Here is a 144,179-nt window from a genome sequence, read left to right on the forward strand (position 1 = left end):
TAATTTTTAACATTCGTCTGTAGCACAACATCTCAAATGCTTTGATTCTGTTCCGGGTTCCCCACCATACAATGCTGTGCTTCAAACGTACATTCTCAGAAACTTCTTCCTCAAATTAAGGCCTATGTTTGACACTAGTAGACTTCTCTTGTCCAGGAATGTCCTTTCGGTCAGTGATAGTCTGCTTTTGATGTCCTCCTTGCGCCGTCCGTCATTGGATATTTTGATGCCTAGGCAGCAGAATTCCTTAACTTCATCTTCTTCGTGACCATCAATCCTGATGTTCAGTTTCCCGCTGTTCTCGTTTCTGCTACTTCTCATTATTTTCGTCTTTCTTCGATTTACTCTCAATCCATATTCCGTACTCATTAGACTATTTATTCAATTCAGTAGATTATGCAATTATTCTTCGCTTTCACTCAGGATAGCAATGTCATCAGCGAATGGGGTCATTGATATCTTCGGAATTGTGAGTATGATTGAAAGTGAGATGGTATGTAACCAGACTCATACATTCAACACACCAACGTGAATAGCCGTTTTGTTGCCACTTCACCAATGATCGTCATCTAACACGTCCTCAGTTTTCTTTTTCATTAATCTGTATATTATTCTTGTAAGCAACTTGGATGTATGAGCTGTTAAGCTGATTGTGCGATAATTGTCGCATCTGTCAGTTCCTGCCGTCTTCGGAATTGTGTGGATGATCTAAAGTGAGATGGTGTGTAACCAGACTCATACATTCAACACACCAACGTGAATAGCCGTTTTGTTGCCGCTTCACCAATGATTTCACAAATTCTGATGAAATGTTATCTATCCCTTCTGCCTTATTCGATCTTATGTCCTCCAAGGTTCTTCTAGTACTGGACCTCGTATCTCTTCTAAATCGACCCCAGTTTCTTCTTCTACCACATCAGACAAATCTTCCCCTCATAGAGGCCTTCAATGTACTCTTTCCACCGATCCGCTCTCTCCTCTGCCTTAAACAGTGGAATTCCCGTTGCACTTCTAATGTTACCACCGTTGCTTTTACTTTCACCGAAGTTTGTTTTAACTTTCCTATATGCTGAGTCAGTCTTTCCTACAATCGTATCTCTTTCGATTTCTTCACATTTTTCACGCAGCCATTTCGTCTTAGCTTCCTTGCACAACCTATTTATTTAATTCGTCAGCAACTTATATTCTGTATTCCTGAATTTTCCTGAACAATTTTCTACTTCCTTCTTTCATCGATCAACTGAAGTATCTCTTCTGTTACCCATGGTTTCTTCGCAGTTACCTTCTTCGTACCTAATTTTTCTCTCAACCTTCTATGATTACCATATTTAGATATGTTCATTCCTGTTCAATTGTGCTGCCCACTGAGCTATTCCTTAGAGCTGCATCTGTAGCCTTGAGAGCTTCAACCGCATCTCGTCATTCTGTAATACTTCTGTGTTCCACTTCTTTGTGTATTGATTCTTCGTGATTAATCTCTTAAACTTCAGCCTACTCTGCTACATTGTGATCTTTGTCTATATCTGCTCCTGGGTAAGTCTTACATCCAGCATCTGATTTCGAAATCTCTGTCTGACCATGATGTAATCTAACTGAAATCCCGTATCACCCGGCCTTTTCCAAGTATACCTCCTCCTCTTGTGATTCTTGAACGGAGTATTCGCTATTACAAGCTTAAATTTATTACAGAACTCAATTAGTCTTTCTCTTCTATCATTCCTTGTCCCAAGCCCATATCCTCCGGTAACCTTTTCTTCTACTCATTCCCCTACAACTGCATTCCAGTCTCCCACGACTATTAGATTTTCATCTCCCTTTACGTACTGTATCACCGTTTCAGTATCCTCATATACTTTCTCTATCCCTTCATCTTCAGCTTGCGACGTCGGCATGTGTACTTTAACTATCGTTGTCGATGTTGGTGTTGGTTTGCTGTCGATTCTGATAAGAACAAACCTGTCATTGAATTGTTCACAGTTACTCACACTCGGCGTTACCTTTCTGTTCATTACGAATCCTACTCCAGTTACACCATTTTCTGCTGCTGTTGATATTACCCTATATTCATCTGACCAGAAGGCCTTGTCGTCTTTCCATTTCACTTCACTGGCCCCCACTATATCTAGACTGAGCCTTTGCAGTTCTCTTTTCAGACTTTCTAGCTTTCCTATCACGATAAAACTTCTGACATTCCACTCCTCGACTCGTAGAATGTTATCCTTTCGTTGGTTATTCAGTCTTTCTCTCATGGTCACCTCCCCCTTGGCAGCCCCCTCCCTGAAATCCGAATGGGTTACTATTCTGGAATCTTTTGCTAATGGTGAGATCATCATGAGACCTTTTTCAGTTACAGGCCACGTGTCCTGTGGATACAAATTATGTGTCTTTAATGCAGTGATTTCCATTGCATTCTGCATAGCCATGCCGTTGACCGTTGCTGGTTGTTCCGCCTTTAGGGGTAGTTTCCCCCCCCCCCCCCCCCCCCCAAGAACAAGAGGGTGCCCTGAACCTCTGTCCGCTCCTCCGTCCTCTTTGACAAAACCGTTGGCAGAATGACGGTGACTTCTTATGCCAGAAGTCTTCGGCCGCCAGTGCTGATTATTAATCAAAATTTTAGCGGTTAAAGCAAAGACTGAAAAATCCGTAGTCTCACAGAGGTTCGATTCCGCGACCTCTCGGCTTACACGCACGATCTTTACCGCTAGACAACTTTTTTTTTTCACCGCGCCCGATTTGTATATAGATAGTTTATCTATAGGTTTTGATGACTGACATTGTTATGTTCAAAATAGTGACATATATTTGGCCGTATCTCGTGATTGCATAGACTTGGAAGCTTAAATTATTTGCAGCGCCAAGGGCCCACAGGCTTTAGAACTGTCGTTGGTGAAATGCATGGTAAACATCGTGCTGTCTCACAATATATTTATTCACAAACGGTTTCGATCATTGATCATCTTCACAGTCTAAAAATACTGTGACAACTTCACATGGCATACATGCTATTTGACCAGAAAAGGTTTAAGCAGTTCTAAGTCTCGGGGACGGATGAACTCAGATGTGAAGTCCCATAGGGCTTAGAGCCTTTTGAAACCATGTGACAGCAGTAAACGTATCTTTTTCTGATGTTTGCAAGTCAGCTAGGGCATCTTTTCTGATTAAATAGCTTGTGTGACATGTGAAGACACGCGATATGAAGATATTTCATGCGATAATACCGATTTAAGCGAACACAAAGCAATGAAACATGATTAGCCGAGCGGTCTGAAGCGCTGCAGTCATGGACTGTGCGGCTGGTCCCGGCGGAGGTTCGAGTCATCCCTAGGGGATGGGTGTGTGTGTTTGTACTTAGGATAATTTAGGTTAAGTAGTGTGTAAGCTTAGGGACTGACTACCTTAGCAGTTAAGTCCCACAAGATTTCACACCCATAAGATTTCACACACAAATCTGAACATCTGTGTGAGTTCCCAAGGGACCAAACTGCTGAGGTCACACTTACACACTCCTTAAACTAACTTATGCTAAGGACGACACATACACCCATGCCGGGGGGAGGGCTCGAAGCTCCGGCGGCAGGCGCCGCACAGTCCGTGACACCACGCTCCAAACCGCGCAGCCACCCCGTGCGGCTGCACAGTGTTTACCATGCATTTCTCCAAGTATATTGATGCTGTTGACAGTCGCCTGCAACAAAAATTTTGACCTTAGTGTTGTTGCGGTCTTCAATCCTAAAACTTGTTTGATGCTGGTCTCCACGTTACCCTATTCTGTGCATACCTCATCTCCGAATAACTTCTGCAACCTACATCCTTTTTTGAACCTGCTTGCTATGTTCATCTCTTGGTTACAGTTTTTATCCCCCGCACTTCCCTTAATGTCTCAGAATGTATCCTATCAGCTGATCCCTTCTTTTAGGGAAGTTATGCCACGAATGCCTTTTCTCCTCAATTCGATTCAGTACCTCCTCATTGGTTACGTGATCTACCCGTTTCAACTTCAGCATTCTTCTGTTGCACCACATTTCAAAAGCTTCTATTCTCTTCTTGTGTGAACAGTTTAAAGTCCACGTTTCCCTTCCATGCAACACAAATAACGTCAGAAGAGAGTTCTTAACACCTAGGTCTATAGTCCATGTTAACAAATTTCTCTTTTTCAGAAACGCTTTTCATACCATGGCAAGTCTATATTTTACACCCTCTCTATTTAGGCAATCATCAGTTATTTTATTGCCCAAATAGCAAAACTCATCTGCTACATTTCGTGTATCGTTTCCCAATATAATTTCCTCAGCATCGCCTGATTTTATTCACTAAAACTGTTTGCTTTCATGTGACGTTGATCTGATATTCCACTTTGAAGACACTGTCCATTCACTTCATCTGCTATTCCAAGTTCTTTGCTGTCTATAACGGATCACAGTATTTGACAAATTTCAATTTGATACCTCTACCCGTTCCTGAGAAAAATGGGTATTTACAAACATTCGTATCTTTTGACTGCCCTGAGACAGAGGCTTAAATTTTTTACACCACCAAGGGACCATTCATCTTAGCATTTGACTTCAATTTCAACTTTATACCTCTATCCATTCTTAATAAAAAGTGTTCTTAAAAGAGGGACAGAAAGGCAAACGAGCATAAAAAATCGTTATAATTACAGATTAACAATTTTCAGACTTTGTGCTTTACTTGTGCTTTGATATCTTGCTTCTTGCCAAATTTTATGAATATCGGCCAATGGAAAGTACCCTCAGGTGTTAAGAGTGAGTTTACGAGTATCGAAATATGTGACACAGAGAGTCCTATCTTTTGACTGCAGTTACTTAGAAGTTTAATTTTTTCAAACCGCCAAGGATCCTTAGACCTTAGTATGTGATATACATTTCAGCTTTATGCCTCCTCCCGTTCCTGAGAAAAAGAGGTCTTAACAGTCGGACATACAAACCGCACAACAAAATGATCATATAAGCAACCATTGTTCTCGCAGCTTCACCCAGGAATAGAATAGGGGAAAGCCCTAATAATTTCTATGACGGGATATGTCCTCTGCCATGCACTTCATAGTTGTTTGCAGACGCAGATCCAGAATTTAAGACATGCCAATCTTATTATAATAGGCAAGTATCTCATTAAGTTTTAGTCGAATGTGGGTAGTGACATCCAGCAGAAACGTGTGACAACAGTACGGAAGGAATTAATGTGGTGAAGAAGTTTTCTGGTAAGAGAAGGGCGAGAAATAATAGGGTAAGATTATCAGGGGAGATGGAAGGAGAAAATATAAACGAAAAGGGTCGAGAAAAGCATAGATAGTTTACAGCATGACTGAGATACTAGTTCTGTATAAGACAGAAAATGACTAGCTTATACCGAGAGGGAAGCTACGCCGATGATAACATATAAATCTTTAATCTCATCTTGAATGCAGAGTGCGTTTGGCTAAGACGCAGGTTATAGGATACCTTGTTCCACAGTTTTATGGTGAAACAGAGAAGGGTATGCAGAAGGATTTAGTGTTATCAAAGATATAGTGAAGACGCTGATCAGGTATTGCAGTTGTGCAAGGATGATAGATATCTGATATGTGAGGAGATGTAATGAAGGCAACAGTGACCAAGAAGTAAACAGAGCTTATGAAAATCATGCCACATATCTCAGTTGAGTATACGGAGGACTGGTATGAATAAACAACCGGATCTTTAACACGTATCTCACTCAAGCATTCATTGATAGCTCGAGTTGTCATGACTTTTCTCTATTTGGGCAGTGTTGAACTGCATCGCAGTAGAGAGTTTGGAAAACTAAACTCTGGATTCATTTTTGTTTAATTTGAGGTGAAAATATTTCTCTAAATGTTTGGATTGCATGTAGTGAGGGGAGAGACTTGCTGCATGTTACAACAGTTTGGTCTTCACAGTTTGGATGCTCATTCGAGATGTGCCAAAGTCGTTAACTGTTTTTGGAACAGTAATTAGATACCATTAACAATTATTGGAGGAACTGTTTTTCCACTGATCAGCTTTCAGTGTGATATGAGGATGACCTGCGACTTCTTATGATTGTCAACAAAGATCGTCATTCGTACCTGACAAGGCAGCAAAGGTGTTCGTAGGGCTGGCACTGAGGTAAAACATATAAATGGTACTTACTCGAGTGAGTCAGAGACGTAATATCATTGAGGTAGATAGAATGGACTAAGGACGAAACCCTTGGGGAGTCCATAGAGTACGATTTTCCGTGATGACATCCCCGACCCATAGATCATTCGCAAATATCTGTTTTTGAGATAGGTGTCTCGCCACACTATTGCACTGTTGTAGAAATTCAGCTCTTCCATTTTAATAAGTAGTATATCGAAATCAACTATATCAAACTACTTGCTCAAATCAAGCACTGTTAAAATGATTGCTTCACGCCTGTCCATGGCGTGTCTGAAGTCGTCAGTCACTTTCATATAGCAGCTGATGTGGTATAGTATTTTCGGAATCCTTATTGGTATTTATCGTTACAATATTTTACAATATTAATTATTTGCAGTGTGACTATGCAATATCCGGAGTAGTATGACGCACAAATACTACAAATCGATATATTTAATTTTGGTTTTCCGTCTGAGGCGATTATTGGTTTATTCCACAAGTAATAACAGCATTAGTACTAAATGAACAACAAAATAAGTCGAATAAAAGTCCTAGAAGAATGAAATAAAAGAATAATATTGTGGCTCACAATACGGCGTGCTGAAAGTGCTTCGTAGAGGGCGCCGACAGATAAAAATTAAAGTAAATACATCTCAATAAGCCTGGCGTCTGTCATTTCAACAAAATCCACCACAATGCAAAGCTTTTCCTCATCCGACCACGAGCAAAATGTTTTCTGACTGTAATAGCCGCTTTATGAATGAAACATAAGGAGCAAGCTCCTTCGCCGACACGAGAATCGTGAGGGGCTGTGCATACATCACAAACGGAGTACGATGTCGCTGCGGAATGCAGTCTCGAAAGTAACTAGTCGCGAATATTCAACGAAGGATTTGCAAACACAGTGAGACTCAGAATATGACATTATGAAAACCTGGGATAGGAAGACTTCCAGAAATGACACACAACGCACTGTGAGACTAACGTTAGGATGATTTTGTACATTTATTATAATAATAACTGTCGTGGGCTTCCTACCGCCTCATCTAATCCAGCAGATTAAGTGTTCCGTTTCATTCTGCTTGCCAACTTCACAGATAGCGATACAAAAAACAGGATCAATGTTGTGTAATGAATAGTGTAGCTCCAAAAATTGTGACTTATCTTAATGATTGATCAAGGAAATACTGAAAGAGGGTTTCTCTTATTTCCCAATGTGGCGTGTTAAGTGTGAATCTGTGACGTGTGGGAGGTTGTACATGATTGCTTGTCTGCTATGGTGAAACATGTGTATCTTTTCGAATGGTTATCTAAATGCAGAAAAAGGAAAGGGTATAATTCCATACCGTCAGAACGCTTATTCATTTTCAGTTCCACCGAAGGGTCGGTGTCGCGTGATGTCCCAACCCAAAGTGAGCATCATCGTAAAAAATACATGTCTGTATTCAGCTGGTATTTTTTGTGATCTTACCAATGCGTTTGTTTTTGTAGATCACGTTACAGTCTTAGAAAAGCTTAAGTTTTGTGTGACTGATGGCTTTGAGTCATTTAATTTGATTTGCACAGGGAGACAAAATAACGGTGTCTTAGCCCAGTATTGTCTATACCGAAACTGACCTTAGTGTGCCGCTTCACACTATGTGATTTTCGTAAAGCCAACCAGTACCCGTATAGAGTAAAGGAAATCCTTTATTAGTTCCTTACTAGACACCATTTCTTCAAGATTTTATGACCTGAATATTTGGTGTCTTTAGATCTCCAACGTTTAGCATTTGAAACGTACGTAATAAAAAGCTCTGTTGAATAAGTCAAGCAAAGTTGCAAAGGTCGAAAATTTAATGATTCGGGAGAAATAACAAAGGGAGTCTCACAGGGTTCAATTTTGGGACCACTAGTATTCTTTTTATATGTGAATGACCTTCAATTTCACATTCAACATGCAGAATTTGCACTTTTTTGCAAATGGTACTAGTGTTATAATAAATCCCATTAGAGAGAAAGCAACAGACATGTTGTCAGTGTTGTTTTCCAAGTAATTATGAAGTATCTTATAATTAAATTTTCCGCCAGGCATTTAAGTCTAATCGTTATGTACGATAATGATGGTAAGTATTTCTCTGAAAATGGACTTCCCCTAAAAATTGTAAGAAAACGTACTATATTCAATTCTGTACAATAAAGACAGTCGTACCACAATACTGAAGTAACCAAAATTTTATTTCTGTAAGGATCGACAGCCTCAAAATACTTTATAAAAGAAAACATGGTCCGCAGGAGATCGTAATGTAAACGTTGTTTATTTAAATACTTCGATCGGTAAATAGTGATTATAGGAATCAAAAAGAGAAAAACTGCAAATATAATTAACATTCATTTCTGGATTCACTTTACTGGATACGTAAGGGTGACCCAACAACCCCTAAAAACATGTGTATGCATCTCACATTACACAAGTCCGTAGTAACTCATCACAATATTTTAAAAATATATCGAGCCATCCAGCAAAGATGGAAAACACTTTGTAGAAATTATTCCATAAATTACATTGAGTGAAAAATATATGCCTACTTAATAAAAGAAACAAGGTGTCAACTAAAGTAGCATTCAATAATTTTTTAAATATATATAGAAGGACCAAAAGATAAAAAAAATTTAACGTCTATCAACCGATATAACATGCAAGGCAGGGCAGCAAACAAACGCTACTTGTTATAAGAAATATAGGAGCCAGTACTAGGTACATCATCTGTTTCACGACTACAGCACATTACGGTATCCTAATATAAAATAACCTAAAATACCTCAGGGGTACGTTGACTGTAAATCCAACTTACCGAGGAAAGATGACGTTGGAGAAAGGAAAACGACTATCTATGAAGCAGAAGGGTCAGAAACAAAAGAGTATCGGGCCTCATAAAAGTGAGAATAAGATCGAAATATAAATTATGCAAATATTACCATCATACTTTTTAAAAGAGAAAGTCTTCGAAAATATATGCGCAACATTCTCTGCAGCATTCTTATTGGACGAGTAGATATGCCGAAATATTCTCCTCAGAATCATCTATATGCATTAAGTATTAAGCAAAATACACTGAAGTATAAAAGAATCGCAACAACAAGAAAGAGTTGTGCGACATAAACGAAAGTTGGTAGACGTGTTTCTATTTCTGAAAGATGATATCTATTCAGATTTCATGCCAGTAGTGCCACGATGAGGATGTAAATCAAGTTTGCTTTAAATACAAGCTGTAACGTCCGTGAGCGTTAGTTACCTTGAGATTGGACGTGGTGAGTCAATGTTAGTCAAGAATGTCTTGAAGGCGACAAAGACCCCTTATCAACACCTCTCTGAGTTTGAACGAGGTCCTGTAGTAGCGCTACGAGACGCTGGATGTTCATTCTGCGATACTGCAGAAACAATTGGAGGGAATGAAGCCACTGTACATGATTTCTGGCAGCGGCGTTCACGAGAATGTACTGTCACAAGAAGGCCATGCTTCGCACTGCCACGTGACACAACAGAGAGGGACGACCATCGTGTGCGACATGTGGCTCTGGGGCATCGTACTGCATCTGCAGCAGTTGGTACAACAGTGACACAACGAACTGTTAAAAGTCTCTTACTTCAAAGGTAGCTCCGAGTCAGACGTCCTGTAGCGCTCATTCCACTGACTCCAAACCGTGTCCATTTGCGACTTCAGTGGTGTGAAGCGAGAGCTCATTGCAGGACAGATTGGAGATCTGTTGTGTTTTCCGGTGAAAGCCGCTTCTGCCTCGGTGCCAGTGATGGCCGTGTGTTGTTTAGAAGGAGGCTAGGTGAGCTCCTGCAACCAACCTATCTGCATTCTAAACACACTGGTCCTATGTCTGGAGTTATGGTCTGGGGTGTGACAGTCGGATAGTTCGACCTACTGAGCTGCCATTCATGAACAGCATTCCAGGGGGCGTTTTCCAATAGCACAACGCACTCTCACATATCGCTGTTATAACGCAACATGCTCTACGTGATGTCTTGGCCTGCTCGATCACCAGATCTGTTTCCACTCTAGCACATATGGGACATCATCAGGCGATAACTCCAGCGTCATCAACAACCACATTATCCGTCCCTGTATTGACCGATCAAGTGCAACAGGCACGGAAATCATCTCACAAACTGACACCTGTCACCTGCACAACACAGTGCATGCTCGTTTGCGTGCTTACATTCAACATTCTCTCGGTCACACGGGTTATTAATGTAGCACCATTTCACATTTGCAATTGTTTATCTCGCGCTTACATTAACCTGTCATCTTGCAATGTTAATAACTTAAACATGTTACCTAGACAAATACATTAATTATTTTTTTCGTGTTGCGCCTTTTTTCCGTTAATGTACATGGTAACACGTGAAATTATTTAAAGAAAGATGTATGGTGACCAGAAACAAATATAATTCCATAATGAACATAGAGTAAAACTATGAGCTAATACAAACTACTTATTAAGAGTAAAAAAATCGCCACTTGAAGTGAGATTCAGCAACTTTTTAAATCTTTCGTATCAGTAACTTGTTGAAAAAAAAGTGTATTTCCATGTACTTTGCTTGATATCAAATGCATATACGTGATTATGAAGAGAGTTCTTTGGCGTTATTGTGTCCATTAGTGTATGCTGCTGTGAAGGTTGGGTACATATTTTCGCAGACCTCCCCTTCTAAACAGTATGATGGTAATATGTGCGTAGTTTATATTTCCATGTTATTCATACGTTTATGGCCTCATACTCTTGTTTCCGACCTTTGTGTTTCATGGATGTTCGTTTTCATTTTTCAGCGTCATCTTTTCTTGCTAATTTAGATTTTCATTGAACGGACGCTTGAGGTTTCTTACTTTATTTTATATTGGGATAACATAATATACTTTTAGTAATGAGTCAGATGATGAACCCAGTACTGGTGCCTACATTTCGTATTCATAGGTAGCCTTTGTCTGCGGCCCTACCTTGCATTTTAATCGGTTGATACATGTTAAAAGACATACCTTCTATGTATTTATTTAAAACTGTTATTGATAATATATTGATTAACACCTTATTTCTTTTATTTAGTAGTCTTTATTAGCTCATGTTTTTTTACTCTATACATTTCACAGAATAATTTATATATGAGGTTTTCCTAACTTTGCCGCTTGCTTCCAGTAAGGTGTACTGAGAAATAAATGTTAATTATAGTTGTAGTTTTTCTCTTTATTTACTCCTACTCTTACCACTTACCAATTTTGGCATGATACAAAGTGGACATAAAGACGCATGCTTGGGTGTATAAATTGTCCTCTGTAAGAAGATTCTGCTGGTTCGTTAGTGATAATTTTAAAATATGTTATATCTGTACTCTTATGGATTACTCTCTGTATAAAATGTCAACAGTTTGGTCTCTATGGGTCTATACGTCGTCTTTAGTCACTGACGACCTGCCATATAATGCGTTCGTCAAATCTGACACACCGGCAATTAATATAATATTCGTCTTTCAATATTTTGTACTTATTTCATATGTTACTTTCAATGTACTGTACAGAAAATTTTATTACGTCAGTTTGTATGCCCTGAAGTGGTCTTCGGTCGCTGATGTCAATAGTTGACTTCTGCAAAATCCGGGAATATGTGTAATGTGCGTTTTACATTTGTTATCGACAGATCTGCAATGTTTGGATGTATGCGTATTATCTTTGACATTATAACAGCTGTTGTTAGTTGTCAAGCGTTAGTAATTAGAGACAGTTACTAATATGTGACGTATGATGTTGTAACGTTTTCGATGGGGATTCATTCCTAATGCAGTTATGGAATATGACGTTGGATTATGTATGTGTAAAGTAAAAGAATCTACAAATACAAACTATAATGCTTTAAATCATACATGTAAGTAGAATTATTACCTGCTGATGTGGTATATTAATGTGAGTTGTGTAATGAATTATTTTTACATGGCGATGAATGGTGATGTATGCAGCCTATGCGGTGCTCTTTCATGCTGGTTTTTCCAAGTGCCTAAAAAGTTATGTTCGAAATTGACTAATCGCACGGTTTAAATAAAGAATGTTTATTTTACTCCCTCCTACGGGCCTTTATTCTTTTACAATTGGTGTAGCACTTGAACAGGAGACACTAAATAATGCAAAATGTTGCATGTTTTTGGGTGTACATACTGATGAACACTTGAACTAGAAGAAGCATATTAGTGAGCAACTGAAACACTGAAGTTCAGTTGCTTTTGCTCTTCTTATAATTGCTAGTCTTGGAAATAAACGAATCAACCTTCTGACATGTTTCGGATATTTTCACTCAATAATGTCTTATGAGATGATTTTCTTGCGCTAACTGAACACTTAAAATGAAAGTATTGATGCACTCGCACCGGTAATGTCCATATCTATAACACTACAGGAAAAAATTACCTTCACTATCCATTTTTAATATTGCGAGTGGCTCAGAAAGGAATTCAATATACAGCAGACAAAAATTTTGATCATTTGCCCAATAACGTAACACGAGTAACAGGCAGCAAAACAAGTCTTAGATTTTGCCTGAAACCACTTCTCCTGGATGCCTCCTTCTATTTCATGGACGAATTTATACTTAAAACCTGGTAGCCTGCTAAAAAAATTTTTTTTCGTGTTGTTGCATGAGCAGGACTAAGAAACAATGTGTTCATTAATGTTAACACCTATTATGTCCACATATCCTGTAAACTAACTCGTTTCACATCATTTCGATGAAAAAATCGTTGAAATGATTTATACAACATGTAACTAACTGACTAACTAACTAATCTATGTGAGAATTGGGAAGGTTTGGGATGTGCTACAAAACGTCGGTACTTAGTGAGCAGCCTATGGCACCGACCCTTCTCACTGTCTGGCAGGGTGCCAACCAGCAGCCACCGCACTCGCGTCAGTTAACAGCATACTCCAGGAATGACACTCAAATTGGCAAGGGACAAGGCACCTCCCCCCCACGCCACCACTTTCAACGTGTGTCAACGGAGTAAAAAGCTCTAGGAGATACACAATCCATATTTCGCCATTAACTTGCTGGTTTCACGTCGGTGATGTGGTGTAGCTCGGCGTAAGGAAGATTAAGGATTCATATGCAGTCGATGGTAAGGTCTTTAGAGACGGAGCACCCGCTCGGATAGGAAAAGGATGCAGAACGATATCGCCCCCGTCCTTTTCAAGGGAACCATCCCGCCGTTTGCCTCAAGTGACTTAACAAAGCAACAGAAAACTTAATACGGATGGCATAATGGGGATTTGAACTGCCGTCCAATGGAACGCGAGTCCATCGTATAACCATAGTGCCATATCACTCGGGAAGCTTGACGTGACTGTCCCTGAAGTCTGCTAGTTAGCACCCAGTGTAGGCGAGTGAGTGGAATGATTGCACAACTGAAGGGCTGTGATTACGAAGTAATTATAGAGACGTCATTGGGTGCTATGCTAGGGCTCTTGCTCGTGTATCTGATATGAATGTTTCGCTGAGTGAAGCTGGACATGGGACGAAACAACCTTTAGAAAGCTTCTCTTCCATGCAGCGACAGAATGTGGCATCTATATAAAAACGCACTTAACATCAAAGCAGTCCTCTTTTATGTCAATTCATTTGTCTCATCTTTTTTCAATGAGCAAATCTAATCCCTGCATTGAAGTTATCTACCCCTTTGAAACTACTGTCTACTGCTAGACATTTCATTAGATTGCAGATATCTGGTATATATTTGGAATATGTACACACACACACACACCCATGCCCGAGCTTCGAGTCCTCCCTCGGGCATGGGTGTGTGTCTTGTTCTTAACGTAAGTTACTTTGAGTTAGATCAAGTAGTGTGTAAGCTTAGGGACCGATGACCTCAGCAGTTTGGTGCCATAAGACCTTACCACAAATTTCCACAAGACTTTCGTTCGTGAATTACTGCTTCACACCATAATGTCAATCTCTTTTGCTTTCCAGGAAACACATGCCATCAGATTTCCGACAGATGAAGCCGGTTTTGACCTTTTAGCTGATGGGCCACCATCTGTCATCCACTGAATTGGTAGATAATTTTCGTTTATGATGTCAAGTGTCTGCTCAAGTTACAAATCGCACACAAAATCAGTTACTTTTGAAACGGTACAAATCGCACACAAAATCAGTTACTTTTTGAAACGGTACAGATATTCTGGAGAAAGCAGTTTTCGCATTTTCTGTTTGCCAGAACTCGGCAAGTACCCATCCCATTTCGCACAAAGCTTTCTCATAATTAACTCTGCGGGTAAAACAAAGCCTTCACATGGGCCAGCTTCATATGAAGTCTAATTCAGTTGCCAGTTTACTACCTGTTAAAAATGAAGGAGCAGACTCCTTATAAACCTTACCCATTATAAAACAGTTGTGACTGAAGATACATCTTTTAAAACAAGAATATTATGATAACACTGTATTTCGCTTTATCCATTCACATAAGACGATTACTTTAAAACGTTGTATAAACAAAACTGTCATAAAAATAGTCTGACTGGTGACTTACGCTATTGAACATGTTCCAACGTAATAAAAACTGAACTGTAATGGTACCAGAGCCCGTCCGGTACCTTGTTGAGTACAGCCTTAATGATCGTCTAATGAATCTCAATAATCCGTCTATTTCGGTGTGATACAGTTCCTAATATCGTGATTGGCTATTTTCATTTATTCGCAATTATAGCGTCGTTCCGTCAAATTTCTGACTGGTCATCAGTAACGAGTAGTTTTGTATACACGGTTCTAATATCTGTGAATATACGATTCACTGATCAGTCTTAAACAGAGTTCTTAATGTGACTTCGTGTATACGTGTACAGAGGAATGTGGATAGCATTCTTTTTCATGAAGTTTTCATTTACTTCTTCCTTGCTCCCTGCTATATTAGACTGACTTATTATCAAAAGTTGTGAAATTAATTTATGCCCTCTCCGAAACCGTCAGGCCGGCCGCTGTGGCTGAGCGGTTCTAGGCGTTTCTGTCTGGAACCGCGCGACCGCCACGGTCGCAGGTTCGAATCCTGTCTCGGGCATGGATGTGTGTGATGTCCTTAGGTTAGTTAGCTTTAAGTAGTTCTAATTTCTAGGGGACTGATGACCTCAGATGTTAAGTCCCATAGTGCTCAGAGCATTTTGAACCATTTTCGAAACCGTCATCACTGTGCTTATAGCAATTGACACTGTTTTACAATTTATCAAATTTTGTATACGCTCTTAATAGTAAGACGTATGCTTTATAACTGAAGGCTTGATTGTAGAACAATGTTTTGGTTCGTATCAATTGTACTTCACTTGTGTGCTCCACACGTTTTACAATGTACTGCGCATGTGGGTAAGTGAGCGAAGATGATGGAAGCCAAATAACTGAATAAACAACTAAATATTGACCCCCGTGGCTTAGCCATTCATGCTTAGTAATAACACTCTACAGAAAGATAGAGAGCGAGACAGAGGGACAGAGCACCACAAAGGAATTATCCGAATGGGACGGAAACTGGTACATGTACCAAAATCAAATGACTACAGTTCTAGAAAAATGTATGATTTACTCAACAGAAAGAGCTTCACAAACTGAGCAAGTCAGTAACATGTTGGTCCACCTCTAGCCCTTATGCAAGCAATTATTCGGCTTGGCATTCATTGACAGAGTTGTTGGATGTCCTCCTGAGGAATATCGTGCCAAATTCTATCTAACTCGAGCTGGTGGGAGAGCTCCACCCATAAGGCTCCAAACGCTCTCAATAGGGGAGAGATCAAACGAAGTTGCTGGCGAAGGTAGGGTTTGGCATAAATGGAGACAAGCAGTAGAAACTATCGACGTGTGCAGGCGGGCGTTATCTTGCTGAAATGTAAGCCCGTGATGACTTGCCAGATTGGGACAGAGAATATCATCGACATACCGCTGTGCTGTAAGGATGTCGTGGACCTCAACTAAAGGGGTGCTACGAAAAGAAACAACACCCGAGACCATTACTTCCCGTTGTCATGCCTTGGGGCGGACGACAGTCAAGTTGGCTGTCCAGGGTCTCCAGACGCATTTTTGCTGGTCACAGAGGCTCGTCTCGAAGCGGGACTCATCACTGGTGAGAATTCTACTCCGTTCAATGAGATTCCAGTCCGAAGTTACAATCTAAATCTAGAACGAGATTCATCGTTGCTCAGTGATTTTCCTCCGTTATGCATATAGTGATAGGTCTTACGGGCCAACAGGTCAGCATTTTACGTGAAGTTTTATGTTCTACGACTTTCATTCCATCGACTTTTCCCACATGATTTATTAACTAGTTTTAGGGTAACTTAATATGTGTGGCACTGACATTAGCAGACGTATAATATCGGTAAAAACTTGACAATGTCATATTTTCAATCAAATAGAGCAATTAATGCAGTATTGAATTTTTCGTGGAATTCCTTTGTTTCAAGGCCTTATTTCTTCTCGAAACGGCTAGTTTGCCAGTCACAGCTGTAACACCCGTAGAGAAGCTGCTTTTGGTCAGCAGGTCTGATCGAATATTACTTTTTCTCTCGTGCCTCAGTTGGCCTTGTCCATTAGACCTCCAGACCCGCACGCAGACACGGTAGCAGACGCTCCCACGAGTCACTTCCTCCATTCGCTTACAGTGCCCGTTGGCGGGATGACGTGTCATCCGGTCCTCAGTGTATCATCTCGAGCCCATTAAACTAGCAGCTCCCCTTTCCTCATTTCTTTTTAGCCCTCGGACCAAGGTTTTATGATTCATCAGTGTAACACCGACCTCTGGCCCCGAGTTCAGCAAATCGACATGACTCAGCGATATGTTAACATACCATGACTGGAGGCACTGTCAGTGTGATACTCTATCTGACTGCATCGACATCTGCCCCGGATGGTACCGTCATTCTTTCGACGCTTCCTTGTTTAGCCAATAATATTCACTTCACTTTCATCTTCTATGTTTACCGAAGGAGTGCTTTTTTCTGCTATGTTTCAATGTACCCTCAACATTAGGTTCTTTATAGACACGAGAGTATCCTACACTGAACAACTGTCATCTCGTTTTTAAAGCAGATCATCTATCTGGCGGTGATTGTAATATGAAATTTTCACTGCACAATGGCAGTTTCAGCATTGGCTTGGTTCAAATGCCTCTGAGACTATGGGACTTAACATCTGTGGTCATCAGTCCCCTAGAACTTAGAACTACTTAAACCCAACTAACCTAAGGACAGCACACACATCCATGCCCGAGGCAGTTTCAGCATTAAGGCAGTTGCCAAGTACTTAAAACAGTGGCCTAGCATAAGTCGAAAATATCCGGCCATTACAGAAACACCAAGATATTAGAGGCCGCTGTCGAGAAATTCTGCTTGGCATCATAATTTGACCTTTAAATAAAAATCCTATCAAACAAATATCTCTGTGTGTAACAGACAGAGACTCCTGTGGATTCGCTGGCCATACCCAAAAAGGCAGTTGAGAGATTCATCATTAAAAAATAGATGCGGTCAATTGGCGTCTTCCCCTTTCCTTTTGCAGTAACTCTATACTAAAATCTTCTGACAGTAGTTGAGGATTAAACATGGTCGTCTTAAACTACAACGTGAAAGTAATTCTGCGTCGTGACGAAGTCTGGTAATGGTGTGACTTTTACTGAACTCTAGATCCATGAAACCGAAGGCGTTCACTGAGTCATATTCTTTCGGAATATTTTCCAGTCTTTAGTGCTCTTCTGTGCCCTTTCCGTCGACGGCAAGCATCTTCCTCTCCACTCTCTCCGACATCGTGACGTGATCGTATGTGCACGATCGACTTGTTCCGTCATGTGCCGAAACGACCATTCATCTTCCTGCTTAACCAGGAAGCGGCCACTCTCATTGAAGTATTTAGATGCTAAAGTTGCGCGTGAATCTTCCGCCAAGGCATTCCATTTCAAAAGCTGATGTCATGGTGGATGCATAGAGTTACTGATCTGCATCACGGACCATAGTTTTCCAGCTGTAAAAACTTGGCCAGTTTGCGATAAAAGTATAGCTATGGGGACAGAGCCGTTTAAATTACTTTCGATATTGAACTTAGGTGCCAAATTTGAAACGATTTCATAAAATTCTTCGCGTTGCAATTGTTTTTTGTCTGACTTCGGAGTGTGTACTGAAGGGTACACTATCTGTACATCCATTGAAGAATTTTGGATAGAGAGAAATTAGTTTTTGACACATTGGTACCAAAACATTCACTATCATGTTATAATTTCACACTGCACCCATCTGACTCAGACTACTGGAATGAATTTTGCTGTTTATGATTTAAGACACATTCGGTTTCAAATTTTTCTCATCAGATCAACACTCATTTCCTAGAACCGTTAGTGTCTATCGGAAGGAAGGAATGAAGTTAAATTTAGAGGTTACCGTCCCTCAGCGTTGATGTTGTTGCAGACCGAGTGCTAGTCCGGACTTCGAGAAGATGGGGAAAGAAAATGATCGAGTGCATTTCAAAGACGTCAACCTGCCATTCACCTTAAGTGATTTAGAGAAACCATGAGAAACCAAAATTTGGATCACGGACGTCGATTTGAGCCCTACAATTCAGAGATACGAGTCCACTACGATAACTGTTGCATCACCTCCCTCGGTCCGACATTGGAATTAGGTGGCTGAATATTACATTAAGCCAACTTTATTTCACCTTCCATATGACCAACACAGATGTTTTACTCTTAAATAATCTATCGTTGCATACTGCATACTGTTATCTAGATCAAAGTAGCGATGTAAGTAACCATTTGTTGATTGACCAAGACGTATCGGAAGTCAGCAAGCGAACTGATGGAGAACAATTCTCCCTCTATATACGAGGGTGAGTCAATTATTATTCGCAGTTTAGCTATGATTTTGTTTATTTTCATAGTTCTGCCATTTTACGTTGATGACGTATGCTTTGTTTATTTGTTGTTATATCTTTGCAATTTTCAAGCGCCAACTGCAGTTTATGGCGGGTCATGGCCCATCGAACATAGACCAGTGTGAGATGGAGCGTACACCACTAAGTTAAGTAGTGGTTTTGACTTTGTAGATATGTACTGTTTGTGTTTTCCTTTTTTTCGTTTATAAATGTATAGCTATGGTGTTCTTTTAATCATTCACAAAGGACTTCTTAGGCACTTGTGGGTTTTATTGTTCTGAAGAAGGTGTAGTTATTTACTCCGAAACCTAGATTAACATTAGGTGCTTTTTTCGCAATCGAGGTGGGTGTCTAGTTCTTTAACATAAGTCCATGAACGGCTGCAAATGATCTCCAAGTAGCCGAAAATAACAATGTCCAGTCAATGACCGGTTCATTTGGCCCTGAGGACCCGGTAAATTCCATGTAATCACAGCCCAAACCATTGTGGAGCAAAGGCTCTCGCGTCACTTGCTTGCTGCCATAGCCTATTAACAGCAAATTTCGCCGCACGTTCGTCGTACATCCTACATTGATTTCTGCTGTTATTTCAAGGAGGGTTGCTTGTCTGTTAGCACTGTTAGCTCTATGCTAAAGACGCTGCTCTCGGTCATTAAGTGAGGGCCAACGGCGACTGCGTTGTACGTGGTGATAGGTAAAGCCCAAAATTTGATATTCTTGGCACACTCTTGACACTATGGATCTCGAAATATTGATCCTTAGCGATTTCCGAAAGGGAATGCCCCGTTCAAAGTCTTTTAATTTCCATCGTGCGAACAGAATCACTTCGAAAACCTTTCCACGTGAATAACCTGAGTACAAATCACAGCACCACCATTGTACTGCTCTTTTATTTCTTGTGTACGGAATACTACCTCCGTCTGTGGATGTGCATATCGCTATCCCACGACATTTCGTCACCTCAGTGTATTTTGCACAAAAATGAAATCAGCATCTCGGCTGTACACCCGAAAGCACAAAGTAAAGGGGTGCCCAGCAATTATCAGCCTGGAAACGACACTGAACACTCATGCTGTATGTATTTCATAAACCCAGCTTACCAGCCACTGCACCTACTGTATGGAGGCTTGGGCATGGCCGTGCTGTGAGCCCTCAGTGTTTCAGCCTCCTCACCTGACTGTCTGCTTCCTTATTGTTATCCTCGCTGCGTCTGAAATGTAGCTTATTAGAGGGAGATTGACAGTGATTGCTAGTCCACAAAAATAATCACAATACAGAGTAAATGAAAATGAGTGATCAGATACATCTACATTCTTGAAAGCCACCTTAAGGTGTGCGTCACTTCCTCCTTTTCCTGTCCCAGTCGCTGATGGTTTGCTGTGCAACTGTACATGATGGATATTACAACTGCTGTCGAGACCAACCAAGTGCAACGTTATCAGCTGAGGACAGCGCCATAATCTTTGCGTCGTACCAAAACATCCAAAAATGGAAGGCAACCATCTTTTTCGACTCCATCGTAAACTGAATTTGTCTATGGGTGGAATTTAAATGATGTAATAATTCTTTTAATTTATCTTCACTATGGGGCCAAACTACAAACGTGGCATCAAGATACCTCCAAAATACTGTAGGTTCAAACTAGCAGATTCCAGCACCTTCTCCTCAAAGTACTCCATAAAACGTTGGCGTCCGAGAGCGACAAAGGGCTATCCATGGCGACACCGTCAGTCTGTTTATAAAATTCGTTATTGAATAAAAAATATGTCGACGTCAAAACATGTTCAATCAAAGCTGAAATTACTTTATCAAATGTTTTTCCAATGAGAAATAATGATTATGAAAGAGGAACCTTTGTGAACAACGACACTAGATCGGAACTTACTAACACATCAGACCTGTTCAGTTTGAATGATTTTAGTTTGCCAATGAAGTCCACAGAGTTGCGGATGTCATGTACGCATTTTACCACCAGAGGCCTTAATAACGACGCTAAGTGTTTGGCACAGTCATAGGTTGGAGAGCCAATGTTACTCACTGTTGGACTCAGAGCAACATCATTCTTATGGGCCTCAGGAAGCCAATGAAGCCTCGGAGGAACCGCACCACTTGTTTTCAATCTTCTCACATCTTCTGCTGGAAACAGGGAGGCGTTTAGAGGCGAAGCAATCTTCCTTACCACCTGGTTGGTGGGGTCTTTACTGATCTTCCGGTATGCTCTGTCACTCAGTAAAATGTTCATTTTATCGTGATAGTCATCACGACACATTGAAACAGTGGCATTACCTTTATCACCTGGAAGGATAGCGCCGGCCGAGGTGGCCGAGCGGTTCTAGGCGCTACAGTCTGGAACCGCGCGACCGCTACGGTCGCAGGTTCGAATCTTGCCTCGGGCATGGATGTGTGTGATGTCCTTAGGTTAGTTAGGTTTAAGTATTTATAAGTTCTAGGGGACTGATGACCTCAGATGGTAAGTTCCATAGTTCGCACACTGACACTCGTTCATGGCTCAGCATTGAAATCTGCTGGAATTTGCGGAAAGGTTGCACTTCTGTTACGTTAAACGATTCTCTTCAGTTGTCGTACTTCCCGTTCTTCCAGAATCATTTTCCGGCCGCAGTGTAGTCAGAGATTTGACGTTTTCCAGGCTCCTGATATTCACGGTGCACTCATGAAATGGTCGTACGGGAAAATCCCCCTTCATCACTACCTCGGAAATGCTGTGTCCTATGGCTCGTGCGCCGATTGTAACAATACGTCCAAACTCAGTTAAATGATGATAACTTGCCATTGTAGCAGCAGTAGCCTATCCAACAATTGCGCCAAACACTTTTTGTCTCATCTATTCGTTGCCGACCGCAGCGCCGTGTTTTGCCTGTTTACAAATCTCTGTATTTGAATACGCATGCCTATACCAGTTTATTTGGCGCTTCAGTGTATATATTCAAACATATAGCGTATATGCTTCATTACTTATAGATTTTTAGGAACAATAATAATTTCATGTATTAAAGATTTTGTAAATGATTTGTTGACAAGCATGGTTATACACTCAGTCACCTGGCCGTCTTGGCTTGTCTCGGCAAGCAGGCCAGTGCACCCTTTGTTAGAACTAAGCGTCAATCCTCTGCAGATTTTCGTGCAGTTCGCTACAATTTCCTAATGCTGCTACTCCTGTGAGAAGACCAGCGTCATTCTTGGAAAGCCCCACGGAACTCCTGGCGTTATCCGTTAGCTCATTTATCTATAATACTCCTATAACACTCGCTTGAGTACGCCCGACGCCGCCTTTATGTCAGAAGATTTCTCAATGGTCAAAGTGACACATAGTGTTCTGCTTGCTAGAAATTCTTCAGTCCAGTCACACGGTCTGATATTCCGTAAGCTCGTATTTTGTTCATTATGCGGCAGTGCGGAAATGTATCGAACGCTTCCCAGAAATCAAGGAAAACGTCATCAACGCGGGTGCCAGTATATATTGCTTTCTGCGTCTCGTGGACGGACAACACGATCTGGGTTTCCCACGATCGTCGTTGTCGAAATTCGTACTAATGCCTAAAGGGGAGATTTTCGGTCTCCAAAACTGTAGTAATACGTGAGCATAAAACGTGTTCCATAATTCTACAACAGACCGATGTCGGTAATATAGGCCTATAGTTTGTTGCATCTGTTCGATGACCCTTTCTGAAAACGGAAATGACCTGTCTTTCTTTCAATCATTAGCATCTGAAGTACACAGCTGCCAGAGGAGGAACAAGTAGTATCGCATACTCTATGTAGAATCGTATTGGTATCGGGAGGTGCTGAGGCCTATCCTCTGTTGAGCCATTTCCGTTGATTTTCTGTACTAGGGTAACTCCGGTGTTTACTGGAACATCAACAAGACTTATTGTACTATTAATGTGTGTTATTTTACACTGAAGCGCCAAAGAAACCGGTATAGGCATGCGTGTTCAAATACAGAGATATGTAAAGAGGCAGAATACGGCTCTGCACTCGGCAATGCCTGTATAAGACAAGTGTCTGGTCAATTGTTAGATTGGTTACTGCTGCTACAATGGTAGGTTATCAAGATTTAAGCGAGTTTGAACGTGGTGTTATAGTCGGTTACGAGCGATGCGACACAGCATCTGCGAGGCGCCGATGAAGAGGAGATTTTCCCATAGGACCATTTCACAAGGGTACGTTGAATATCACGAATGCGGTAAAACATCAAGTCTCCGACATTGCTGCGGTCGGAAAAAAGCCACGCGAGAACGGGACAAAGGCGACTGAAGAGAATCGTTCAACGTGACAGAAGTGAAAACCTTCCGCAAATTGCTCCAGATTTCAGTGCTGAACCATCAACAAGTGTCAGCGTGCGAATTATTCAACGAAACATCATCGATATGCGCTTTCGGAGCCGAAGGCCCGCTTGTGTACCCTTGATGACTGCGAGAGATACAGCCTTACACCTCGCCTGGGGCCGGCCGGCGCGGCCGCGCAGTTCTAGGCGCTTCAGTCTGGAACCACGCTACCGCTACAGTCGGAGATTCGAATCCTGCCTCGGGCATCGATGTGTGTGATGTCCTTAGGTTAGTTAGGTTTACGTCGTTCTAAGTTCTAGGGGACTGATGACCTCAGAAGTTAAGTCCCATAGTGCTCAGAGCCATTTTTTTGAACCTCGCCTGTGCCCTTCAACGCCGACGTTCGACTGTTGATGACTGGAAACGTGTTGCCTGGTCGGACGAATCTCGTTTCAAACTGTATCGAGCGGATGGACGTGTACGGGTATGGAGAAAACCTCATGAATCCATGGAGCGTACGTATCAGCAGCGTACTGTTCATGCTGTTAGACGCTCTATAACGGCGTGGGGCGTGTGCAGTTGGAGTGGTATGGGACCCCTGATACGTCTAGATACGACTCTGACACGTGACAATTAGGTAAGAATCCTGTCTGATCACCTGGCGACATCCCACACGTCCAGAATTGCTACAGAGTGGCTGCAGGAACACTCATCTGAGTTTAAACACTTCCGCCGGCCACCAAACTCCTCGGGAATGAACATTATTGAGCATATCTGGGACGCCTTGCAACGTGCTGTTCAGAAGAGATCTCCGCCCACTAGTACTCTTACCAATTTATGGTCAGCCCTGCAGCATTCATGGTATCGATTCCCTCCAGCGCGCTACTTCTGACATTAGTCGTGTCCATGCAACGTCATGTTGGAGCACTTGTGCGTGCTCTCGGGGGCCCTACTATATATTTGGCACGTGTACCAGTTTCTTTGGCTCTTCAGTGTATTTTTGGCATGCTGATGTTCCCTGTCATGTTTTATTTGACGCTACATCACATTTCACTATGGTAAAAAGCATGTGCAACTAGTCGCGCGGTTTGAAGCGTCCTGCACGGACTGCGCGGCCCGTCCCGCCGGAGGTTCGAGTTCTCCTTCGGGCATGGGTGTTTGTGTTGTTCTTAGCATAAGTTAGTTTACGTAGTGTGTAAGTCTAGGGATCGATGACCTAAGCAGTTTGGTCCCTCAGTATTTCACACACATTTGAACATTTTGAACATGTGCAACTATTGATGTCAAGATCCGATGTAACAGTGTAGATGTGTCGAAACGGTCATAGTAATAAAAACAACTGTTAGAAATCTTAGATAACATGATTCTTCAAGAATAATGCACATTTCTTTAGCTGGCCGGTTTAATTTTGCTCCTTTTCCAAAAACACAGCATAATTTGCATAAAAGCACCTTGCAGCAGCTGTTGCGACAGAATCCTGAAACAGAATGTCTTATTAAACAAGCAGCTGGTGACTAGAAAGGTCAATAGTTTACGGAAAATCTCCTGTGTCGGCGTGCAGTAACATAAGAAAATAAATCCCTTACTTTTCATTCTGGCAAATTCTCTTTTTACTAGCTGTTCGTGACTCTTGAAAAATCACAGTATCAATTTGAATATATATATATATATATATATATATATATATATATATATATATATATATATATATATATATATATATTAGTTTTCGCTATATCGCCATAGATAAAATTTCGTATATTAACCATATCGCAAAACACTCTCCTCTTTGCTTGCTATTATTCGCCAAAATCTCGAACGGCTTAGGAGATGTGAGGAATGTTATGAATATTTCATTACCGCGCTCGTGCGATCGGAAGTGAATGTTGTTGTTGTGGTCTTCAGTCCTGAGACTGGTTTGATGCAGCTCTCCATGCTACTCTATCCTGTGCAAACTTCTTCATCTCCCAGTACCTACTGCAACCTACATCCTTCTGAATCTGCTTAGTGTAGTCATCTCTTGGTCTCCCTCTACGATTTTTACCCTCCACGCTGCCCTCCAATACGAAATTGGCTATCCCTTGATGCCTCAGAACGTGTCCTACCAACCGATCCCTTCTTCTGGTCAAGTTGTGCCACAAACTTCTCTTCTCCCAAATCCGATTCAAAACTTCCTCATTAGTTATGTGATCTACCCATCTAATCTTCAGCAATTTTCTGTAGCACCAGCTTCTATTCTCTTCTTGTCCAAACTATTTATCGTCCATGATTCACTTCCATACATGGCTACACTCCATACAAATACACTCCTGGAAATGGAAAAAAGAACACATTGACACCGGTGTGTCAGACCCACCATACTTGCTCCGGACACTGCGAGAGGGCTGAACAAGCAATGATCACACGCACGGCACAGCGGACACACTAGGAACCGCGGTGTTGGCCGTCGAATGGCGCTAGCTGCGCAGCATTTGTGCACCGCCGCCGTCAGTGTCAGCCAGTTTGCCGTGGCATACGGAGCTCCATCGCAGTCTTTAACACTGGTAGCATGCCGCGACAGCGTGGACGTGAACCGTATGTGCAGTTGACGGACTTTGAGCGAGGGCGTATAGTGGGCATGCGGGAGGCCGGGAGGATGTACCGCCGAATTGCTCAGCACGTGGGGCGTGAGGTCTCCACAGTAAATCGATGTTGTCGCCAGTGGTCGGCGGAAGGTGCACGTGCCCGTCGACCTGGGACCGGACCGCAGCGACGCACGGATGCACGCCAAGACCGTAGGATCCTACGCAGTGCCGTAGGGGACCGCACCGCCACTTCCCAGCAAATTAGGGACACTGTTGCTCCTGGGGTTTTGGCGAGGACAATTCGCAACCGTCTCCATGAAGCTGGGCTACGGTCCCGCACACCGTGAGGCCGTCTTCCGCTCACGCCCCAACATCGTGCAGCCCGCCTCCAGTGGTGTCGCGACAGACGTGAATGGAGGGACGAATGGAGACGTGTCGTCTTCAGCGATGAGAGTCGCTTCTGCCTTGGTGCCAATGATGGTCGTATGCGTGTCTGGCGCCGTGCAGGTGAGCGCGACAATCAGGACTGCATACGACCGAGACACACAGGGCTAACACCCGGCATCATGGTGTGGGGAGCGATCTCCTACACTGGCCGTACACCTCTGGTGATCGTCGAGGGGGCACTGAATAGTGCACGGTACATCCAAACCGTCATCGAACCCATCGTTCTACCATTCCTAGACCGGCAAGGGAACTTGCAGTTCCAACAGGACAATGCACGTCCGCATGTATCCCGTGCCACCCAACGTGCTCTAGAAGGTGTAAGTCAACTACCCTGGCCAGCAAGATCTCCGGATGTGTCCCCCATTGAGCATGTTTGGGACTGGATGAAGCGTCGTCTCACGCTGTCTGCACGTCCAGCACGAACGCTGGTCCAACTGAGGCGCCAAGTGGAAATGGCATGGCAAGCCGTTCCACAGGACTACATCCAGCATCTCTACGATCGTCTCCATGGGAGAATAGCAGCCTGCATTGCTGCGAAAGGTGGATAGACACTGTACTAGTGCCGACATTGTGCATGCTCTGTTGCTCGTGTCTATGTGCCTGTGGTTCTGTCAGTGGGATCATGTGATGTATCTGACCCGAGAAATGTGTCAATAAAGTTTCCCCTTCCTGGGACAATGAATTCACGGTGCTCTTATTTCAATTTCCAGGAGTGTACTTTCAGAAATGACTTCCTGACACTTAAATCTATACTCGATGTTAACAAATTTTTCTTCTTCAGAAACGCTTTCCTTGCCATTGCCGGTCTACATTTTGTATCCTCTCTACTTCGACCATCATCAGTTATTTTGCTCCCCAAATAGCAAAAATCATTTACTACTTTAAGTGTCTCATTTCCTAATCTAATTCCCTCAGCATCACCCGACTTAATATTGACTACATTCCATTATCCTCGTTTTGCTTTTGTTGACGTTCACCTTATACCCTCCTTTCAGGACACTGTCCATTGCGTTCAACTGCTCTTCCAAGACCTTTGCTGTCTCTGACAGAATTACAATGTCATCGGCGAACCTCAAAGTTTTTATTTCTTCTCCATTGATTTTAATACCTACTCCGAATTTTTCTTTTGTTTCCTTCACTACTTGATCAATATGCAGATTGAATAACATCGGGGAGAGACTACAAACCTGTCTCACTCCCTTCCCAACCACTGCTTCCCTTTCATGTTACTGGACTCATATAACTGACATCTGGTTTCTGTACAAATTGTAAATAGCCTTTCGCTCTCTGTATTTTACCCCTGCCACCTTTAGAATTTGAAAGAGAGTATTCCAGTCAACATTGTCAAAAGCTTTCTCTGAGTCTACAAATGCTAGAAACGTAGGTTTGCCCTTCCTTAATCTATTTTCTAAGATAAGTCGTAAGGTCAGTATTGCCTCACGTGTTGCAACATTTCTACGGAATCCAAACTGATCTTCCCCGAGGTCGGCTTCTACTAGTTTTTCCATTCGTCTGTAAAGAATTCGCGTTAGCATTTTGCAGCTGTGACTTTTTAAACTGATAGTACGGTAATTTTTACATCTGTCAACACCTGCTTTCTTTGGGATTGGAATTATTATATTCTTCTTGAAGTCTGAGGGTATTTCGCCTGTCTCATACATCTTGCTCTCCAGATGGTAGAGTTTTGTCAAGACTGGCTCTCCCAAGGTCGTCAGTAGTTCCAATGGAATGTTGTTTACTCCAGGGGCCTTGTTTCGACTCAGGTCTTTCAGTGCCCTGTCAAACTCTTCACGCAGTATCTTATCTCCCATTTCGTCTTCATATACATCCTCTTCCATATCCATAATATTGTTCTCAAGAACAGCGCCCTTGAATAGACCCTCTATATACTCTTTCCACCTTTCTGCTTTCCCTTCTTTCCTCCGAACTGGGTTTCCATCTGAGCTCTTGATATTCATGCAAGTGGTTCTCTTTTCTCCAAAGGTCTCTTTAATTTTCCTGTATGCAGTATCTATCTTACCCCTAATGAGATAAGCCTCTACATCCTTACATTTGTCCTCTAGCCATGCCTGCTTAGCCATTTTGCACTTCCTGTCAATCTCATTTTTGAGACGTTTGTATTCCTTTTTGCCTGCTTCATTTACTGCATTTTTATATTTACTCCTTTCATCAATTAAATTCAATATTTCTTCTGTTACCCAAGGATTTCTACTAGCCCTTGTCTTTTTACCTACTTGATCCTCTGCCGATTTTACTACTTCATCCTTCAGAGCTACCCATTCTTCTTCTTCTACTGTATTTCTTTTCCCCGTTCCTGTCAATTGTTCCCTTATGCTCTCCCTGAAACTCCATACAACCTCTGGTCTAGTCAGTTTATCCAGGTCCCGTCTCCTTAAATTCCCGCCTATTTGCAGTTTCTTCAGTTTTAATCTACTGTTCATAACCAATATATTGTGGTCAGAGTCCACATCTGCCCCTAGAAATGTCTTACAATTAAAAACCTGGTTCCTAAATCTCTGTCTTACCATTATATAATCTATCTGCAACCTGTCAGTATCTCCAGGCTTCTTCCATGTATACAGCCTTCTTTTATGATTCTTGAACCAAGTGTTAGCTACGATTAAGTTGTGCTCTTCACAAAATTCTACCAGGCGGCTTCCTCTATAATTTCTTTGCCCCAGTCCATATTCACCTACTATGTTTCCTTCTCTCCCTTTTCCTACTACCGAATTCCAGTCACCCATGACTATTAAATTTTCGTCACCCTTCACTATCTGAGTAATTTCTTTTATTTGATCATACATTTCTTCAATTTCTTCGTCATCTGCAGAGCTAGTTGGCTTATAAACTTGTACTACTGTAGTAGGTGTGGGCTTCGTATCTATCTTGGCCACAATAATGCGTTCACTATGCTGTTTGTAGTAGCTTACCCGCATCCCTATTTTCCTATTCATTATTAAACCTACTCCTGCATTACCCCTATTTGATTTTGTGTTTATAACCCTGTAGTCACCTGACCAGAAGTCTTGTTCCTCCTGCCAACGAACTTCACTAATTCCCACTATATCTAACTTTAACCTATTCATTTCCCTTTTTAAATTTTCTAACCTTCCTGCCCGATTAAGGGATCTGACATTCCACGCTCCGATCCGTAGAACGCCAGTTTTCTTACTCCTAATAACGACATCCTCTTGAGTAGTCCCCGCCCGGAGATCCGAATGGGGGACTATTTTACCTCCGGAATATTTTACCCAAGAGGACGCCATCATCATTTAATCATACAGTAAAGCTGCATGCCCCCGAGAAAATTACGGCCGTAGTTTCCCCTTGCTTTCAGCCGTTCGCAGTACAAGCACAGGAAGGCTGTTTTTGTTATTGTTACAAGGCCGGATCAGTCAATCATCCAGACTGTTGCCCCTGGAACCACTGAAAAGGCTGCTGCCCCTCTTCAGGTACACGTTTGTCTGGCCTCTCAACAGATACCCCTCCGTTGTGGTTGCACCTATGGTACGGCTTTCTGTATCGCTGAGGCACGCAAGCTTCTGACTGAGACCTCCTCCTAAGTCTAAATAAAACTTAAGTGTATCAGCTAAATTTCATTCACAACAAAACATGCTGTAGTATGCACCAAACCTAAAATTGTACAGTCGTTTCAGAAAGATTGTAAAGCATGTGCCTCGATTGTGTCAGCGCAGCGTCTCGCCAGTCCAGGCCCGCTCTGGTGATGTCACACCGTGGGCGCCGCGATGGTGGTATACACCCACTTGAAGGTGAAGATCTTCGACAGTGTAGGTTTCAATGACTTTAAACACGCATGAGGAACCACCAGGCAAGTGGGAATTTTATGTTTCTATTAGTACTTGAGCTCCACACTCAAAATGGCAATGAGCTGTAGCGCCATCACGTAATAGCCACATTATCCTTCTACCACCAAAGGCACGTTCTAGCAGCAGAGTCAGTGTCACCCATAAGAAGTGAATTAATGACTCGCCTGTGAGGCGCTGTGGAAGGATGACTGGCCCCACGAGACGGGTCGCCAATGATATCCCCCCCGCCCCCCCCCCCCACCCACCCACTCGTAGAGGCCGAACCGTAGCTTATAGTCATTGCCACTACACCATGGGGATTCTACGTAGCCCACTGAGGGTTTTGTAAAGGTTGACTATACTGCTCCTGGTAAAGGTAGTCTCGTCAGTGAGTAGAATGGCTGACAGAAATCCCAGCACTGTGGTGACCTATGCAACGAACTAATGAATTGGCGACGAATTGTCTCCACGGAGATAAGTCTGTAGGTAATAAGGTTTGCATGCGCCGCATGTGATACGGTTAATGGCAGTTCTCGCGGAGAATATTTCACACGGTCCTGTGGCTTGCCATATGTTGGTGGGCCACCTGCCTGTTATTGATACTGGGGTCACTGTGAAAGATATTTCGTTACGTTCATATGACCTTTTTTGTTCTTTGCCTTCCAGTTATCGATACCTGCAGTCTCCCTCATTTAACACAATCGTCCTCTATATTTCACACGAATGAAGATGAAAAGTGAGGTACATTTCAACTTACGCATCGAAACTAAAAGTTTATCTTGGCGCAGTTTACGTTGCTAGTTTGTTTCCCAGTAGCAGACTCCCTGCACCAGCTTGGACGCACGTCAATTACCCAATATATTTGAGGCAAGAGAATGTGTAAAATTTACTTTTCAACAAGACGGTGCACCACTGCTCTGGCACCTGCATAAAGAGCGTTTCTTAGTAATGAGCCGCCTCAACGGGTGATCGATCGTAAAGGGTATACGCATGTCCTATCGCACCATTAGCATCCAAGGTCGCTTGATGACACGGTACTGATTTCTTTTTGTAAAAGGCTTTGTCTACGTGCATCCCTTCGTACAACTGTGGATGAACTGCGAGCCCACAGAGCGACTGCAGTGAACGTAGGAACTCCAGACGTACTCGCAAGAAGCTGGGACAAGTCTGACTATCGACTACATGTTTGTCGTCATCCGATGAAGGGCGCATCCAACATTTGTGAAAGATAAATGAAAACTTCGAACCTAAACGTAATTCTAAAAAGTACCCCCAGGTAGGCAAAATAAAACGAGCCCCGAAAAATTTCGTGCACCTCAGTACAGGCAACACAACTTACATAATTCTCACCAAGTGTCGAAGATGTAAGATGGGTAATCTGTCTTAAGGTTCATAAAACATTTTCGAGGCAAGTTTTATGTTGCCCACCCTACATATGCATGCATGTAAAAGATTACCCTTCTAGAACAATGCACAGTTCTATTGAAAAAAAAACCTTTGTACTGCAATACGTAAGCTAAAATTCAGCCTAAAGTTATTCTTGTAGGAGATGAAGTCTTTTCAAATCGGATGCATCTTTCTAAAATCTGAAACATCCTTTATATCCCACCCATTCCCAGCATTCAAAATATGAAAAATCTTTTACTATACACAGGCATAGTTTTGCTACCATTGGATCACAGGCTAGTTACATGTGTTCTCATTCATCTCACGTTCAGAAAATAACATTGATGAGATCGGTATGAATAACTGCAGTAAATCTTGAAATCTTTTTAGAGTATCCGCACATTATGACTGTAGTTCGGGTCACAAGTTTCCATCGTGGAAGAGATAACAACATGGTCTATTTCACATCAGCGTGCAAGAGTACGCACTCTAATTTTCCAGGCTGGAAAACATTTTCTCTGTTTAGCTATCTCTGTTCGTGGGAGGGGAACAGATTTATTGCTTGTTGTTCTTCTAAGAATGTGCGCTTTGCGCGTCAGTTTAGTAACTGATATAGCTTCTTGTATTCCAGTTCTTTCCTACGTAAACACCAATAGAGTACATGCTCCATGAGTGGTGTAGTCTAGATGCTTATCTTACCATTATCATTTAGGTAAAAACTTGCAACTAATGCGTTGAACGTAAGCTGTCAGGATGCAAGAGTACACAACAAGGCACTTCATATACCGATGAAGCATGCTCGTTGACTTTCAACGTGCGAGTTGCACTGAAGGTGTCAGTGTAAGCAGCGCCACCCGCGCTGTACAGCAGACAGCAGCCAGCTGCTGGGCCGGCATCTCCTCTCGTGGCGGAGAGAGAAAGCTCTCAGACTCGCAGAATGACCTTAAAAACGGAGCGACCGAGGATGGTCTGCGGTGCGTAACCTTAGCTCACGGAACAGGGGTCGACCAGTTCACTTGTGCAACTGCCTCTAATGGTCGCGGTCAGAGGCCTCGCAGTTAGCGCCTGGCATTTCAGGAGCCCCAACAATCTCGCTTCACCTGCAAACGGAATAGCTACCCGTCCGGATTAATCAGCTGCTCTGTCGAGTATACCGAGTACGCATGCTGTGCGTCCGACGCAGCTCTTACTACGAAAATGACTGGGGAACAATTTACTGGACCTTTGACCTCCTGTCGACGGTGGGTTCGTCCAAAGAACGAAATAATTTAGAGCATTCTAGAGGTTTAAATTATAACTCACTAAGCAGTTGCGGGGTTTTGTTTATTTACAGAATGAACAAACCTTTTTAACTGTCGGGGTTACAGGAGTTTGAAAATAAATGTCTGGTCATCGGAACTGCTACACGGTGAAGACAACACTCAACGAAGCGAAAATGGGGGTAAGGAGAGCAATAAGACACACGTTTAACGACTTTGAAAGCAAAATTTTGTCACCCGATCTGAGTGAAAACCCTAAGAAACTAAAGTCGTATGTAAAATCATCTACTCGTTCAGAGACGATACTGACACTGAATCGGAAGATAAAAGAGAGAAAGCCGAAATGTTGAATTCGGGCTTCTGAATTTTTTTTTACTGCAGAACGAGTGGTGACGAGGTGGACTGTGGCAAGAAGAACAGGCACCATAAGCGCAAACTATGCTGACACTCGGCACCGTGGCTGGTGGAAGCGACTGTACATGGGAAATACCTATACGGTCGCTCCCACGACACACTGCGCCGAGTATCAACTTAGTTTGCGCGTGTAGTACAGATCCTTACAGACGAGCTACACAACGAGAAGATTGTGGGATTATTCCCCGAACAGACAGCCTATATCAGCTATAACCCAGGCAGTGTTACCACGAGTTTTCGGGACCACATAACTGGAAGCTAGATTGTGATCTCGAGTTGCCATGTACTGATTTTCGCGGACACCGCACCACAGACAATAGAGACTTGTATGCTGTTTGGTTATTGAATGGCAATGTGTGGTGTCCAGGGGTGCGTTCTGCCTTTGTTTGTGGCCATCACATCGAAGTCATCGTCTCTGTACACTAACTGGCGAAAGATCACAGGAAGCAGCCATTCTCTAACCTCTGAAATTATGATGTGCAGAGCTGCTGAATTTGACTACAGGACTGCTTTGGTAATTGTTGAAGGAAGGCTGAATGCTCACCATTATGTGGTAAAAATGATAAACAGTGTTGTCATAGGCACTATGACCAGAATACCAAATGGCATATTCCAGCAGGATAATGCACGACTCCACACTGAAGTACATATCACATGCGAATTGAAGATTGTGTATATGCTTTAGTGAGCTGCGCGATCATCTGATTTGTCATACACATAAAATGTCTGGGATGCTATGGGCAGACATGAGATTTCACACCATCTTCCAACCAGGAATATCTATGAACTGACTCGGGACGTGTTTCAGGCATGGAAAGAAATTCATCAAGGTAACGTTCTCAGGCTATTGACAGCCATACCACAATAAATACAAGTGCGTATTCGCCCCCAGTGAGAGTTAAACCTCATACTCATGCTGCCGATGGACATCAGGTGAGCATGGAACGAATGTTTAGTAATATAACATCCGTTATGTGGTGCACAGATACACAGAATTTAATAAATATCGGACTGGTGTAACACTTTCCACTTCCGTCAGTGTTCCATTTTCATCTGCTCGAACGGCGGCTCACAACTTTTGCGAAAGAAGCTGCACATCATTGTCAAAGCCCATTCTGAGTTGAGATTACCCTTCCTTACATCCGCAGCCTTTGGCTGTAGAGCGGTTTTGTCCGCTGTCAGCCCGCCCTCCTCTTATTAAATAACAATAAAGAAGAAAAAAGACACGTGTGCACTGTAAATTAAATTTAATATGTGCATGGAGGTTTGTAATATATTTATTCGGTGGTCTCTGTGCAACGGGCCGCGATCTGTAAGATCTTGTGTGATATTCAAGGTTAGATAAGTATTTCTGATTTATGGGATTTCTTCAGTAGTGTACAATATGTAATCTAGCTTGTCGGAGTCACGCTACACAAGAAATGAGTCTTTTGTACTACCTTAGTATCCAGGGAACAAGGATGCTCGCATTAGCTAGGGCCAGTTTATCATGGCGTATTATTGTACGTCGTACGACTGTATTTCAGTATTGAACAGCGTCAGGCTGTGACAAGTTTCAAGAACATCTATCAACTCAGCTCCGCTGTATATGTCGTGTACGGACTCGCTCCAAACGCAAAGGGACAAATGCTGCGCACTTCGGTACGTACATTTAATTAGTGATTATCATGTTCAACGCAGGACCGATTTGAGTCCATGCACATACGCATTCACTCTTTGCACGGCTGAAAACGATTCCGCTTGTTCTTCTTCGTGATGCTGCGTAAGATCTCCGCCGTTTCTGCCTTCCGGCAGAAGACAAGAAAATGTCTGTAGTAAACTGCTTGTCCAGTGTCTCTGAAATGATAAAATTTTGTTAACCATGTCGCAACATAAGAACGAAGTTCATGGCTGGAAACAGCAGCACACGATTACTCCACTATTACTAGTCTTATTAAAGTTAGCCGTATCGACGGTATTTTATCGAGGTATTTCTCTATTGCAATGATATCGATTCATCATCGTGTTAGGTGGTCATATTTATTAATGAGGCTTACCTTGACGCCAAATGTTACGTTGGATAATTAGATGCGGTTGATGTAATAATTTCGAAGTTTCAGAAGTGTGTTTAGTTCTAATGACCTCGTTGTTAGGTTCAAATGGCTCTGAGCACTATGGGACTTAACATCTGTGGTCATCAGTCCCCTAGAACCTAGAACAACTTAAACCTAACTAACCTAAGGACATCACACACATCCATGCCCGAGGCAGGATTAGAACCTGCGACCGTAGCAGTCGCGCGGTTCCGGACTGAGCGTCTTAACCGCGAGACCACCGCGGCCGGCGTGTGTTTAGTGATATATTTTTAAAGCACACTTTTGAGAAACACCATTCAGTAAAAGAGGATGCAGAAGGCTACTGCCATCGTTTCTAGGCGGAATAGGGACGCTTTTCCTCTGCCCTCCGGCAGAAAGCCCGAAAGGGAAGGGGGAGCCGGCGGAGGTTCATCCACCGCGCACGTCTTCCGGCCACCGGGAACAAACTATGCTAATCGTACTCCACCTACTTTGCTTCTCGTTACCGTGTATTCTGTTATAAAGACACTGCATTTGAATTCTATACAAGTGCGTTAATTATTGTACTGACTCAGTTTTGTGCTGTCAAATGACATTTAACATTGTGTTACCCTACACCTCACAATGCGTATTTCATGGATTTCACCGTGAAGAGTCTCGGAAAGGAATTCGTGAATGTTATATTTTACTGGAGTACAATAACATGAAACGACTTTATGTTAGAAAATATTATTGTATTACACTGATATTATTAACAGCAGTATAGCTGAAAACGTTAATCTTAAAAAGTTCGTTGAAAATATCCTTCGACGAAATGCAATGAGTTGCTCAATAGAAATTTTTGTCATTACATTTTAAGCTATACCAAACGTTTCCTCTCATAAGGATATTCTATAAGAAATGACAGATGCAGTTTTCATAACAGCCTTTTGTATTTCGAAAATACTACCCCTTTAATTTTAGTGTTCCCAAAAAACGATCGCATAAGTCGGTAGTGAATGAGAATAAGCAGAATAAACCAGTTAATTAATTTTGAACACGTAGAGAAGTAGACATAATTACTACAAATGCAGCTGAATTAACTCGCTTCATTAACTAGGACGTGGGTTTCCCAATAAAGGTTGTGATCTATTTGTAGTCCTAAACCCTTAATGATACCAACTTATATTGCTTCATTGTTTAGGGAGACTACTTTTGCAGAATGTGAAGTTTTATTAGAAGCACTGCAAAGTATGTAAAGTGTCAAAATTCTGTAATAATCCATTTGTCTTAAACAATATGTTTATGTTGAGCTAGTTAGCTAACTTAAGTAAAAGGACTGCTAATACCTATGCCTGCAGTTGCATCATAAGTAAAAGGACAAAGCTTTTATGTTCTGGTAATGCCATTGGAACTTCATTTATGTATATAAGAAACAACAGTAGACCCAAAATATAATCATGTGGCACACAATGTCTGATTGCTTCAAGTTCTGAACGTGTCTTGCTATGGTAGTACATTCTGCGTTCTCTCTTTCTGATAAGATAAAATCCCTGAAAATGTTGTGTCTCCTACCTCATAACATTTTACTTTACACGATCTGAGGCCCGAGTCAAATTTCAGAGTCTCCCTAATAGCAATACACCGATGGAGATGGAACAGTGCTTAGCACAATGCACTCGCATTCGGTAGAACAACATTCAAATCCGCGTCCAGTAGTCTTGATTTAGGTTTTCCGTGATTTGCCTAAATCGCTCAAGGCAAACGCTGGGACGGTTCCTTTGAAAGGGCACGGCCGATTTCTTTCCCCATCGTTGTAACAATCAGAGCTTGTGGGTCATCTCCAATGACCTCGCTGTCGACGAGACATTCAAGCCTAATCTTCCTTCTTTTCCAAGAGTAATAACTTCTTATTTATTAATTCTGGAACATTCCAAATCGTATTAAATACAACCTGTTCAGCTGGCTGTCCGTTTTGAAGTACATACTGTTTGCTACTGAGAATTTCGTTTCGTAAAAGTTCTTATATAAATTTTGTTGTACATGTTCTTCTTTAATCTTTTTGAAAATACTGACAATAATTAGATAGTACAGTAAGTTTCTCTTTTGTCATACCTTCTTTTTGTGGTCGGGTGGGAGATCATTCCAAAGTCTCGCAGGCAGCGAAAAACTTTCCGAGGGGCCGATCGTAGGGCCTTCCTGGTTCGTTTGACTAACAGGTTTCGGGCGTTAATAGTGGCTGACGATGTCTCTGAGCCGGATGCAGTCGTCCACCCTGTTCCAGAGGAAGCTTCTCGGCCCGCTAGGTCTGGGCACTCACAGATGATGGGTTTGCGGGTAGTTGGGAGTTCCAACATTAGGCGCGTAATGGGGCCCCTTAGGAACATGGCTAAAAAGGAGGGAAAGGAAGCCAGTGTGCATACCGGGGAGAGTCATTCCGGATGTGGAAAGGCTGCTTCCGAATGCCATGAAGAGTACAGGGTGCAGCCAGCTGCATTGTGGTGGCCCATGTCGGTACCAATGACGTGTGTCGCTTTGGATCGGAGCAGATTCTGTCTGGTTTTGGGTGGCTAGCGAAAATGGTAAAGACTGCCAGTCCTGCTTCTGAGCTCGCCATCTGCAGCATCGTCGATAGAACCGACTGTGGTCCTTTGGTGCAGAGCCGAGTGGAGGGTCTGAATCAGAGGCTCAGGCTGTTTTTTGACCATGTAGGCTGCAGATTCCTTGTATTGCGCCATCAGGAGGTGGGTTTCCGGGTTCCGATTAATAGGTCAGGAATCCACTACACACAGGAGGCGGCTACCCTGGTAGCGGGGGCTGTGTGGAAGGGACTGGGTGGTTTTTTAAGTTAGAGGGTCTCAGGGAACCAAAGAAGGGGCGTCCGTCTAAAAGTGGGCAGGTAAAGCACAGTGAGGTAGTTGTAGAAACGATTGGTATTGTAGATGTAAATTGTCTTAGCTGTGTTAGGAAAGAATCAGAGCTTAAAGCCCTTATAGAAAGCACTGAAGCTCAAACAGTTGTAGGTACAGAGAGCTGGCTAAAGCCGGAAATAAGTTCAGCTGAAATTTTTTCAAACGTTGTAACAGTGTTCAGAAAGGATAGATTAAATACAGTTGATGGTGAAGTATTTATTGCTGTCAGAGGTAGTTCGCCTTGTGGCGAAATTGAAGTACATATTTCGTGTGAAATAGTATGGGTAGAGGTTATACCTGATAGTCGGACTAAAATATTAATTGGATCGTTTTACCGACCCCCCGACTCAGAAGATATAGTTGCTGAACAGTTCAAAGAAAACTTGAGTCAGATTTCAAGTAAGTACCCCGTTCATACAATTATAGCCGGTGGTGACTTCAATCTACTCTCGATATGCTGGAAAAATTATACGTTTAAAGCCGACAGCAGACATAAAACGTCATCCGAAATTGTACTGAATGCTTTCTCAGAAAACTCGTAGCGTAAATGGTTGCGAAAGCATACTTGACCTTTTAGCAACAAATAAATCTGGACAAATAGTGAGTATTGTGACGAATACAGGGATTAGCGACCACAAGGCAGTTGCTGCTAGGCTGAATACCGTAACTCCTACAACCATCAAAAAGAAACTCAATGTATATCTATTTAAAAAAGCTGATAAAAATGTTCTTAACGCTATTTTAAGAGACAGTCTTCTCTCCTTCGGATCTGATTATGTAAGTGTAGAAAAGTTGTGAAATGTTTTCAAAGAGATAGTATCGACAGCAATTGAGAGGTATATACCACATAAATTAATAAGTGATGGTAGTGATCCCCCATGGTACACTTGTTGCAGAAGCAACAAAAAAGCATGCCAAATTTAAAAGAACGCAAAATCCCCAAGATGGCAAAGCTTTACAGAAGTTTGAAATATGGTGCGTACTTCAATGCGAGATGCTTTTATAATTTCCACACCGAAATTCTATCTCGAAATCTGGCAGAAAACCAAAAGAGATTCTGGCCATACATAAACCAAACCAGTGGCAAAACATAATTAATACCTTCACTGCGCGATAACAACGGTGAAGGCACTGATGACAGTGCCACTAATGCAGAGTTATTAAACACGGTTTTCTGAAACTTCTACACCAAAGACGACTAAGTAAATATTCCTGAATTCCAATCAGGAACAACTGCCAAGATGAGAAACACTGAAGCAGATATTCTCGGCGTAACAAAGCATCTTAAATCACTTTTAAAGCCAAGGCTTCCGGTCCAGATTGTATACCAGTCACATTCCTCTCAGAGTATGCTTATAAAATACACTCCTGGAAATGGAAAAAAGAACACATTGAGACCGGTGTGTGAGACCCACCATACTTGCTCCGGACTCTGCGAGAGGGCTGTACAAGCAATGATCACACGCACAGCACAGCGGACACACCAGGAACCGCGGTGTTGGCCGTCGAATGGCGCTAGCTGCGCAGCATTTGTGCACCGCCGCCGTCAGTGTCAGCCAGTTTGCCGTGGCATACGGAGCTCCATCGCGGTCTTTAACACTGGTAGGATGCCGCGACAGCGTGGACGTGAACCGTATGTGCAGTTGACGGACTTTGAGCGAGGGCGTATAGTGGGCATGCGGGAGGCCGGGTGGACGTACCGCCGAATTGCTCAACACGTGAGGCGTGAGGTCTCCACAATACATCGATGTTGTCGCCAGTGGTCGGCGGAAGGTGCACGTGACCGTCGACCTGGGACCGGACCGCAGCGACGCACGGATGCACGCCAAGACCGTAGGATCCTACGCAGTGCCGTAGGGGACCGCACCGCCACTTCCCAGCAAATTAGGGACACTGTTGCTCCTGGGGTATCGGCGAGGACCATTCGCAACCGTCTCCATGAAGCTGGGCTACTGTCCCGCACACCGTTAGGCCGTCTTCCGCTCACGCCCCAACATCGTGCAGCCCGCCTCCAGTGGTGTCGCGACAGACGTGAATGGAGGGACGAATGGAGACGTGTCGTCTTCAGCGATGAGAGTCGCTTCTGCCTTGGTGCCAATGATGGTCGTATGCGTGTCTGGCGCCGTGCAGGTGAGCGCCACAATCAGGACTGCATACGACCGAGACACACAGGGCTAACACCCGGCATCATGGTGTGGGGAGCGATCTCCTACACTGGCCGTACACCTCTGGTGATCGTCGAGGGGGCACTGAATAGTGCACGGTACATCCAAACCGTCATCGAACCCATCGTTCTACCATTCCTAGACCGGCTAGGGAACTTGCTGTTCCAACAGGACAATGCACGTCCGCATGTATCCCGTGCCACCCAACGTGCTCTAGAAGGTGTAAGTCAACTACCCTGGCCAGCAAGATCTCCGGATTTGTCCCCCATTGAGCATGTTTGGGACTGGATGAAGCGTCGTCTCACGCGGTCTGCACGTCCAGCACGAACGCTGGTCCAACTGAGGCGCCAGGTGGAAATGGCATGGCAAGCCGTTCCACAGGACTACATCCAGCATCTCTACGATCGTCTCCATGGGAGAATAGCAGCCTGCATTGCTGCGAAAGGTGGATATACACTGTACTAGTGCCGACATTGTGCATGCTCTGTTGCCTGTGTCTATGTGCCTGTGGTTCTGTCAGTGTGATCATGTGATGTATCTGACCCCAGGAATGTGTCAATAAAGTTTCCCCTTCCTGGGACAATGAATTCACGGTGTTCTTATTTCAATTTCCAGGAGTGTAGCTCCATATTTAGCAATTACATACGACCACTCGCTCACAGGAAGATGCGTACCTAGACAGGATAATTGCTCAAGTCACACCAATAACGAAAAAGGGGAGTAGGAGTAATCAGTTGAATTACAGGCCCATATCACTAACGTCGATTTGCAATAGTGTTTTGGAACAATTGCTGTATTCGAACATTATGAAGTACCTCAAAGAAAACGATTTATTGATACATAGTAAGCACGGACTCAGCAAATCCTTGAGAACCACAACCAGCTCTTTATACTCATTAAGTAATGAGTGCTATCGACAGGGGATGTCAAATTGATTCCATATTTTTAGATTTCCAGAAGGCTTTCGACACCGTTCTTCACAAGCGTCTTCTAACCAAACTGCGTGCCTACGGAGCATCGCCTCAGTTGTGCGACTGGATTCGTGATTTCTTGTCAGAAAGGCCACAGTTCGTAGTAACAGACGGAAAGTCATCATGTAAAACAGAAGTAATATCCGGCGCTCTCCAAGGAAGTTTTATAGGCCCTATTGTTCCTGATCTGTATTAACGACATAGGAGACAATCTGAGTAGCCGTCTTAGATTGTTTGCAGATGATGCTGCCATTTACCGTCTTGTAAAGTCGCCAGATCATCAAAAAGACTTGAAAAATGATTTAGACAAGATATCTATATGGTGCGAACTGGCAACTGACCCTGAATTTAAAAAAAAAAAAAAGTGTGAAGTTATTGACATGAGTACCAAAGAAATCAGCTAAATTTCGATTACGCGAAAAGTCACACAAATTTGAAGGCTGTAAATTCAACTAAACACTTAGGGATTACAACTGTAAATAATCTAAATTGGTACGATCACATAGATAATATTATGGGTAGAGCAAACCAAAGGCTGCGATTCATTGGCAGAACACTTAGAAGGTGCAACAGGTCTACTAAAGAGACTGCTTACATCAGGCTTGTCCGCCCTATTCTGGACTATTGCTGTTCGGTGTGGGATCCGTATTAGGTGGGACTGACGGATGACATCGAAAAAGTACAAAGAAGTGCAGTTGGTTTTGTATTATCGCGAAGTAGGGGAGATAGTGTCACAGACATGATACGTGATTTGGAGTGGCAATCATTAATACAAAGGCGTTTTTCGTTGCAACGAGATCCTCTCATGAAATTTCAATCATCAGTTTTCTCCTCCGATTGCGAAAACATTCTGTTGCCACCCACCTACATATTGAGAAATGATCACGATAAAATAAGAGAAATCAGGGCTCACACAGAAAAATTTAAGTTCTCGTTTTCCCCGCGTGCCGTTCGAGAATGGAAGTGTAGACAGCTTGAACGTGATTCATTGAACCCTCTGCCAGGCACTTTATTGTGAATAAGATAGTAATGACGTAGATATAGATGTAGATGTATCACGCATTTAACAAATTCTAAACAGCATAACACTTTGAAATTTGCATGATGACCTTCTCAGTAAAAACAAAGCAATGAGTGAACTGACAACTGTGTTCTCTGGCTCCACTGAACGAGCTTGCGTAATAGTTAACACAATGGACTCGAATTCTGGAATAGCAGGGTTGAAATCGCAGTGTAGCTCTCCATATTTCCCGTCTCCGGCCATCCTGATTTAGGTTTTCCGTGATTTCCCTAAATCGCTTCAGGCATGGTTCCTTTGAAAGGGCACGGCCGATTTCCTTCCCCATCCTTCCCTCAGCCGAGCTTGCGCTCCGTCTCTAATGACGTCGTTGTCGACGGGACGTTAAACACTAAGATCCTCCTCCTCTCCATATTTAAGTTTTCCGTGGTTTCTGAAATCGCTTAAGGGGGGGGGGGGGGGGAGGTAGGACGTCAAACGGACCGACTTGAAGCAGGAGAGGCACCACAGGACATTTTAATTTCCTCTGTCTATAGTTTTACACGTAAGTTCATAAAACTTTGTCAGCATGACCAGGAAGGATTCAGGATTCAAACTCATAACAGTGGAAGCTCAAAAACGTAACAAAACACAATTTTTTTACATGTGAAATTTCATCATTTTTTCACTTATTACTGGCTGCATTTGTTGCTATAGGTACACTTTTCTTCGTAAGTACGCGAGATTATTCAATGAATTTTTCATAGCATACAAACAGTATTTACAGCTGTATGAAACTCTAGAATTTTCAAAATCTATTAAAAAACTGTGGAAAAAGTTGAGATAATTTACTATAAAACTTGAATTTTTTCTAGACATGAAGTTTAAAATGTAACAGTTCATTCATTTTTTCATAAATTAAATAACTTCTAGTGTTTCATAGACCTGTAACTATGGTTTGTATGCTGTGCAAAAGTCATCGAAGAATCTCTCTTACTTAGGAAGAAAAGTGTACCTATAGCAACAAATGCAGCCAGTAGTAAGTGAAAAAATGATGAAATTTCACATGTTAAAAAAAAGTGCTCTGTTACGTTCTTGAGCTCCCACTGCTACGAGTATGAATCTGAAATCTTTCCTGGTCATGCTGTTAAAGTTTTATGAATTTATTTGTAAAAGTGTAGACAGTGGAAATTAAAGTGTCCTGTGGTGCCTCTCCTGCTCCAAGTTGGTCCGTTTGACGTCCTACCCCCTTTAAGGCACATACCCGGATAGTTCCCTTCAAAATCGCAATGCCGATTTTCTTCCTCATCCTTGTCCACGGTGAGCTTGTGCTGTGCCTCTAACGACCTCATCGTTGACGGGACGTTAAATTCTAAACTTCGGAGCTGGAAATGAAGGGATAGGGAGCGAAACTTCTATGTGACTGCAGCATACCATAAAGTGGCTTGTGGACTACAAACAAAGATTTCTCGGTCATTGCAGTACGATTCAAGACCCAACGTGGTTACGGTTACTGACAACTGCTAATTGCATTTCAGAGATCCATTTTACAGTTTATCTCATTTTGCCATCGATGTAGCGACTATCACCTGTTCTTATCACGTGTATGTAAATAGAGTGTCGAAGTACGACTTATTATGCAGTGTTTCAGGTTGAATTCGCGGCCGGAAAGATTTTGCGTCTTAATGTGTCAATTTCTTAGGTGCCATATGGACGACTCATGATCCGTCCTGTCTTCAGTCGATCACAGGATATGTCAGTTTATGTCAGTTTACTCTCTTATAGACCTCGTAAAATACCGACTGGCAGCTTGGGTACACATTAACGGCTGGACGTAGGTCTCCTCACAGACAATAGTTTAGAACAAAAATTGAAATACCACCTCCAGCATGACTCTACCTAATACTGTGGTGTGATTTTCACAACAACATTCGGACTGTAGGGCACTTTCATGTCTTGGTGCCCCACGCTGAATACAGGTGCCAGAGCTGCGTGTACATTCTCTGCGCCCAAGTGTCTTAGATCACACAGACTCAAGGCCAGCAATGAGGATCCCGCGAAGATCTCCAAGTTTCACAATTCCCTGCAGCTTCGTAGCAGTATATCCGGTGCGCTTTGCACCGCAGTAGAAGCGGATTGCAAAATGAGAATCGCAACTAGAGGTCTCGCAAGACGAACCGGTGTACATGTCTGTCATTTCATTCCAGTAGAAGGAAATGCCCTTGAACTCTAATGGTCAATCATACCCACTGCACAGTGCAGTAATAATTAATGTTTGACCCAAGGATGCTCATACCGAGGTTTTCTTTTAACAAAGGTACCTTTGAGGCGTCCTGTGGCTTTCAGGGAACACTTTGAAAATCTAAGAGCTTCGATTTAATGCTGATGACCGATGTTCCTGCTCGTCGGTAAATCTCATCGTAGTTGTTTCCCGTTTTTCGTTAATTGCAGTGTTGTAGGTGATTGATAAGTTATCTATTTTTTAATAGGACACGTACTCGCAATCTTTTCTAACGTAAACTGTTTGCGTTAATGCCAAAGTCACGTCTTTCTCTAAAATATCGACTGTGCTTGTTGAAGCTTTGAGCAGCACACAGTACTGTAAATGAAATGTGATCACAACGAAATCAATCTACAAAATTTGTTTAAATTATAATGCAAGAAAAGGAGACAACAGTTGCACATCAATTGTAAGATAATCAGCTACGGTCCATAAAAGCGTCTTCAGATCAGTGGCCATCTCAAAGTGATCCGTTACAGTTGAACAATTCAAGTGTAGGAGAGTACTTCGTGAAGACTTCAGATCTGCAGATGGCCGTATAGACAGAAGACCGTCATATTATAACTGACATCCAGCAGTGAAGACAAATAAACTGTTCTTAAACATCAAAGATAACTGATCTTTCTGGACAATAAGTGTCGCCTAAATAATGGATAAACTTATTATAGTTTACATTCCGTCGACAACGTGTTCGTTAGATGCGTAACAGTTTGGATGAGGGATTTTCGTAAAGGAAATCGACCCACGGTTCTTTACGGAACCATTAACACCAAGTTTTATAGAAAGCAATTTGTTGACTTATATCCAGATAGTCGAATCAGGATTTGAGTCCTGCTTTCCCTGAACATGAGTTAAGCACTGGAACCACTTCACTAGGTAGCATTATGAGGAAACTAAGTGCTCTGTGATTCATTACAGAGCCCTCTGCAAAAGGAACGTAGCAATTCACACTGCAGACTGATAAGCCAAAACATTGTGACAACTTCCCACCGCGACGTTGGATGCCGCTGGTGGCAGTAACACAAGTATATAAGCGGAGCAGGCAAGCACGGGACATCACCCTGGCGAATAAATGGGTTACAAATGGGGAAATACACTGATATAAGCGACTATGAGAAAGGGCAGATTATTATTATGATGCAGAACCCGTAAACGAGTATATCGGAAACGGCTAAGCTGGTCGAATTTTCACGTGCTGCTGTCGCCAGCATCAACAGAAAGAGGTAGAAGGGTAGTGAAACTACCACTAGGCGCTAAATGGTTGGACGCCCACGACTTTTCATAGAACGTCAGAACGTGGGATTCGGGTAGGATAGGCGGTGCTCTGTGGTATCTCTGCCGAAAGGGCACACAGTTACGGAGCACACCGTTCATCCTACATTGTTGAACATGGAGCTACGCAGCAGACCATCTCTACGTATTCACATGTTGACCCAATGAAATCATCAGTTGTGGTTGTAGTGAGCACGGGACCATCAGGATTCGACTGTCGATCAATGCAAACGTGTAAGCTCTTCGGGTGAATCACACTTTTCTAAGCTACGTCGATGGTCGTCTCCACAAATACCATCATCGAGGTGAATGGCGGCTGGAAATGTGCAGGGCGCCACGGACGCGAGCAGTTGGCAGCAGTATTATGCTATGGGAGACATTCTCATGCGTTTGCATGGGACCTGTGGTAGTTCAAATGGTTCAAATGGCTCTGAGCACTATGGGACTTAACACCTATGGTCATCAGTCCCCTAGAACTTAGAACTACTTAAACCTAACTAACCTAAGGACAACACACAACACGCAGCCATCACGAGGCAGAGAAAATCCCTGACCCCGCCGGGAGTCGAACCCGGGAACCCGGGTGCGGGAAGCGAGAACGCTACCGCACGACCACGAGATGCGGGCCCTGTGGTAGTAATCACAGACACGCTGAAAGTTACGAACCACCTCTGTCCCCTCATACTTCATGTCTTCCCCGACGACGATGTCATCTTTCAGCAGTATAAATGTCCGCGTCTCGGAGCCAGAGCCGTGCTGCAGTGGTTTGATGAGCGTTATAGTGAACTCACATTGGTGTCTTGGCGACCAAATTCCCTGATATAAATCCTATGGAACCCATCTGTCTCGCTGTCGGGAACCATCACCGCGTACATAAATCAACGGCCCATTATTTACGCGAATCACATGAACCTTTGCGTAGACTTCTAATGCCACATACCTCCACAAACCTACCAACAAACTGTCAGATCCCTGATACGCAGAATCAGTGATGTATTTCGTTTCAAAGACGGACAAACAAGCTATTAAGCAGATGGTCATAATGTTTTGACTCATCAGTGTATTTGATAACTACAACGTCGGGGCAAATACGTACTAACCAGTACCTGTACCAATAATGACTTTGCTGTAGTCGTTGTCAGTCTACTATAACAAGATGATTAACTTCAGAAGTCATAGAATGCAGGTTATATCGCTGATAAACTTATTTCACACCCAGATTTTCTGAGAATTCACATGGGCCACAGTAATATCATCGCACCTACTGCTCATTTAGTGAGACACGTTATCTCCAGAACTTTTTTAATCCGAGCTCCACAGACACATATGCCTAAGAGCCCCGCTGTGGGACGACCTAAATTCCTAATTCTGAGAGCTACTGGACTGTTACAGCTAGGTTATTGGTAGCACAAAGAGCCAGTGTATTCTTTAGCACTGGCCGGATAGAAAAACGCCTCACTGAATTTTGGAAGTGATCGGCACAGCCCATAAGTACTGAAAATTACAACGATAAGAATCGGAATGCACGTAATATAAACAACGAAACGGCGATGTTTAGAACATATCTGATTAACGACCAAACAGACTATTCAAGAAAAACAAAAGCTATAATAAAATGACTCATATACCTTGTAAATAGTGTACCGACGGACATTTGATCAATTACACACTGCATAATTTAAAACAGAGCACGCAAGTTTCTTCGCAGGTCGCTTCTAATAACAAGCTACTGATATGCAACTTGGCGATATACAACACTTTATGAATGCAGAGAAATGTGTTAATTGTAATATAATTGTAGGAGTTATTAGTTTATGTAGGATGAGGTACAATCGTTACCCACTACGTTTTCAGCAATATTTGTTGTTGCACAAACTAATTTAAAAAATCTAAAATCCAACTACACCTAGGAATAAAGCGTTGTCTGTGACACAAATACAATTTTTTATGTCTATAGTCTACCGGTTGTAGTGACTCTAAGTTTGTGGATTTGCTTTTACTGTTCTAAGAAATGACCCTTTAGACAGAAGTAACAGAATTACAGACAGCGATGTCACGATCATGAAGCTGCAGCAGCATGCAGAAACATTGATTTGCTTCACTAGGCTTATGGGCAGCTCATCGAGACGGTCAAATTATGTACGGGCCATTCTTCCGCTGGCGAATCGATATCACATTTTCATCACAGCCTCATCTCGTGTGTGTGTGTGTGTGTGTGTGTGTGTGTGTGTGTGTGTGTGCATGTTTGTAGTTTAATGGCGCCCAACGGCACCAGGTTATCAGCGCCCTTACAATTTTTCTGACTCGCGGACTGGTGCAGTTTTAGTATCAAACAGTGGCAAGTCTAAAAGGTAACAAAGCCAAGATTTAAAGCTTCCCGCTAAGCACAATTTTCATAGCGTGGTTCCGTGGACCTTGCATTGGTGAGGGGGCTTGCATGCCTCAGCGATACAGATAGCCGTACCGTAGGTGCAACCACAGCGAAGGCGTACCTTTTGAGAGGCCAGACAAATGTGCGGTTCCTGAAGAGGGGCAACAACCATTTCAGTAGTTGCAGGGTGACTGACTGATCTGGCCTTGTAACATCAGCCAATATGGCCTTGCTGTGCTGGCACTGCAAACAGCCGAAAGTGAGGGGGAATTACGGGGGCAATGTTTCCCGATGGCATGCAGTTCTACGACATAGTTAAAGGATAATGGCATCCTCTCGGGTAAAACAATCCGCAGGTAAAATAGCCCCCATTCGGACCTCCGGACGGGGCCTACTCAGGAAGATGTCGTCATCAGGATAAACAAAACTGACATTCTATGGTCCTGATCGCGGACTGTTAGATCCCTTATTCGGACATGTAGGTAGAAAGTTTAAAAAGGGAAATGGATAGGTTACAATTATATGTAGAGGAATCTAGCGAAGTTCTAAGACAGGAGAAAAAGGACTTATGGTCCAGGTAGGTACAAGGTTATAGATAAATAATCTAATCGGGATAATGCAGGAGTGGGTCTAATAATAAATAAGAAAACAGTAATGCTGGTAAGCTATTATTAACAACACAGTGAACGCATATTATAGCCGAAATAGACCCGAAGCCAAAAACTCGCCACTGTAGTACAACCGTATATGTCAACTAGCTCATGAAGAGTTTTTATATCATTTGTGATGAAATAAAACAAATTTAAGGGCGAGGAAAATTTAACTGTGATGGTGGACTGGAATTCGACAATAGTAAAAAAGGAAGAGAAGGAATTTGTCTGTAAAATGTTGAGGAAAATAGATTAGGAAACGAGACACTGTAAGTATTAGATGGGTTTTTATATTTGGCCAGTAAAATAGCCCATGACGCCCGAAGCGAGCGAGTATGAAATATAAACTGTCAACGGCAAGAAAAGTGTTTCTCAGGAAAACAAATTTATTAACATCGAATATATATTTAAGCGATAGGATGTCATTTCTGAATCTGTTTGTCTGGGGTGTAGCCTTGAATGGAAGTGAAACTTGGGCAACAAACAGTTCAGATAAGAAGAGAACAGTAGCTTTTGAGATGTCGTGCTTGAGAAGAATGCTGAAGATTGGATGGGTAGATCATGTAACTAATAAGGAGGTATTGAACAGAACTGGGGAGAACAGAAATCTGTAGCACAACTTGACTAAAGGAATGCATCGGTCGAGAGAATACATTATGAGACATCAAGGGATTGCTAATTTAATATTCGAGGGAAGATTGGGGATCAAAAATAGTAGAGGAAGACCAAGAGATGAATACAGTACGCAGCTTCAAAATGATGTACGTTTCAATAGTTCTTCGGAGAAGATGAAGACTGCACGGGATACAGCAGAGCAGCATGGAAAGCTACATCAAATCAGTTTTCTGACTGAAGACCGCAACAACAATAATGGCATAGCAATGCGTCATTTCATATTTCTTGGAGCCATTTGAGACATATAATACATCGTTTGGTATGAATGTTAAACGTTTATTTATACTATTGTGTACATAACATGAAACTATTAAAATCAGAGATCAATATAAAAATACATACAACTTTTCCATGAAGACAGCAGCACCTCTTTGACACATCAGCATCACAAAGCATTCGTCTTGTCACGACATAGCAAAAATCAGATGTTTGTCGTCGTGGTCTTAAATCAGACGAGAAGTTTGAAGCAGCCCTCCATACTAGTATATAGTGTGCAAACCTCTTCATCGCTGTATAACTACAGCAAGCTACAGCCTTCTGAATCTGGTTTCTGTAGCCAAAGTTCGGTCTCCTTCTACAATTTATACCCCTATACTTTCCTCCATTACAAAATTAACTATTACTAGATCCCTCGAGGTGTGTTTTATCAACGTATCCCTTCTTTCAGTGAGGTTCTACCATAAGCATCTTTTCTCTCCGATACGAGTTATTACTTGTTCAATGATTATTCGAAATATCCATCTAACATTCAGCATTCTCCTTCAAAATCAGAGGAGTAAGAAACGAAAAAAAAAGTTGACAGAGATGGGAAGCAGTACAACTGCAAGTTTTCTAATCACAAGGGAAGTCAGCGACTTTCGGATCACGGATTTACTTCAAACTTTGTACATTTTTAAAAGCCCATTAGACAATCGTATACCGATTTAGGTGCAAACCCGCCCTCGGGAAAAACAAGTTAATGATTCTGCTCCGAACATACACTCCTGGAAATTGAAATAAGAACACCGTGAATTCATTGTCCCAGGAAGGGGAAACTTTATTGACAGATTCCTGGGGTCAGATACATCACATGATCACACTGACAGACCCACAGGCACATAGACACAGGCAACAGAGCATGCACAATGTCGGCACTAGTACAGTGTATACCCACCTTTCGCAGCAATGCAGGCTGCTATTCTCCCATGGAGACGATCGTAGAGATGCTGGATGTAGTCCTGTGAAACGGCTTGCCATGCCATTTCCACCTGGCGCCTCAGTTGGACCAGCGTTCGTGCTGGACGTGCAGACCGCGTGAGACGACGCTTCATCCAGTCCCAAACATGCTCAATGGGGGACAGATCCTGAGATCTTGCTGGCCAGGGTAGTTGACTTACACCTTCTAGAGCACGTTGGGTGGCACGGGATACATGCGGACGTGCATTGTCCTGTTGGAACAGCAAGCTCCCTTGCCGGTCTTGGAATGGTAGGACGATGGGTTCGATGACGGTTTGGATGTACCGTGCACTATTCAGTGTCCCCTCGACGATCACCAGAGGTGTACGGCCAGTGTAGGAGATCGCTCCCCACACCATGATGCCGGGTGTTGGCCCTGTGTGCCTCGGTCGTATGCAGTCCTGATTGTGGCGCTCACCTGCATGGCGCCAAACACGCATACGACCATCATTGGCACCAAGGCAGAAGCGACTCTCATCGCTGAAGACGACACGTCTCCATTCGTCCCTCCATTCACGCCTGTCGCGACACCACTGGAGGCGGGCTGCACGATGTTGGGGCGTGAGCGAAAGACGGCCTAACGGTGTGCGGGACCGTAGCCCAGCTTCATGGAGACGGTTGCGAATGGTCCTCGCCGATACCCGAGGAGCAACAGTGTCCCTAATTTGCTGGGAAGTGGCGGTGCGGTCCCCTACGGCACTGCGTAGGATCCTACGGTCTTGGCGTGCATCCGTGCGTCGCTGCGGTCCGGTCCCAGGTCGACGGGCACGTGCACCTTCCGCCGACCACTGGCGACAACATCGATGTACTGTGGAGACCTCACGCCCAACGTGTTGAGCAATTCGGCGGTACGTCAACCCGGCCTCCCGCATGCCCACTATACGCCCTCGCTCAAAGTCCGTCAACTGCACATACGGTTCACGTCCACGCTGTCGCGGCATGCTACCAGTGTTAAAGACTGCGATGGAGCTCCGTATACCACGGCAAACTGGCTGACACTGACGGCGGCAGTGCACAAATGCTGCGCAGCTAGCGCCATTCGACGGCCAACACCGCGGTTCCTGGTGTGTCCGCTGTGCCGTGCGTGTGATCATTGCTTGTACAGTCCTCTCGCAGTGTCCGGAGCAAGTATGGTGGGTCTGACACACCGGTGTCAATGTGTTCTTTTTTCCATTTCCAGGAGTTTACTTCCTTGCTTGCTCGCTCTTCTACACACATTTCCAGACTCAGGGAATGCAAGAATACACGAATTTTTGCACGGTTCGCCATAATATTATACAATTATCGCGGTACTTCTCGATATCAAGCACGATGTAGTATCCTATCGATCTCTCACGCAACATAATTCTAAAGATATAGACTGGGAATTATTTCTATACGAACCCGAAATTTTGGCTAGGTAGGGCGTGCTCTAGACCGTTGAGTAACTAGAAACAAACAGACAAAAATGATATTTCCACCCGCGAATATCGATTTCGGTGATGTAACAGATTCGAAATCATCCCTGTAATTTACAAGGTCAACTAGGGTGTTTCTCATGTCTAGAGATCTGGCAAATGTGTCTTCCACATGCTAGATGCATAATCCACAATCGATTAGTTCGCTTTTCGGTCGTTTAGAGGAAGGCAAAGTTAACTCAGATACATTCCTGCACTCCAACAGGCCTCTGCATTCGGACGGCTGCTGGCGTTAACGGGAAACGTGAATCATTCCCGCACAGGCTACCGGCGCTGCAGGTCGAGGAGGCACAGGTAGACTCAATCATCCTACGAAATCGGTCACATAGATATTTCATTCATGTACTTACAACTGAATGTTACTATCGTGGTCTCAATTGAAAAGCATGCGACAATGAGCAAAGTATCGGAAATACACTCTGTTGAAGGTTGTGGCCCTGGAAATGGAAACATCTGCACCTTCCTTACGATTGGACATAGTCATACACATGTCGGAGCACAGAGACATACATTATAAGCCTGATGCTCAAATGCGAACGTATCACCCCCGTCCCCCCTCCCGACAATTACTAAGTATAATTCTTGAACAATAAATGTTCCCACAAGATGCAAAATAATGCTGACCGAAAATCAACGATGGGTGGGCATGTCTCTTAGATTTTTCTTGGGAGTTCTACCACTGTGTCTTAGAAATAGATATGTAATCGGCAAGGTGTTAAAAAAAATAAAAATAAAAACAGAAAATGGAGCAAAGGCTCTCCGAATGTGGAGGTGACCGGATATAGTCAAGTACAATGCTATATTACACCTCCTGATCTCTGCATTTGGGCCAGGTGTTGGCAGCTGCGCTACATTTACAGGCATTTTTAGAACACAGAACGAGAGGTTATGTCATGATCGCATGCATAGATATGACATAAAATCGATAGAATTGCGAACAATGACGAGGGAATAGTTATAAATTGACCGAATATATACCTAAATCCGGGGAAATTGAGGAAGTACTTATGTGTCTTTTGGTTCACGCTAATCATGGGAACAAGTATTCAGCAACAAGAGGAACCTAAGAAAAAGTTGACATAGAAACGAAGGGAATCACGGAGGCAGTCAATTTTTTTCCGTCGAGGCAGCATTATCCTGTATGTCTATCGAGGTACCAGTATTACACGCGAGTTGACTACTGTATTTCATGCTTTTAAGAAGGATAGAGAACCGTTCACCTCTAAACATACTTGCATCTGCGTCAAAGGATAACAGGGAGTGGACGGGGTGATCGATCGACATGGAGCTGTAACGATTTAATGGTTGACTGATGCATTCTTGAGGAGGAAAAGTTGCTGCAGGTAAATTTTTCCAGTGTCCTGTCCGGATGCATCAGTCGCGAGACATAGCCTTTGTTCTACTTGTATACACCCACATATTTTGTATATGGTTTAAAGCACTGTCTACTTGCTGTCGTTAACGGTAAACCTGTCGATCATCAGAGAACTTCCTTCTCATGTGCAATGAAACTTGACACTTTCCTCCAAACGAACACTGGTTTATACGATGTACTCAAACCCCCTGTCGTATCTTGGGTGTAAAATAGAGACTTCAGCGTCATAAGTAAGTTGGCGATAGGAGCTTGTGAGGCGCTGCAATCCCCATGTACACATTTCCCCAACATATGTGCTGTTTACAGAGTTAGTGGCGGAATGGCTTCTAATTTTCACATGTCAGACGCTGCTGCTATGCGTTTATCTGTTTCCTTGTAGGAGGTATTCGCCACTACTTGCCATCATTTTACATAGGCCTTATGCAGGCACCGTATAATTTCCGAACCGTTATCAGATGTGAACAGTAGACACTATACGTCTCCGGAAATATATATTGTGCTCGTATCATGCAGAGCAAGTGTTTTATGGAACTAGTTTTTGCGTTTTATGGTTCGATAACCTAGCTTATCGTAGAGATACTGGGAAGAAGGGTCATGCGCTTGAAATATATTTCTCACAATGGAATATTAACAACGCTACATTCCATATGACTGATACGTCGTGAACGAAGGCGATCTAACATTACAGCCCATTTTAAGTGCAGAATGTAGTAACCTTAGGAGGGCGTGTGTTTGTGTTCTCTCTTAGCAATACCCTCCAGGTACCGATCCTAGAGTCTAGAACAATACTTTAGAGTTGATAGCTTGATTGATTTACGCAAAAATGCGTCGAACTCCATCCGTCTGGAGATCCAAGGCGCATAAAAATAATTCGTTTCTTGTTCTTCTTAACTGTAAGCTATTACATCAAGGCACTTTGAAATCTGTTACTATTCATCGATAAGGAGTGCTAAGCTCCTCGACATGGGTGCATCTACATCTACATCCATACTCCGCAAGCCACCTGACGGTGTGTGGCGGAGCCCTCACCCATCTCGAGATGGGCGAGGGATCGAAAACCTCCAATCATTCACGAGACTTGGAGTGTAGCGGTCTTCTTTTGGTCGGTTGCAGATTAATTCTCTAACGGTGCTGCAGGGTGGGAAGGTCAATGACAGTGAGATGAGGATCTTTCACTTTCTGATTTTACACTAAGAGAGCGAGAATGCTCTGTGACTCCCATACGCGGAGAGATAGATTGTAAATTAAACACTATGTTCGAGGTGACAGAAATATGTGGAGTGCTGACTGGTATACCTTGATGATTTATGTGTTCGAGAATTAACACTGAATAGACGCACTGCACAGTCATCTATCCACATTCGCAATGTTACTCGCAGAGTGGAGAAGGGGTGGTTTACCTATGATACTGAATTGGGGAAACATGTTGTCACATCATTGGCCAGTGTTAGAGTTACTGCAAAATTGCTAAAATTGCTCGAGCTATCAGCTGTGATGCTTAATATTAGAGAACATCGTTGGTGTCTTACCCATCCACTCCGTGCTCTGGCATGCTGTTGGTTACCACATAATGATTGACTGATATCGCTTGTTTGAGTTGGGGAAGTAGTTTTGCTGGATGGACAGCGCCTTCTGGGGTGCATAGAACCGAAAGACTGATCGCGTACATGAGTGCAATATGAGGAATCAGTCGAAAAGGAACGTAAAAATGGTTCCAAGCACTATGGGACTTAACATCTGAGGTCATCAGGACATCACACACATCCATGCCCGAGGTAGGATTCGAACCTGCGACCGTAGCAGCCTCGTGGTTCTGGTCTGAAGAGCCCAGAACCACTAGGCCAAAGGGGATGGCGAAAGGGAATGTAGAGCCATCAGCTATTCACTCAGTGTGAGAGGCGAGTCTAAATGCAGAGGTCGTGAATCCCCTTCAGACTGTAGTTTGGAAACCTACGCCAACGACCTAAAACTCTTCCAGTTTGCTTATGTTGTAACTGTCTTTTATTTAAAATCAGATGATGTATGGCGTGTTATTCCATCCGCCGTAAGAACATGATTTACACTGTGCAACGTAAAGTTTCCTGCAAAAGATCGTGGATCAGAACTTCTTAACGTCACTTTAGAACCTGGCACAGGCCTCGAAGTCGTGGCAGGAAAAACGGAATGCTTCTCATTGTACAATGACATGTTAGAAAACAGTGTTTCAAACAACTAAACAGGACCAGAGAGAGCGTCTCATGCAATTTAGTATAGTCTGTGGGATACGAACATTCGCCTAGAGTCCATTTGATCAAAATTTAAAAACTATTCAAACGGCTCTGAGCACTATGGGACTTAACTTCTGAGGTCATCAGTCCCCTAGAACTTAGAACTACTTAAACCAAACTAACCTAAGGACATCCATGCCCGATGCAGCATTCGAACCTGCGACCGTACCGGTCGCACGGTTCCAGTCTGTAGCGCCTATAACCGCTCGGCCACTCTGGCGGGCGATCAAACTTTAAAATGGCCTCTGCAGTGCCTGTTTATTTAATAGGATCGTGCCACACAAACGACAGTAGCAGCCGCAGTTTGAGGTGTAAATTCGGTGAAGGACGTGGATACCGTTAGGAATGCTTGGGTGGCTACACGCTGCGCTATTCTGGGGAGCATTGTGACATCTCTTTCTCAGTACTCGACGGCACCGCAGCTTTGCGTCATTGCGCCATCATCGGTGTCTAGGTGACTTCTATATCGTATGAAGTTAGTGGCCCTTTTATAGTTCGTAATTTTTCCCTGTGGGGCGGTAGAGAATAACGATGATAGCATGTTGGGTTGACTGATTTGAATGGACGTGGATCTGCTTCGGAATGTAGTATCTCTATCTAGTTTGGATACGTACCACATCGCGCATTTCCGCCGAATGGTCAAAATACGGTCCTGTTGCACTATCTCAGGTCGTTCTGTTTCTACATGAGTTGCAGAAGGTGGTGGATATGTCTCTCTCCGACTTCTGCTCAGTTCCGACTTAAATTGGAACGATTAGATGTGGAAAGCTGAAATGGGATCGGTTGCATGATGCGTAGGGGGTGACTAAAACCCTGTTGGAATTTTACTGTAGCAGCTAGGCTCGGGAGAGGTGACTCGTTTTGAGATGAGGGAGTGCCATAAATATGTTGGAGCAGTGGTTGAAATCACTAAAGGAATTGCAATAGGATCCGTGCAGGTATATGCTTGGATGGAAAGAACTTATTCCAAATTCCAGACGTCATTTCTAGCGGATAGCGTAAAACTTGAGATCTGAGATGCTAGTGTACATTTTGTTATGACCTCAATCAGCACATCATCTACTACTACCGTTTGTGTTCCTTCTCAGTCAGTCGTCGCCTGTAACTCAGTGGATATATCGGGGAATCTCTGATATGGTATCAAAACAGAATGCGTTACAAATACTATAGAATTATCTAGCTGGGGAGCAGTAAGGGAGTCGAAAATACCCTTACATACCACGTCCCTCAGCCGAATCACTTTCAAAATGTGGTAATTTCATCACATGTTGGTCTTTTTATACACAGTCCTATGATCACCGTCACGGTATTTGTCCTGAAAGAAACCACCTCATTCAGATTTGTAGAGCGGGTGTAGCGTTTAACATGGATACTTGTGTCTACCTGTACAACCGAGACCGCTTGTGACAGTAACATACAGCAGTTGTTCCCATCTGCTTTTATTTTTTAACATCTGGCTGATCACATCTCTCTTTCTAAGACACAGTGGTAGCACTCTCAAGAAAAATCTAAGAGACATGCCCACCCAATGTTGATTTTCGGCCAGTATTATTCTGCATCGTGTGGGAACATTTATTGTTCAAGTATTATACTTAGTCGTAGTGGGAGGGGGGGTTGATATGTTCGCATTTGAGCATCAGGCTTAAATGTATGTGTTTGTGTTCCGACATTTTTTTTGCTTTATTGTTATTTTTAAACCTGTTTACAGGCAGGCCAGCAGCAGCATACTACGCCGCTCTTTGACCATAGAGAAACACAAAAGAGACAAATGAAGACAATTAGAGAAAAACATGGAGGACATATAAACGGAGACAAACACTTTTAAACATACATGGAGCCGTTCACGGGCGTAGAGTCCAAGATAAATTATTTTCAGACACTTGGACACAGACATAGACGAAAACTGTCACACGCGAACGTAGGTGCACATAACGAATAACACTGAGCCACTTAAGCACAAAATAACGGCACACACAGAAACACAAGGCGTTGATCTCCGGCGCGCGAATGTTCACTAAGTGTGCATGAGTCTGGGGACCTGCCAAGAGAGGAGGAGGGGAGATGGGAGAGGGAGAGGGGAGAGCAGAGATGCCATGGGCAGGGGAGATAGGGGGAAGGGAGGAAGGGGGAGGGGAAGAACAGGGAAAGAGGGGTGGAGGAAGGGGGATGGGGGGAAAAGGAGAGAGAAGGGAGGAAGGGGGCCTAAAGGAAAGGCACAAGAAGTGGGGGGAGGGTCAAAGTTGATAGGAGTGGTAGATGGAGGGGAGGAGGGCATCATCAGGGAGGGAGAGCTGGCGGAAGCCACCTTGGGAGAGGGTAGGGAGGGTAGAGAGATGCAGACCGGGTGGGACATGGGAATACAGGTGCGGCAGGGGTGGGAGACAATGGGCGAGACAAGTGTGTGAGGAGGGTCGAGTTTATGGGAAATGTATAGGATCTGTATCCTTCCAAGGAAAAGGAGGAGGTGGGAGAACGGAATGAGATCATACAGGAGCCACATGGGGGAGGGGAGACGGATGCAATACGCGAGGCGGAGAGTATGGCGTTCAAGGATTTGGAGGGATTTATAAAAGGTATGGGGAGGGGAGATCCAGGCCGGATGGGCGTAACAAAGGATAGGGCGGATGAGGGATTTATAGATGTGGAGTATGGTGGAGGGGTCCAGATCCCACGTACGGCTGGAAAGGAGCTTGATGAGACCGAGTCGGGAGCATGCCTTGGCTTGGATTGTCCGGAGATGGGGGATCCAGGAGAGGCGACGGTCGAGGGTGACGGCAAGATACTTAAGGGTGGGGGTGAAGGCGATAGGATGGCCATAGATGGTGAGATAGAAATCAAGGAGGCGGAAGGAAGGGTTGGTTTTGCCTACAATGATCGCCTTTGTTTTGGAGGGATTGACCTTGAGCAACCATTGGTTGCACCAAGTGAACCGGTCAAGATTAGACTGGAGAAGGTGTTGGGATCACTGCAGGGTGGGGGCAAGGGCAAGGAAGGCAGTGTCATCAGAAAACTGGAGAAGGTGGACAGGGGGTGACGACGGCGGCATGTCTGCCATATACAAAAGATACAGAAGGGGGGAAGGACAGAGCCTTGGGGCACACCGGCGGACGGAAAAAAGGTGTAGGAATACGTGTTATGGATGGTGACGTAGGAGGGACGGTGAGAGAGAAAGGAGCCGATCAGACAGATGTAGTTAATGGGAAGGGCGAAGGTTTGGAGCTTGAAGAGGAGACCGGAATGCCATACGTGGTCATAACCACGTTCGGGGTCCAGGGAGAGGAAGATTGTGGAGCGACAGGAATTAAGGTGTTTGGAAAGGAGATGTGTGAGGTGAAGGAGAAGTTCGTTGGAAGAGAAGGGCGGCCGAAAGCCACACTGGGTAACGTGTAGGAGGCGGTGCTGGCGGAGATGCTGGTGGATGCGTCGGGTGAGGATAGATTCCAGGACCTTTCTGAAGACCGAGGTAAGGCTGATGGGACAGTAGGAGGAGACGGCGGACGGCGGTTTACCAGGTTTAAGGAACATCAGGATACGGGAGGTTTTCCACAGGTCGGGATAGTAACCGGTGGACAGGACTACATTGTGGAGCCTGGCCAGGGTGGAGAGGAAAGAGACAGGAGCTTCACGAAGGTGACGGTAGGTAACACGATTGTGACCAGGAGCGGTGTTGCATTTTGTGCGGAGTGTAGCAACGAGATCGTGTGTAGTGATAGGGGCATTGAGTTCTATATGTGCAGTGTTGTCCAAGTACTGGAAACCAGGTGCGAGTGGAGGAACAGAGGTGTCAGTTTGATCGCGGACATCCGGGAAGAGGGAGCAATCGAACTGGGGATCATCGGGAATGGAAAAGACATTGGAGAAGTAGGAGGCAAAGTGATTGGCCTTACTAAGGGTGTCAGGGAAGGGGTGATCATCATGGAGAAGAGGATAGTAGGGAGAGGGTTTAGTTCCGGTAAGGCGACGGAAGGCTGACCAGAACTTGGACGAGTTCATAGGTAGGTTAGCATTTAAACGAGTGCATGTCCATCGCCAGTCCTGGCGTTTCTTAACTGCGAGCAAATTACGATTGTGTCACTGGAGTTGCCAGTGGCGTTGTAGTGTGTCTGGGTCATGCATGTGGAGGAAGGCACGGTAGAGATGGCAGGGTTAACGGAGGAGCAGGATAGCCTGTGGGGGTAAGGTAGGACGGTGGGGGTGGATGGCGACAGTAGCGACGTGGGCCTCCACGACCTCAGACAAGGTCTGCTGGAGAAAGGAGGTGGCATGGGTTACATCGTCAGGGTGGTGGTAGGTGAAGGGGTGGATATCGACCTGGGTGGATAGGGTATCCCGGTAGGCATTCCAGTGGTCACAGGAATAGTCATGGACGTGCTTTGTGGGAGGGCCATTACGAGAGTCGGAGCGGGGGCGACGACCGTCTGAAACGGTGAGGAGGACAGGGAGATGGTCGCTACCAATAGGCTCCAGGACATCCACCATTATGTGGCCAAGGAAGTTAGGGGAGGAAAGGATAACATCGGGAGTGGAGTTGGATTTGGGACGGGTGTGCTGGGGAATGGGGATGAGGTCGCCTTGAAGGGAGGAGAGGAACCGATGCCACCGCCGTAACTGGGCGGCGGAACGACTATGGATGTTGAGATCTGTGGCGATCACATAGGAGGAGAAGGTACGGTCAATGTGGGAGAAGACGTCGAAGGGAAGAGGAGCGTTAGGGTGGCCATAGATGGTGGCGCAGGTGACAGTAAGTCCGGGGAAGAAGAGACTAAGGATCAGGTGTTCGGTAGGGTCGGGAAGAAGAGGTTGGAGCGGAACTGGGATCTGGCAGTGGTGACCCATGGCAACTCCGCCACGCGCAATTGGAAGGGGATTATCGGAGTGGTGAAGGAGGTAGGGCGAAGTGTGGACGGTATGGTGGGGTTGGAGGAAGGTTTCATTGAGGAGGAAGGCATCCACGAGTTGGGTGGCAAGGGTGTCCAAGAAGAGGTTCTTGTTGGCGGGAATGGAGCTGATGTTGTTGAAAAGGATACGGTGCTGTCGCGCCATGACAGGGATTTAGACAAGGGTGTCAAGACGGGAGAAGGTGAAATGGGCCTGGTTATTGGAGTAGGTGACATACATTTTTACGTGGAAAACAGAACGGATATCTATTGGAGGGTGTGGGGGCGCTGGAATGGGTGAACATTTTCGAGGACGATGGTGAGGAATATGATGATGTCCTCAGCGGTAGGGGGTGGGCAAAGGGAATTGCCGGGAGGGGTGGGGGCGTCCAGAGGGCAGACAGGAACGGTGACTTCAGGAGTGGTAGGAGGGGGTTGGGCCTTACATTTCTGGGAATAAGTAGGATGAGGGAGGTTACAGGTATTACAGGAGGGGGGGACTGGAGATTGGGGCACTGCCGTGAGAAGTGGGCTTGCCAACAGTATGCGCAGGTGTGGGCCTCGCAGCTCTCAGATGTCGGGTGTGCATTATACCGCAAGCACCTTTGGCAGCGGAGGGATTGAGGAGGGGAACAGGAAGGGTCAACTTGGTAGCATTGGTGAAAGAGAAGGCACCCTCCTTCAGGAGACACTCTATGGAGGGGGGGGTGTTCAGAAAAGACCCGCATAAGGCAGGTGGGGCCGGCTGAGTTGTGGATGCAGCGAACCGCAATCACCTCTAGATGGGGCTGCGCCTTGAGCTCTCCCAATACCTTCTCCTCCGTGTTCGCCAGACTAAACCGAGTGATCACGGCGGTGAGGGTCGGTGGGAGGCGCGGTGTTTGGGGTTGGCGGGTGGGATGCGGGGAAGGAGCAGGGATGAGGGAGGCATTAGGGCCAAAGCGGGTGACAGGTATGCGGGAAAGGAGATCTGTGTGGTGGATAGGGCTGGGGAAGGAGATGAGGACCGAGTCATGGCGAGGAGTGAGGAGGGAGATGGGGGCACCTGGAAAATTCTGGCGAAGGAAGAGGGTGAGGTTCTGGGCCTCAAGAAGGGAGGGATCAGGATGGGAGAGGAGGTAGTGGTAGGAGGAGAGGGTGGAGGAGGGGGAGGGGGCAGGGACAGGTAGGGAGACATCCATGGCATCATGGGCTGGGGAAGGGGGACGAAGCAGAGCCTTTTTGGGAGTAGAGGAGGTAGCTGTGCCACTGGGGCGCTTGACGGCGGCGGAGGAGGTGTGGGGGATGGGAGCGACTGGAATGTGGCGAGGAGTGTCAGGTCCCGGTGCTGGAGTCGGCACCAGAGATGGTGAGGGCGATGGCGAAGGCGACGGCGATGACGATGATGATTAAGGCGAAGGCGAGATTTGAGCGTGGGCCGTGGTCCTCCGGGCTACCACCTTAGTGGGGGCCGCGAAAACGGAAGGAGCAGAGGGAGGGAGTGGAGGGAATGGATCAGAGGAGGCGTGTGAGGGAGGAGCCAGGGAGTGAGGGAGATGGGAGAGTGAGGATGGGGGGATGGACTGAGGGGGTGATGGGGTACCCCACGAGATAGTGGTGGCGGCGGCGGAGGGGGATGTGTATATGATGGCAGTGGTGGTGGCAGTAGTGGTGGTGGTGGGGTTCGACATTACAATAAGGGGAAAAACAAAGGACAGGACAAAGAAGCAAACGAGGGACCGGCAAGGTGACAAGAGACACAGAGTAAAAGGGACAGAGCGATGAAGGAGACTGGGGCCGAAGCCCCACTTTGCTGCTGCTGGTGGGGGATGTGGCCTGGCTGGCTGCCCGGTGGGGACGCTGCTGCTGCTGCTGCTGCTGGCGGGGGACGCTGCTGCTGCTGCTGCTGGCGGGGGATGCGGCCTGGCTGGCTGGCCGGTGGGGACGCTGCTCCTGGCTGGGACCGGTGCTGGACGCTAGCAGGGACCGCTACTGGACGCTGGACGCTGGCTGCTGGCTGGACTCCTGCAGGGTGGCTGGCACCTGCAATAGACCTATCGCTTCGATTAGAACCGAAAGGCACAATCGAAGAGCGGTATCCTTCCGGATTACCGCCGGAGATGTCCAGTCGTAAGGAAGGTGCAGATATTTCTATTTCCAGAGCCACAGCCTTCAGCAGAGTGAATTTCCGATACGTTGCTCATTATCGAATGCCATTCAATTGAGACCATGATAGTAACATTTAGTTGTAAGTACAGGGATGAAATATACAGGGTGTTCCATTGATAGTGACTGGGCCAAATATCTCACGAAATAAGCATCAAACGAAAAAATTACAAAGAACGAAACTTGTCTAGATTGAAGGGGCAAACCGGATGGCGCTATGGTTGGCCCTCTAGATGGTGCTGCCATAGGTCAAAGGGATATCAACTGCGTTTTTTAAAAATAGGAACCGCCATTTTTATTACATATTCGTGTAGTACGTAAAGAAATATGAATGTTTTAGTGGGACCAAGTTTTTCGCTTTGTGATAGACGTATAAGTACGTGGTATTACGTAACATGCCGTCAGTGAGGACGGTATTTGCTTCGTGGGACCGCTTTCAATTGTGGAAAAGGACGATATCGTGTTGATATATGGCTATTGTGATCAAAATGCCCAACGGGCGTGTGCTATGTATGCTGCTCGGTATCCTGGACGATATCATCCAAGTGTCCGGACCGTTCGCCGGATAGTTACGTTATTTAAGGAAACAGGAAGCGTTCAGCCACATGTGAAACGTCAAGCATGACCTACAACAAATGATTATGCCCAAGTAGGTGTTTTAGCTGCTGTTGCAGCTAATCCGCACATCAGTAGCAGACAAATTGCACGAGGATCGGTGTTGAGAATGCTACATAAACACCGATTGCACCCGTACCATATTTCTATGCACCAGGAATTGCATGGCGACGACTTTGAACGTCGTGTACAGTAATGCCACTGGACACTAGAGAAATTACGGGACAATGAAAGATTTTTCCCACGCTTTCTATTTAGTGACGAAGCGTCATTCACCAACAGCGGTAACGTAAACCGGCATAATATGCACTATTGGGCAACGGAAAATCCACGATGGCTGTGACAAGTGAAACATCAGCGACCTTGGTGGTTTAATGTATGGTGCGGCATTATGGGAGGAAGGGTAATTGGCCCTCATTTTGTCGATGGCAATCTAAATGATGCAATGTATGCTGATTTCCTACGTAATCAGAATGAGATTTTCATTCTGCAGTGGAGTGTGCGCTGATATGAAACTTTCTGGCAAATTAAAACTGTGTGCCGGAACGAGACTCGAACTCGGGATCTTTGCCTTTCGCGGGCAAGTACTCTACCAACTGCGGTACCCAAGCACGACTCAGGACCCGTCCTCACAGCTTTACTTCTTCCAGTACATCATCTCCTACATTGTAAACTTTACAGAAGAAAGAAAGGGTATTGCGGAGACATGGCTTAGCCTAGGTTCGCAGAAGAGCTTCTGTAAAGTTTGGAAGGTAGGAGAAGAGGTACTGGCAGAAGTAAAGCTGTGACGACGGGTCGTCAGTCTGCTTGGGTGGCTCAGTTGGTAGAGCACTTGCCCGCGAAAGGCAAAGGTCCCGAGTTCGAGTCTCAGTCCGGCACACAGTTTTAATCTGCGAGGAAGTTTCATACGTAATGTTCTACCAATGTCACTACAAGATGTTTCACTGCATGACAGTGCGATGTACTTCCAACATGATGGATGTCCGGCACATAGCTCGCGTGCGGTTGAACTGTATTGAATATCATATTTCATGACAGGTGGATTGGTAGTCGAAGCACCATACCATTGCCCGCACGTTCACCAGGTATGACGTCCCCAGATTTCTTTCTGTGGGTAAAGTTGAAGGATATTTGCCATCGTGATCCACCGACAACGCCTGACAACATGCGTCAGCGCATTGTCAATGCATGTGCGAACATTACGGAAGACGAACTACTCACTGTTGAGAGGAATGTCGTTACACGTATTGCCAAATGCATTGAGGTTGACGGACATCATTTTGAGCGTTTATTGCATTAGTGTGGTATTTACAGGTAATCACCTTGTAACAGCATGGGTTCTCAGAAATGATAAGTTCACAAAGGTATATGTATCACATAGGAACAACCGAAATAAAATGTTCAAACGTACATACGTTCTGTATTTTAATTTTAAAAACCTACCTTTTACAACCTGTTCGTCTAAAATTGTGAGCCATATGTTTGTGAGTATTAAAGCGTCATCTATCACAAAGCGAAAAATGTGGTCCAACAAAAACATTTGTATTTCTTTACGTACTGCACCAATATTTAATAAAAAATGGGGGTTCCTATTTTAAAAAACGCAGTTGATATCCGTTAGACCTAGGACAGCGCCATCTAGCGGGTCAAGCATAGCGCCATCTGGTTTACCCCTACAAGCTAGATAAGTTTCATTCTTTGTAGATTTTTCGGTTGACGCTTATTGCGTGAGGTATTTGGCCCGGTCACGACCAATGGACCACCGTGTGACCGATTTCTTATGATGATTGAGTCTACCTGTGCCTGCTCGACCTGCAGCGCCGGTAACCTGTGCGGGAATGATTCACGTTTCTCGTTAACGCTAGCAGCCATCCGAATGCAGAGGCCTGTTGGAGTGTAGGAATGTATCTGAGTTAACTTTGCCTGTCTCTAGACGACCGAATAGCGAACTAACACTTACTATGTGTTGGGCGGCTTTCGTGATCAAGTAGAAATTTGAGAAGGTTGTGTATAGAGGTGCGTTTGCGCTGGACCGTTATTCCCTCCCATGTAAACTGTTCGGCCGACTGCTTCTGCACATTTCGCGCCTTTATATAGATGAGAGAAGATCGATTGTGGATTATGCATCTAGCATGTGGAAGACACGTTTTCCAGTTCTCTAGTCATGAGAAACACCCTAGTTGACCTTGTAAATTTTGGGAATGATTTAGAATCTGTTACATCACCAAGATCAATATTCGCGGGTGGAAATATCATTTTTTGTCTGTTTCTTTCTAGTTACTCAGCGGTCCAGAGCCGCTCTACCTAGCCAAAATTTCGGGTTCGTATAGAAATATTTTCCAGTCTATATCTTTAGAATTATGTTGCGTGAGCGATCGATAGGATGCTACATCGTGCTTGATATCGAGAAGTACCGCGATAATTGTATAATATTATGGTGAACCTTGCAAAAATTCGTGTATTCTTGTATTCCCCGAGTCTGGAGATGTGTGTAGAAGAGCGAGCAAGCAAGGAAGCATGTACGGAGCAGAATCATTAACTTGTATTTGCCGAGGGCGGGTTTGTACCTAAATCGGTATTCGATTGTGGAAATATCAGTGTCCTCTATTTGTTTAGAGATGCCGAGTGAAGGTCTTCGCAGACGGGGTAAGTTTCTAGCTACTCAATGGTCTAGAGCACTCTCCACATAGCTAAAGTTTCGCGTTTGTAGAGAAACAATTCCCAGTCTGCATCTTCGGAAATATATTGCGTGAGAGATGGGTAGGATGCTGCTGCGTGCAAACCATGTGAAAATATATTTGTTCTTGTAATCCCAGAGTCTGGATATGGGTGTATAAAAAAGCAAGCAGGGAAGCAGGTCCAGAGCAGAAAGAGTAACGCGTTTGTGTCCAGGGGGAAACGGGCCAGTCCTTGCAAACAGTTCTGAGAGTGACTTCGATTCACTGACGGCTTTCTAATGTATAAGGGATGATTTTGTATGGTGGAGGATATGAATTGTACGTTTACTACATCCACACGGTACGCAGTGATATATTGCTGGGTTGGAGGTCAGTTTCACACTCTAATATTCAAGCCCATGTCCTCACTCGGATAGCAGTGTAATAAAGTAAGAGTCTTTCTGTATTTGACAACATATGTGGCACTTTGCGAGGTTTAGTTGTACATGCAATATGACGATCAGTGCAAAATAGCTTTTTTGTTCCTGAAAGGCACATCTGTAGAAAGAAATAAAAGGAGGACAGTGATTCCCTATTACTGAGGAGAATCATGACATATAGCTCGTGTGAGTGCAGGCATACCATAATTTTTTTGGTGCTGCACAGATATAAAAGATAACTGCACTGTTTGTGTAAAATGTGCATATATTGCATTGTAGAGTTACTGTGGCATATGTTGTGTAAAACGTGTATATATTGCATTTTAAAGTTACTGTGGTTTATGTTGTGAATTGACAAGAGAAGATAACTGCATGTGCCATCGTGAGGGACGTATACAGTCAGCACATCGATAACTGCGAGGGTATGAGAGAGTTTTTTTATGTGGAAGATTATGTGCGCTATAGATACTGAGATTCGTTCCACAAGCACAGCCGTCACAAGGAGACTTTATCTGTACACTGAACAGTGCCAGCCTACAGCAGCAGTCGTAACATTTAATTGCTGTTACAGTGGTAAATATTGTCCTGGCTTCTGATATTCTTTTGTGTCTAGTATGTATTTGATGATCTGTAGACAACTTTGCGAGTTTAGCTTTCAACGCAATTTAGCGATCTGTGCACAATAATTTTACTGCTCAAAGTCTCATCTCCAGAAAGAAAGAAAAGGTGGATGGTGCTTAGATACTGGCGGCATGAGTAATTCGGCGGGTAAATTCGATAAGAGCCAATCATAAGCTCGATTCATTCAGAAGACATCCTCTGTGCTGGGATATAGGAGTCTCTACATAGTGGTGAGAACGTCTGCGTATGTTGAGAGCAGGAAGGGTGTCAAGTTAGGACTGCTGGGAAGTGTGCATTCGATGTTATTCTGCGCTGTTTTCGTAAACAGATTTTCGTTAAACGTTCTCTAAGCACTATTGGACTTAACATCTGAGGTCATCAGTCCCCTAGAATTAGAACTATTAAAACCTAACTAACCTAAGGACATCACACACATCCATACCCGAGGCATGATTCGAACCTACGACTGTAGCAGCAGCACAGTTTGAAACTGAGAAACCTAAAACCTCTCGGCCACAGCGGCCAGCCATAAACAGATTCTGTTAGATAAAGAATTTCCGAGCATACAAACTGAGACATCACAAAAATATCTACAAAAGTGCACGTTAAGTATTCCTGGGACACTATGCAATTTACTAGAGTTCGACTTGGTTATTATTTTAGATAGCCATGTGACTACAGTATAACATTTAGAATGTTGGTAGAAGTGCTTGCGGTGGTATGTAGCTACATGCTTCGATGCGGTAGCCACATGTCATGCATGGTCTGTTATAATCACTAGGAAGCAGCTCGTGCTATTCTGGAATGGATTTCTGTAGCATTACTCGGCAATAAGCTCTTCGCCAGACCGCACGTAGAGGGAAGGTTCACGCCAGCAATGGTGAAAACGCGCGCAGTGCCTAACTTGGAGCATCTGTGCTTTGTATATAGGTATTTGCTCACATCTGGTCGTGTCATCAATGACGCCTAGGTGAATATGTATTTGTATAGGTGAATATGTATTTCTATAGGTATTGAGTATGAAAAGGATACTTCTACCTCATGCGTGCCAGACCCGATCAGTCGCCTGTGTGTGGTTTGACAGCTGACTGCCGTGCGACTTCGCGGGGTTGTCGGTGCATCCTGAGTTTTGGGAGCATGTGCAGTTCAATGGACAGAGATGGTGGGCGGTGTCTGCTCATGTCTCTTGCATTATTCTGCCATTGGGTCTGTAGGCTGTGCTATGCGCTATTTGGACAGTTTACAAGTACTGAGTGTGTGTACACATCACTGTGCTGCATTATTTAGGAGCTGTTTGCAGGTCTGTACTGAAATTATTTTGATATGTTATTAGTTGTTTGTGTGTCTGCAGTGCATTATTTAGGAGTCTTTGCCAAGTTTGAAGACTGTGTATTGTGACCCCAAGCGTGTGTTTTGTATTAGACTCATAAATATACTCCATCCCTTAATGAATTGTTCCAAAATAAATAAAGTACACACCTTCCTTACTCTGTCCAGCAGCTCAGCGCAGGCTGGACTCTAGATCTAGTGATGGAGACACTGCATGCAAAATAAAGACTTATGTCCAGCATGGGCAGAGCCCTGTTCCCGCCATTTTTCTCCACCCCAGATCACCATCTTGGCTTACACTACAGAACAGACGACAGTGCCCTCTGGTGGCAGTACTGTGTGCTAGGTCAAGTGGACTCGATCTCTTGGTGGAGACACTGTCTGTCTCCATTTTCCACCGCCATCTTGGATAACGTTTCAGACGTCATCGCTCTCTGGTGGCAGTACTGTGTACTAGGTCAGTTGGGTTCTAGATCTCTTGGGGGAGACACTGTCTGTCGCCATTTTCCCCGCCATCTTGGTTTACATCACAGATGACAGTGCTCTCTGGTGGCAGTACTGTGTACTAGATCAGTTGGAATCCAGACCTCGTGGTGAACACACTGTATGGCTGTGCTGCATGAAATTGTTCAAATAAAAAGTGGTGCACATGAAATAAAGACTTATGTCCAGCACTGGTTGAGTCCTTTTTCCTCAAATCCTAAGGAGGAGGTGGCGGTTGGGTGACTTAGGTTAGTGGAGGTAACCTTTCTTTGGCCCCATTTTCTTAGCTTAGTAGAGAAGCCCCAAGTGACTTATCTTCCCGCCAAAATTCAAACTTGCGCCAGTTCCTAGGATGAGGTGGCGGTCGGATGATTTAGGTTACTGCAGGTAACCCAAGTGACTTATCTTCCCACAATTTTCTTATGTTAGTAGAGTAGATGCATTATCCTGTTGGGATTTGAACTTTCCTCTGTTTTCTGGGGGAGGGGAGGGGGGTTAGGATAGTGGAGGTAGCCCAATTGACTTCATTCCCCTCAAAATTCAAACTTCCCGCCAAAATCCGCCATCTAGAATGATGTCATGTCCACCATCTTGGATGACGTCATCGCCGCCATCTTGTATACATCTGGCAACAATGCAGAGTGGCTCAGAACACCCCTTGCTCCAATACTTGCGCAGAGATATTTAAGGAGTATTAGTACAGGCCTTTATTAGTCACTCAATAATGGTTCTAAAAACGTTATAAACAGACGTCCGCAGCATGTTTGGCGCCTATCTTCAAGCATGTGCCTGTACTGGTTTTTCAGCATTTCCTTGACACTACCTGTGGATCAAACAAACTTCTGACCATTCGTGCTGTCCTTCCGCTGTTCGCCCACAGGAGTTGCACGGAAATATGGAAACGTAAAAAACGCAAGAGATTTTATTGCTTACAGTATAATTAAAATTATATAGTGACTGACGAATAGTAGGGGCTAGCGACCATCCAGAGGTAGTTATTTGACGAGCGACACGTGCTGGCTGTGTAGGTTCGTGCAGCGTCTTGAGAAGTGTGGCTGGCTGCTCGCCATAACACTGCCCTCTGCCGCTGCGCTCTGTCAATCACAAAGTAATCTTAATCGCATTATAATACGGCGCAAGAAAACCATTGATATTAAAAATATCTTCCAGTCAACTAGGAATGGATAAATACAGATCCTGTACGGTTTTGAAGAGAAACATATACCATTCTTGCTGCAAAATAGTTGCAAGTTCATGTAACACTGATTGATGTGGATAGTGATCACACGCCCATTTCTCCAAAGCAGACCACAAATATTCAGTAATATTGACTAGTGACTAAATTGGCCAGGGAAGATGCGCCAATTCACCCTTCGTGGGTACGAAACCAGTTCTGGAAAATGCGACCTGTATGAACAGGTTTTTACGACTTCCCTGTGTGCAGACCGTGCTTCCTGTAACACCAAACGCGTCGAATCGCTTGGTTACGAAAGCACCCACCAAACGAGCACCAACAATTTTCTCTCATCCGAATTCACTTATCTCCGACGTAATACACTCTTCTGACCGCGACTGAACGATGAAACGTATCTAGGAAATTAAACATGTGTCGCAAGTGATCAAATACAACAGCAACTTTGCTAACTAGACTAGCATCTGCATTTATATTCAAGCATGCGTTTCGCGCGGTTTCTACATTTTTGTCCGACGCCTGCATTTGGTATCAATGGAAGTTATTTAGTTTAAAAATGTTCAAATGTGTGTGAATTCGTGAGGGACAAATTACTTTGGTCATCGGCCCTAGACTTACTCACTACTTAAACTAACTTATGTTAAGAACAACACACACCCATTACCGATTAAGGGCTCGAACCTCTGGCGTGAGTGGCAGCGTTGTCCGTGCAAGACGCCTCAAACTAAGCGGCCACACCGCGCTGCAGTTGTTTGGTTATCACTAACCAAGAACAGCTTAAATTTTCCTTGTTATAAAATTTTCCTTGTTATAAAATTTACCTTTTGTAATGAGATTCAACAGGATGCTGTATCTCATTTATAGCCGGCTTGTGTGGCCGAGCGGTTCTAGGCGCTTCAGTCTAAAACCGCGCGACTGCTACGGTCGGAGGTTCGAATCCTGCCTCGGGCATGGGTGTGTGTGATCTCCTTAGGTTAGTTAGGTTTAAGCAGTTCTAAGTTCTAGGGGACTGATGACCTCAGATGTTAAGTCTCATAGCGCTCGGAGCAATTTGACCCATCTCATTTATAATGAGGTATACTTATCGAACTAACACTGGAGGCTAGAAACAAAAAGTAACAGCAGTGCTATTCGTAAAACTGTAGTTCACTCAGATGTCCCTTCCGTAGATCAGGTAGGTAGTTCAAATTTGCAGTGATGGATTGCCATTTACAGGCAGTCGGCTCGAATATTGAAGACACACAACCGGCCTTTAAAACTGCAATATCAGGAGAAATAGTGAATGAAATTTTACGTATTACGGGTTTGCAGTATATCAAGAAATATATATAATTAAATATATAGGTATTTTTGAGCGATTGGACGTATATGGGGTGGTAGTACACGGAGTTGTCCTCTCTGGCAGCAGCAATGGCTCTAGCCCGGCTGGGTACACAATGTAATTGAGCTTAGATGATAGATACTGGTGTGTCATTCCATGCCACTTCCACTCTACACCAGAGTACATCAGAAAGCTAGTGGTGGCGTTCCATGTCGCTAACCCCACCATTTCTTTACAGTGGGCGAGAGATCTGGGGAATGTACTGTCCGGGCAAAATTCAAATACTCTCTGTATCGATCTAGGTAAGGACAGACTGAATAACATTTGGATTGCATTATCTCATTGAATGTAAACGTCACGAAGACCCCCCAAAAAGGACAGTGCCACGGGCCTACTATGTAAGGGATGTAGAGGCTGCTCTCAAAACTGCCAGCTATTCGAGCAAAAGGTGATCGAGTTGTGTACCCGCTGGCACATTATGGCATCACCCACAGTTCTGGGCCCGTATGGCAATAAAGAATGCAGTCTACCAGTGTTCGTTTTCTTCAGAGCCTCCACTCACATATAAGTCCTTTGTGATGTTGTTTGCCGAATCGTGGACTCACGTAAAAAGACGACGTGGTTCCACTCTTGTGCCCAAGGTTGACAATGTTCGCACCACAGTTTGCACATCTCTTCTTGCTACTGCGCCAAGGGAAGCAGCAACAAACATTGCATTGCTGTCAGTCCTTCGTGCTCCAGGCGTCATCACACTATACGTGTGGATACTTGTGTCGTTGCAGATAAATTCATTTCCTAACTACATGTACCTGCCGTGGATGTATGATCAGGCCCGGCTGAGTAAACAATATACACTGCTGGAAAAAAAATAGTACACACATTTAGACGTTTCCAGCGCACTCTTGACGCCACGGATCTCGGAAAATTGAATTGCCTAACGATTCCCAAAGTTGACTGTCCCATGCGTCTAGCTCCAACTACCGTTCCGCGTTTACAGTCTGTTAATTCGAGTCGTGCCACCATAAATCGAGTCGGAAACCATTTCCCATGTAGCATATGAGTAGAAATAGAGCTACACCAATGCAGTTCCCTTTTTATATCTTTTGTACGCGGCACTACCGCCATCTGTATATATGCATATTACTATTCTATGAGTTTTGTCACATCATTCTGTATAAAGGAGATGTAGCAGTGACTCTTGTGCTGGCATAAGCTGGCTCCAGCACAGCATACGGCACGGGGGTTACAAGAGTATCGACAGAGGCCAACGACGGACTCTCTGGAAACACGTCGCCAAAGCCCTCTCGGCCGCGCCAAGGACCGGAGGGCCAGTTAGTTCGTGTCTAGCACCAAGTGGGTTCCAGCATGTCAGCGAGTCGGAGCCGCAGTCACGGCCTCTAGCTTAGAATCAGGCAGAACATAGCGAACGGAATAGTGTTCATAGCGGACTTTGCACTTCACCAGCAGTGAGGCTAAAGTGGACTATACAGGAGAGCTTGTACCACAGCGAATATGTAAAGCTGTGGAGCTCTTTGCTTATGAATAAAGAACACAGTTAATATTGGCGTGCAGTTTGTCTTACAGAAAGAGGTACCAGCCACCAAACAACATCCTCTCTTTGCTCCCATGGTACAGCTCTACAGAGGCAATGAGACGACATAAAAACTTTAGATGTCACTTGTAGATAAGAGTGAAAACTATTGATTTTTATGACTTTGATAAATGAAAAATTGTAAAGGCCTGGCAACTGGAAACAAGTACGACGAAAACGGCGACGCCCATAACATTTTCGTATACTCCCATCACTAGTATAAGGCGAAAATGAACGAATAACTCTGAAACCGGTTGTAGATAATAAGGCGTTAAACGCCCATAGGTCTCCTAAAAGTTAGTATGCCACAAAGTCGCCCGGCGTTTCCATTCTACGTTCCAGTAACGTGAACAAAAGCACTTATAGCAGGGCCGGCCACGGTGTGCTAAACTTGACGCGTACAGCATGTGCAGACCGAGGGCGAGCAGAGGTCCGCCATATCACTTGGCTTTGTTCAGTCCTACCAGGAACAGCGCAACATTTCGTTCAGGACTGTGGCGCGCCATTTTTCGGTCGACATAACTCTCTTCAGTTCGGCGGAATCGTGCTATCAGCGGTGTTTAACTTTCGCTATTTGTTCGTGGTACGAAGGACGTTCACAGGTCCAATGGCTGTTCAACACAAAAAGAGCCAATCTAGCTATCTGTCGTCGCAATCCTTTAAAATGAATAGGAATGACAAAAGAGGGGGTTGAGAATTCTCAGTTCGCATAAGTGACAGGTACTGTATAGTTACTAAGGAACGACGTTTCAGTACCATACACAAACAGTTTAAAGATTTAGCTGACAATGACAGAGAAAATAATTAGAAAAGACGATAGACGGTATTTATTGACCTAAATCTGCAGACCTGGAGCACGTGAAGGAATTGGTGGTACAAATAGTTAAATTTCTGAAGTCGCATGCATTATCCCGTTTTTAGTTGCAACACTTCTCAGCGGAACTAAACGAAGGGTATGGGGACTTCATATTTTACTGCAGAGTACATAGATTAAGTTAAGGGGCAGACGTCGAACGATATTTTAATTTAAATCTCGATAGTGTTGAATTTATGAAGGAAAAATGAGTGCAGGAACGAAAATTAGAAAATCCAGAATTGAGTACAGACTTTTCATTTTAAGCGGACTTGACTGCATACTGTCCACAGTAAGACATAGCAAGGTAAATTCTTTCTGATTTGATTGGGATGAATTTTTAGGACACGTTCTGACACAGAGTCCAGTTCCCTAAGCTCACTGCCATTAAAGGAAACGCAAAGTTTCAGGAATTCATTGTGCCTTGAAAGATTTACAAGGATAGTTTCCTAAACGTTTCCATGACATTGTCAATCTTCCACCTGTTTTCGAGCTGTTTTAGAGACCACTTGCCGTTTCAGTTCAAAGCGCCTCTGTGTACGTGCGTATGTAACTGACTGACTAGGTAATTCCCGTTTTAATGACAATTTCTTATACATTAAAACTGTTCAGGACGTCTGAATCGCTTTCGTCAGGTAAAGTTTCCAAGTCTCCACAATGAGGTTGCAAAAGCGCTACAACGTTTGTGTTAAAGAATTTTTTTCGATCATGAAACTAAATAAGTCATATTACGTGGCAACTTGAGTGCAAAACTCTGTGAAGTTGTGTGCACCTGTCTATATGCCAGAAGTTTGCACTAGATAACAACTATATTATGTCTTCAGCGTGCTATAAGTAATTAAATAATAATAAGTAATTAAATCATATTGAAAATTTGTTTTGTTAGTGACCTATGTTGTTGAGAAATGTGAAATATAAAACCAAGTCGTACGCGTGCGACTACAACGTCATTTTTCCCCTCTTCCCCTTTCTCATACTCACAGAGCGTGGCGTGGCGAGCGCTCTGCCACTCGGGCCGAGGCACAGCCCACGAGCCAAAATATCTGTCCAGGGGTTGTGCTGTTCCTATCTGAGAAATCGTTTGTGTGAAATGAGAACATGAACAGTCTTAATACACTTACTTCGGGGACAGTGGATGTCAATTTCGATTCTATTTAATAGTCACTGTCCAGTATAACATACTGGTTACTATCAAGCAACTATCCTTTGACTCGATCACTTTTTGTGGAGATACCTCATATGATCACAATTTGGTTATTAGTAGACCTTACAGTATAGTGTGGAATGCATTCCAGACAACTCCAAATACGAATATACCTGTGCAACTGTGTCTAGTATTTGCAAAGTGTGGGGTGTGAAGAAAGCGAGCTGTGTTTTATGGGACTGATGTATTCTGATTGCGTGTAGATCCTTTGACAGACGCTTCTTTCCCTAAATTGCTGGATTTCACATTCGCCACTTATAATAACTGTTTTCTACAAAAGCGTGCTGGAAAGTTCTACCTCCGAATTTTTTATGTGAAAACTCTTAAAGGTTTTTATATAAGACAAATTTCATTAATATTCTATATCACTATTCTGTGTGTCTATGTGGTGTGCGTACTGTATGACCTTCGGTACACGCACCATCAGATTATTTGAGTTGTCGCTCTAACGAAGTAGGCGAGTGTCAGCAATATGTCTCTTGGACTTATCGTGGCGTGTTTATCTTCTGCCGTTAGGTCAGACGATAGAAATGCCACTTGCACGCTTAGAGTAGCAGATTGACAGTGACCAACTTTAAACAGAACTTGATTAATTTTCACACATTTATTAAAAGAATAAAAATCATAGACTTTACGTAACTTGATTCTGGATGCTATTTACAATTGACAATTTGAAGTTCCTTTGGTCTTGGTACGTTAATCTTATTCTCACATATCTCTGATACTTCACAAAGTGTCTATTCAATTATTTTCATGGCTATGTACAGGAATGTGATAATCTTATTAGGCGCAGACTGAAACTTGACTACAGACTGGTACAGACTAATGTAGACTGATGCATACTAATGCAGACTGATGCAGACTGACTAATCGGAGGTTTGCACACTCGTTATAATACCTCGAGCGTTCAGGTATCACTGCGCGAGTGTGATCTGCGAGGATAAAAGGTTCTACGTTAGCATCAATCTCATTGGCTGCGTTACATATTAATACGCGGATCGGCAGAAGCAGAATTTGGTCCGTCTCTAAGACAGCGCCATCTCGTAGTGCGGCGACGGACGACCGCTGCGCCTGCGCTGTTGTACTTAGAGGGGCGCGCTCTAGTGGGAAAGTTGTGTACACACTGACTACGCGGAACTATGTACACAACAGTCTACATATTTGCAATCCTGCGAGAGTGATCTCAATTATATCTACATCATATTCCGCAAGCCATCTAATGGTGTGTGGCAGAGGGTACTTTCGGTATCTCTGTCTGATCTCTCAAACCCTGTTCCACTCGTGGATAGTGCGTGGGAAGAATCATTGTCGGTAAGCTTCTGTGTTGGCTCTAATTTCTCGAATTTCCTCCTCGTGGTCAATACGCGAGATGTATTTGAGGGGGAAGTAATATGTTGTCCGACTCCTCCTGAAAGTGATGTCCTGAAATTTCGATAGTAAATCTCTGTGTGGTGTACAGTCATGCTCAAAAGTATCCGAACAACCTGAATGGCATTGTCCTGATTCGCATGCAACATGCATAAAGCAGCTGTCTAGCAGGTTCTTTAATCGCTCCTCGGTACAGTCGTATGACTATTGAAAATGGTGCCAAAAAGTCACCACTAGAAAATACTGCTCTGTATCTAAATAACTCAAGATTTAAAGTAATACCACGATACTACAAATATCAGGGAACACCCTATCACAGATAAGACTGTCCTTAGGCTTATAAGCTCACATTTATTACAATAAATGTTATTATTTAACACAAAAAGACATAAAAATTTAAGTTATTCACGGGCAGCTAGTTGAGAATATGTATGACGTTCAAATGACACAATGAACCGTCTCGTTCTGCATATGGATTCAAACCCAGGTCATACACACTATGCAAAGATTTCGTGACTGACGGAAACTAACAGTCATTCCTGACTAGGCATACAGAGAGTGATATACTTCGATTTTAGACAGTACCAGTTAGAAAATATCAACTTTAAATAACATAACTTGTATGAACATCAAGAGCTCAGATGGAAACCCAGTTGTAACCAAAGAAGGGAAAGCAGAAAGGTGGAAGGAGTATATAGAGGGTCTATACAAGGGCGATGTACTTGAGGACAATATTATGGAAATGGAAGAGGATGTAGATGAAGATGAAATGGGAGATACGATACTGCGTGGAGTGTTTGACAGAGCACTGAAAGACCTGAGTCGAAACAAGGCGCCCGGAGTAGACAACATTCCACTGGAACTACTGACGACCTTGGGAGAGCCAGTCCTGACAAAACTCTACCACCTGGTGAGCAAGATGTATGACACAGGCGAAATACCCTCAGACTTCTAGAACAATATAATAATTCCAATCCCAATGAAAGCAGGTATTTAAAGATGTGAAAATTACCGAACAATCAGATTAATAAGCCACAGCTGCAAAATACTAACACGAATTCTTTACAGACGAATGGAAAAACTAGTAGAAACCGCCCTCGGGGAAGATCAGTTTGGATTCCGCAGAAATACTGGAACACGTGAGGCAATACTGACCTTACGACTTATCTTAGAAGAAAGATTAAGGAAAGGCAAACCTACATTTCTAACATTTGTAGACTTAGAGAAAGCTTTTGACAATGTTGACTGGAATACTCTCTTTCAAATTCTAAAGGTGGCAGGGGTAAAATACAGGGAGAGAAAGGCTATTTACAATTTGTACAGAAACCAGATGGCAGTTATAAGAGTAGAGGGACATGAAAGGGAAGCAGTTGTTGGGAAGCGAGTAAGACAGGGTTGTAGCCTCTCTCCGATGTTATTCAATCTGTATATTGAGCAAGTAGTAAAGGAAACAAAAGAAAAATTCGGAGTAGGTATTAAAATTCATGGAGAAGAAATAAAAACTTTGAGGTTCGCCGATGACATTGTAATTCTGTCAGAGACAGCAAAGGACTTGGAAGAACAGTTGAATGGAATGGATAGCGTCTTGAAAGGAGGATATAAGATGAACATCAACAAAAGCAAAACGAAGATAATGGAATGTAGTCGAATTAAGTCGGGTGATGCTGAGCGAATTAGATTAGGAAATGAGACACTTAAAGTAGTAAATGATTTTTGCTATTTGGGGAGCAAAATAACTGATGATGGTCGAAGTAGAGAGGATACAAAATGTAGACTGGCAATGGCAAGGAATGTGTTTCTGTAGAAGAGAAATTTGTTAACATCGAGTATAGATTCAAGTGTCAGGAAGTCATTTCTGAAAGTATTTGTATGGAGTGTAGCCATGTATGGAAGTGAAACATGGACGATAAATAGTTTGGACAAGAAGAGAATAGAAGCCTTCGAAATGTGGTGCTACAGAAGAATGCTGAAGATTAGATGGGTAGGTCACATAACTAATGAGAGAGTGTTGAATAGCACTGGTGAGAAGAGAAGTTTGTGGCGTAACTTGACCGGAAGAAGGGATCGGTTGGTAGGACATGTTCTGAGGCATCAATAGATCACCAATTTAGTATTGGAGGGCAGTGTGGAGGGTAAAAATCGTAGAGGGAAACCAAGAGATGACTACACTAAGCAGATTCAGAAGGACGTAGGTTGCAGTAGGCACTGGAAGATAAAGAAGCTTGCACAGGAGAGAGTAGCATGGAGAGCTGCATCAAACCAGTCTCAGGACTAAAGACAACAACAACAACAACAACAACAACGTACACATTTTTAACGGACGAGAATTCCTACCCAGCACCTATTGTCCCTGTTAATGAACTACGAGAAAAGATAAATATTGCTTCTTCGCAAGTAACTTACTTGAAATGCCGTGAGGCAAAGCTTTGTGTTGGACAGGGATTCGAAACCAGACCTAATCAGATTGATACCGAAGCACAACCAACCGTAACATATCGGATTTCCTTAGCAGTAGATAGATGTTTTAACTGAAATGACGAGACGAAACATTAATTTTTTCCTTCCCAGGACTCCAACCCAGCACCTGTCGCTGTTATATTCTAGAGAAAACGAACGTTAAATATGGGTTTGTTGCACCAGCAGCGACATGTGAGCATGTTTGAACTAGAAATAAAATGACGAAGAGTTCTGTGCTCACTGGGAATAGCGGCCCGCACATATCTTTGATGACTACACACAAAGAGAAGTCAGCTACCGAATTTTTCTCCACCAGCAGCTCGGAATAACATGTTGAACTTACAGTGATCTCGCAAATAGTTCTGTGTCCCACTGGGAGTCGAAAACGGCAAATATCGTTAGTGTTTGCAACGAATGAAAATACATTAAAAATCGAAATTATTATCCACCAGCCGATAGGTGTTCTCATGCTAGAGCTTGATAATACATAATGAAATCATTAGTGCGGGGCCAGGATTCGAACCCATTCACGCGCAATATGTGGAGATGTTGAGGAATCTACAGTTTTGAACAAACAACAAATTGTAGCCGAGCTGTTTTGTCACGAAGGGATAAAATTCCGCTATAAGAGCGATCTGAGTTGCATTCTTAGTTCAGAACCAATTTTATCGACAGACAGAAGCTCATATAAAAGATGGAATAAGTGTCCTGTGACCCTACATAGCGTTTGTTTCGTCACTAGAAAGAAATATCTAGTATAAGAAAGGTTACTGGTGATAGTTTCTACATGTCGCCACTCCAGAATTTATTGTGGCTCCAGATAACGTCTACTTGGCAGAGAAGGAATATTATCTTAAATGTGGCCACACTGCCATTATAACTTTTTCACTTGGTGTAGTCAGAAGAGAATGGAATCTTTCTCTCCCTATCTAAAATCATTGACAGAAGTGGGAACCGAACCCAGACCATAGGTATAAGAAATTACCATCAGTCCAACAGACCACCAAACGCTCTTTCCCGTGACCCATTTATCTACTGCAACGCCGGTGCTCCACACTGGATGAGAATTCTGACACAAAGGCTCCCTGTAGTCAATTGCAGCATGTTCAGTAAATTCATTTCCTTGGTTGACTGAATCATCATGAACTAGCTGCCTCGGCTACCCAGTGCATACATTCGGCTCTATTGTGTAATCACCGAAAAAAAATTACGTAACTGCCACCTACACAGAACTGCCAACAGTGTAGGATGCAGAAATTTAAATAGGAAGTGTTCCTTTCCACTTGAGCTATGCTATTGCGCTATCTGTTCGTAAAAAACGTCATGCAGCGCAACAGAAAAGCTGTAACTGTTTCTCTCAGAAGTCTAGACCCAGTCATTTGCATTATCTCGCAGCGCTGTGGTATGCAGAAGTTCTGGAGGAATTGTTGTTCAGCTCTGGAGCTTTTGCAGCTATGTATCAACTAGTAGCATAATGGTAAAAGTCGTGCACTATAGATAAGATGTCGCGAGTTCGAGTACATTTACTGCTATATTTTTTTTGAAACGCAATTCTGCTGTCTGCTGAAGTTACCAATCTAATGGAACTTTGAACATAATTCCCTTCACTTCTCAACCCAAAATAGTCGCATGTGGAAAAAGGTATAACTTGTGTGACATTTTGTTCTTCACAGGTTTAATAGACAGCCAGGCAGCAGATGTATCTCGAAGCTTTGGTATTATGTATGGCGAGAGCGCATCGTGCCCAAATACGTCAGAAAAGTATTTACTACATTAACTGTCGTCTGGTAGTCGCATTTTATTCTTCTTCAAACATTGTTTGACAGCTTTAACTCAGAACAAGTTTTCTACATGCATGTAATCGATAAACTGCATATGCATCGCCAGACTGTTATAGACAACATCAGAGAATTCGCATCGTTCATTATTAATTGTTCTCTCATGTTTACTATTGTTTTAACAACACTTAAAAGAACCCTTACGAAAATTGTGCAATGCATTATAAGAAATGAAATAAAACTACCCACGATAACCTTACGACGAAAGTCTGTTTTAATAAAACTGAGTATCGGTACACAAGCATGCCTCTATCGACACGAATTAGTCAAATACTACTCACTTTCATTTTGATTGCGTCTGTGTTTAATTGGTATGCTGTGTCATACTCAAGAGGTATGCAAATGTGGCATTTCATAAATATTGTTATGTATTTCTAGAAACCCAAAATATGCTTGTCAGCAGCGGAAAGAGGCGTTACTTGTTGTGCAGCATTGTAAGTTTTGCACCATTGCACTATGAGCCGAAAGTACTTTCTTGTAATTTTCTTATTGATGTTTGATCTGACTGCTTGTAGCTCTTTCACAGAAGGGAAAAAAAAGTTGAAATCAGTGAGACGCTTTTTCACAAGTCAGCACGTTACCACAGAGATGGCAAAGAGGTATGTGTCTTATCTTCCTCTTGCGGCGCCAACAGTGGCTAGAAATCATAAACCGCCATTTAAAGGACGAGATCAGTTGCGATTTCCACCTGCAACGACTTTCCTGGGCTGAAAACCGTAAGTTTACAATCTTTTCTTACCCCCCAAGCGATAATAACTGAAATTATTCAATGGAAATGACAGGTAAAATCAAGTGAACTTTGAGGCTTAATTCCGTGCACACAAGGAAGTAACTCGTCGATCACAGAGTTGCCAAACATACGTTGCCTTGTTGCAAGTTACAGTACCAGCAGGAGGAAGACGAACCGATGTGATCCTACAGCGGGCTGGGAAGTGACCATAGCTGGTGTCTCCAAGTCGTAGCTCCTACGGCGTGGAATACGTAATGCGTCTGATTCGCATTTCTGTAACTAGGTTTAGGGACTGGAGCGTAGTTACTAACAATACTCAGAATTGACTGCAAACTAAGCATCATAAATCAGTAACAGTCATAGTTGTTTTTATACTTCTTTCGTAAGTGTACTCAAAACTAATAAACTCATTCACAGGCGTTTTCGTGTCTCACCGATAGTCGAGCACAACAAACAAATAAAAATAAAAAAAGAATGTGTGTGTGTGTGTGTGTGTGTGTGTGTGCGGCAGACAGAGAGAGAGAGAGAGTGAGAGAGAGAGAGAGAGAGAGAGAAATAAGAAAGAATGGGAGACAGAGTGTGTGAAAAATTGTTGGAAAGAAATTGACTCATGGTATGTTAAGAAATCTTTCAATTAAAATGACACGTACCACATCATTTCGTCGACTTGCTCCATAGGGTGGTGGTTCAAAATGGCTCTGAGCACCCCTAGAACTTAGAACTACTTAAATCTAACTAACTTAAGGACATCACACACATCCATGCCCAAGGCAGGATTCGAACCTGCGAGCGTAGCAGTCGGGGGTGGTGGGGTTTCGGGTTCCGCTGGATAGGTCAGGAGTCCACTACACACAGCAAGCGGCTACACGGGTAGCAGGGGTTGTGTGGCGTGGACTGGGCGGTTTTTTAGGTTAGATGGCCTCGGGCAAGTACAGAAAGGGCACCAGCGTCAAAGGGTGCGGGGAAAAGTCAGGACATGCGGGGACCAAGCAGCAATCGGTATTGTAATTGTAAACTGTCGAAGCTGCATTGGTAAAGTACCGGAACTTCAAGCGCTGATTGAAAGCACCGAAGTTGAAATCGTTATATATGCCGAAATTTTTGCGAAGGCACAGACGGTGTTTAGAAAGGATATATTGCATGCAACCGGTGGTGGCGTGTTTGTCACTGATAGTAGTAGTTTATCCTGTAGTGAAGTGGAAGTGGATAGTTCCTGTGAATTATTATGGGTGGAGGTTACACTCAACACCCGAGCTAGGTTAATAAAAAATGGCTCTGAGCACTATGGGAATTAACATCTATGGTCATCAGTCCCCTAGAACTTAGAACTACTTAAACCTAACTAAGCTAAGGACATCACACAACACCCAGTCATCACGAGGCAGAGAAAATTATTGACCCCGCCGGGAATCGAACCCGGGAACCCGGGCGTGGGAAGTGAGAGCTAAGTTAATAATTGGCTGCTTTTACGGACCCTCCGACTTAGCAGCATTAGTGGCAGAACAACTGAGAGAAAATTTGGTATACATTTCACATAAATTTTCTCAGCATGTTAGATGGCCTCGGGCAAGTACAGAAAGGGCAGCAGCCTCAAAGGGTGCGGGGAAAAGTCAGGACATGCGGGGAGTCTTAGGTGGAGATTTCAATTTACCAGATATAGACTGGGACACTCAGATGTTTAGGACAGGTGGTAGGGACAGAGCATTGAGTAACATTATACTGAGTGCACTATCCGAAAAATAACTTTAGCAATTAAACAGAGAACCGACTCTTGGAGATAACATCTTGGACCTACTGATAAGAAACAAACCCGAACTTTTCGACTCTGTAAGTGCAGAAGAGGGAATCAGTGATCATAAGGCTGTTGCAGCATACCTGAATATGGAAGTTAATAGGAATATAAAAAAAGGGAAGGAGGTTTATCTGTTTAGCAAGAGTAATAGAAGGCAGGTTTCAGACTACCTAACAGATCAAAACGAAAATTTCTGCTCCGACACTGACTATGTTGAGTGTTTATGGAAAAAGTTCAAGGCAATCGTAAAATGCGTTTTAGACAGGTACGTGCCGAGTATAACTGTGAGGGACGGGAAAAACCCACCGTGGTTCAACAACAAAGTTAGGAAACTACTGCGAAAGCTTCACTCAAAGTTTAAACGCAGCCAAAACCTCTCAGACAAACAGAAGCTAAACGATGTCAAAGTTAGCGTAAGGAGGTCTATGCGTGAAGCGTTCAGTGAATTCGAAAGTAAAATTCTATGTACCGACTTGACGGGAAATCCTAGGAAGTTCTGGTCTTACGCTAAATCAGTAAGTGGCTCGAAACAGCATATCCAGACACTCCGGGATGATGATGGCATTGAAATAGAGGGTGACACGCGTAAAGCTGAAATACTAAACACCTTTTTCCAAAACTGTTTCACAGAGGAAGACCGCACTGCAGTTCCTTCTCTAAATCCTCGCACAAACGAAAAAAATGGCTGACATCGAAATAAGTGTCCAAGGAATAGAAAAGCAACTGGAATCACTCAACAGAGGAAATTCCACTGGACATGACGGGATACCAATTCGATTCTACACAGAGTACGCGAAAGAACTTGCCCCCCTTCTAACAGCTGTGTACCACAAGTATCTAGAGAAACGGAAGGTTCCAAATGATTGGAAAAGAGGACAGGTAGTCCCAGTCTTCAAGAAGGGTCGTCGAGCAGATGCGCAAAACTATAGACCTATATCTCTGACGTCGATCTGTTGTAGAGTTTTAGAACATGTTTTTTGCTTGAGTATCATGTCGTTTTTGGAAACCCAGAATCTACTTTGTAGGAATCAACATGGATTCCGAAACAGCGATCGTGTGAGACCCAACTCGCTTTATTTGTTCATGAAACCCAGAAAATATTAGTTACAGGCTCGCAGGTAGATGCTATTTTCCTTGACTTCCGGAAGGCGTTCGATACAGTTCCGCACTGTCGCCTGACAAACAAAGAAAGAGCCTACGGAATATCAGACCAGCTGTGTGGCTGGATTGAAGAGGTTTTAGCAAACAGAACACAGCATGTTGTTATCAATGGAGAGGCGTCTACAGACGTTAAAGTAACCTCTGGCCTGCCACAGGGGAGCTTTATGGGACCATTGCTTTTCACAATATATGTAAATGACCTAGTAGATAGTGTCGGAAGTTCCGTGCGTCTTTTCGCGGATGATGCTGTAGTATACAGAGAAGTTGCAGCAATAGAAAATTGTAGCGAAATGCAGGAAGATCTGCAGCGGATAGGCACTTGGTGCACGGAGTGGCAATTAACCCTTAACATAGATAAATGTAATGTATTGCGAATACATAGAAAGAAGGATCCTTTATTGTATAACTATATGAGACTCTGAGCTAGAATTTATGGTCAGCGAGTCAGTGTAAGGTCAATGAGTCGGATGCGGGTTTTGCAACTGTGAAATACATTCCTACATTATAGAAGCGAATATTAAGTTTGAACTAATACTGCGAAAATTTTGTACTTGGATAGCTTAGAATGGAAATCTGTGTTTATTTCAAATGAAAACAACTGATTTTCTAAATCATTGTCTGTCATACACAACTTGAAACAGGTCATGTCGATCAAATCGTATGGAAGAACTGACAGGGACGTATATCGGAAGCCAGTAAGATCTCTTGCCTTTTGGTTTGGCAGTACTCGATAGTCATTTCTAGGCGCAAGTAAATGAAGAAAGGCCGCGCGTTTTTGTTATCAAGTAAAGTCTTCATCAATTACTTTAGTTTTAATGTAATCTACTATTTACTGATGTTTGATATTAACATAAAAAGGATTCCGTAGACAGGGAAAGAACCAGTTCTTGGAAAACTACTTCTATATTGACCAAAAGGCATTAAATGATCTTCATGCACTTGTGTTCCAGCAGCGTTATGAATAAAAGTATAGTAATACTGACGGTAATAATCGAAATATCCGGTAACTTCACACTTCACAGTGGATTTTCTCGAACTAAGAAATTTGCTCAATTTGTGAAAATTCAAAATGGCTTTACTTCGAGCCTATGATTCCTTGAAGAGTCTTTACATCATGCTGACATGAGAATAGAATAATCTCCGCGTCAGAAGCTTGCTTCTACTTAACCATTTAATAGACTCATTTTTTTCCACTGTGACTATTTTTGTAAGCTAAGCATATCATCCGTTCCAGCACATTCTTGAGGCTGGGAAATGTGGCCACAATGTTCTGGTGGAACGAATTATCACAGGTGCACTGCGTGGGTTCGGGAATTTACTTTTAAGAGCCAGAAACAGATTTATTTTACCCCTGGTAACCTCAAGAGAAAGACGTTATAATCCATAATCCGCATTAAACATCAAGTTCCTTCATTACCGACTGGGCAGAGCCGGTTTACGTTGGGAAATGACAGAGGCGGAAGTCAAGGTAGACAGAAATACAGTCGCCAGTAAACTTCCTTACATTAGAAAATTTTATTTTATTTGATAAACTGATAGCCATTTAAAGGAACAGGTCTCTTATTTTACTTGTACCTGATTGAACAAGAGTCGTTGAAAAATTTGGTGCTGGACTGTGATTCGAATTCGTATCTCCTTTTTCGAGGATCTGAATCTCTCAGAACAGTATAGTTCAATCATTTCGTTCCTTTTCCTAAGACTGCAATCTTCTCTAGGTCTACTCCAAAGGATCCAGTACAAAAATGTTCATAATTTCATTTCAAGCCCTATCAAGTGCACACCCACCTGCTAGTGAAAATTAACGTGCATTTTTAATGTCTGTTGATGTGTTACCAACAATCGCAATAGCTCTCGTTAGTTCTGGTCACCCACGCACACATCTTACTGTTGGTGAGTAAGCAACTGATACTTAAGCTATATTCGTGGATGCACGGTAGGTGCGCAGTTCGACTGTCACTTAGGCACAAAAGTTTCTATCCTTATTCTAGATTCAAACACCTAGCAGCTAGTAAGAAAAACCTATACGTAACATTTGATTTTTCTTAGTTAACAATCCGATTACGTGTTGGATTCGTATCTCTGTCACAGAACTTCACATCATGCACTTCATCATTAATTGCATGCACAGTTTGTTACTTTAGAATGGAGGTATATCGGACATCTTTCGTGGTTAACAAGGACGAAAGGTTCTTGATAGGAGCCCCGGTTTATTACATAAATTGTCGGCTTTTATTTTAAAGTTTAGATTTGGTTTCCGGTATTTGGCAAAAATTTCGGCAATTCATGACTCTTCATGGCTAGTCATCAATATGATGTGATTAGATTAGATTAATTCTTGATCCATAGATCATGAATACGACACTTTGTAATGATGTGGAACGTGTCATTTTAATTGAAAGATTTCTTAACATAACATGAGTCAATTTCTTTTCAACAATTTACACACTCTGTGTCTCATTCTTTTTTATTTCTCTCTCTCTCTCTCTCTCTCTCTCTCTCTGTCACACACACACACACACACACACACACACACACACACACACACACACACACATTCTTTTTTTATTTTTATTTGTTTGTTGTGCTCGACTATTGGTGAGGCACGAAAACGCCTGTGAATGAGTTTATTAGTTTTGAGTACACTTACGAAAGAAGTATAAAAACAACTATGACTGTTACTGATTTATGATGCTTAGTTTGCAGTCAATTCTGAGTATTTTTAGTGACTACGCTCCATTCCCTAAACCTAGTTACAGAAATGCGAATCAGACGCATTACGTATTCCACGCCGTAGGAGCTGCGACTTGGAGACACCAGCTATGGTCACTTCCCAGCCCGCTGTAGGATCACATCGGTTCGTCTTCCTCCTGCTGGTACTGTAACTTGCAACAAGGCAACGTATGTTTGGCAACTCTGTGATCGACGAGTTACTTCCTTGTGTGCACGGAATTAAACCTCAAAGTTCACTTGATTTTACCTGTCATTTCCATTGAATAATTTCAGTTATTATCGCTTAGGGGGTAAGAAAAGATTGTAAACTTACTGTTTTCAGTCCAGGAAAGTCGTTGCAGGTGGAAATCGCAACTAATCTCGTCCTTTAAATGGCGGTTTATGAGTTCTAGCCACTGTTGGCCCAGTAAGAGGAAGCTAAGACACATACCTCTAGGCCATCTCTGTGGTAACGTGCTGACTTGTGAAAAAGCGTCGCACTGACTTCAATGTTTATTTTTCCCCTTCTGTGAAAGAGCTACAAGCAGTCAGATCAAACATCAATAAGGAAATTGCAAGAAAGTACTTTCGGCTCATAGTGCAATGGTGCAAAACTTACAATGCTGCACAACAAGTAACGCCTCTTTCCGCTGCTGACAAGCATATTTTGGGTTTCTAGAAATACATAACTATATTTATGAAATGCCACATTTGCATACCTCTTGAGTATGACACAGCATACCAATTAAACACAGACGCAATCAAAATGAAAGTGAGTAGTATTTGACTAATTCGTGTCGATAGAGGCATGCTTGTGTACCGATACTCAGTTTTATTAAAACAGACTTTCGTCGTAAGGTTATCGTGGGTAGTTTTATTTCATTTCTTATAATACATTGCACAATTTTCGTAAGGGTTCTTTTAAGTGTTGTTAAAACAATAGTAAACATGAGAGAACAATTAATAATGAACGATGCGAATTCTCTGATGTTGTCTATAACAGTCTGACGATGCACATGCAGTTTATCGATTACATGCATGTAGAAAACTTGTTCTGAGTTAAAGCCGTCAAACAATGTTTGAAGAAGAATAAAATGCGACTACCAGACGACAGTTAATGTAGTAAATACTTTTCTGACGTATTTGGGCACGATGCGCTCTCGCCATACGTAATACCAAAGCTTCGAGATACATCTGCTGCCTGGCTGTCTATTAAACCTGTAAAGAACAAAATGTCACACAAGTTATCCCTTTTTCCACATGCGACTATTTTGGGTTGAGAAGTGAAGAGAATTATGTTCAAAGTTCCATTAGATTGGTAACTTCAGCAGACAGCAGAATTGCGTTAAAAAAAAAATAGCAGTAAATGTACTTGAACTCGCGACATCTTATCTATAGTGCACGACATTTACCATTATGCTACTAGCTGTCACAGAGCTGCAATAGCTCCAGAGCAGAACAACAATTCCTCCAGAACTTCTGCATACCACAGCGCTGCGAGATAATGCAAATGACTGGGTCTAGACTTCTGAGAGAAACAGTTGCAGCTTTTCTGTTGCGCTGCATGACGTTTTTTACGAACAGATAGCGCTTCTGAGAAAAACAGTTACAGCTTTTCTGTTGCGCTGCATGACGTTTTTTACGAACAGATAGCGCAATAGCATAGCTTAAGTGGAAAGGAACACTTCCTATTTAAATTTCTGCATCCTACACTGTTGGCGGTTCTGTGTAGGTGGCAGTTACGTGATTTTTTTCCGGTGATTACATAATAGAGTCGAATGTATGCACTGGGTAGCCAAGGCAGCTAGTTCATGATAATTCAGTCCACCAAGGACATGAATTTACTGAACATGCTGCAATTTACTACAGGGAACCTTTGTCAGAATTCTCATCCAGTGTGGAGCAACGGCGTTACAGTAGAAAAATGGGTCACAGAAAAGAGGGTTTGGTGGTCTGTTGGACTGATGGTAATTTCTTATACCTATGGTCTGGGTTCGATTCCCACTTCTGTCAATGATTTTAGATAGGGAGAGAAAGATTCCGCTCTCTTCTGACTACACCAAGTGAAGAAGATATAATGGCAGTTTGGTCACATTTAAGATGATATTCCTTCTCTGCCAAGTAGACGTTATCTGGAGCCACAATAAAGTCTGGAGTGGCGACATGTAGAAACTATCACCAGTAACCGTTCTTATACTAGTTATTTCTTTATAGTGACGAAACAAACGCTATGTAGGGTCACAGGACACTTATTCCATCTTTTATATGAGCTTCTGTCTGTCGATAAAATTGGTTCTGAACTAAGAATGCAACTCAGATCGCTCTTATAGGGGAATTTGATCCCTTCGTGACAAAACAGCTCGGCTACAATTTGTTGTTTGTTCAAAACTGCAGATTCCTCAACATCTCCACATATCACGGGTGAATGGGTTCGAATCCTGGCCCAGCACTAAAGATTTCATTAATTATTATCAAGCTCTAGCATGAGAACACCTATCTGCTGGTGGATAATAGTTTTGATTTTTAATGTTTTGTCATTCGTTGTCAACACTAACGATATCTGTCGTTTTTGACTCCCAGTGGGACACAGAACTATTTTCGAGATCACTGTAGTTCAATATGTTATTCCGAGCTGCTGATGAAGAAAAATTCGGTAGCTGACTTCTCTTTGTGTGTAGTCATCAAAGATATGTGCGGGGCGCTATTCCCAGTGAGCACTGAACTCTTCGTCATATTATTTCTAGTTCAAACATGCTCACATGTCGCTGCTGGTGCAACAAACCCATATTTAACGTTCGTTTTCTCTAGAATGTAACAGCGATAGGTGCTGGGTTGGAGTCCTGGGAAGGAAAAAATTAATGTTTCGTCTCGTCATTTCAGTTAAAACATCTATCTACTGCTTAGGAAATCCGATATGTCACAGTTGGTTGTATTACGATATCAATCTGATTAGGTTCTGGGTTCGAATCCCTGTCCAACACACAGCTTTACCTCACGGTATTTCAAGTAAGTTACTTGTGAAGAAGCAATATTGAACATCTCTCGTAGATCGTTAAGAGGGACAAGAGATCCTGGGTAGGAATTCTCGTCCGTTAAAAATGTTTGCGTTATGTAATTTAAAGTTGATATTTGCTAACTGATACTGTCTAAAATCGAGGTCTATCACTCTCTGTATGCCTAATCAGGAATGACTGGTAGTTTGCGTCAGTCTCGAAATCTTTGCTTACTATGCCTGACCTGGGTTTGAATCCATATGCAGAACGAGACAGTTCGTCGTGTCACTTGAAGTTCATACATGTTTTCAACTAGCTGCTCGTGGATAACTTAAATTTTTTATGTCATTTTGTGTTAAATATTAAGTACTGTATGTTACTTTGAAGAGGAAATCATGAATACGACGAACGTACTACGTGAATTACCTACCTGACGTAATAATGAGAGTGGTAACGTTTCAGGTATGTCGTTTATTGTAATAAACGTGAGCTTACAAGCCTTAAGGACAGTCTTATCTGTGGTAAGGTGTTCCCTGATATTTGTAGCATCGTGGTATTACTTCACATCTTGAGTTACTGCGATACAGAGCAGTGTTTTCTGGTGGTAACTTGTTGGAACCATGTTAAATAGTCAAACGACTGTACCATGGGACGATTAGAGGACCTGCTAGACAGCTGCGTTAGGCCGGTTGCATGTGAATCAGGCGAAATGTAATTCAGGTCGTTCGGATACTTTTGAGTATGACTGTACCTGGCGCGCCAACGTCCGATGGCTTCTCCACCGTCGTTTCCGGTGCAGTTCTCCTCTTGCTACCTGCGACGGTCGTCCGCTGCAGTACGGGAAGCCAGGATCCGTTTACCTTAAGGCTTTCCTCTTTCTTGTTCAAACTGTTTGCGTGTTTTTGTATTTCCACAGCTTCTCTGAACAAGCTCGTGTGATAGTGCTTCTCTACAGCCAGAACTTCCGTGTCGGCGAATTTTATTACGTGATCGGTATCACTCAGTGCGTGCTCCGCCAAGGCCGATTTCTCCACCTGTCCCAACCTGCTATGTCGCTTATGTTCTTTGGTCTTGGTGTTGATTGACCGTCCAGTAATTCCGACATAAACTTTTCTGTATGTGCATGGTATACGGTATATTCCCGACATTGCAAGTGGATCCTCTTTCTCCTTTGCCGACATAAGACACTTTGATGTCGGTTTGGTTGAAATGATTCAAATGGCTCTGAGCTCTGTGGCACTTAACATCTGAGGTCATCAGTCCCCTAGAACTCACAACTCGAACCTGCGACCGTAGCGGCCGCGCGGTTCCCGACTGAAGCGCCTAGAACCGCTCGGCAACCCCAGCCGGCGTTGTCGGTTTGAAAATCGTCTTTACGTCGTGTTTGTTCAATATACGGCCGATTCTGTTCGTCAGTCTGGGAATGTACGGCAGAAAGGCCGCACCTGACATTTATTTCCCTGATTCCTTACTTCGCCGAGTGTTTGGCTCTGTTATATTTCTAATATAACTTGTGGAGTACTTACTGCTCCTCAGAACACTTTCCAGATGTTGTGAGCTGCGGCACCTCAGACGCGGAATGTACCTGGAAAGTGTTCTGAGGAATAATGGGTACTTCACAAGTTATGTTAGAAGTGTAACAGAGCCTAACACTCGGTGAAGTAAGGAATCAGGGAAATAAATGTCCAGTACGGCCTTTCTGCCATACATTCCCAGAGTGACGGACAGAATCGGCCGTATATTGCGCAAACACGATTTAAAGACGATTTTCAAATCGACAAGGAAGATCAAAGAGTGTCTTAAATCGGCAAAGGAGTAAAGGGACCCACTTGCAATGTCGGGAATATACCGTATACCATGCACATACGGAAAAGTTTATGTAGGAATTACTGGACGGTCAATCAACACCAGGATCAAAGAACATACGCAACATTGCAGGTTGGGGCAGGTGGAGAAATCGGCCTTGGCGGAGCACGCACTGAGTGATACCGATCACGTAATAAAATTTGTCGACACGGAAGTTCTGGCTGTAGAGAAGCACTATGACACGCGCTTGTATAGAGAAGCTGTAGAAATACAAAAACACGTGAACAGTTTGAACAAGAAAGAGGAAAGCCTTGAGGTAAGCGGATCCTGTCTTTCCGTACTGTAGCGAACGACCGTCGCAGGTAGCAAGAGGAGAACTGCACAGGAACCGACGGTGGAGGAGCCCTCGGACGTTGGGCGCCAGGTACATATAGTCCGCGGCCGCGAGCTCGGCTCCAGTTCACCGGCAATGGAAGGTGAAGCTTTGACAATGTCAGCCACTCGTGCTGGCGAAACATCCGTAAAATCATCAGATGGACGTCGGCCGAAGAACCCGATACAGAACTCAATAGGCAGTTTGCCAACAAGTGGCGACGAAAGCCTCAACAATTTTGTAACACTATAATTGTATCTGGCGGGCCACTTGAAGTTCCGCGCTCAACGACATGATTGGCTAACTTCAGTGATGATTAGCTCGGAAACGGCCCAACGTACCGAATATTTTTTAAACAATTATTTCTCAGAACAACCTAACCTGCAATACACTTACAAATTTTTCATACTGTTTCTGACCACCCTGTACAAACCCAAAAATGTTTCAGCACACTTGTACCATCAGCAGTAGGTATTCTTTGTTTAGATCTGTAAAATTTGAGGGGGTAGGACGTCAACCGGGCCGACTTGGAGGCACCACAGGACATTTTATTTTCTACTGTCTATACTTTTACAATTAAATTCATAAAACTTTGTCAGCATAACCAGGAAGGATTCAGAAGTCACACCCATAGCAGTGGAAGTGCAAAAATATAACAAAATAAATATTTTGGATATGAAATTTCATCATTTTTTCACTTACTGTTGGCTGCATTTGTTGCTAAAGGTAAATTTTTCTTCACAAGTAAAAGAGATTCTTTGATAAATTTTGCACAGCGTACAAACCATACATACAGATGTATGAAACTCTAGAATTTTCCAAATCTATTAAAAACTGTGGTAAAACTTGAGATAATTAACTACAAAATTTGATTTTTTCTAAGCATAAGGTTTAAATCGTTAAAACTCATTCATTTTTTCATAAATTAAATATATTCTAGAGTTTCAGACACCTGTAATTATGGTTTGCATGTTGTGCAAAATTCATCGAACAGTCTCTCTTACTAATTAAGAAAAGTGTACGTATAACAACGACTGCAGCCAATAGTAAGTGTAAAAAAATTGTGTTTTGTTACGTTTTTGAGCTTCCACTGCTATCAGTTCGAATCCTGAATCCTTCCTGGGCATGCTGACAACGTTTTATGAATTTACGTGTAAAACCATAGACAGTGTAAATTAAAATGTCCTGTGGTGCCTCTTCTGTTTCAGGTCGGCCCGTTTGACGTCCTACCCCCCTTAAATATGTTTTACGTAATAATTATTCTCACGAAATTAGACCCAAAACAATTTTTTCTATTGCTGTTATTTATCTTATATTTTTGTACATTCTTGTTTTATTTAGTACCCTTGGTACATTACTATATAGTGGTAGCTTGTCATTAGTAATTAAATGATTTTACTGTAAAATCGTTGCCGAGTTAACAAATCATTTCCTCTCTAAACGTCATTTTCTTGTGCGAAAATAGTTCCTGACCATATTTTGCGATTACTTAATTTAATTTCCAAATATCCGTTCTGATCTCCATTCTGTTCCTTTACCTCTTACAAATACCGCATCGTTCGACCTTAGAATATGCTCGATTATCCCAACTGCCGTTAGGGATGGTCGTTTACTTTTTTCATAATACTCTTTTCCAAACACCGGAGTCTGTTCTCTGCGCGGGAGAGCCTCTAAGAAAATGAAGTTGAAAAGGGACGTATTCCGTAGATTGTATAATGTAAAATCTAATGGAAATTCCATCACCTACTGACTCTTGTTCAGTCTGAGTTGTTTCAGCTGATTTTCAATCCCGCAAGTGTTAATTAGAATATCACGCCTTTCTGAGTTTTTGCGGTGGTCAGATGTTGCTTTTAGAGTAGAATCCCCATGTGTGAGTACACTTATAAACGTAGAATTTACCGTTTCGGCGTTCAGTTTACAACTAGTTTAAATCCTAGTCTAATTCTCAAGAGACTAGATGTGAAGATTTCGAAACGTTTATTGATACTTCGTTGGACGAGTATTTCCGTGCACTTTTTAGAAAAAATGTTTCGCAAAGAACTGACTTTGGAAATTAGTGTGGGTTTGAGCATAAGCAGCCGCTTTGTGCATCACGAGAGGCAATTCATTTTTTTTTTTTTTTTGTATCAGTTTCTGCACATTTTTGCAGCATGAGTTAGTCCTCTATATTCATTACATTCTCAGAATTGTACCATAAAGAAATGTTGCTCTTAACCTTTTTTCACTACCTAACTCGATAGTAATTTTTATAGAGAGCGATTTACAATCTGTTCGAACTTTTAAAACAACCTGTTGCGATACTGATCAGATTCTTGTAGTCCCTTCTCGGTAGCATCACTGCTGGTCGCCGCAAAGCTGGAAGTCTAAATGGCTGTGTGGGGTGTTTGCTCAAAATTGTACACGATACCACCATTTGGATCATGTTAACACATACAGTTATTCAGTTATAAGGAACAGTGAGAAGGCTATCAACTACAAAAATTATATTCTTGCCCAACGAGACCGGCTCCTAAAATTACAGTGGCGATGTGAACTGTTATACTGTGGCATAAAAGTCAATTCAAACTCACACGAGAAAATCACAGTTTACACTTTGCACAGTGTAATTTTTCAGAGAAAAAACACTTTGGTAGTTCAATTTACTCCAGCCATCACTAGTGTTGATGACAATGACATTCCACCCTTCCCATGAATCACAGCACTTTTAAGATTATCCTTAGTTTGTGTTCCAAAAGTCACTCGGAAATTATTACACTTTAAAGTTCTTGAGTATCGCGGTTTTCGGTGAGTGTATTTTCGGTTAAAAACGTGCGTGATTGTGGCGTGAACGAACACCGACATTTCACCCGACGTAAATGATACTCATGGGCTGTCTAACCGCGAACTGCCAAGTTTTGGGTGACATTCGACTACTAATCGGCGAGTGTAAAAACGAACTGTTATCTCGTTAGTTACATTATCGTTTGAAAATCGGTTAGACTGGATTTTACTGTTTTGGTGAACTGCATGAACTAATGAGATTTTAACTTATAAAAAATGTTGCTGGTCAGAAATTTAATAAATACGTGGACACTATTATTCTTACGCAATGTGATTTATTTTGCTTACATGTATGAGCGCCATATTGTAAATTACAGGAAGGTATTAATTAATGAGATAACTGATCAATGCCATATGTGATATTGTACAGAAAAATTACGGTAACAAAACTAGGCAGTCAAGATTTCTATCGGACAGTGGTTATGACGAAATCTGCGATGGAAAATCGAGTTGCTTATGAAAAAATGGCTCTGAGCACTATGGGACTCAACATCTATGGTCATCAGTCCCATAGAACTCAGACCTACTTAAATCGAACTAACCTAAGAACATCACACAACACCCAGCCATCACGAGGCAGAGAAAATCCCTGACCACGCCGGGAATCGAACCCGGAAACCCGTGCGCGGGAAGCGAGAACGCTACCGCTCGACCACGAGCTGCGGACAGTTGCTTATGAAGCTGAATGCTAATTACCACTCCAGTTAATCAGTTTCTGATAATTTGAAAGCCTGCAGAGGGAAGTTAGAACGCTTAGATTTCTGTTGACGTTTGTCATTATGTAGAATTATGCTCATTAGCTCTTACACTTATTGAACTATATGGTTAACTTTAATTAACTGTAACTCTTAATTAACGTTCTTGACAGCCAAACGAATGTTACTCGTGGAACCAGCCTACCCAAGAATAATATTCAGGCAATACATTTAAATGGGCGAAAGATTGATTGCACTTTTGGAATAAAAAATATACGGCACCTGTTTCTTATATAATGATATTGAAAATATAGCAGAAAATTAGAGAAAGGAAAAAAAATAGTTATTAGCAGAGTTCGAAAACATAATACATGGGTGGAAGTACCATGCTATGTCACAAAATCTTCCACGTTTGTCAGACTGGACCTAATCTTCTCAGTTCATCTTTTTAGTAGCTACTGTCGCAGGTTCGAATCCTGCCTCGGGCATGGATGTGTGTGATGTCCTTAGGTTAGTTAGGTTTAAGTAGTTGTAAGTTCTAGGGGACTGATGACCTCAGAAGTTAAGTCCAATAGTGCTCCGAGCCATTTGAACCTAACAACGAGGTCAACGGTCCCATCGGATAAGGGAATGATGGGGAAGGAAATCGGCTGTGGCCTTTCGAAGGAACCATCCCGGATTTTACAAGAAGCGAAATAGGGAAATCACGGATAACCTAAATCAGGATGACCAGACGCGGGTTTGAACCGTCGTCCTCCCGAGTGCGACTCCAGTGTGTTAACCAGTGCACCACCTCGTCCGGTAATAGAACCTGTAATCACAATATGATACTAAGGCCGCTGCATAGTACATAATCACGAAAAGATCTGCAACTTACTCATAGTACATGAATGTAAATCTTGTGCAAATTGTACTACTTATCAGGAAACACTGTTGGAAGAGTACTTTTTTTGTTTTTTGTTACTGATGGAAGAAACGGTATCGATGTAGTAGAACATATAGAAACATAAGGCCATTTCAGTTTTAGGTTCTTCGCTTTTATGGAAATTAATTTTTTCTAAATATAGTTATGATTGGAAAGAAGCACTGTTTTCGAGATACGTAAATTGTCTGCGCTAAAAAAGAATCTGTCTTTCGAACAGTGTTTCTGACATGTCATACTCCCGATTTACTCTTGTACCATTCTGTTCCAGTGTACAGGAAGCACTAAACGTCAAGCCTTATAAAATCACGTTAATTCTTGTAGGGCAAGGAATCACACTTTAAATAACACCTGCATGAGATCTCGAAACAAATGACAGTCCGGCGCCCGTCAGTTTTTGTGAGCTACCATGTTGTCTCTGAAACAATGATTCGTTATCATTTCAAACATCTGAAACGCTCCGTCGAGATTTGTATCTGAACATTACACTACTATCTAATTCCGATCATTTGCTGCGGGACTTGGTTGTATAATTTTGCAATATAATTAGCAAGTTGACAAAGGGAGCCAGGAACAATAGGAGGCTGGTCCCTCCCTCTTTCCGCCCTGTAGTGCTATCTATCCGCGGAGAAAGTGCCCCCGTCCGTGGAGCACAGTACAGAATCGACGTACTGCCGACCCAACAACTGCACGAATACGTGAATTCTTTTTCTTCTTTTGAAAGGCTATCGGTTTGATGACAACGATTTCCCTGAAAACGCGAGAGTCTTTTGTGCACTGCAGATGATAAATGGTATTTCAATTACATTTTGCAATTTTGTAGACATTGGATGAAATATTCTAACAAATGTGTAACAGCTTTGATGTACACCATGTTTCTTCACAAAAAATGGTTAGATTGTGGCATATGCATAAAATAAATACTATTTCCTTAATATTAATTTACTTTAGCGTGTACTTTCGTCAGATATGGCTTGACGGATTGTAATATCATGAACTGCTCTGCAGCTTGTATTTTACATGTTTACATTTTTGACTTGATTGTAAAATATTGTATATTCTTACATTCATCAATCCTGTTATTCTTTTACTTTGTTTTATTAATGTTTTTATGTAATATGAATAAAGTGTAAGTCTCATGTGATTATCACAAAGTGATTAAAGGCAACTTCTTTGTATTTGGTTATGACCGTCATCTTTGACTTTGAAGATGTTTGACTTATATTGCTATACATCACATGTTGCCTTTCTGTCAGTGGGCCATCATATTACAATCTTGATACAATTTTCCATTTTTATTGACAATTATGGTTTTCAGTGGTAACGTATGTCAAAGCATGTATGGCATGTGATACATCTGTGATAATTTTTGTATTTTGATTGATTTAATGGTTTTTCCTGTTTGGATCTTATTTCGTTTCGCATTATCACATTGTTAATTTTTGTATGCTGTACAGCTGCCGTTGATGATGGTTTAAAACCAAAACCGGTAACAGAATAAATAACATTGCCACAGACAGCACAATGTTACGTATTTTGTAAAATTCGTGCCTGCTTTTGACCAGCGCCTAAGCAAGATGTTCACTGTAGAAGATTCTGTTGACGTCTGAGGTAAAGCTACAGAACAAACATGCATTTCACGTATGCTGTTTTGATGAACTCTGCTTGTGTAGGAGTGTTATATATGTAAATATATCTAACTGAGCATTGTCTAAGCTCTAAGTTCGAGCTAAGCGGTTTTGCATTCGCAAACGTCATATTGCACCATACTGAGTGGCATTTGTACTCTAGGATTGAGTATTTATAGCACAAAAACGCGCAGTAAAGATTAAACTTGGTGTAAATGCTCAGGCGTCCATTAGACAACCAGGAATACTATCAGCTGCATAACAATGCATTTACTTCTTTCCTAAATTTATCACTAACAACTGTTCAATATATTTCACAAAATGACATTGAGATTAAAGCAAACTTTCACAATTCATGTCTTAATCTCACTCCGCCACAAAAACTGGAGAATAATGTAACAATAAAAATATTCCACTATGTACCTAGTGAGTTGCGTTACTGTTTATTAGGATGATAAGAGTATAACAAGAAATATGGGAATAATTTGAAATAATTTGTGATAAACAATTCATTCTCTCTATAGAGGAATTTTCGAATAGATTATATTTTCCTGTATTTGTGTGCTCGTGCGGTACGTAGTATGCGTGTTTCAATTCAGCATTTCAAAAGTTTACTGCACAGCACGTAACTAACTAACTCCATCCGAACAGGCCTTGAAGGCCCAACGGTACCTCGCATTCCTTAGGACGACCGTTCAAATCCCCATCCGTGATTTCCTTAAATCGCTTCAGGCAAATGCCGGGATGGCTCCTGCGAAAGTGCGCGGCCGGCTTCCTTCCCATCCTTCCCTAAACTGATGGGACCGATGACCTCGCTGCCTGATGTCCTCCTCCAAACAAACCAACCAACCAACTCAACAGTACCGTTGGACCGCCGTGTCATCCTCAGCCCATATGAGTCACTAGATATGGATATGGAGGAGCATGTGGTCAGCACACCACTCTCCTAGCTGATGTCACCGTTCGTGATCGGAGCCGCTACTTCTCAGTCAAGTAGCTCCTCAGTTTGCCTCACAATGGCTGAGTGCACCACACTTGCCAACAGCGTTGCTAGCCGAGCCCGGTAGCAGCACTTATCTTCGGTGATCTGACAGGCGCCGGTGTTTCCACTGCGGCAAGGCCGTTAGGATATCACGAAAAAGTTAAGTGGAATAATAAATGTTTACATGCAGTCCTTTTTTCTGAAAAATGATTACTTTTTCTAAGCAGTTGGCATTTTCCACCTCTATAGTGACTTATCACAAACGCGGCTCCCCGAACATGTGATGAAAATTTGTTTCCTTATATTTTGCAAGCTTTAGGCAGTAATAGGTCTAATGTGTTTCCTCGTATACAAATAGGCTGTCGGTTTAAAAGAAATACTTTTTACAGATCTGTAACTCGGGATAGGCGGCGGCCTGCGTCAGATCTGACGACAGAGTTCAATGCTAGTTCAGGCACAAGTGTTTCGGAGCGGTCTTAAAAAAAAAAAAAAAAAATACCATGGAGCTCTTCAGCAGATGGCGCCCACGTGTCCCCATGTTGACCCAACATCATCCACTAGGACTTTAGAGGGCCCGAGATGATCGAGATTAAAAATAGAAAGTGTACATTGTTACAGCAGGGTGGTCGATACGCCGACATCCAGACGAACAGATCCTCGAAACACGTAGCGCGCCACGCACGAAGGCTAGTGGCGGCAGTATTCTGTAATGGGGCATTCGGCTGGGATACAGGGGACCTGGAATAGTAATCGAGGGGACCATGACAGATGTGAACTACATGAACATCATTGCGGGCCACTTTCATCCATTCATGCTTGATGTTGCTGATTAAGTGGAACGCTCACATAATTTCAGTCGTGGGTAAAGCAGGTAGCAGATTTCGGTTTATTGATAGTATACTAGGGAAATGCAATCAGTCTGCAAAGAGAGATTGCGAACATGACTCATTTGACCAATCCTAGAATAATGCTCAAATGCGACGCCCGTCGAACCGCGCGATCGCTACGGTCGAGGTTCGAATCCTGCCTCGGGCATGTATGTTGTCGCGTCCCAAGCGTGGGTTTTGCGAGGGATTGAGCGACACGGTTCGTAAACGGGAATTAGCCGGTTGACCTAATTGAGAGGGAGACTTTTGATCTGGCTAAGATGTTAAATTCCCTGGTGTGAAGGTACAAGGCTAGGATGTTGGTAGAAGTAAACTCGTATGGACGTTATAAAAGTTCTAATTTATTCATAAAGAATACAGATCACCCTAACTGCGTAGTGATTGTACCTACAGAATAGCCAAGCCCATTACAGAGACGGTGACTGACTTCCACCGTTCTGGCTGCCTGATAGAACTTTCCAGCACTTTGCTGCCCACACTAGCACCCTACGTCAGAGTCCCGCGGTCGCTGCCTAAACGCTCATCGGCGACTATTTCCAACTGTCTGCCTGCAGCCCGCCCTCAGCCCAAGTCGGGTGCTACTCACGCTGACTACCGTCGCTGCCTAAACCCGAGAGAGAGAGAGAGATCCCCGGAGCGGCGTGCCTCCGAGTTTTGTTAGCTCTTCCCCTTCGACCCCGCCAGCGCTTGGCATGACGTAGCGTCGAGTGCAACTTTTCCTTATTAGGGATTGTTTTAGTATTAACTTCAGTACTTTTCTTCAGAAGCTGGGTGGAGGGGTAGAGGGGCCTCTCCCTATATGGTCACGCACTGCGTCCTGAGCCCTTCATTGGCTCCTCATGACGTAGTGCGGTCCCCACCTAGGGCCCTCTTTCTTTCTCTCTCCGCTCCCAGACTTCTCCCTCTAGCCAAGAGTGTTGATACTGTAAGTTATTGCTTATTTAGGGACCTGCCCAGAGCGCCCTTTTTATCTTAATAGCTGAGTCTGCTTCCTTGCTTATCGCGCGCAGCTGCCTGGCCGCTTGGACCGCCGCCTCGGCTATCTGGCTGCGTCGTTATCTTTTGTGACCCCTCTGACACGCCTGGCGTCCCCTGTTAACTCTATCTCCCCGTATGATTTCTGGTGTATCGTCTGAGAACAACTGCATTTAGACTTGGCTTTTCTGCGGTTACAACACCTCCCCCGCCAGGGAAATTGGCGTTACTCCTCAGAGTAGCGTCAGTTGTGACTCTTTTATTTTTTTTCCATTACATGCTTTACAGATTTGTTTATTACATTAGCATCTGATATGTTATATTTTTCATTTTCATTTAGTAAAGTCAAATTCATTAAACACACAATAATACAATTACATTATACATGCCTAACATTCAGTTATGTCAAAAGCATTTGCATTAAAATCAAAAGACACTTTCATTGATACATACATTCACATTTCAATTAGAATTACATTTCAAATACAGTTACATTTCAATTACACATTTCAAATACAGTTACATTTCAATTACATATTTCAAATACAGTTACATTTCAATTACACATTTCAAATACAATTATTTAACGTCTGTTTCTGAAAGCGACCGTATCACCTTGGTCTTTTCCACATCTTTCATAAATTACTATGTCTTCAGTTTCTTTATTACTGTGTCTTCTAGCTGAACTAGTCTCTGGGTATTGGTTCACTATGGTATTTCTTATACATACTTTTCCACAACAATCACTGTCTTCAAAATATTTCCATATACTTTTAAAACAGTCTTTACAACATTTACAGTTTTTACAACAGCATGTTATTATGATTAGAATAACTATTGATATGGCTACATACGTAGTTATGGAGTAATGTGTGAAGTACCTGGAGTACTTCATTTCCTCCTCTTGTCTCTCTACCATCTTCTGGACATCATCCAGTCTTTTTCCTGCGACTTTCAAGTCGTCTAAATGTGTTATTACCTGGTCCAATGGCAAATCTAATGCTAACGTTGAGACATTCCTTTTTTCCTTGTTTACCACGCAACAATCGAATTCTAGATTGATCTGCGGAACTATGTCTTTCTTCGTCACATTACTCTGAATCACTCTATCTGTTTGTATGAACACTCTAGTGCCATACCCCTCACATTTACTGTAAAAACTAATTTTTCCTACCCCTTTTATTACTAGGTCCTTTGGTGGTTCCCTTCCACACAATACTGTTAAGCCTTCTTCCTTCGGTGCTACATATAGCCATTCGTTACTGTTTAGATGAGTCCAAGGGCTCTGATTCAGTGCGACTATTTTTCGCACACAATCTTCCGGAATTTCTCTTACCGGTTGCAACAATTTGGCTTCGCACTCTTCGTGGTCGAATGTTGACAGCAAGGCGAATGCTTGTTTGCACAGTCTCCTATTTTTACTTAGCTCCTTGCATTTTAGTTCCTCCGCAGAAAGTTTCGCGTACTGCCTTTTGGATTCATCTATTAGTAAGAATTCTTTCTCTGGCTGTATGTACACATATTTACCTTTCATGTTTGGAATTTCTTTTGGTAGTTGGAGTACTCTATACAAATTGAAATTGTTATTATTTATTAATGGAATATTAATTACATATCCTAGTATGCTACCCGAGATGAAAACATCTAAATCAATTATTCTTAACAATAGATAACCTGAGGACTCCGTAAGAGGAACAGGAAACTTTACATCTTTTAGTTCTTCCCGTATTAAACTTAGATATTTTACAATTTGGACTGGATTAAGTATATGAGGCTGTAGTATTCCCTTCTGAGCATTTACAATGGCATTTATCATTTGTTCGTATTCCTATTCGATCTGACCAAACACTGCCGATAGTTGTAATACTTGCTCTGTTACTGTGGCGAAGGACGCTACACGTTTAAACCCTATATCGGTTTCCTTCACGTATTCCTTCATGAATCGTTCTAGTCTTTGCATACCTGTCTTCAGAACGTGCTCATTTGACTCTAGTGTATATACCGTCCTGTTTACTCCCGCCAATGTGGCTCTTACCACTGCCACCTGTTCCTTTGTTAGCCTCAACAACCCTTCTGAGTTTTTCTCCATAGCGTCTATTCTTTCCTTATAGTATGCTGCATCTGCTTCGTCCAACGTCCCGAACAGTATTTTACTTACCTGCCCGACGAAGTTGAATACTCCTCTCTTCCTTCTGGTCTCGTGTTTCGTTAGCTGCTGTACTAAAAGTTGCAATCCTGTGATTTTTTCCACATGATGGGTTACTTGTTGGTCTAGTACCCTGCATTCTATTAATCCTACATTTAATTGTGTTAGTGTTTCTCGGCACCTTTGTACCGCTGCCCTACCATACCTCTCTGCATTCTGAAACCTTTCTGTTATTATATCTAGATTTACGTATGTGACTATTCTCCATGTGGTACTGTATATTTCTACCTGTCCTCTATTATCGTAATATAGTCCTGATGAACTCGGGAATGGCGTCACTTGGTACTCATTTGTTGCATGCTCTGATGCAGTGATGTAGTATGCTGTTATCACTATGACGAATTTCACGACCTGCCACTTGAGTGCCATACCTGAAATTTAAAAGAATTGTTTCAGCCTGTTGGCATGTACTTTTGTTTCCTTATTTCTTTTAACTTTTATTACTACGTTAGGACCTTCCACTTTTACTACTTCAAATGGACCTCTCCATTGTGAATCTAATTTCCGAGATCTACCCCGTCTCACCGACTCATCGTGCAGTAATACTTTATCTCCTACCTTGAAGTTTTTTGGATTTTGTTTCATGTCATACTGTTCCTTACTGATTTTCTTACTTCTTATAATCGAGTCTCTGGCCACTCTGTGGTCTTCCTGCATTCTCGCTCTTAGTTTATTTACATACATTTCATAATTGTAACTTACCTGCTGTGTTTCTTGATGCAGTACGCCTGGTATGTTAACCTTTCTTCCGTATAGTAATTCAAATGGTGTGTATCCTGTGCTGCTGTGTGGTGTAGTGTTGAACACAAAAATTGCATACGGTACCCATTTGTCCCAAGAACTTTGATCTCCTGTTACAAAGTGTCTGAGATACTCTACAATAGTTCTATGACTTCTTTCTAGTGCACCATTTGATTCAGGGTGGTACGCTGTAGTATTTATACGCTTTACCTTCAACAATTTACATACACTTTTACATACATCACTCAGAAAGTTAGACCCTTGATCTGTTAATTATACTGATGGAATTCCATACCTTAATACTACGTTTTCCACAAATGCCTCAGCTACTGTTTCGGCATCTTGTTTGTCAATTGGGATTGCTAAGGTAAATTTACTCAGATCGTCTTGGAATGTTAACATGTACCTTTTTCCTGTATTAGATACATCTAGTGGACCCACTATATCCATCGCACACTTTCCGAATACTGTTTCTGCTGTGTCTGTAATTTCTAAGGGCATCCTAGTTTTCATTTGCGTGTTTTTATTCTTTTGACACGATGGGGATTTCCTAATGTAATTTTCAATGTCACTCTTCATTCCGCGCCACTGCTTGTATGCTTTAATTCTTTCGAGTGTCCTGTGCATTCCTTGGTGACCTCCCAAGGGATTGTCATGCATTTCCTTTAGTATATTTTCTTTTTCTTCGGGACTAATTTCCTCACCACTATCCGTTTCCTGTTCTATTTCACTCGACACTTGTGCTTGCCGCACGTTTACGGAACTTTCTTCCCCATTTGCTTTTGCTGCCGAGATCTCTGTCTCCACCTTCTGCTTCGCATCTATCTCTTCCTTCCCTTCATGCCTTATTCTACTCAGCGCATCCGCATTACTATTTAACTTTCCTGGCTTGTATATTACTTCATAATCATACTCCTCGAGTTTCAGTCTCCACTTCAGGAGTCTCGAACTCGGATCTTTGACACTAAATATCCACGTTAGTGGCTTATGGTCTGTCACTACAGTGAACTTTCTGCCATATACATATGGTCTGAACTGTTTTACTGCGTAAACTATAGCCAACAACTCTTTTTCCGTTGTGCTATAATTTAGTTCGGCTTTGTTCAATGCTCTGGATGCATATGCGATGGGCAAGTCTTCGCCAATCTTCTTACCTTGCGATAACACTGCACCCAAGGCTGCGTTACTCGCATCCGTTGTAATGATGAACGGTTTCGTAAAGTCAGGGTACTGAAGTAACGGAGGGTTTATTAATTTCTCTTTTAGTTCTTCGAACGCATTGTTCTGACGTTCGCTCCATCGGTACTCCACTCCCTTTTTTAAGAGCTCATGGAGAGGTTTCGCAATCTTGCTGAAGTTAGCAATGAAACGGCGGTAGTAACCTATCAATCCGAGAAACCCTTTTAGTTCCTTAGTTGTCTTTGGCTGTGGGAAGAACTTCACCTTCTCCACCTTCGCCATATCTGGTGATATTCCTTTTTCAGTGATGCAATGACCTAGGAAGATTACTTCCTTCCTCAGGAATTCACACTTGTCTGGTTGCAGCTTCAAATTGTGCTCTCGCAACCTGTCAAATATTTCCCGGAGCTTTTCGTTATGCTCCTGCAGGTTTTTCCCATAGCATACTATGTCGTCTAGATATACAAAGCATTTCACTCCTTGTAAACCTGCCAAGACTGTATTCATCAGTCTCTGAAAACATCCTGGGGCTCCCTTCAGTCCCATCGGCATTCGTTTGTATTCGTAACGCTGATAGTTTGAGCTAAATGCCGTTTTCTCTCTGTCCTTCTCGTCCGTCAATATTTGATGGTACCCGCTTGCGAGGTCAAGCGTCGAGAAGTACTTAGCTTGCCCTAACTGATCCAGTATCTCGGAGATATTCGGTAGTGGAAATGCATCGCCTACAGTGATATCATTTAATCGTCTGTAGTCCACTACAATTCTCCATTTCTGTTTGCCACTAGCGTCTAGCTTCTTTGGAACTAACAGTAACGGTGCGTTCCAAGCGCTCTTACTCTCGACAATTATGTCATCTCTTAGCATCTGCTCTATTTGCTCCCTTAGCACTTCCTTTTGCGCTTCCGGGATCCTGTACGGTCTAGCGTTTACTACCTTTCCCGCGTGTTCCGGTGCAATCGGTATTCTGTGCTTCACTGCGGAAGTATAGGACAGGTTGTCCCCTGGTAGATGAAATACATCTCCGTATTCCGCGCAAACCTCTGCTAGAGCGCTTTTCTCTTCAGCGTTCAAATGATCCATTCTTAATTGCCTTCGCAACACACTAGTACGACTTTCTGTCTTTCCTATGACATTAGTACAACATTTTACTTCGCGTATTTTCCCTACTTTTTCTAATTCTTCCGTCATTAACCTGACGTTTCCTAACTGCACTCTGTCTTCTGACAAGTTTAATGCACTTACTATGCATTTCCCATTTCGCACTTTTACTAACGCTTCAGGTACATGTACCACTTGTGCAATCTCCTGCCTAGGAATAATCATTTCCTTTTCGATTCCCCTTTTTACATTTCCTCCCACCTTTAATAACATTATTTTTTCCTCTCGGGGCCCTATTTCCCCGCCTACTTCTGAATCTTGTTCGTTCTCATGTCCCTTTGGCTCTTCCTCTACTACTAAGGGTATATCTCGCCCTTTTAGTCTCACTATTTTACCTGCATAGTCTAACTTAACTCTATGCTCTGTCAAGAAATTTCTGCCTATCAGTCCGTCGTACGGAATATCTAATCCTCTCCCGTACACGTGAAATTTTTGCCCTACTTGCTCAGAACCGTCCACACTTAAGTGTACCTGTACCGTACCTATTGTGCTGACGGCCTCACTGGTTACACCTTTTAACCGAAGCCTTTCCGCTTCATTAATTGCAAGTGTACTATTTATCGGAATACTCGTTCTCTTGAGCAGACACAACTGTGCTCCAGTGTCTATTAGCAACTTCAAATATCTTTTTAATTCTATGCAGTATAAAACCAAAACGTAATTTTCTGTTGCACAGTCGATTACCCTAACTGAGGGTTTACCTATCGCAACAAGGCCCGACTGTGCGGCCTTGCCGCCTCTTAGTTTCCCTGCACCACTTTACCGGTTTTGCTCGATACTGGCACCCTGCCTTTTCTCCATGCGTGCCAGGGCCCTGCGTGACAATCTTTCGCGTAATGTCCCGGCCGCTTACACTTGAAACAAGCAACGTCTTTTACCCTCGTACACGGAACTCCACAGTTCCCTGGTAGATTACATTGTGGGCACCTCCACTCTCGTAACCCTCCATCAGCTTCCCTATGATTTCCTCTAAAGTCTCTTGTATCTATCGGCTGAATTTTTCTTAATCTTACCCGGCATTCCGCGTCTGTATGTCCTGGCTTGTCGCACCCGTAACAAAAATTCGTAAACTCTTTGCCCGTCATTATCCGTACTCTTCCCTCTGGCCTATTCTTTCTACACTTGCTTGCCATGTGCCCTCTCAATCCACAATTGAAACATTTCAAATCTCTAATATCTCTGGTATTCTTCACCGTTTCCTTTCCCCGGTTGAAAGTTACTCTTGGGGCTAGTCCCCGCTCTTTCATTGACAGTATTGCACTTACTTCTTGCAATGCTAGTTCCACGGCCGCTGCTAGCGTGATTTCATCGCCTCTACTTCTTACTATCGTCTGTATTCTATCATTGCTTAACCCTTGTATAAAGCATGCTCTTCCTAGTGAATCAACCAGTTCTATTGCGCCCTTTAAGTTCTCCCTAGCCGTAACTCTGCTTACTGCTTCCCTGAAATCACTTTGCATTTCATCTATTCGGCTTGCCCATGTCGCAATTGGCTCTCCTTGTCCCTGTCTCGATTGAAATATCTTGCACGCGTAGTAGTCAATGGTACGCTTACTCGCATAATTTTCCTCTAAAACATGTTTTACTTCCTGCCATGTCCCCGTGCGTTCCCTTACTTGCAGCCTCGATCTGGCCTCTCCGGTTATTTTGGCTTTAACAAACTTCAGTAACATTTCGTGTTCCTCCGGTTTCACAAGTTCAAATGCAGCGTCTACATTTTCAATAAACTCCCTAAGATCTCTCTTATTTCCTTCGAACACTTTTGGAACTATACACAAGGCTTCTTTCACTGATATCTTACCGCTATTGGAGGATGACGGAACTTCGTTAGTTTGGGCCATCTTACCAACTTAACTATGTTAGCACTTTACAATACAAGATACAAAATTCTTAATATAATTTTATATGTACCGCTTCTCTTGTGGTGCGCCGTCTGTTCCGCTGATCCGCGTTGTCCCGCGTTGTGCCGCGCTGCTCCGCGCTGTCTCTGTGCTCTCTATGCCCGCGCTGTTCCGCGCTGCCGCGATGCGTCGGCCGCCGCTCTGCTGGGCTGTGCCGACCCCGTCGCTCGCCTCGGCTGCCGCTGCTACGGCTGCTGCCGCTGCTCGGCCCGGACCCCCGGTCTCGAACGCTGGCTGCTTAGGCACCTCTGTGCCTCGTCGCTCCGCGTCGTGCTGCCGCTATCCTGCGTTGCCCTGCACCCGCGAGGACTACTTCTCTGGACTCTGTCGTAGTGGGGCTACTAATGCTGAAAGTTGCGAGTCGCCACAACTTCCTGCTAATTGCCACAGTCGCTGTAGCAAAATCTACTGGCTCCTATCTCCTTTTTGCCTATATGCCTTTGTGGTACCCCACATCTGACACCAAAACTTTTATTTATGTCGCGTCCCAAGCGTGGGTTTTGCGAGGGATTGAGCGACACGGTTCGTAAACGGGAATTAGCCGGTTGACCTAATTGAGAGGGAGACTTTTGATCTGGCTAAGATGTTAAATTCCCTGGTGTGAAGGTACAAGGCTAGGATGTTGGTAGAAGTAAACTCGTATGGACGTTATAAAAGTTCTAATTTATTCATAAAGAATACAGATCACCCTAACTGCGTAGTGATTGTACCTACAGAATAGCCAAGCCCATTACAGAGACGGTGACTGACTTCCACCGTTCTGGCTGCCTGATAGAACTTTCCAGCACTTTGCTGCCCACACTAGCACCCTACGTCAGAGTCCCGCGGTCGCTGCCTAAACGCTCATCGGCGACTATTTCCAACTGTCTGCCTGCAGCCCGCCCTCAGCCCAAGTCGGGTGCTACTCACGCTGACTACCGTCGCTGCCTAAACCCGAGAGAGAGAGAGAGATCCCCGGAGCGGCGTGCCTCCGAGTTTTGTTAGCTCTTCCCCTTCGACCCCGCCAGCGCTTGGCATGACGTAGCGTCGAGTGCAACTTTTCCTTATTAGGGATTGTTTTAGTATTAACTTCAGTACTTTTCTTCAGAAGCTGGGTGGAGGGGTAGAGGGGCCTCTCCCTATATGGTCACGCACTGCGTCCTGAGCCCTTCATTGGCTCCTCATGACGTAGTGCGGTCCCCACCTAGGGCCCTCTTTCTTTCTCTCTCCGCTCCCAGACTTCTCCCTCTAGCCAAGAGTGTTGATACTGTAAGTTATTGCTTATTTAGGGACCTGCCCAGAGCGCCCTTTTTATCTTAATAGCTGAGTCTGCTTCCTTGCTTATCGCGCGCAGCTGCCTGGCCGCTTGGACCGCCGCCTCGGCTATCTGGCTGCGTCGTTATCTTTTGTGACCCCTCTGACACGCCTGGCGTCCCCTGTTAACTCTATCTCCCCGTATGATTTCTGGTGTATCGTCTGAGAACAACTGCATTTAGACTTGGCTTTTCTGCGGTTACAACAATGTGTGTGATGTCCTTAGGTAAGTTAGGTTTAAGTAGTTGTAAGTCTAGAGGACTGATGACCTCAGATGTAAAGTCCCATAGTGCTCAAAGCCATTTGAACCATTTTTAGCGACCCCCGTACCAAACAGGACTGGTAGGGAATATTGTACGTATACAGAGAAGGGCAGCACGAATGGTCGCAAGTTTTAATGACCCGCAGGAGAATGTCACTGATATGTTGAAAGAAGTGAAATGGCAAACTCTCGATGACAGACGGAAACTATCCCGAGAAATTCTACAATAAAAGTTTCAGCAACCGGTTTTAACTGATGGCTCTGGGAATATACTACAACACCCTACATAACGATCCCATGGCGATCCTGAGCATAGGATTAGAATAATTGCAGCACGCACAGATATATTTAAGCAATCATTTTCCCGCTCTCCATACGTGCTGGATCAGGAAAGGCCCTAATAATCGGCACAGTGGGCCGTACACTCTGCCATGTCTTTCACAACAGAGTGCATATGGAGATGTTGGTGCAGATGTCCTCCCTGACGCGATGATGTCTGCCAGCAGATAACTGTTTGTGTCACAAGACCAGAATCGTACTACAGCGGTTTGAGGAGGGTGATAGTCAACTCACGCTGATGTCTTGGCCACCAAAATCACCAGACCTGAACCCGATGGAACACATCTCGGACGCTATCGGCCGCCAGCTTCATATACAACCACCGGCCCTTGATTTAGGGAAATACGTGACATATGCTTACACCTCTGGTGACACATAACTCCGGAAACCTACCAAGAACTTGACGAATCCATTCCAAGCACGCTGAATTGCTGCTGGATTGCATTCCAAGAGTGGACCAACACACTATCAAGAAGGTGATCATAATGTATTGACTTTTCAATGTATTTTTATTATTCCCCGAAAACGGCACCTCATTGAAAGTTTGAAAACTGGCATGGCGTTGCAGCATTACCAATGCGCTTCACGAGACATATTTCCGGCTACGGCTCGTACCTCGGCGAACAGGCTGTCACACCGGGCAATGATACCTCATCTTGTACGTAGTGCAAGAACGCTGTAATCGGAGAACAGTGCCTCTGTGAATTTCAAAGCTGTCATTCGTACAAGCAGGCCATGGACTCAGACGCTCACGTGGAGCCGTTGCCTTCACAACGCCGGAAGTATATCCTCACAAAGTAGCACTCAAATCACCGTATTACAAACAAAATGAGTGAATAGACGCAGAAAAAAATAAATTTGACCCAGTTAGTGAAGAGAATAAAACCGTAGACCAGGCAAAACCTTGCTCTGTGCGGTACGTGATAACTGCTTAATAATTGAAGGCAGGAATGTGATACACATGGATTATTCAGATATACAGAAAAAGAAACAGAAACAACTGAGTAGCTTCAGACGGCTCAGTATTAAGGGCTTGTCAGGGAAATTCGTGGAATGACAGTAGTAGCTATGCAGAGAGTGCAAGTAGACGGATGCAGAAGAAATTGGAGGCTTCAGTGCCTACGAGTTTTGGTCGAATCTGGTAATACGTCATTGTACACCTAATGATAGCACGTACATCTTTGGAAACAGTTAATATAATGAGAATATGTGGTCAGATGCTGTAAATTGAAGTTACGTAAATTGCAATTAAGTTTTGGATAAGTATGGGTATATTAACCCTCTTAGGCAAAATGGCTACAATTGTGTGCATTAATGTTTAGAATGTATGAGCTGCACGGAAATATTTTTCCTCCTAGAAACCTCATGTAAACACCTGTGAATGTTGAATCTTTTTCATCATGCAGAAGTGCTCTCATCTGTCGTACTTCATTGTAAAAATATCAATAAGAGAATGTAGCAATGCGCAGAGCTTCTGATCGCCAGAACTCATGGAAGTTTTTGGTTCCTTATAATCCACTGTATAACTGAATACCATTATTGGTTTTTGGCATATAATTATTGAGTTATCAGTGCCTTTATACCAACAGTGAATATTTAAAAATTAATGTTTTTGTTCATAAAAAGAAGCCACGTGTACAAAATATATACTTGAAATGGGTACATATATTTGTATAAATCTTGCATCTAAACAAATAAAACAACACCTAAGATCATTAGAGCATAAAGACAAATTTTCCCTCCTCCAGAAAAAAAATTCAAGTCTGAAAGGGCTACGTCTACAGTAAAAGAGAGAAAGAGCTTGCAGTGACTGCTGCATTACCAACAATGTCATATTTTCACTTAAAAAAGTAGGAAAGCATATAGACACATGGAGAACACAAGAATGGTGGTTTTTGCGTTTTTGTTAAAACCTGCTAGCAGTTATATCGTCCATGATTTCGTTTTTTACTTATTTCAAAATTCTGTACAATAAACTTCCAGAAAATGTTTTAAAGGAGAGGGGAATACATCAGATCTTGGGGAAGAATGTTAGGAGCAGATCCTAGAAGTACATATACAGAGTAATTGTTGTCAACGTTTAAAATCCCACGAAGCAAAGTAAATTACACTGAGACAAGTAATTTAAGATATCTCAAGAAATACCCAAAAGTGGATGAGAAGTGTGGAACATGCGACGTCACCGGATGACGTACCTCCCCACAAGAGCAGTGATTGAGCTTGGGCGTGACGCAGAAGTTACAACATTTTTGCCCTCGCTGTAACCCAGGAACAGACTTTCTTATTTTGCGTTTTTTTTTCTTTTGTACTTTGTTTTTTATTTGTATGTTTATACCCTTTTACTTGTGACACAATACTGCAAGTTTTTGTCATACTGTACTTTGCAATAAACCAGCGGAGACGGCGAGAGCAGCAAATAAAATAATGCATCTCATCTAAGTGTAAACAAATAATTGTCTAATGCAATGAAAAAATTCTGCTTCCCAGACGCAGAACTCGAAACCTGCACCCCAATTGCTGAAGTCACGCATGTGGGCCCGGAGCCACACTGACTTCAATACTTAACTACTGTTGGCATGACCAGGTGTAACAGACTGACAGGCTCAACCGCTGCACATGTGACTTGGTATGTCATCTGGTGACGACACATGTTCAACATTTTTCATCCAATTACAGTGTATTTCCCGACATCTGTGAGTAGTGGAACAAGGGCAGAGTGGCCCCACTCTCCACCGTTGCCAAATTTATTCTAGATGGCCTATCTGAGATGGCCGATCCAAGATGGCGGCGATAGATATGGCAAAATCACAATTGTGTCATAGTGGCAAGATAAAATTTTGGCGGGAAAATAGGTCAAGTGGGCTACCTCCACTAAGCTAACCCCCTTCCATCACCCCTCCCTTCCCCAGAAAATGATGGGAAGTTTAAATTCCAACAGGACAATGCAACACACAGCGACTACCTCCACTACCTAAGAAAACGATGGGAAAACCTCCACTAACCTATGTCATCCAAGTGCCACCTCCTCCTAAGAATTGGTGGGAAAAGGACTCAGCCTGTTGTGGGTAGGGTGGATGGAAGTCCTTATTTTGCAGACAGTCTGTACTTAAACAATTTAAGGCAGTAGCTCCATTCAGTGTGTCCACCATGAGGTCTGGAGTCTAAATAACCTAGTACACAGTACTGCCACCAGAGGGTGCTGCCATCCCTTCCATGTCATAATCCAAGATGGCGGTTTGGGATGGAAAAATGGCGGGAAAATGACTCAGGCTCTTCTGGGCTGCTGGAGAGAGGAAGTAGTGTACTTTATTTATTTTGGAACAATTTATTTAGGTCGGATTTGACGTAGTTTATTTATTACATTGATACAAAACACTCACCCTGGCATGCAGTTGCAGTAAATAGTCTACAGACGTGCAGACTACTCGTAAATCACCGAAATAATGCAGTACACTGATGTGCAGAGACATAAACATCTCGTAACTTGTCAAAATAATGCATGTAAGAGGCTCTCCAAACACGTTTGCTAATCGTCAACTGTCGAAATCATGCATTGCACAGCCTGCACATATATTCACAAAATAATGCAACAGACACGAAAACAACTCGTAAATTGTCAAAAGATAATGCATGTATAATGCTATGCAAGCACACTCACAGCGCTTAAACAGCTGAAAATAATGCGGCGCACGAACACTTATTGCACGTAAAAAAAGCTTTCGAACTATCGTCAACCATGACTTATCATTGAACTGCCTCTCTACAGAAATACATCGCTCCCACGCTAGGCAGCGTGCTCACGCCAGTCCCATACACGAGACGCCTCTATAACACACTTGTGTTTACTGTTGCTGGTGCGATACCTCTCTAACTGTGGATACCGACGTCACAGGTCACGCTATAGAAATCTGTTCCAATGCTGCCCAGAATAGCACAGGGTGCATTTTTCCTAGCGATCCTAATGGGACACATGAGCTGCATCCAGCAGTACAGGCGTTTACCAGCCAAGCGTGGCTGACGCAGAATAACACCGAATGCATTACGTGCTGATGGTCCTTACGTGACACCCCCTCCATCACATGTTACCCTTACTGGAAATCGTTAAGTCCTGCTTTCAACATCTCTGAAACGTGAACGTTCTCACCGCTATGTAGAGGCTTTATGTCCTGGCACAAAGGCTGTCATGGGAATGAATGACACATTATGACTGACTCTTACTGAATTTACTCTCAGAGTTACTGATGCCGCCGGTGTGGAAGCACTGTCCACTTTCTTTTTTCATTCTGCAGACGATACTTTCGGCGGCAAAAACTATTTTGTGCAGATCCCCACATTGCACTGACAACTAAACCCTGCAAAGAGGCCTACAGATCGTCAAATACAGAGCGACTCTGACTCAAATAGACTGCTCTGCCAATGCGGATTGGAGCTTGAATATTAGTGCTTGAAACCCAGCAATATTTCACCGTGTACCGTGTCGATGTAGTAAACCTACAACTCATATCCTGCGCCATACAAAATCGCCCATTTTACATCGTGCATAGAGCTATCAACCACCAGACGCTGGTACATACACTCCTGGAAATGGAAAAAAGAACACATTGACACCGGTGTGTCAGACCCACCATACTTGCTCCGGACACTGCGAGAGGGCTGTATAAGCAATGATCACACGCACGGCACAGCGGACACACCAGTAACCGCGGTGTTGGCCGTCGAATGGCGCTAGCTGCGCAGCATTTGTGCACCGCCGCCGTCAGTGTCAGCCAGTTTGCCGTGGCATACGGAGCTCCATCGCAGTCCTTAACACTGGTAGCATGCCGCGACAGCGTGGACGTGAACCGTATGTGCAGTTGACGGACTTTGAGCGAGGGCGTATAGTGGGCATGCGGGAGGCCGGGTGGACGTACCTCCGAATTGCTCAACACGTGGGGCGTGAGGTCTCCACAGTACATCGATGTTGTCGCCAGTGGTCGGCGGAGGGTGCACATGCCCGTCGACCTGGGACCGGACCGCAGCGACGCAAGGATGCACGCCAAGACCGTAGGATCCTACGCAGTGCCGTAGGGGACCGCATCGCCACTTCCCAGCAAATTAGGGACACTGTTGCTCCTCGGGTATCGGCTAGGACCATTCGCAACCGTCTCCATGAAGCTGGGCTACGGTCCCGCACACCGTTAGGCCGTCTTCCGCTCACGCCCCACCATCGTGCAGCCCGCCTCCAGTGGTGTCGCGACAGGCGTGAATGGAGGGACGAATGGAGACGTGTCGTCTTCAGCGATGAGAGTCGCTTCTGCCTTGGTGCCAATGATGGTCGTATGTGTGTTTGGCGCCGTGCAGGTGAGCGCCACAATCAGGACTGCATACGACCGAGGCACACAGGGCCAACACCCGGCATCATGGTGTGGGGAGCGATCTCCTACACTGGACGTACACCTCTGGTGATCGACGAGGGGACACTGAATAGTGCACGGTACATCCTAACCGTCATCGAACCCATCGTTCTACCATTCCTAGACCGGCAAGGGAACTTGCTGTTCCAACAGGGCAATGCACGTCCGCATGTATCTCGTGCGACCCATCGTGCTCTAGAAGGTGTAAGTCAACTACCCTGGCCAGCAAGATCTCCGGATCTGTCCCCCATTGGGTATGTTTGGGACTGGATGAAGCGTCGTCTCACGCGGCCTGCACGTCCAGCACGAACGCTGGTCCAACTGAGGCGCCAGATGGAAATGGCATGGCAAGCCGTTCCACAGGACTCCATCCAGCATCTCTACGATCGTCTCCATGGGAGAATAGCAGCCTGCATTGCTGCGAAAGGTGGATATACACTGTACTAGTGCCGACATTGTGCATGCTCTGTTGCCTGTGTCTATGTGCCTGTGGTTCTGTCAGTGTGATCATGTGATGTATCTGACCCCAGGAATGTGTCAATAAACTTTCCCCTTCCTGGGACAATGAATTCACGGTGTTCTTATTTCAATTTCCAGGAGTGTATATCAACCACCAGACGCTGGTACATATGCTGTGAAGACAGACCGCATAAGCATATGCACCGTAGGTATACTCCTTTCTGCACTAGATGTTTACCACGAGATCGGGAGGTCATCCACTCCCGATGCGTAACCAGAGCACTCTCAGTGGACCAAAGTCAGTCTCAGAACTGTTCTGTAAATTCGGCGTCGGCTTCCCTCGGAACAAAGGCGTTACTGTTTCTGACCGCTACCTGCTTGCTTGCTTGCTTTTCTACACCCATCTCCAGACTCTGGGATTACAAGAACATATGTAATTTCACATAGTTTGCCAGAATATCATACCATTTTCGTTATACTTCTCGATATCAAGCACATAGCAATATCGCTTGCATAGCAGTATCGCTCACACAACATACACCCAAAGATATAGACTGGAAATTATTTCTTTTGAACTTCGAAACTTTAGCGAGGTGGAGCGTGCTGTAAACCACTGACTAGAAACTTATACCGTCTGCGAAGATCTTTACATGAAAACTCGTAAAAAATAGGGGAAACTGATATTTCCAATTGCGAATACTGATGTCGATGATGTAACAGATTCCAAATCATCCCTATAATTTACAATGACAAATAAGGTGTTTCTCATGACTAGAGACCTAGCAAACATTCTTCCACCTGTCTTTCACCTGCTAGATGCACACACCACAATCGATGTTTCCTCAACTAAATAAAGCTGTGAAATGCCAGAAGTAGTAAACCGGACTATTTACAGGTGAGGGAATAAAGGTCCAGCACAGACACACGTCAATATTGAATATTCTATAATTTCCACGTGATCACGATAGTTGTACAACACAAAACAAGTATTAGTTCGCTATTCGGCCGTCTACAGGGCGACACGAGTAAGTCAGCTGCGTGCCTTTCCATCCGGACAGCTCCTAACGCCAGCTGGAAACGCGAATCATTTGTGCCACAGGTCACTGGCGGTGCACGCCAAGCACGCCTAGGCACACTCATCATCGTAGGAAGCCGGCCACATGTATAATTTATCGCAATTCAATATTTCGATCACGTCCTCAATTGGACGACTTTCGACAATGAGCGAAGGATCAGAAATACACCCTGCTCACGGCTGTGGCTCTGGAAATAGAAATATCTGTACCATTCTTATGACTTGACGTACTCTTCTCTTTGCTGTCACAGTATTCCATGTCAAATCCAGTCCTTCCTTACGACTGGACATAGTCAACCAAAAATCAGCATTGGGTGGACATGTCTCAGAAGTTCATGCGAGTGGTATCACTGTGTCTTAGAAAGAGAGATATAATCGTCTTACAAACCACCAGATGTTAAAAATCACAACTATACTGTCGCACAAGAAACTGCGTAGCACTGTCAATTTGGTGTACCGGTTATGATAATGGACTGTTGTAAACCAGTTCTGAGAGTGAATTTGGTCTGCTGGGTGTTCTCTGATCACGTGTTCAAAACTAACCTGAAATGTAAAATTTTAATTTTACATATCCACAAATACCAAGAATCATTGTACTGGCATGTTCTGTAACTATATATACCGGCTTCGTTATTCCGAGGCAGTTCGCTTCGCACTCTTATATGTGCAAGTGATGAATAAACCTTCGTTAAGTGAAGTTAGTGTTCGTCATTCATTTAATTACACGTTCTTCTGCGTGTCATTATCCTGGTGGAGACCCTGGGTACTGGAACTTGTGATAGCGCACTTTATCGACGACACAGTGGCTCCCATCAGGCCACGACAGAGCCGACGTTTACGTGATGAGAAACCCCAGTTCGAGCCATATTCAAAAGATCGCAATCTATCGGAGACAGACGAAGAAGAGAACGTTACGATGACAGCAACTGTGTGCCACCAGATGAAACATACTTCCGGGTTCTCTGGTGACGTTGGCCAAGATACAAACAAATATCTGAAGGTATATGAGCATATAGACCAATTTAACAAATGGGATGACACCGTGTGTTTGGCTAACGTATTTTTCTACTTCGGGGACTTTGCCAAGCAGTGTCATGAGAACGAGAAGACGTTCACAAGCTGGGAAGTATTCCAGACAGAACTGCACAAGTATTTCTGCTAAACACAACGACAGAAGTGCAAAGCTGAAGATAAATTAAAGTGCAAGGCATAGCGTCCAGGAAAAACGACAGCATCCTTCATTCAAGACGTCTTGAAGCTGTGTAAAATAGTGGATCCTACAATGCAGGAGGAAGATAAGGTTGCACATCTCATGAAGGGTGTTGCTAAGGATATGTATCAATCCCTACTCCTGAAAGAGGTTTCGACAGCAAACGACTTAATAAAATGGTGCCAGTATATCGAGTCAACGCACAAAAAAAGAATTACACGCAAGAAGTTTGAACGGCTTACAAATGTCGTATCGAAGTCAGTGATGGAGAAAGAAACTGATGTCACAAGTGTCCTTTGTCAGATTCTGAGAGTTGAAGTTCAGAAGGCACTTTGATTGCACGGCGAGAAAAAAACCGAGACGATTCAAGAGATCATAATGGAGGAAGTGGAACAGACATTGAACCCAATCTCTCGTCCTTCATTTCCCTTTCAAACCGCGAAAAAGTCGAGACCCAGGCGAAGTCACCTTCATACAATGCCGCATGAGGAACCTGTTTGGGCACCAAGGAAGACTGACATCTGGAGGACTCAGCATAACCAACCAGTATGTCCACTGCGGACGACCGGGACGTGTGGTGCGCTATTGTCGAGAAAGGCGGCGGATATTTGATGACATCCGCGCCAGAAGATAGCAGATCGATCTTAGCCGACACCAACTCCGGTACGACGAAGATGAAGAAGAAGATGTGATTGCAGGACGCCGAAGGTCACCAGCGCCGCAAGCTGGCCGCTGGAGAGGACGCTCCCCAACACGCCGATCAAGGCCTCCATCGCTGTTTAGAAGCTCCAGCCGATCACCTAGCCGCCGCAACCTGGAAAACTAAAGGGTGCAACCTTCCTTGGAGTTGAGGCCATTGAAGAGAAAAGTCCGCCGCCGTCGATCACAACAAAAATGATAGGAAACTACGACGACATCCTGATGTAAGGCCGACCAGTTCAAGATCTTGTGGACTCTGGAGCATCATATTCAGTCGTTTCGGAGAAGTAGCGTCGCCAGTTGCAGAAAACCGTATTCGTCGACAGCAAAACATCTATGCTCAAGGCGGCTAATGGGAAATATGTAAAACCTGCAGGAAGATGTGTCATTCGTGTGGGTATAAGTCGCCATACACAGCCCTTAGAATTCATCGTCTTACAAGAGTGTAGTCATGACGCCATTCTCGGGTGTGACTTTTTGATAGCTTCTCAGGCATTTATAGATAGTGGTCGCTTGAAGATTATGCTAGATGAAATGAGATACCGTGGACAGGAAGATGTGCATCCGAGTGTGTGAAGACTATGTGTGCTGGATGAAGTGATCATTCCTGTAGTCAGCGCTAGAAAGATAACTGTCATGTGTCATGCCATCCATCAACCCATGGATCTTGTAGTGGAATGTAATAGAACCATACCACTAAAGATAAACTTGGTCATCCCAGCCTCTGTCGTCTCCTTTAAGAACGTATTCGGTGAATTGTGGATAGTTAACTGTCGCTGAGAACCGCAGATCCTTCCAAGACGCATGTGCGTAGTAAACGCTCAGCCGTTAATTGCAGAACAACTGAGCGTCACCGGAACCTCCCATGACGAGTCAGTGGGCGAAATTACCGCTACCACTACGAGACAAGATCTTCTAGCTCGTCTATCACCAGATCTCACTAAGGAACAACAGAAGAAGCTACTTGCCATTCTTCAAGAGTTCTCTGAATGCTTCAATCCACAGGTGAAGAGCAAATTAGACACATCGACGGTGAAGCACCGGATTAGCACTAGAGACCATCAACCAATAAGCCAGAGAGCATACCGTGTGTCAGCAACGGAACGTCGAATAATTCGCGACGAGGTAGAGAAAATAATGAAGAATGACAGAGCTCATGGTCGTCCCCAGTGGTTCTCGTCAGGAAGAAGGATGGCAGTTGGCGCTTTTGTGTTGATTGAAGAACGCTTAATAAGATGACTAAAAAGGAAGTTTACCCTCTTCCACGAACTGACGATACACTAGATTTTTTGAAGGGGCCTAAGTTTTTCTCAACCATTTATATGTACTCAGGATATTGGCAAATCGAAGTAGATGAGGCTGATCGTGAGAAAACTGCATTTATCACCCATGAGGGCCTGTATCAGTTTAAGGTAATGCGATTTGGTTTGTGTAATGCACCAGCAACTTTTGAATGGATGATCGATAATCTTCTAAGTCACCTGAAGTGGACGACGTGTCTTTGTTATTAAGATGACATTATAGTGTTCTCAGAGACATTTGATGAACACTTAAGAAATCTGAGGGCCGTTCTTACGTGTCTCCAACAAGGTGGACTGAAACTTAATCCAAGAAAGTGTCTCTTTGGAGCAAAAGAAATCAAAATACTTGCATACCTTGTGTCAAACGAAGGTGTGCTGCCAGACCCAGAAAAGGCGAGATCTATAATGGAATTTCCTATTCCTAAAACTATTAGAGATTTGAGAAGCTTCTTCGGATTATGTTCTTATTAATGTCGTTTTATCAAAGACTTTTGTATCAAAGCCAGGCCACTCCAAGAGTTGTTTAAAGCTGATGCTAAATTTATCTGGGATGGTGCTCAACAAGATTCTTTCGATGTGCTGCGAAAAGCATTGACGACTGACCCTGTACTTGGTCTGTATGATGAGAGAGCACCTACAGAAATACACACAGATGCCAATGACTATGGATCGGTGCTGTTCTGGTGCAAATTTCTGATGGAAAAGAGAAGGTTATAGCCTATGCTTCTAGGACACTTACAAAAGCCGAGAGAAACTACGCAACTACAGAAAGAGAATGTCTTGCTGTGATATGGGCCATGTGCAAATTTCGACAGTATCTCTGTGGAAGGCCATTCACAGTTGTTACAGACAATCATTCACTTTGTTGGTTGACAGGTCTTAAGGCTCCAACAGAGCGACTCACCAGGTGGGCACTTAGACTTAAAGAGTATGACATACCATAGTGTACAAAAGTGGAAGGAAACACCAAGATGCCGACTGTCTCTCAAGAAACCCTGTGCAAGACCATCAAGACTTTGATGAAGATAGTGACTGTCTCGTTGCTCTCCAGGATCTCTCTGCTGAGCAGAAGAAGAGCGCCAAGGTATCTCAAATTATGCTTGCCTTAAATCGGTCAGAGGATATGAAAGGACAATTTAAGGTAGTTAATGGATTACTTTGCAAGAAAAACTTTGATCCGTTTGGAAAGAGGTGGCTACCAATGATCCCTAAACACGTGCGCTTAGATGTTCTACAGAAATTCTGTGGCACACCTGAGGCCGGACATTTAGGATTTATAAAGACATACGATAGGATCTGCAAGAGATTTTTCTGACCAGGTTTACTTAGGAGTGTCCGTCACTATGTGTCACACTGTAGGGAATGCCAGAGGAGAAACCCAGTTCCTCAGAAACCACCTGGCGGATTCATACCAATTCCGCCAGCCGCAACGCCTTTCCAGCATGTTGGAATTGACCTCATCGGACGATTTCCAACGTTTGCTAGTCGCAATAGATAGATTACTGTTTGCACTGATTATCTGACACGCTATGCCATTACAAAAGCCGTGAAAACAGCCGAAGTATTCGAGGTTGCCAAATTCATCGTCGATTACATTGTATTAAAACACCATGCCCCAAGGTCGTTAATTACGGATCGAGGAAAAGTTTTTCAATCGAATCTTGTGACAAAGATAAACCGTCGGTGCAACGTTACGCATCACATGACGACTGCCTACAATCCGCAAACTAATGGGCTTACTGAACGCCTTAATAAGATTTTGGCCGACATGCTATCGACGTTCGTCAATGTTGAGCAGAGCAACTGGGATGAGGTGCTACCTTTCGTGACGTTTGCCTACAACACCGCCAAACAAGGCACCACAGGATTGACGCCATTTTCCTGGTGCATGGGGGTGAGGCGACTACGACGATGGACACTGTGTTTCCGTTACTTCCTGATGACGTGGACGTCGACTACATCGGCCAGGTGTTAACCAGAGCTGAGAAAGCTCGGTTGTTAGCTCGACTCCGCACGCTGCAGGCTGAAGAAAACCACCGCCGAAGGTATGATGCGAGCCACCGCCCTGTTGCCTACCAGCCTGGTGACTTCGTCTGGATCTTCAGTCCAGTTCGGAAGGTTGGTCTCTCTGAGAAGCTCCTCAGGCACTACCTTGGACCTGATTCGGTTGTAAGACAGTTGTCTGATGTTACTCATAAAGCTGAAGATTTCGACCCCGAAACAAGACGATGAAAGATGAGAGATACGGTCCACGTCCTTAGAGTGAAGCCCTGTAAGGATCCTGCAACCCAGGATAAATTCGAAGCTCCAACGACAGGCAACAAGCGGAGACGAAGGGCGTAGCGGCAAGGGAAGTTCTAAGAAGATCACCGCCAGGACGAACATCAGTCATCGGAAGTCGGGGTATGCAGGATCGATGGCTCGTTCCCGGACTAGGAGGACGTAACACCGAGACGCTCTTCTCTGAAGGAGGGAGCAATGTCGCAGAAGAAGCTGAGTATCACCGTCATTGTAGTGTACCGGTTATGATATTAGACTGTTGAATGGAGGGTCGTCAATTCAAAACTGACCTGAATTGTAAAATTTTAAGTTCTACATTCGGTTCGAGGACATTCTAGAAGTATCCACAAATATCAAGAATCATTGTACTGGAATGTTCTGTAACTGTATATATACTGTATGTGTTCTGGCCGGAGGCAGTTCGCTCCGTACTCTTGCATGTGCAAGTGCTGAATAAACCATCGTTAAGTGAAGTTAGTGTTCATCATTCATCTAATTACACCTTCTTCTGCGTGACAATATTAGTATAACAAGCGGTCTTGGTTCCACAGGTGCTAACAAGTATTCATGATAAAAGCTATGCAGGCTTTATACATGTATGTATGGCATTACCTCCGAATGAATTGGTTTATCCACACAAATAGCGTGACACTGAATATAGACGGTGATCGCAGGAATGTATATTATCAGACCAACAGTGCAGATACACGTAGCCCACAATGCAACCTCTTGATAAAATCACTGAATTTTGAAAGTGATTCGGCTAAGGATCGTGGTATGAAACTGGTGTTTACAACTCCCTTATGCCGGCGCTAGATATTTCTCCAGTATTTGTAACACTTTCTGTCTCGATGCCATGTAAGATGTTCTGCTGGGTTATAGGCGAAGGTTGATTGAGAAGAATCGCAAACACTAGATGGTATGGTGATTGAGGTGGTAAGAAAACTACAATAGGTTTTCAGATTTCTAGCGTTACGCTCGCCGGCAGAAATAGAACCATGTCTTTCCATTCAACCACATACCTCCATTGGATCGTATGGAGAAGTCCTTTAATGATTACGGCCACTAGTGAATCATAGTTTTGGCACATCCATATCCTGATACAATTCACCCTTTTCAGCTACAGCTAAATTTTAGATAGTCCCTATGCCTCTTGCTACTGCTGTCATTTCTGCAGCTTTGCAAATGTGATCGTTCCAATTTAAGTAGGAACTGTGCAGAAGCACCACCTTCTGCAACCCGTGTAGAAAGAGAGTGACCTGAGTTAGTGCGACAGGTCGATGTTTTGACCATTCGCTGGAAATGGCAACATGTTGTCATAGCACCGCCATGTTTGACTGATTCCTCATGTTGAAGTCATGTATTCGGTCACTGTTCCGTGCTATTCATCCCCAGATAGTGTTGCCCCTCCACCAAAACTCTTTCTCCAACTCAAACAAGCGATGTCAGTCAATCATTACGTGATAACCAGTAGCATACCAGTGAACGAATGGGATGGAAAAGACGCCGTCGATGTACTGTAATAATAACTATCACAGTTGACAGTGCGAACAATTTTATCAGCTTTACAGTAATTTCAGCACCGACAAATGATGGGACAAAATGTTTCCCAATTTCAGTATCATAACTGAACTGCCCCTTCTGTACTTTGCGAGTATCATTGCGAATGTAGATAGATGACTGTGCAGTACGTCCATTCATTGTTAATTCTCGAACACATACATCATCAAAGTGTACCAGACAGTGCTCTCATTTCTAGCACCTCGATCATAGTGTTTAATTTACAATGTGTCGCCGGCCGTGGTGGCCGAGCGGTTCTAGGCGATACAGTCTGGAACCGCGCGACCGCTACGGTCGCTGGTTCGAATCCTGCCTCGGGCATGGATGTGTGTGATGTCCTTAGGTTGGTTAGGTTAAGTAGTTCTAAGGTCTAGGGGACTGATGACCTTATAAGTTGTCCCACAGCGCTCAGAGCCATTTGATCCATTTACAATGTGCCTCTATGCGGATGGGGGTCACAGAGCATAGTCATAGTCTTAGGATAAAATTAGAGACTGAGAGGCCCCCTCTCACTGTCTTTGACCAGCTCGTTCTGCAGCACCGTTACCGATTCAATCTGCAGCTGACCAGAAATAGGCCGCTCATGAATGAATGGAGCTAACCGAGTCCTCGCCCATCCAAGTACACAGAATTTCTCCAGATTTGCCCATGTTGAGAAGGTTAGCACCCATTATCGGTGTATAGTAACATATTTGAAAGTGTTGTGATGTAATAGCAGATGGTTAAGAAGAACAAGAAACGGCTGGTTTTTGTGCTTGTTGGAGCTCCAGACAAATGGAGTTCGAAGCATTTTTACATAAATCAACTACTCTATCGACTCTATTGTTCTAGAGTCTAGGATCAGTACCTGGAAGATATTGGTTAGAGAGAACATAAACACATGGACTTCTAAGGCTATAACATTCCGCACTTAAAAAAGGCTATAATGTTAGATCTCTTCAGTTTCCGATCTATTAGTCGTATGGAATGCAACACTATTAATATTCAAATGTAAGACATACACTCCTGGAAATTGAAATAAGAACACCGTGAATTCATTGTCCCAGGAAGGGGAAACTTTATTGACACATTCCTGGGGTCAGATACATCACATGATCACACTGACAGAACCACAGGCACATAGACACAGGCAACAGAGCATGCACAATGTCGGCACTAGTACAGTGTATATCCACCTTTCGCAGCAATGCAGGCTGCTATTCTCCCATGGAGATGATCGTAGAGATGCTGGATGTAGTCCTGTGGAACGGCTTGCCATGCCATTTCCACCTGGCGCCTCAGTTGGACCAGCGTTCGTGCTGGACGTGCAGACCGCGTGAGACGACGCTTCATCCAGTCCCAAACATGCTCAATGGGGGACACATCCGGAGATCTTGCTGGCCAGGGTAGTTGACTTACACCTTCTAGAGCACGTTGGGTGGCACGGGACACATGCGGACGTGCATTGTCCTGTTGGAACAGCAAGTTCCCTTGCCGGTCTAGGAATGGTAGAACGATGGGTTCGATGACGGTTTGGATGTACCGTGCACTATTCAGTGTCCCCTCGACGATCACCAGAGGTGTACGGCCAGTGTAGGAGATCGCTCCCCACACCATGATGCCGGGTGTTGGCCCTGTGTGCCTCGGTCGTATGCAGTGTTGATTGTGGCGCTCACCTGGACGGCGCCAAACACGCATACGACCATCATTGGCACCAAGGCAGAAGCGACTCTCATCGCTGAAGAGGACACGTCTCCATTCGTCCCTCCATTCACGCCTGTCGCGACACCACTAGAGGCGGGCTGCACGATGGTGGGGCGTGAGCGGAAGACGGCCTAACGGTGTGCGGGACCGTAGCCCAGCTTCATGGAGACAGTTGCGAATGGTCCTCGCCGATACGCCAGGAGCAACAGTGTCCCTAATTTGCTGGGAAGTGGCGGTGCGGTCCCCTACGGCACTGCGTAGGATCCTACGGTCTTGGCGTGCATCCGTGCGTCGCTGCGGTCCGGTCCCAGGTCGACGGGCACGTGCAACCTTTCGCCGACCACTGGCGACAACATCGATGTACTGTGGAGACCTCACGCCCCACGCGTTGAGCAATTCGGCGGTACGTCCACCCGTCCTCCTGCATGCCCACTATACGCCCTCGCTCAAAGTCCGTCAACTGCACATACGGTTCACGTCCACGCTGTCGCGGCATGCTACCAGTGTTAAAGACTGCGATGGAACTCCGTATGCCACGGCAAACTGGCTGACACTGACGGCGGCGGTGCACAAATGCTGCGCAGCTAGCGCCATTCGACGGCCAACACCGCGGTTCCTGGTGTGTCCGCTGTGCCGTGCTTGTAATCATTGCTTGTACAGCCCTCTCGCAGTGTCCGGAGCAAGTATGGTGGGTCTGATACACCGGTGTCAATGTGTTCTTTTTTCCATTTCCTGGAGTGTATATTTCCAGCGCATGACATACGTCCTTCTTTCCGGTTTCTCAACGATAAACTATGATATCGAACCGTTGAACGAAAAAACTGCTTCCTTATAATACCGAATCTGTGTGATACAAGCACAATACAGCTTTCCAGATATGTGTAGTGTCTACTGTTCACATCCGATTACGGTTCAGAAATTATACTAGGCCCACATCAGTCCTATACTATATAAAATGACTGTTAGTAACGGAGAATACCTGTTAGATGGAAACAGATAAACGCATAGGAGCAGCGTTTGACATGTGAAATTACACGTCATTTTATACCCAAGATGCGACAGGGGAATGGAGTACATCGCATAAATCATAGTTTATTTAGAGGAATATGTCACGCTTTATCTTACATTGGATGGAAGTCCTCTGATGACTGAGAGATTTACTGTTAACGATCGCAAGTAGAAACTGCTCTAAGACACACAGAGCACACGCTGTTGTATACGTGTCGAATGCAGTCTATGTCACACAACTGATGCATCTGACAGAACATAAGCAAAAATTGGTCAAATGAACTGCAACTACTTCTCCCTCTCCCTCTCCCTCTCCCTCTCCCTCTCCCTCTCCCTCTCCCTCTCCCTCTCCCTCTCCCTCTCCCTCTCCCTCTCCCTCTCCCTCTCCCTCTCCCTCTCCCTCTCCCTCTCCCTCTCCCTCTCCCTCTCCCTCTCCCTCTCCCTCTCCCTCTCCTTTAGAACATGGGAAGAGACATCATTTCATGATCGCATGGGTAGAACTGACACAATAAAATCGATAGAATTGCGGAAAATACATATAAATTATGAGAAAATACACCAAAATCTACATCTACATCCATGCTCCACAAGCCACCTGACGGTGTGTGGCGGAAGGTAACTTGAGTACCTCTATCGGTTCTCCCTTCTATTACAGCCTTGTATTGTTCGTGGAAAGGAAGATTGTCAGTATGTCTCTGTGTGGGCTCTAATCTCTCTGATTTTATCCTCATGGTCAATTCGCGAGATATACGTAGGAGGGAGCAATATACTGCTTCACTCCTCAGTGAAGGTACGTTCTCGAAACTTCAACAAAAGCCCGTACCGAGCTACTGAGCGGCTCTCCTGCAGTCTTCCACTGGAGTTCATCTATCATCTCTGTAACGCTTTCGAGATTACTAAATGATCCTGTAACGAAGAGCTCTGCTCTCCGTTGGATCTTCTCTACCTCTTCTATCAACCCTATCTCGTATGGATCCCACACCTGTAAGTAGTATTCAAGCAGTGGGCGAACAAATGTTTTGTAACCTACTTTCTTTGTTTTTGGACTGCATTTCCTTAGGAACCTTCCAATGAATCTCAGTCTGGCATCTGCTTTACCGACGATTAATTTTGTATGGTCATTCCATTTTAAATCACTCCTAATGCCTACACCCAGATAATTTATGGAATTAACTGCTTCCAATTGCTGACCTGCTATATTGTAGCTAAATGATAAAGGATCTTTCTTTCTATGTATTCGCAGCACATTACATTTGTCTACATTGAGATTCAATTGCCATTCCCTGCACCATGCGTCAATTCGTTGCAGATCCTTCTGCATTTCAGTACAATTTTCCATTGTGGCAACCTCTCGATATACTACAGCATCATCCACAAAAAGCCTCAGTGAACTTCCGATGCTATCCACAAGGTCATTTATATACACTCCTGGAAATGGAAAAAAGAACACATTGACTCCGGTGTGTCAGACCCACCATACTTGCTCCGGACACTGAGAGAGGGCTGTACAAGCAATGATCACACGCACGGCACAGCGGACACACCAGGAACCGCGGTGTTGGCCGTCGAATGGCGCTAGCTGCGCAGCATTTGTGCACCACTGCCGTCAGTGTCAGCCAGTTTGCGGTGGCATACGGAGCTCCATCGCAGTCTTTAACACTGGTAGCATGCCGCGACAGCGCGGACGTGAACCGTATGTGCAGTTGACGGACTTTGAGCGAGGGCGTATAGTGGGCATGCGGGAGGCCGGGTGGACGTACCTCCGAATTGCTCAACACGTGGGGCGTGAGGTCTCCACAGTACATCGATGTTGTCGCCAGTGGTCGGCGGAGGGTGCACATGCCCGTCGACCTGGGACCGGACCGCAGCGACGCAAGGATGCACGCCAAGACCGTAGGATCCTACGCAGTGCCGTAGGGGACCGCACAGCCACTTCCCAGCAAATTAGGGACACTGTTGCTCCTGGAGTATCGGCGAGGACCATTCGCAACCGTCTCCATGAAGCTGGGCTACAGTCCCGCACACCGTTAGGCCGTCTTCCGCTCACGCCCCAACATCGTGCAGCCCGCCTCCAGTGGTGTCGCGACAGGCGTGAATGGAGGGACGAATGGAGACGTGTCCTCTTCAGCGATGAGAGTCGCTTCTGCCTTGGTGCCAATGATGGTCGTATGCGTGTTTGGCGCCGTGCAGGTGAGCGCCACAATCAGGACTGCATACGACCGAGGCACACAGGGCCAACACCCGGCATCATGGTGTGGGGAGCGATCTCCTACACTGGCCGTACACCTCTGGTGATCGTCGATGGGACACTGAATAGTGCACGGTACATCCAAACCATCATCGAACCCATCGTTCTACCATTCCTAGACCGGCAAGGGAACTTGCTGTTCCAACAGGACAATGCACGTCCGCATGTGTCCCGTGCCACCCAACGTGCTCTAGAAGGTGTAAGTCAACTACCCTGACCAGCAAGATCTCCCGATGTGTCCCCCATTGAGCATGTTTGGGACTGGATGAAGCGTCGTCTCACGCGGTCTGCACGTCCAGCACGAACGCTGGTCCAACTGAGGCGCCAGGTGGAAATGGCATGGCAAGCCGTCCCACAGGACAACATCCAGCATCTCTACGATCGTCTCCATGGGAGAATAGCAGCCTGCATTGCTGCGAAAGGTGGATATACACTGTACTAGTGCCGACATTGTGCATGCTCTGTTGCCTGTGTCTATGTGCCTGTGGTTCTGTCAGTGTGATCATGTGATGTATCTGACCCCAGGAATGTGTCAATAAAGTTTCCCCTTCCTGGGACAATGAATTCACGGTGTTCTTATTTCAATTTCCAGGAGTGTTAATTATGAATAGCAACGATCCTACGACTCTCCCCTGCGACACACCTGAAATCACTCTTACTTCAGAAGACTTCTCTCCATTGAGAATGACAGGCTGCGTTCTGTTATCTAGGAACTCTTCAATCCAATCACAAAATTGGTCTGATAGTGCATATTCTCTTACTTTGTTCATTAAAAGACTGTGGGGAACTGTGTCAAACGCCTTGCGGAAGTCAAGAAGCACGGAATCTACATGTGAGCCCGTGTCTACGGCTCTCTAAGTCTCGTGGACGAATAGCGCAAGCTTGGTTTCACACGATCCTCTTTTTCGAAGCCCATGGAGATTCCTACAGAGTAGATTTCTAGTCTCCAGGAAAGTAATTATGCTCGAACACAATACGTGTTCCAAAATTCTACAACTGATCGACATCAGAAATATAGGTCTATAGTTCTGCACATCTGTTCGACGTCCCTTCTTGAAATCGGGGATGTCCCGTGCCTGTTTCCAATGCCGGGAAATTGAGGATGTACTTGTGTGTCTTCTGGTTGGTGCAGAAGAATTCTGGTATTTGGGAACTAGTATGTGACAGCAAGAGGAATACTAGAAACCGTGATATGGAAGCATCGGGAACACGGGAAGCCCTCATTTTTTTTTGCCGTCAAGTCAGCATTCTACTGTATGTCTATTGAGGTAATAATGGTATACATGAGTTGACTGTTGTCTTTGATATTTTCCTGGCAAATCAGAGAACCCTCTGCCTCTAAACTTTCTTGCATCAGCGTTAAAGGATGACATAGAGTGGACAGAGTCGTCAGTTGAGATGAAGTAGTAACGCAGTATGATTTAGTGGTTGACTGATGATGCATTCCAGACAGAGAGAGAGAGAGAGAGAGAGAGAGAGAGAGAGAGAGAGAGAGAGGGAGGAAGGGAGTGAGGGAGACGTAGCTGCAGGTCATTTGACCATTTGTTGCCGATGTTCTTTCAGCATTCATCATTTGTGAATTGCCTGCGTTTGACTCCTATACACCTGCGTGTTATGGGTGGGTCTTAGTGCATGTCTACTTGCGATCGTTAATTGTAAACCTCTCGGTCATCAGAGGACTTCCATTGAGAGAGGACAAGTTACTCTCTCACCTATTTTTCGTATACAGAAAGTCATTGAAGTTTCGTTACAATGTTATGCACCTTGAGCGAGACTCTAGAAAGTTAATAGCCTGAGCAGACGTTGATGGAGCCTGGTAGGGCACTAAAAGCATGAGGTATTTATATGGTTCTCAGATCGTAGAAATGGCAGGTTGGAAGTTGAAAGCAAGTGGCGGCGATCCCATCCCTCAGTATATCTTGCCGGACAGTGGGCTGTACAGCGCAGAGAGAGCACCCCACAGTCGAGACAGGTCTCCAGCAGGACAATACGACTACACCTGCATTGGCACCAGCCAAAGGCTGGGCTGGGAGTGACGGACTGAAGGGATGTGTCTACACAATGGAGATGTAAACCGGGCATTATGTGCAGTACCACAGCCAATAAAAGTTCACAAGTTTTCGTGATGGCCGATACTGGAAATAGGCATGTGACGCACTTCCATTGGCCATATCGGTCATACAAGAAACTCTGACATTTGAGAAACGTTTATAGATAGAATTTTTATGACACCTCATAGCTAGGACTAACATGCTCCAAGACACAGGCAATTTAGATAAAGATCTTTAAGATTGTATCTGTTTGCCATGGGAAGCGACGCGAATTTAGAGAAAATCATATTCTCCCACGGCAAAAGCTTAAAAAAGTCAGTAATTGGCGGTTTCTTTTTTGTCCAGAGATGCAGGTTTCTTAACTCTTTCGCTGATTCGACATGAGTTTGTGCTGTCGTGTAGGAGGGGAGATTTAGCGCCTCTAAAGCCCTGTGTTGGCTCAAGACGGGTTGAAGACGGCGTCGTTCGTGCACTTTGCGGAGAAACAGAATTGTTTTTATCTGGAGAGGTGCGAGACACTCGGGCTCTGGACTTCGGTCTGGAAGCACCTCCTGGTCGTAGCTGTGTCATGTGTGGTTGGTGCTTAGGACCTGTCCTAAGACTGACTTCACTTGCGAGTAGTTAGGCTGGGGAGCCCGTGGTGAAGTTCTTACTGTACCAACCATGTGACTTCAAACGTCTCGGACTACTCGTTTGCCGAGGGCACACTTATTCGTTTTTGGTTTACCAGTCTTGATGTTTGACATACTTGTGCGCTCTGTCCTATGTGTGAGCCAAATTTGTCCTTGGTACAACCAGCGAATGGGTGTTTAATACACTGAAAACTACCGTGATTTCAGGGCTCTGGTTGAGAGTAAATTGCGACCTGTCTGCGTGATCGCTAGACCGTCAGATTTTGCATTTCTTTCGTGGCTGTGAACGATTCACAGTGCCGCCTTACGCCTCGCTTCCGCCACACACATCTCGTCAGCTGAAAGTTACACTTCTGCACGAAGCAAACAGGGTAACGTACTGCCGCTCCGGCCTTGTCAGGTCGCAAACATCCGAGTCTCCACTTGCTCTCAGCTGCACCATATAAACTTCTGTAGGTTTTAACTGTCAAAATCTGCTCAGCATCAGATTAATTATTTCAGATTGCGTTATCCACTTTTTTTAGGGACAGCGTACATGACACAGCCGGCCGGGGTGGCCGAGCGGTTCTAGGCGCTACAGTCTGGAACCGCGCGACCGCTACGGTCGCAGGTTCGAATCCTGCCTCGGGCGTGGATGTGTGTGGTGTCCTTAGGTTAGTTAGGTTTAAGTAGTTCTAAGTTCTAGGGGACTGATGACCTCAGATGTTAAGTCCCATAGTGCTCAGAGCCATTTGAACCACACATAACACAATTTTACCACCAGGATACTTGTCGATTGTGGTCTTAAATCACCTGTAAGTTGTTTACGGTATTCTATCATAAAGTGTTTTCCATAAATTATGGTAGTCTTTGTTTCTGGGAAAATAAATGCTGTCAGTAAACTATATTTTGCATACATTCTCAATCAATCATTATTTTTTATATAGTCACCACTAGTGTTAACTTTCATTGTGGCGTCCCATGCCAGGATAATTTTCATTGTGGCGTCCCCTGCCATGATCTCAGGTTGATGGCACCTTCTGCGACCGTCAGATCGTGTTGATTAGCGTAGTCACTCAGTTTTCGAATTGATGGCACTTCCTGTGACCGTCAGATCATAGATAGTGCTGCATAGTGAAGTTTCTGTTCCCCATGCTTAATGTGGTGCAGTGGGTAGAATAGATTCGCGTTGCTGGCGCCTAGACATAGTACTAATGTTTAATTATTGTATGTCTGTATTTTTATGTGTTGGCTGTGACTTCTGTGTCACTTGATTCTTTATGAGGGTGAACGGCGTTGTGCTGATTTTTTAGGATAGATTGAGATTTTTGGTTATTATCATAGACAATCGTGCTGTTATTTGAATTTGTTGCCAGGAACTAGGAATCAGTAGCTCACAGGAGTGTGATTTAGAGTGGAATCTGTGTGGCATAGGAATATGTAGTGTTTAAATTCGTTTGGGTGAGAATTAGAGTGCATCCTTACAAGTAGCAAGGCACGTTTGCTACAGAGTAGCGAAAGTAATTGTGTTTTCTTAACCATGGATCCAAATCAGATTATGAACGATGACCTAGCAGATATTACACGGGATTCTCAGGTAAATGCAGTTGCAAACTGGGCAGAAATATCGAACGTAGAACCTGCAGAGTATGACGACATGTGTCAGTGAAGTGGCGAAAGTGAACAGGAGACCGCAGCAGAACGAAATGTAGGCGCTCCTGGTACGAGACGCACCATCAGTGAAACTGGCAGACCAGAGTCACGAACGAAAAGTCACATAATGACGGAATCTCGTTCATCTAGTCCGGAGCGTGTTAGCGGTGGACCTCAGTTTGAGGCTCTCATGCAAGTCATGCAAGAGACAGAATGGAACAGACAACAGGCAGGAAAAAAGAGACGGGAGGAAGAGGAGGAAAGACACTAATTAGTCATAAGAACGGTCACAGGCGGTATAGATGGATAAAGAAAGAGATCGCAGGAATCCAAGAAGAGCTAGAGAAAGTCAAGATAACGACATTAGAAACGCGTGAGGTCGCGAACGAGGCGAAGTGCGATGCCAAAACAGCGCGATTGGTAGCGCAAGAAGCACGAAAGGACGCATCAGTGACCAAAGAACAAGCGAAACTGGCAAGAACTGAGGCGTTTAAGACAAAAAGGCACTTGCAACTCTCCAAAAGCAGGGCAAAAAAATTGTTCAAGAAACGCAGAAAAAAAAGAATGAGGCGGCAAAGCGAATCGAACAGATAGAAAAGGCCGAAATCTCTGAAGTTAAAGATCAGCAGGCCCGATTCGCCGCACGACAAAACGAGTGGGCTAAGGACGTCCGGCAGGCACATGAGTGGGTCGCGAAATTGGAAACTCAATCTTGTCCGGTATAGCACCACCGGGAGGATCACTGGAGTGAGGAAAATGTTTTGCCACTCTCCGAACCGCTATATGAGGACACACCCCCTGCACATGGGCGAATGCAGCAGGAATATGATCCTACCGCGGTGGAACGCGTAATAGAAAATGCTCCGTCGGTAACACGCAGCATGTCAGAGAGCCGGAAAACAATGGTACACGTCTGCAGAGGTCAGAAACGTTTTACGTGAATCTGACAACACGAGGGGACACCATAACACTGCACGAGGATCGTTTTGGCGTGGATACATCGAACCACGCGCTGCAAATGAGAGGGAAAATTCGTACGGCGTACCTTTCGACCACAAACTTTTCTTGACCGTCCAGAATTTTCAAGTCTGCAAGGACGCAAACAACGCATTACATCCAAAGACCTGTGTGGCACAGTACGATCACGTGCTACCACAATGTTGGCCACTGAAGTACAAGCTTCAGTTTATCTGTGGTCTCTTAGAAGGGTCGATTGCAGAACATATACGCGGAGTTACGGAGAGTTGTCGCTCTTACAAAGAATTTAAGGACACATACCTTAGGGCATACTGGTGGCAAGACACACAGGAGAGGATAAAACGGGAGGTCATGTTACGAAAGGACTTAGAAGCATGAGTATTCCGCAGTCCTGTCAAATTCTTCGAATCCCCGGTCAAGAAGAACCGATTCTTGGATCAACCGTAAAGGCCAAGAAAATTATAAGGTACTGCTACATTAAATTACCTTTACCTTACCAGAAATTTCTCATCGGTAGATGCAGCGATTCAATCGAAGCTTTCAAGAACGCGCTGTGCGAACTCGAGTACGTGAATGAAATTCACAACTCACCGGAAAGAACTAGAAATAATGACCGTAACAGGCAAGATTTGCCAGAGAGGCATTACGATGGACGAGTTGGGGGAAAACATCGATCGAATCGAAACCAAAATTCAAACTTCAATTGGAATAACCACCCATCATGAGAAAATAGAAGAAGAAGAGGAAATTATAATCATAACAACAACAATAGCTACCGGTGTAACAGAAACTGGAGAGAGCAACAGAACTCAAACCAGGGCCAACAGGATTCTAGGGACCAACAATAAAGCAATAGCAGCACCTACAACGGTCAAGGTCATTGGACTGACCAACGTAGCGAATATGTGGAATTGACACCACCTAAGCCATCGCAGGGGCACGCAGAGAAAATTCAACCAGCAATTGATACCATTCGTAGAATAAGTGTACATAGTAGATTTATAGATCAGAGAAGGTGCAGTATGTAAATAGTCTCCATGGATGAACGGTTTAACGTAATTTAATGTTGATATTGTGTTACTTAGCTTAATTTTCAATTAGTTGTATTTCGGCGTTATTTTGGTCGTTTGTCATTTCCATTTGTTTGCAGCATGAGTCCTTGTTGAACGTGGAGAAATGAGTTGCGTATTTGTGACATCTTCAAGCCAACATTTATTGGAAGATGTCAGACTGAATTAAAATTCCGTTGACAGTTATATGTCATCACCAAATAGCACTTTTTGTGGCATACCAAACCAGGCACGTTGCTATACCGAGTAGTCCAAACACTGAATACTGCTAGTATTTCTTTGGGCCTCACAATTGTTGTCCGATTCCCGCAATGATATAGACCTCGAAGTCGTGGCGGTAAAAAACAAAATGTATGGCAATGTACAAAGCGGTTTACAGTAGAAAAAAAGCAATGTTTCAAACAACGACACAGGGAGGATCTCTTCGACTTATAGTATATTTGTTGGCATATCGTCATCCTTCTACAGAACAGGTGATGCATCTTTACACTGGTCCGTGCAATGGATCAAAAGCTGTATATTTGATGTAATCGTCACATGTGCTCGATGCGGGCACGCAGATGGTTTTTGTTTTCGATATATGGGAACAGAGAGGTGCGGTAAAAATCTTATCGAGTTATCTATCAGATGAGATTAGAGGAGCTTCTATAGTTCGTAATTTTTCTCTGTTGGATGGTACAGAATAACGAAGATAGCATTTCGTGGCGATAGACGTGAATGAGCCCTGAGGGACGCGGATCTGCTTCAGAGCTGTTGGCGGAGCTGCTGACGGAGCTACTGTATGACAACATGTTCCCATTTCCACCGAATGGTTAAAACACGGTCCTGTCGCTCTAACTCAGGTCACTCTGTTTCTAGACGGGTTGTAGAAGGTGATAGGTACAGTTCTTTCTTACTTCAGCTCAGTTTATAACACTACCGTCTGTCACTGCTGTACCATAACCTTAAAGCAGGTTGTGAAATAAAACAATATTATTAAAGCAATTATGGTATAACGCAACAGAGCAGTGTTACCCTCTGGGAGGAATTTTGTTGTGTTGATCGTGTTGTACCTAACGGAGGTGGCTTATCGGAAATGAAAGTCAGAATTACGGAAATATTTGAACAGTAACAAACAAAATTTTGCGTATCTGCACTGTTTAACAGGTAAAGAAAACGGTCGCCAGCCTAACTAGGCAAGAGAATGATCGACATTCTCGTTCAAGAAAATAGTTATTAGTAACTTGAATGGATAAACACAACCTATACTTTGTCACACGCGAGTGCAGTGAACTCTTGACACATACATATGTGTACGGTAAGATTGAAACTAACAGTTAAAGCAGCACAAACTATTTGCAAAATAATAACAGATACCGAAACACACTATTACTTTCAGGGCTTACACAAACTGAATGGTCTTTATAACGTTATTATTACTATTAACTGCAGAATCATTAATTGGATATAGGTTAATTCTCTCTCAGTTAAATACGTTACTATTTAAAATGAAAGTTAATTTGAATCAACTTGTAGGTTGCTCCTCACTATCATTTGACTAAAGAAATTAAGGTTTTCTTAATTAGTGGTCTTTCCGTTACTTGTTACCGAGCATTAACCCAATAGACAAACTGTGCATCCTGTTATTAATAAGCACTTCTTATACACAGGAGAGACAAACACTTAGCAAACTTGAGTATATAACGTTCCACACTGCAGTTTTCCACTTTTACTACATTGAGACACAAAATTAACATATATGTAAGATACTGACTCACCTTCTGCGATTTACAACATGCAGTAATGTGATCATTTACTAAGGAAAACTTTATAAGCCTCAGTCTTCAGAACTTTTAATTTGAAGTTGGTAACAACACATTAATAAGCAGTTTTATTAGGAAAATTACTTTCATTACCTTTTTTTTTATTATGTTCAAGAGGCATTAATTAGCAAAAACACTGGTCTTTAATGTTCTTTCAGTAGGGACACTCGGAAATCACTTTAGTTCGAACGGAGATGAACCTGAGAGGTGTTATGATAAGGAGAAAAATCAAGGTAGGTACATAAACTCAGTTATAAATTACCTCATATTTGAGCACACTAACACATCCATTAAGCTGATCCTTAACTGTACATTCCTATAGTGCTCCATTACAGTGATAGCGCAATGTGGTGGCGATTGCATGTCGGTAGGTGGAATTACAGGTAGAATTGCTGGACTCAGTCATTTATTGGTGGCGATGATAGATGCAAATTCCAGAATAGTTCCAGCTATTTATCCATCCATCCGAGGCATTGGAAAGTAGCAGAAAAAAAACCTCTCTCGGAACCAGCACAATATGCAACATTTACATGGCAGTGCACAGTTTGGTAGCTCGTCCCCGACTGGTAGCTCGTCCACGACTGACTCTCAGTTCCACCTTTTCTACCCATTCCAACCACAAATTGCGCGCGCTACACAGTTCCGTTCGCGAGGGAACCACAACAACTTTTACATACAGATAACTAAGAACCCTAAGTGAGGATCAGCAGTTTACATAACAGCAAACAAATACAATAAATAAAACAGAACATTTGCACATATTGACATTTCTACCAAACATTATTCACACAAAATTACAATTATATACAGTAAGTTTTGTTCCCTCCAAATGGGACAAAGAATTTAAATGACAGATACACTACTTTGCATAGAGTCAAGCCACACCATGAAAGTTTTAAACAAAGAAAGGAGTATACAATTTTGGGTTATCGATTCAATCAAACACATTTACAGAAGCTTAACGATGTAATATTAAATGAAACAAAAGCAAAATAAATCATTGGAGTTTTAGAGCTATGGTGTTACAAGTTCCTACTTAAATTGGAACGATCACATGTGCAAATCTGCAGAAATGGCAGTAGTTGCAAGAGGCATAGGGACTATCTAAAATTTTACTGTAACTGAAAAGGGTGATTCTTCTCAATCAACTTTCGCCTATAACCCAGTGGATACATCGCAGAACATCTGACATGGCATCGAGAAAGAGTGTATGACAAATACTGGAGAAATATCTAGCGCCGGCGTGAGGGAGTTGCAAATACCGGTTTCATGCCACGTTCCTTAGCCGAATCACTTTCAAAATTCAGTGATTTTATCACAAGGTTGCATTATGGGCTATGTGTAATCGCACTGCTGGTTTGATAAAGTACTCTCTTGAGATCACCGTATATGTTCAGTGTCGCAATATTTGTCTGTAAAAACCAATTCAGTAAAAGGTAATGCGATATATAGATTTATAAAGCCAGTATAGCATTTAACATGAATACTTCTGATCATCAATAGAACCAAGACCGCTTCTCATAGTCATATGGTTGTGTTTTTTAACATCTGGTCGTTTGTAAGACGATTACGTCTGTCTTTCTAAGACACAGTGGTACCACTCGTAAGAAAAACTTAAGAGACGTGTCCACCCAGAGCTGATTTTTGCTCAGTATTATTTCGCACCGCCAGCAATCAGTTATTGACCAAATCTTATAATCAGTAGTAGGGGATGCGAGATAGGGTCGCCTTGAGCATCAGACTCATAAACTGTGTGTGTGTGGGGGGGTATGTATGTCTGTCCTGACATGTGCAAAGGAAATGACTATGGATTTGGCGTGGAATACTGTGACAGCATAGGGAAGAGTACGTCAAGTCATAAGAATGGTACAGATATTTCTATTTCCAGAGCCACAGCCATGAGCATGGTGTATTTCCGATGCTTCGCTCATTGTCGAATGTCGTCCAATTGAGACCGTGATCGTAATATTTAATTGTAAATACAGTGATAAAATGTATATGTGGCCAGCTTCCTTGGTTGATGATTCTGCCTATGAGTGTTTGGCGTGCAGCGCCGGTGACCTGTGGCGGGAATGATTCACGTTTCCGGCTAACGGTGGGAGCTGTCCGAATGGAAAGGCTTGTTGGGGTGCAGGCATGTAGCTGACTTACCCATGTCGTCCTCTAGACGGCCGAATAGCGAACTAATAGTTACTAGTTGTTGGACAGCTTTCGTGACAACGTGTAAATTAGAGAACATTCAATATGGACGTGTGTTTGCGCTGGACCTTTATTCCCTCCCATGTAAATAGTCCAGTTTACTGCTTCTGCACATCTCGCAGCTAAATTTAGTTGAGGAAACATTGATTGTGGAGTGTACATCTTGCAGGTGAAAGACAGGTGGAAGACATGTTTGCTGGTTCTCTAGGCATGAGAAACACCTTAGCTGACTTGCAAATTATAGGGATGATTTGGAATCTATTACATCACCAACATCGGTATTCGCGACTGGAAATATTAGTTTCCTCTATTTTTTTCGAGTTCTCATGTAAAGGGCTTCGAAGACGGCATAAGTTTCTAGTCACTCAATGGTTTACAGCACACTCCACCTCGCTAAGGTTTCGGGTATCTAGAGAAATAATTTCCGGTCTATATCTTTGGGTTTATGTTGTGTGAGCGATACTGCTATGCAAGCGATATTGCTATGTGCTTGATACCGAGAAATATAGCGAAAATGGTATGATATTCTGGCAAACTATATGAAATTACATATGTTCTTGTAATCCCAGAGTCTAAAGATGGATGTAGAAAAGCAAGCAAGAAAGCAGGTAGCGGTCAGAAACAGTAACGCCTTTGTGCCGAGGGGAACGGACCCCGAATTTGTAGAACAGTTCTGAGAGTGACTTCGGTCCACTGAGGCGCTCTGGTCATGCATTGGCAGTGGATGACCGCCCGACCTCGCGGGAAATATCTATTGCAGCGACAAGTATACCTAAGGTGAATGTGCCTATGCTGTCTGTCTTCGCGGTATTTGCACGAGTTTCTCACGGTCGATAGCTATACGAATGATGTTAAAGGGGTGATTTTGTATGGCACAGGATACGGATTGTATGTTTACCACATCGACACTATACATGGTTTCATATTGCTGGGTTAGAGACTGGTTTCACGCTCTAATACTCAAGCTGCCGTCCTCATTGGCAGAGCAACGTAATTGAGTGTGTATCTTTCCATATTTGACGATATGTAGACCATTTTTCAGGTTTTAGTTGTCGGTGCAATATGGTGATCTGTACAAAATAGTTTTTTGGGGCTGAAAGACTCGTCTGAAGAAAGAAAAAAGAATGCGGGCAGTGCTTCCACAATGGCGGTATCAGTAATTTGGTGGGTAAATTCAATAAGAGCCAATCATAAAGCTCTATTCATTCACAAGACATCCTTTGTACGAGGACGTAGGAGCCTCTACATAGCAGTGAGCACGTTTGTGCTTCAGAGACGTTTGTTGAAAGGAGGACTTAACAATTTCCAGGGTAGTAACATGTGATGGAGGGAGTGCCACGTTAGGACCATCAGCAGGTAATGCATTCAGCGTTATTTTGCGCTATTTTCGTAAACAGCTTCTGCTAGGACAAGAATTTCCATGCAGACAAGCTGAGACATCACGAGAGCTCCTACAAAAGCGACTGTTAACTACTTATGGGACACTATATAATTTACGAGAGGTCGACTTGGCTCTTATTTTACATAGCCATGTGACATCAGTATAACACTGAGAAAGTTTTAGATGCACTTGCGATAGTGTGTAGCTATATGAACATTTCCCAGGGATGCATCATCCACGCTTGGCTGGTAAATGCGTGCCCTGCTAGATGCAGCTCACATGTCCTGTTAGAATCGTTAGGAACGATGCACCCTGTGCTGTTATGAGAAGCACTGAAACAGATTTTTGTAGTGCAACCTGTGACGTCAGAATCCACAGGTAGAGAGGTATCGCGCCATCAATGGTAAACACGCACTAGCGTCCCCGTATGGGACCAGTGAGAGCGTGCTGCCCAGCGTGGGCGCCTTGGAGTTCTGTCGGGGGGCAGTTCAATGATACGTTGTGGTTGACGATAGTTCGAAAACGTTTTTTAGGTGCAATGAGTGTTCGCGCACTGCATTATTTTCTGCTGTTTAAGTGCTGTGAGTGTATTTGCATAGCGTTACACATGCTTTATCTCTTGACAAACGTGTTGGAGAGCATTTTACATGCATTATTTTGACAGTTTACGAGATGTCTGCGTTTCTGCACATCAGTGTACTCCATTATTTCGGTGATTAACGAGTAGTTTGTAGGTCTGTTTACTGCAACCTCAAGCATGCCAAGGTGAGTGTTTTTTATCAGTGTAATAAATAAACTACTTGAAATCCGTCCCTAAATAAATTATTCCAAAATAAATAAAATACACTCCTCCCACTCTCCAGCAGCCCAGCAGAGGCTGAGTCCTTTTCCCGCTACTTTCCCCCCAAACCGCCATGGTATGAGAGTGCACTCTGGTGGCAGTACTGTGTACTGGGTCAGTTGGACTCTGGACCTCATTGTGAACACACTGGATGGAGCTACTGTCTCAAATTGTTTAAATAAAGACTGCCTGCAAAATAAAGACATATGTCTATCCTATCCAGGCTGAGATCTTTTCCCTCCAATTCCTAGGAAGAGTTGGCGGTCGGATGACTTAGGTAAGTGGAGGCAGCCCAAGTGATCTATTTTCCCGCCATTTTCGTTGGTTAGTGGATGTAGCTCTGGTTTGTTGCATTGTCCTGCTGGAATCTGAACTTCCCACCATTTTCTTGGGGAGGGCTGGGTAGGACGAAAGGGAGGGAATTAGGGTACTGGAGATAGCCCAATTGACCTGTTTTCCCGCCAAAATTTGAATTTCCCGCCATGACATCATTGTGACATTACCATATCTATCACCGCCATCTTGGATCCGCCATCTAGAATAAATTTGGCAACAACGGAGAGTGAGGCTGCACCTGTTCCAGTACTTTGTGGTCCCATGTGTCTTATATTAAATTACTTGTCTCAGCATCATTTATGTCGCTTTGGACGTAGTTAAATGTTAATTTGAATAATCCTGTATATGTAAAGAAGATAGAATATTTGGTTTTGGGATACGAAGAGGCCAAAACGAAATGTTTTATGAGGCTTATTTGATACCCTTAAAGATTAACATACTTCAGTTCGATTTACGACATTCTACAAAGACATGTACTGTTGCATAAGTGGTTAAAAAGGGTGGTCGAATAAAGAACGGTACATTGAGATGACGACTTTCTGTAAGATATGGGAGTGAGTACAAGTTGTATGAAATAACAGAAAATGGGGGAGTCTTGGTGTGCCTGTAATGAAAGAAAATCTAATAAGTGAAGTCTCCAAAGTAATGATAAAACTGGCTGCCGATATCAGTGATAGAATTGAAACGCGTAGTCTAACAATACCTCAGAAAGAGGAGGGAGCAGAATCGATTCTAAGAATAAATACCTGGAAAGATGTGGAAGAAGGACGAAAGATGAAGATTTATCATCCTATCGATGACGAGGCCGAACACAGGTCCCTATTGGACTAGGATAGGGACAGAAATCGGCTATGTCCTCTTCAAGGCTACCATTCCAGCGTGGTCAATAAGCGATTTAAGGAAACCGGGAGATAAAGTCGGACATGGTTTTGGACTCCACTCCTAGAGAATGCGAGTCCAGTGTCTTAAGGAACACATTAGCAGGATTGTTAAGAAGGACTTGGAAACAAGGAGCAGGCCTAATTAGTAGGCAATTATTTAATTTGAGAAAGACGAAGCACTTGAATAAGTAGAGGATAATTGCGAGTGATCCTAGCAGAACATTATTATAGAACCACCTTAATCATAAACGACAAATAAAGTACTTAATGTAGCTGTTTTAAGTTTTCGACACAGTAAGTAGCAATGGCAGTCTCTACGCACCTATATAAATAGCTCTGAAACAGGAAATAATTATCACTCATTTGTCATAGATTGTTGGTTGGTTGTTTGATTTGGGGGAGGGGAGCAAACAGGGAAGGACGGGGTAGGAAGTCGGCCGTCCCCTTTGAAAGGAACCATCGCTATAATTCGGACCCCTGGTGGCAGAAGTTTGCAATTTGCGTCAGCGATGCGGGGAAACCGATCGATTAATATTCATGGCATGTAATAACTCAATTAATATTGAGAACAGAGTAAAAAATCGGTGGTATTACTTTTTAGTACACCCGCGCAAAGCATGTAAGAACACAATAATATGGTAAGATTGATTATGAACCAGAGCCCTGAAAGATAAAAAAAACATTAATATGAAAGTAAGACATTCCCATACGCAGCCATTCAGGGGCTAGAAACAAAACAACCTAATGTTATGCTCATCGTAACTATAGCTAGTTGGGCATAGATTGCTTTAATCAATGTCAGTGAGCTGACCGAGTATTCGACCGAAAGTTAATCGTGGCTAAGTTGGCATTTAACTCCGTTGAACGCAAAATTCTGGTGCACCGAGCTCGAACAAAGTTAAACGAGGGGGCTGACCACAGTTACATTTGACAGCGGCTCATGTTCGGTTTTCTCGAGATGACAAAGGTTCTGTAAGGGTACGTTATTAAGACGACGGCGCGTTTCGATGGTATGGATGGCAGTATGGAAGAATTGTTATACCTTGA

Source organism: Schistocerca gregaria, chromosome X (assembly GCF_023897955.1).
Source record: "Schistocerca gregaria isolate iqSchGreg1 chromosome X, iqSchGreg1.2, whole genome shotgun sequence".
Lineage (NCBI taxonomy): Eukaryota > Metazoa > Arthropoda > Insecta > Orthoptera > Acrididae > Schistocerca > Schistocerca gregaria.